The sequence below is a fragment of the Dendrobates tinctorius genome, unplaced genomic scaffold (genome assembly GCF_039654945.1).
Source record: "Dendrobates tinctorius isolate UK_male_01 unplaced genomic scaffold, ASM3965494v1 ptg000054l, whole genome shotgun sequence".
Taxonomy (NCBI): Eukaryota; Metazoa; Chordata; class Amphibia; order Anura; family Dendrobatidae; genus Dendrobates; species Dendrobates tinctorius.
In genome coordinates, this window is record NW_027361722.1 from 1,223,318 (window position 1) to 1,367,496 (window position 144,179).

Sequence of the window (144,179 nt, forward strand, 5' to 3'; positions counted from 1 at the left end):
TCTATATATAATATATAATATCTGCACCGCTTATCTCCTCTATATATATATAATATCCGCACCGCTTATCTCCTCTCTATATAATATATAATATCCGCACCGCTTATCTCCTCTATATATAATATATATATAATATCCACACCGCTTATCTCCTCTATATATAATATCCGCACCGCTTATCTCTTCTATATATATATATAATATCCGCACCGCTTATCTCCTCTATATATATACAATATCCGCACCGCTTATCTCCTCTCTATATGATATATATAATATCCGCACCGCTTATCTCCTCTCTATATAATATATATAATATCCACACTGCTTATCTGCTATGTATATAATATATATAATATCCACACCGCTTATCTCCTATGTATATACTATATATAATATCCGCACCGCTTATCTCCTATGTATATAATATATATAATATCAGCACCGCTTATCTCCTCTATATATAATATATATATAATATCCACACCGCTTATCTCCTCTATATATAATATCCGCACCGCTTATCTCTTCTATATATATATATATATAACATCCGCACCGCTTATCTCCTCTATATATATATAATATCCGCACCGCTTATCTCCTCTCTATATAATATATATAATATCCGCACCGCTTATCTCCTCTCTATATAATATATATAATATCCACACCGCTTATCTCCTCTATATATAATATATATAATATCCGCACCGCTTATCTCTTCTATATATATATAATATCCGCACCGCTTATCTCCTCTATATATATATAATATCCGCACCGCTTATCTCCTCTCCATATAATATATATAATATCCGCACCGCTTATCTCCTCTCTATATAATATATATAATATCCGCACCGCTTATCTCCTCTCTATATATAATATATAATATCCGCACCGCTTATCTCCTCTATATATAATATATATAATATCCGCACCGCTTATCTCCTCTCTATATATAATATATAATATCCGCACCGCTTATCTCCTCTCTATATATAATATATATAATATCCGCACCGCTTATCTCCTCTATATATAATATATATAATATCCGCACCGCTTATCTCCTCTCTATATATAATATATAATATCCGCACCGCTTATCTCCTCTATATATAATATATATAATATCCGAACCGCTTATCTCCTCTCTATATATAATATATATAATATCGGCGCCGTTTATCTCCTCTCTATATATAATATATATAATATCCGCACCACTTATCTCCTCTCTATATATAATATATATAATATCCGCACCGCTTATCTCCTCTCTATATATAATATATATAATATCCGCACCGCTTATCTCCTCTATATATAATATATATAATATCCGCACCGCTTATCTCCTCTCTATATATAATATATAATATCCGCACCGCTTATCTCCTCTATATATAATATATATAATATCCGCACCGCTTATCTCCTCTCTATATATAATATATATAATATCCGCACCGCTTATCTCCTCTCTATATATAATATATATAATATCCGCACCGCTTATCTCCTCTCTATATATAATATATATAATATCCGCACCGCTTATCTCCTCTCTATATATAATATATATAATATCCGCACCGCTTATCTCCTCTCTATATATAATATATATAATATCCGCACCGCTTATCTCCTCTCTATATATAATATGTATATAATATCCGCACCGCTTATCTCCTCTCTATATATAATATATATAATATCGGCGCCGCTTATCTCCTCTCTATATATAATATATATAATATCCGCACCGCTTATCGCCTCTCTATATATAATATATATAATATCCGCACCGCTTATCTCCTCTCTATATATAATATATATAATATCCGCACCGCTTATCTCCTCTCTATATATAATATATAATATCCGCACCGCTTATCTCCTCTATATATAATATATATAATATCCGCACCGCTTATCTCCTCTCTATATATAATATATAATATCCGCACCGCTTATCTCCTCTATATATAATATATATAATATCCGCACCGCTTATCTCCTCTCTATATATAATATATATAATATCGGCGCCGCTTATCTCCTCTCTATATATAATATATATAATATCCGCACCGCTTATCTCCTCTCTATATATAATATATATAATATCCGCACCGCTTATCTCCTCTCTATATATAATATATATATAATATCCGCACCGCTTATCTCCTCTATATATAATATATAATATCCGCACCGCTTATCTCCTCTCTATATATAATATATAATATCCGCACCGCTTATCTCCTCTATATATAATATATATAATATCCGCACCGCTTATCTCCTCTCTATATATAATATATATAATATCCGCACCGCTTATCTCCTCTATATATAATATATATAATATCCGCACCGCTTATCTCCTCTATATATAATATATATAATATCCGCACCGCTTATCTCCTCTCTATATATAATATATAATATCCGCACCGCTTATCTCCTCTATATATAATATATGTAATATCCGCACCGCTTATCTCCTCTCTATATATAATATATATATAATATCGGCGCCGCTTATCTCCTCTCTATATATAATATATATAATATCCGCACCGCTTATCTCCTCTCTATATATAATATATATAATATCCGCACCGCTTATCTCCTCTCTATATATAATATATATAATATCCGCACCGCTTATCTCCTCTATATATAATATATATAATATCCGCACCGCTTATCTCCTCTCTATATATAATATATAATATCCGCACCGCTTATCTCCTCTATATATAATATATATAATATCCGCACCGCTTATCTCCTCTCTATATATAATATATATAATATCCGCACCGCTTATCTCCTCTCTATATATAATATATATAATATCCGCACCGCTTATCTCCTCTCTACATATAATATATATAATATCCGCACCGCTTATCTCCTCTCTATATATAATATATATATAATATCCGCACCGCTTATCTCCTCTATATATAATATATATATAATATCCGCACCGCTTATCTCCTCTATATATAATATCCGCACCGCTTATCTCCTCTCTATATATTATATCCGCACCGCTTATCTCCTCTCTATATATAATATATATAATATCCGCACCGCTTATCTCCTCTCTATATATAATATATATAATATCCGCACCGCTTATCTCCTCTCTATATATAATATATATAATATCCGCACCGCTTATCTCCTCTCTATATATAATATATATAATATCCGCACCGCTTATCTCCTCTCTATATATAATATATATATATAATATCCGCACCGCTTATCTCCTCTATATATAATATATATATAATATCCGCACCGCTTATGTCCTCTATATATAATATCCGCACCGCTTATCTCCTCTCTATATATTATATCCGCACCGCTTATCTCCTCTCTATATATAATATGTATATAATATCCGCACCGCTTATCTCCTCTCTATATATAATATATATAATATCCGCACCGCTTATCTCCTCTCTATATATAATATATATAATATCCGCACCGCTTATCTCCTCTCTATATATAATATATATAATATCCGCACCGCTTATCTCCTCTATATATAATATATATAATATCCGCACCGCTTATCTCCTCTATATATATATATATAATATCTGCACCGCTTATCTCCTCTATATATATATATATAATATCCGCACCGCTTATCTACTCTATATATAATATATATAATATCCGCACCGCTTATCTCCTCTCTATATATAATATATATAATATCCGCACCGCTTATCTCCTCTATATATAATATATATAATATCCGCACCGCTTATCTCCTCTCTATATATAATATCCGCACCGCTTATCTCCTCTCTATATATAATATATATAATATCCGCACCGCTTATCTCCTCTATATATAATATATATAATATCCGCACCACTTACCTCCTCTATATATAATATATATAATATCTGCACCGCTTATCTCCTCTATATATAATATAATATCCGCACCGCTTATCTCCTCTATATATAATATATAATATCCGCACCACTTATCTCCTCTATATATAATATATATAATATCCGCACCGCTTATCTCCTCTATATATAATATATATAATATCTGCACCGCTTATCTCCTCTATATATAATATAATATCCGCACCGCTTATGTCCTCTATATATAATATATATAATATCCGCACCGCTTATCTCCTCTATATATAATATAATATCCGCACCGCTTATCTCCTCTCTATATATAATATATATAATATCCGCACCGCTTATCTCCTCTCCATATATAATATCTGCACCGCTTATCTCCTCTATATATAATATATATAATATCCGCACCGCTTATCTCCTCTATATATAATATAATATCCGCACCGCTTATCTCCTCTATATATAATATATAATATCCGCACCACTTATCTCCTCTATATATAATATATATAATATCCACACCGCTTATCTCCTCTCTATATATAATATCTATAATATCCGCACCGCTTATCTCCTCTCTATATATAATATATATAATATCCGCACCGCTTATCTCCTCTCTATATATAATATCCGCACCGCTTATCTCCTTTCTATATATAATATCTATAATATCCGCACCGCTTATCTCCTCTCTATATATAATATATATAATATCCGCACCGCTTATCTCCTCTCTATATATAATATCCGCACCGCTTATCTCCTCTCTATATAATATATATATAATATCCGTACCGCTTATCTCCTCTATATATAATATAATATCCGCACCGCTTATCTCCTCTATATATAATATATAATATCCGCACCACTTATCTCCTCTATATATAATATCTGCACCGCTTATCTCCTCTCTATATATAATATATATAATATCCGCACCGCTTATCTCCTCTCTATATATAATATCCGCACCGCTTATCTCCTCTCTATATATAATATATATAATATTCGCACCGCTTATCTCCTCTCTATATATAATATATATAATATCCGCACCGCTTATCTCCTCTCTATATATAATATCCGCACCGCTTATCTCCTCTCTATATAATATATATATAATATCCGTACCGCTTATCTCCTCTATATATAATATAATATCCGCACCGCTTATCTCCTCTATATATAATATATAATATCCGCACCACTTATCTCCTCTATATATAATATCTGCACCGCTTATCTCCTCTCTATATATAATATATATAATATCCGCACCGCTTATCTCCTCTCTATATATAATATCCGCACCGCTTATCTCCTTTCTATATATAATATATATAATATCCGCACCGCTTATCTCCTCTCTATATATAATATCCGCACCGCTTATCTCCTCTATATATAATATATATAATATCCGCATCGCTTATCTCCTCTCTATATATAATATATAATATCTGCACCGCTTATCTCCTCTCTACATATAATATATAATATCCGCACCGCTTATCTCCTCTATATATAATATATAATATCCGCACCACTTATCTCCTCTATATATAATATATATATAATATCCGCACCGCTTATCTCCTCTATATATAATATATAATATCCGCACCGCTTATCTCCTCTATATATAATATATATAATATCCGCACCGCTTATCTACTCTATATATAATATATAATATCCGCACCGCTTATCTCCTCTATATATAATATATATAATATCCGCACCGCTTATCTCCTATGTATATAATATATATAATATCCGCACCGCTTATCTCCTCTCTATATATAACATATAATATCCGCACCGCTTATCTCCTCTCTATATATAATATATAATATCCGCACCGCTTATCTCCTGTCTATATATAATATATAATATTCGCACCGCTTATCTCCTCAATATATAATATCCGCACCACTTATCTCCTCTATATATAATATATATAATATCCGCACCGCTTATCTCCTCTATATATAATATATAATATCCGCACCGCTTATCTCCTCTATATATAATATATATAATATCCGCACCGCTTATCTCCTCTATATATAATATATAATATCCGCACCGCTTATCTCCTATGTATATAATATATATATAATATCCGCACCGCTTATCTCCTCTCTATATATAATATATAATATCCGCACCGCTTATCTCCTCTATATATAATATATATAATATCCGCACCGCTTATCTCCTCTATATATAATATATATAATATCCGCACAGCTTATCTCCTCTCTATATAATATATAATATCCGCACCGCTTATCTCCTCTATATATAATATAATATCCGCACCGCTTATCTCCTCTCTATATATAATATATAATATCCGCACCGCTTATCTCCTCTATATATAATATATATAATATCCGCACCTCTTATCTCCTCTATATATATAATATCTGCACCGCTTATCTCCTCTATATATAATATATATAATAATCGCACCGCTTATCTCCTCTATATATAATATATATAATATCCGCACCGCTTATCTCCTCTATATATAATATATATAATATCCGCACCGCTTATCTCCTATGTATATAATATATATATAATATCCGTACCGCTTATCTCCTATGTATATAATATATATAATATCCGCACCGCTTATCTCCTCTCTATATATATAATATCCGCACCGCTTATCTCTTCTATATATATATATATATATATAATATCCGCACCGCTTATCTCCTCTATATATAATATATAATATCCGCACCGCTTATCTCCTCTATATATAATATAATATCCGCACCGCTTATCTCCTCTATATATAATATATAATATCTGCACTGCTTATCTCCTCTATATATATATAATATCCGCACCGCTTATCTCCTCTCTATAATATATAATATCCGCACCGCTTATCTCCTCTATATATAATATATAATATCCACACCGCTTATCTCCTATGTATATAATACATATAATATCCGCACCGCTTATCTCCTATGTATATAATATATATAATATCCACACCGCTTATCTCTTCTATATATATATAATATCCGCACCGCTTATCTCCTCTATATATAATAAATACATAATATCCGCACCGCTTATCTCCTCTCTATATATAATATATAATATCCACACCGCTTATCTCCTCTATATATAATACATAATATCTGCACCGCTTATCTCCTCCATATATATATAATATCCGCACCGCTTATCTCCTCTCTATAATATATAATATCCGCACCGCTTATCTCCTCTATATATAATATATATATAATATCCACACCGCTTATCTCCTCTATACATAATATCCGCACCGCTTATCTCCTCTATATATAATATGTATAATATCCGCACCGCTTATCTTCTATGTATATAATATATATGTAATATCCACACCGCTTATCTCCTATGTATATAATATATATAATATCTGCACCGCTTATCTCCTATGTATATAATATATATAATATCCGCACCGCTTATCTCCGCTATATATATATAATATCCGCACCGCTTATCTCTTCTATATATCTATATAAATATATAATATCCGCACCGCTTATCTCCTCTATATATAATATATAATATCCGCACCGCTTATCTCCTCTATATATAATATAATATCCGCACAGCTTATCTCCTCTATATATAATATATAATATCCTCACCGCTTATCTCCTCTATATATAATATAATATCCACACCGCTTATCTCCTCTATATATAATATAATATCTGCACCGCTTATCTTCTCTATATATAATATATATAATATCCGCACCGCTTATCTCCTATGTATATAATATATGTAATATCTGCACCGCTTATCTCTTCTATATATATATATAATATCCGCATCGCTTATCTCCTCTATATATAATAAATACATAATATCCGCACCGCTTATCTCTTCTATATATATATATAACATCCGCACCGCTTATCTCTTCTATATATATATATATAATATCCGCACCGCTTATCTCCTCTATATATAATAAATACATAATATCCGCACCGCTTATCTCTTCTATATATATATATAATATCCTCACCGCTTATCTCCTCTATATATATATAATATCTGCACCGCTTATCTCCTCTATATATAATAAATACATAATATCCGCACCGCTTATCTCCTCTCTATATATAATATCCACACCGCTTATCTCCTCTATATATAATATATAATATCTGCACCGCTTATCTCCTCTATATATATATAATATCCGCACCGCTTATCTCCTCTCTATATAATATATAATATCCGCACCGCTTATCTCCTCTATATATAATATATATATAATATCCACACCGCTTATCTCCTCTATATATAATATCCGCACCGCTTATCTCTTCTATATATATATATAATATCCGCACCGCTTATCTCCTCTATATATATACAATATCCGCACCGCTTATCTCCTCTCTATATGATATATATAATATCCGCACCGCTTATCTCCTCTCTATATAATATATATAATATCCACACTGCTTATCTCCTATGTATATAATATATATAATATCCACACCGCTTATCTCCTATGTATATAATATATATAATATCCGCACCGCTTATCTCCTATGTATATAATATATATAATATCAGCACCGCTTTTCTCCTCTATATATAATATATATATAATATCCACACCGCTTATCTCCTCTATATATAATATCCGCACCGCTTATCTCTTCTATATATATATATATAACATCCGCACCGCTTATCTCCTCTATATATATATAATATCCGCACCGCTTATCTCCTCTCTATATAATATATATAATATCCGCACCGCTTATCTCCTCTCTATATAATATATATAATATCCACACCGCTTATCTCCTCTATATATAATATATATAATATCCGCACCGCTTATCTCTTCTATATATATATAATATCCGCACCGCTTATCTCCTCTATATATATATAATATCCACACCGCTTATCTCCTCTCTATATAATATATATAATATCCGCACCGCTTATCTCCTCTCTATATAATATATATAATATCCACACCGCTTATCTCCTATGTATATAATATATATAATATCCGCACCGCTTATCTCCTCTATATATAATATATATATAATATCCGCACCGCTTATCTCCTCTATATATAATATCCGCACCGCTTATCTCTTCTATATATATATATATAATATCCGCACCGCTTTTCTCCTCTATATATATATAATATCCGCACCGCTTATCTCCTCTCTATATAATATATATAATATCCGCACCGCTTATCTCCTCTATATATAATATATATATAATATCCGCACCGCTTATCTCCTCTACATATAATATATATATATAATATCCGCACCGCTTATCTCCTCTATATATAATATAATATCTGCACCGCTTATCTCCTATGTATATAATATATATAATATCCGCACCGCTTATCTGCTATGTATATAATATATATATTATCCGCACCTCTTATCTCTTCTATATATATATATATAATATCCGCACCGCTTATCTCCTCTATATATAATAAATACATAATATCCGCACCGCTTATCTCTTATATATATATATTATCTGCACCGCTTATCTCCTCTATATATATATATAATATCCGCACCGCTTATCTCCTCTATATATATATAATATCCGCACCGCTTATCTCCTCTCTATATAATATATATATAATATCCGCACCGCTTATCTCCTCTCTATATGATATATATAATATCCACACCGCTTATCTCCTATGTATATAATATATATAATATCCGCACCGCTTATCTCCTATGTATATAATATATATAACAGCCGCACCGCTTATCTCCTCTATATATAATATATATATAATATCCGCACCGCTTATCTCCTCTATATATAATATCCGCACCGCTTATGTCTTCTATATATATATATAATATCCGCACCGCTTTTCTCCTCTATATATATATAATATCCGCACCGCTTATCTCCTCTCTATATAATATATATAATATCCGCACCGCTCATCTCCTCTATATATAATATATATATAATATCCGCACCGCTTATCTCCTCTACATATAATATATATATATATAATATCCGCACCGCTTATCTCCTTTATATATAATATAATATCTGCACCGCTTATCTCCTCTATATATAATATATATAATATCCACACCGCTTATCTCCTATGTATATAATATATATAATATCCGCACCGCTTATCTGCTATGTATATAATATATATATTATCCGCACCGCTTATCTCTTCTATATATATATATAATATCCGCACCGCTTATCTCCTCTATATATAATAAATACATAATATCCGCACCGCTTATCTCTTATATATATATATATTATCTGCACCGCTTATCTCCTCTCTATATATATAATATCAGCACCGCTTATCTCCTCTATATATATATAATATCCGCACCGCTTATCTCCTCTATATATAATATATAATATCTGCACCGCTTATCTCCTCTATATATATATAATATCGGCACCGCTTATCTCCTCTCTATATAATATATATAATATCCGCACCGCTTATCTCCTCTATATATAATATATATATAATATCCGCACCGCTTATCTCCTCTACATATAATATATATATATAATATCCGCACAGCTTATCTCCTCTATATATAATATATATATATAATATCCGCACCGCTTATCTCCTCTATATATATATATATAATATCCGCACCGCTTATCTCCTCTATATATAATATATATATAATATCCGCACCGCTTATCTCCTCTACATATAATATATATATAATATCCGCACCGCTTATTTCCTATATATAATATATATAATATCCGCACCGCTTATCTCCTCTACATATAATATATATATAATATCCGCACCGCTTATCTCCTCTATATATAATATATATATATAATATCCGCACCGCTTATTTCCTATATATAATATATATAATATCCGCACCGCTTATCTCCTCTATATATAATATATATAATATCCGCACCGCTTATCTCCTCTATATATAATATATATATATATATATATAATATCCGCACCGCTTATCTCCTCTATATATAATATATATAATATCCGCACCGCTTATCTCCTCTATATATAATATATATATATAATATCCGCACCGTTTATCTCCTCTCTCTCTCTATATAATATCCACACAGCTTATCTCCTATATATATCTATATATATGTTGCCTGGGCCTAGTAACCAACTGTGGTTAGTTATAACAAATTATAATGATTATATTACACATAAAAACCGTGTATCTAATCCTATCCTGTGGGATACTGTCTGCTGAGCCGTGTATCTAATCCTCTCCTGTGTGATTCTGACTGCGGAGCCGTGTATCTAATCCTCTCCTGTGTGATACTGACTGCTGAGCCGTGTATCTAATCCTCTCCTGTGTGATACTGACTGCTGAGCCGTGTACCTAATCCTATCCTGTGTGATACTGTCTGCTGAGCTGTGTATCTAATCCTCTACTGTGTGATACTGACTGCTGAGCCGTGTATCTAATCCTCTCCTGTGTGATACTGACTGCTGAGCCGTGTATCTAATCCTCTCCTGTGTGATACTGACTGCTGAGCCGTGTATCTAATCCTCTCCTGTGTGATACTGACTGCTGAGCCGTGTATCTAATCCTCTCCTGTGTGATACTGACTGCTGAGCCGTGTATCTAATCCTCTCCTGTGTGATACTGACTGCTGAGCCGTGTATCTAATCCTATCCTGTGTGATACTGACTGCTGAGCCATGTATCTAATCCTCTCCTGTGTGATACTGTCTGCTGAGCCGTGTATCTAATCCTCTCCTGTGTGATACTGACTGCTGAGCCATGTATCTAATCCTCTCCTGTGTGATACTGACTGCTGAGCCGTGTATCTAATCCTCTCCTGTGTGATACTGACTGCTGAGCCATGTATCTAATCCTCTCCTGTGTGATACTGACTGCTGAGCCGTGTATCTAATCCTCTCCTGTGTGATACTGGCTGCTGAGCCGTGTATCTAATCCTCTCCGGTGTGATACTGGGCTCCCCCTGCAGTCTGTGTCAGAGGGTGGTCTGTGTTGGGACGGTAATAAATTGTGTTATTTCCAGCTTTACAGAAGGACGATAACACCACAGAAATGATAAGAATAATCGGTCTCAGTTACCACAACTGTCTGCAAAGAAAACTGTTGCTGATAGCGACCAATCACAGCTCAGCTTTCATCTTGTAAACAGCTCTGGGACAGTGTGGCGAGTTTTGAGCGGCAACTTTTGTGTTGTGACTTTTATGTGGCGAGGTTGGTGTATGTGGTGAAGCACGTGGTAGTGTGTGGCACATTTTGTGTGTGTGTTCATATCCCCGTGTGTGGTGAGTCTCCCATGTCAGGGCCCCACCTTAGCCACTGTACGGTATATACTCTTTGGCGCCATCGCTCTCATTCTTTCAGTCCCCTTTGTTCACATCGGGCAGCTGTCAATTTGCCTCCAACACTTTTTCTTTCACTTTTTCCCCAGTATGTAGATAGGGGCAAAATTGTTTGGTGAATTGGAACGCGCGGGGTTAAAATTTCACCTCACAACATAGCGACGTGTGACTGTGCCAAATTTTGTGGCTGTAGCTGTGACGGTGCGGATGCCTATCTCGGACACACACGCACACATACACACACACACACACACATACACACTTGAGCTTTATATATTAGATATATGTCTATAATATCCGCACCGCTTATCTCCTATATATATATATGTTGTGGTGTAGTGACCATTGTGTCCGCTAGGGGGCGCTGTGTGGATGTCCTAGGAGAGAGGATGAATGGCCGAATCCTGAATGACTGTTATGTGCCACAAGGTGGGTGGCCTTGAGATGGAGACTTATGTGTGTGTTGATCAGCAGTGATACTGCTGAGGTGCTGTTTCAATGTGTCAGGGAGAAGTCTCCAAGTAGCTGGGGAGATGGGTGGGACTAGTTACCTACAAACCCACCCAGGGGGTGTGTTTAAGAACTCTATTGTAAAGTGTGTATGAGTGGTTAAAGGACCTGTGATGAGGTCATAGCCATGTGACCTGGTGGGCGTGGCTACGGACCATATAAGGTGGCCAGGGTAGGTCACATGGAGTAAATGCCTGGACCTGGTTGGTCCATTTTGGAAGGTCCCTTCTGAGAGAGATGGGGCTGCCTTATGACAGCAAGTGAACGCTGTGTTGAATGGCTGCACGTGCCTAGTAATTCCCTGGAGGGAATGGACGTCTGCAGTGTGGTGAAGGAATCCTGAGTGAACCCTGACGGGTGAGATCACTGAGGCTTAAGAGCCTGTGTATGCATAACCTGTGTGACCACAGGGATTACAGAGCTGAACTCTGTCATGGACGCTATGCTGAATCTAGGAAGTTCATGTTACTGCTGTGGGTTTATGATGCCTAATAAACCGCATGGACTATGATTGGTTTATGGAAAACCTGTGCCGGATCTGGTTTTGTGGCTGCTAAGCGAGTGTCCCCTACCCGAATGACAGCGCTACCTTACAATTGGTTGAGAATGCTATGGGCAATGTTGTAGCCTTGTTGCTAGGAGCAACGGAAGAGGACTGCAAAATTCGGTTGCTAACGGTTTCCAAAAACGCATGTTGCAGTGCTGGCAACACTGAGCCAGGAGGGCTGATGGTCTGGAAAGCCGTGTGCTACGCTGACTGGAGTCAGTGGAAAAGACTTATAGGTTACCTCTGCGGTAGAGGGGTACGAGAACTTGCGCGGCCAGCAGGTGACGGTCGTGAAAGCCTTGTTGTACTGACTGGGGTCAGTGAGAAAGAGACTGGTGAATGCTATAGGGTGCCTCTGTGTGGCCGACACAGGTAACGGACAGGTGTTCGTGGTGTACTCACCTGGGTCAGTGGGAAAGACTGTGTACCTGGAGGGTTCAGTGAGCAAGGTCCTGGAGGGTCAGTGTTGGGAGATTCTAGGAGAAGAATCGGATCCCTGGAGCACGTGGTATGACCTTGGACCTGGTGAGTGTTGGGCAGTCTCAGGCGGAGACAGATGTCCTGAAGAGCACCTGCCGAGCCCTTGGACCTGGTAAGGCCGGTGTGTGGGGAGACCCTGGGAGGAGGGTCGCTCCCTGAATCGCACCCGGTGATGTTGGACGGTCTCAGGCGGAGAAGGAACGTCTTGAATAGCACACAGAGAGGACACGTGAGTTTTGTGTGGTGTGTTTTTTTATTTTCTCAACTCAGCCTGCGGTGGCTCAGTGGGCGTCAAGAAGGTGACAAGCGGCTCGCTGTAACTCGGCGGGGTTATGAAGGTGACAAGCGGCTCGCTGTAACTCGGCGGGGTTATGAAGGTGACAAGCGGCTCGCTGTAACTCGGCGGGGTTATGAAGGTGACAAGCAGCTTGCTGTAACTCGGCGGGGTTATGAAGGTGACAAGTGGCTCGCTGTAACTCGGCGGGGTTATGAAGGTGACAAGTGGCTCGCTGTAACTCGGCGGGGTTATGAAGGTGACAAGCGGCTCGCTGTAACTCGGCGGGGTTATGAAGGTGACAAGCGGCTCGCTGTAACTCGGCGGGGTTATGAAGGTGACAAGCGGCTCGCTGTAACTCGGCGGGGTTATGAAGGTGACAAGTGGCTCGCTGTATCTCGGCGGGGTTATGAAGGTGACAAGCGGCTCGCTGTAACTCGGCGGGGTTATGAAGGTGACAAGCGGCTTGCTGTAACTCGGCGGGGTTATGAAGGTGACAAGCGGCTCGCTGTAACTCGGCGGGGTTATGAAGGTGACAAGTGGCTCGCTGTATCTCGGCAGGGTTATGAAGGTGACAAGTGGCTCGCTGTAACTCGGCGGGGTTATGAAGGTGACAAGCAGCTCGCTGTAACTCGGCGGGGTTATGAAGGTGACAAGCGGCTTGCTGTAACTCGGCGGGGTTATGAAGGTGACAAGTGGCTCGCTGTATCTCGGCGGGGTTATGAAGGTGACAAGCGGCTCACTGTAACTCGGCGGGGTTATGAAGGTGACAAGCGGCTCGCTGTAACTCGGCGGGGTTATGAAGGTGACAAGCGGCTCGCTGTAACTCGGCGGGGTTACGAAGGGGATAAGCGGCTCGCTGTAACTCGGCGGGGTTACGAAGGGGATAAGCGGCTCGCTGTAACTCGGCGGGGTTATGAAGGTGACAAGCGGCTCGCTGTAACTCGGCGGGGTTATGAAGGTGACAAGCGGCTCGCTGTAACTCGGCGGGGTTATGAAGGTGACAAGCGGCTCGCTGTAACTCGGCGGGGTTATGAAGGTGACAAGCGGCTCGCTGTAACTCGGCGGGGTTATGAAGGTGACAAGCGGCTCGCTGTAAGTCAGCGGGGTTACGAAGGTGACAAGCGGCTCGCTGTAACTCGGCGGGGTTATGAAGGTGACAAGCGGCTCGCTGTAACTCGGCGGGGTTATGAAGGTGACAAGCGGCTCGCTGTAACTCGGCAGGGTTATGAAGGTGACAAGCGGCTCGCTGTAACTCGGCGGGGTTATGAAGGTGACAAGCGGCTCGCTGTAACTCGGCGGGGTTATGAAGGTGACAAGCGGCTCGCTGTAACTCGGCGGGGTTATGAAGGTGACAAGCGGCTCGCTGTAACTCGGCGGGGTTATGAAGGTGACAAGCGGCTCGCTGTAACTCGGCGGGGTTATGAAGGTGACAAGCGGCTCGCTGTAACTCGGCGGGGTTATGAAGGTGACAAGCGGCTCGCTGTAACTCGGCGGGGTTATGAAGGTGACAAAAGCGGCTCGCTGTAACTCGGCAGGGTTATGAAGGTGACAAGCGGCTCGCTGTAACTCGGCAGGGTTATGAAGGTGACAAGCGGCTCGCTGTAACTCGGCAGGGTTATGAAGGTGACAAGCGGCTCGCTGTAACTCGGCGGGGTTATGAAGGTGACAAGCGGCTCGCTGTAACTCGGCGGGGTTATGAAGGTGACAAGCGGCTCGCTGTAACTCGGCGGGGTTATGAAGGTGACAAGCGGCTCGCTGTAACTCGGCGGGGTTATGAAGGTGACAAGCGGCTCGCTGTAAGTCAGCGGGGTTACGAAGGTGACAAGCGGCTCGCTGTAACTCGGCGGGGTTATGAAGGTGACAAGCGGCTTGCTGTAACTCGGCGGGGTTATGAAGGTGACAAGCGGCTCGCTGTAACTCGGCGGGGTTATGAAGGTGACAAGCGGCTTGCTGTAACTCGGCGGGGTTATGAAGGTGACAAGCGGCTCGCTGTAACTCGGCGGGGTTATGAAGGTGACAAGCGGCTTGCTGTAACTCGGCGGGGTTATGAAGGTGACAAGCGGCTCGCTGTGACTCGGCGGGGTTATGAAGGTGACAAGCGGCTCGCTGTAACTCGGCGGGGTTATGAAGGTGACAAGCGGCTCGCTGTAACTCGGCGGGGTTATGAAGGTGACACCAGCAGCTGTGTGTGAACGGCAGCCGGTGGTGTCGGTGATCGGTGACAGCAGGAGCTTTCGTGGTGCCAGGAAGGACTTGTGTGGTATCGTAAGAGACATAAACTGTGTTGTGTGAACTGTGATCTGAGAAGACCTGTAGAACGGACATGGGGAGATCCCGAAAGGGGGCCGTGGCCCAAATCGGGGTGGTAGCCCAAAAACGGGTGGAGTCCCAAAGGAGGGCGGTGTGTCAAAAGAGGAACAGCAATGTTCGTGTATGACTTTTTCAGAATGTGGGATCTTTCCAGATAACTGTGATGTACAATGTCTGCAAGATATGTTTTCTGTTGCAATGTGCTAACAAACCCTCCATTTTCTTTGAGAAGCTGCCTGCCAGTGTCTCAGTTACATTGCACACTACAGCAGCTTCCCTTCCCCCGAGTGCCATAAACCAATTTCCTGTCACCCCATTTGGCTTCTCATGTGCCTCGGCTGAAAGAGGAGAAAAAAAGTGCGGGAAAAACTTTTGTTTGAAACGAATAAAACTATGAGAGACTATACCATAAGAACCAAATACCCTAGAGATATGAAAATCATATTTTTGTAACCTGAGCGGTCCCAGCTTCGAGACCGCGTATGTTTCGAAGTTCTACCCTGTCCAGAACATGAGATAGGATTTGCGCCCAAATGGACGGTCATATCGCATAGATGTTTGATGTTTTCTTGATGGGCTCATTACGCTGGGAAACATGATACCACTGATGAGTCCATACCAGCTTCTCCCATAAAGTTATAGCTAATCTAAGTTTTGTAGCCAAAACATAACTTGGATAAGAGAGGTGGGATCAACCCAGAATGCACCTCTCTGTGATGTCACATAGGAAAGTCTATAAGGCATTTCCTGGGCAAACCAGCGCAGAACAGCTGCAGAGTCCGTGCTGACAAGAACTCAGATGAGCGGAGAAGTGCAGCTCCGCCTCCACCCACCTTAAAGCCACATGGTCTGCCTAAGGAACAATATGGAACTGTGAGTGTAATCTCTTTGTTTTCTCCACTTTTATTTTATACCTGTACTGTACATATTTTATGTCTCAATTTTATAGCAACTTTTATCTGTAATCACTGTCCTCTTTCGGAAAATAAATGAAATTATTTAGATCTGTCTCCATGCTCTAAGAATCGAACTATACGCCTTTGTTAGATAATCGCTACTAATTCAAGGGGTTTGCCACGAACCCTCTTAATTTAACACTGTGAATTAAGTAACCGTGACTGGTGGCAGCGCGTTGTGCACGGCTATTGCGGCTTGCTGGCAGTCTAGAAGGGTCTTATATTGCTGAGTAAGGGGGCTTCAGCCACAGCATTGATAATTCCCTTACTGCAGAAGCCTAATTGCCGGTTCACAACAGGCAGCCCGTCCGGCGACTAATTATCCTAGGTGCAGTTCCCTGACTGAGCTGAGGGTAAGGGGGGCGCCGGAGAGCTGCGAGTTCCAAAGTGGAACTGAGAAAGTGGGATATACATAAATCCCCGCAGTACTTGGAAGATTGATAGCAGTGGTGGGGCATCCAAATTAAACTCCCCCTGCGGCAAATTGTAGAGCGAGATTAGCTTGCTGGATATTTTTGTCACATGGTGCCGGTGGTGGGATAACTAAGATAAGCCCCAACGGTGCCTGTGATAGCCGTGTGCCGGCATTGTGTCACGTCCCTCCGTCCGCTGATACACCGGTGTCAGTGGTGGGATTGTGACATAGTGGTGACACAGGGTCCGCTGTCGGTCACGTATTGGTGGCAGCGGGACCCCCGTTAGTGTCGCCCGTAAGTAGACGAACGGCGGTGGGCTGTTCGTCACATATTGGTGGCAGAGCGGTGGGATAATCCTAGAGCATTAGTGATTTGGTTTGAGCAATCATTCCTCTCACTAAAAACCTGCACGGTTCCTGCGGGAATCCTGCATCATAGGTTTTGGAGAACAGACTCAGTGGTTACTAGTCCTGAGACATTAGTGTGTACTTGCAAGTATCCCCCTCCCGTTTCTTCGTTTTTCTTTTTCTATCTTTTATTTGGCAACCATGGCGGCAAAAGGAGAACCTTGGTACAACCGGCAGACAAAGGAAGTTCTTGCTGCGTTATGCACGTACCAAGGCCTTGACGCCACGAACAAAAACAGAGCTCAAATGATCGCGGCTCTAGTGCAGCTGGACAACGACCAGAATCCAGCGAGCGCAGAAGTTGGCCCAAGTTGCAATGGGGCTGCATCAGAGGCTCCACTCCTGAGCGCTGGCCCCACATCCAACCAGAATGGGGTGGACCCCTATCTGCCAATGGCCTTGGACGAACTCCCCGCCGAAGACAGGGATGGGCGGGTGAGGCTGATCCAGCAATATCGGCAGGAGGCCCAAGCCGAACGTGAGCGCCAAGCTGAGGCTGAGAGGGTCGAGCGTCAAGCCCAGGCTGAGAGAGCTGAGCGCCATGCGGAAGCTCAGAGGGCCCATGAGCTGGAGATGCTCCAGTGGGGGTGGAATGCCCCCACAGCCCGAAGCCGTGAGCCCAGCAGCGTCCAGACTCCTAAACCCCGGCCAGAGCATTTTCCCGTGATGGAAAAGGATGGGGACTTGGACACGTTTCTGCGAGCCTTTGAGAAAGCCTGCAGACAGTACCGACTGCCCGAAGACCAATGGGCCAGGTACTTGACCCCAGGGCTAAAGGGCAAAGCTCTGGAGGCGTTTGCTTCTCTTCCGCAAGCGCATGATGATGACTATGACGCCATAAAGCAGGCGCTGATCGCCAAATACCGTCTGACACCTGAGGTATACCGAAAGAAGTTCCGGCACCTCCAACGTGGCCCACATGATAGCTACAGTGATGTGGTGCAAGGACTCAGGACCCACTTTGACCAGTGGATCCATGGACTGTCCGTTGAAACCTTTGAGCAGCTACGGGACCTGATGATCAAAGACCAGTTCCTGCATCTCTGCCCAGCTGAGGTCCGACAGTTCATCCTGGACGGCGAACCAACGAACGCGGACAAAGCGGCGCAGATCGCCGACAACCACGAGGCCAACCGGAAGCCCGAGACGCGGAGGCCAATCGCCACCAGCTGGAAAGGGGGTAAGCCAGCAACCAACCCCAATGCCCCAGCTAGCCGTCCCTCCGGAGGCCCTGTCCCTGTTGCCAACAACAGGCCGGCTACTGACAGTCGCCTGTGTCACCACTGCCAGCGGCCTGGTCACTTCTTTTACGCCTGTCCGAACAGGCCGAAGAACCCCCCAGCCAAGGCCCCCGGGCCCAACGCCTCTGTTCTTTTGGTGGGAGGTGTGGTTGGGAGGGCTGACGACAACGTTCAACCTGTTCAGGTGGGGGCCCGTCTTGCTACAGGCCTCAAGGACACCGGGGCTGAACGAACCCTCATCCGTCCTGGACTGGCGGCCCCTGAAGAGTTTGTTGAGGGGAAAACCCTGACTGTCACCGGGATTGGAGGTACCCGTTGTCCCTTGCCAGTGGCATGAGTTTTTCTTGACTGGGGTGCTGGGAGCGGGTTGAGGGAGGTGGGAGTGTCTGAAAACCTGCCCACTGATGTTTTATTGGGGACTGACTTGGGGAGGATGGTTGCATACTATGTCCCTGACACCCTTCCCCAAACTGATAATAAGGGTAACGTTAACCCTGATGATGGTGATGATGACGGGAAACTGAATGTGTTACCTGCTAATGCCTTGATGAGTAATGATGCAACTAACAACCATTCTTTCCCCAGGTATGATGCTGATGCTGATGTGAATGTACCAAAGCAAACTGATAACCATTCTTCTCCTAGGAAGGATGATGATGATGTTGATGTATCTGTGCCGACTGAACCCGTTAACCCTTTCTTTGAAGCGGTAGATGTGTCCACAGGTACCGAAGTGCTCAGCCCCGTCACTCTGCGGAGTGAGACGGCTGTGGAACCCCTGGCAGGAGTAAGCAACGGTGCTCAAGAGGATGGGGAGGTGCATGGGGACCATGAGGAAGGTAATGCCATGCAGCTGACCAGTGCCACCGAGGAAGGTAACTGGCCCATAAGTAGCCCTGCTCCTGAAGTGTTGGGGGTGGATGGGGAGGTAGAGCCCAAGCCAGCACCGGCTGGTGGGTCTGTAGAAATCCCCAGGGAGACAGCATACATAGCAGCTGTCACACGCAGTCAGAGTGCCCAGATCGCAGGTAACGCACTGTCTTCTGGACCCTCTGCTGCTACAGGAGAGACTGAACCAGAGGTGAACCCAGAGCCGGTTCCAGAGGGTCCCAGTAAAGAGGGGACCCTGACGTCACTTCTGGCAGCCTCCAGCATGGAGTTCCAGGCTGCTCTGCACTCAGATGCCAGCCTGGAGAAATTGAGAGGTCTCGCCGAGACGCCCACCTCCAAGTCTGATAAGGAGAGGGTGTTCTGGGAACGAGGAATGTTGTACCGGGAGACAGTATCCGGAGATCCTAAAAAGGAGTGGTTGAGGGAAAGACAGCTGGTCGTCCCCTATCAGTTCAGAACCGAGTTATTGCGGATTGCCCATGAGATTCCACTCGCTGGACACTTGGGGATCAGCAAAACAAAGGCACGGCTGTCTCAACACTTCTATTGGCCTAAGATGGGGACAGATGTAACACACTACTGCCGCTCCTGTGCCACCTGCCAAAAAGTGGGTAAGGCGGGGCCTGCTCTTAAGGCTCCCCTTATTCCTTTGCCGGTGATAGAGGAGCCTTTCCAGAGAATCGCGGTGGACATTGTAGGACCGCTGTCCGTCCCCAGCAGCTCCGGAAAGCGATACATTCTCACCGTGGTAGACTACGCTACCCGGTACCCAGAGGCAGTAGCTCTGTCTTCAACCAGGGCAGATAAGGGGCTGACGCACTGGTGACCATCTTTTCAAGGGTAGGATTTCCCAGGGAGATGCTTACCGATCAAGGGCCCCAATTCATGTCTCGCCTAATGGAGGCTCTCTGTGAGAAAATGCAGGTGACGCACCTGGTATCGAGTCCGTATCACCCACAGACTAATGGTTTGTGTGAACGCTTCAACGGTACCCTCAAACAGATGCTCCGCATACTGGTTGAGACCCAAGGGCGCGACTGGGAGCGGTACCTCCCACACCTGCTGTTCGCTTACAGAGAAGTTCCGCAGGCCTCGACCGGGTTCTCCCCCTTCGAGCTCCTGTATGGCAGGCGAGTCCGGGGACCCCTTGGGTTGATAAGAGAATCCTGGGAAGATGAGCCAAACCCCACAGAAGTGTCCATCGTGGATTATGTCATGCGCTTCCGTGACAAGATGCAGACCTTGACGCAGTTGGTGCATGACAACATGACGCAGGCTCAGGCTGACCAGAAGCACTGGTACGACCAGAACGCCCGGGAGCGGACCTACCAGGTGGGCCAAAAGGTGTGGGCGCTGGTCCCTGTACCAACGGATAAGCTTCAGGCAGCCTGGGAAGGCCCGTACGTCGTCCACCAACAGCTCAACCCGGTCACCTACGTGGTCACGCTTGACCATGCTCGGGGTAGGCGCAAGGCCTTTCACGTCAACATGCTGAAGGCGCACTACGAACGTGAAGCTTGCCTCCTACCGGTCTGCAATCTGCCAGAGGATGGGGAGGAAGATTCCCTCCTGGACATGCTGGCCCAGGCCAAGGCCAATGGGTCCATTGAGGACATGGAGATAAGTGGTTCGCTCACCGTGTCCCAGCGGTTGCAGTTGATGGCCACCCTGGAACTCTTCCGGCCCGTGTTCACCAACCGTCCTGGGAGGACGGAGTTAGCGGTTCATGAGGTGGACACCGGGAATCACGCCCCATTACGGCGAACACCCTATCGGATCTCTGAGACGGTGCAACAAGTCATGCGCCAAGAGATCGATGAGATGTTAAGGCTGGGGGTGATTCGACGGTCACAAAGCGCGTGGGCTTCACCTGTAGTCCTCGTGCCTAAAAAGGATCGAACCACCCGGTTCTGCGTGGACTACAGGGGGCTCAACGCCATCACAACCTCTGATGCCCACCCAATGCCGCGCATCGAGGATCTGCTCGAGCGGTTGACAAACGCCAACTACATATCCATCATGGATTTGAGTCGGGGATACTGGCAGATTCCCCTGAGCCCTGAGGCGCAGGAGAAATCCGCCTTTATCACCCCCTTTGGACTGTACGAGTCCACGGTCATGCCCTTCGGCATGAAGAATGCCCCTGCCACTTTCCAGCGGATGGTCAACCACCTGCTTCGGGGACTGGAGGAGTACGCAGTGGCGTACTTAGACGATATTGCCGTCTTCAGTTCCACCTGGGAGGAACACCTTCAGCACCTCCAGGAGGTGCTCAAGCGTCTTCACCAGGCAGGCCTGACCATCAAGCCGGGGAAGTGCCAGATAGGCATGCGCAAGGTCCACTACCTGGGGCACCGGGTAGGCGGGGGTTCCATGAGCCCGGAGCCAGAAAAAGTGGACGCAATCGTGTCCTGGCCCACCCCCAGGACCAAGAAACAGGTGAAGTCCTTCTTGGGCACTGCAGAGTACTATAGGCGGTTCGTACAGGACTATAGCGCCCTTGCCAAACCCTTGACTGACCTCACCAAGCAGAGGCTACCCCAAACAGTCAACTGGACAGATGACTGTGAGGCGGCTTTCCAAGCTTTGAAAGCAGCCCTGTGCAACTCTCCAGTGTTGAGAGGAGTCGACAGCAGTCGCCCGTTTCTGGTACAGACCGACGCCAGCGAGTTTGGCCTCGGTGCTGTGCTTAGCCAGGTCGACTCGGGGGACCAAGAGCACCCCGTGTTGTACCTGAGCCGGAAACTTTTGCCGAGGTAAGTGGCATACTCGACCATCGAGAAGGAGTGTCTGGCCATGGTGTGGGCACTGCAGCGTTTGCAGCCCTACCTGTACGGGCGCGCCTTCACGGTGGTAACTGACCACAACCCTCTGAGCTGGTTGCACACAGTGTCCGGAACCAATGGAAGATTGCTCCGCTGGAGCCTTGCCCTTCAACAGTACGATTTTACTGTAAAACACAGGAAGGGCAGTGAAAACGGCAATGCCGATGGGTTGTCCCGCCGGGGCGAACCCGCTGAGGTGCGCATGGCCGATTACCGAGAGGTAATGCCTCCTTAGCGCCCTCTTAAGGGGGGAGGTGTGATGTACAATGTCTGCAAGATATGTTTTCTGTTGCAATGTGCTAACAAACCCTCCATTTTCTTTGAGAAGCTGCCTGCCAGTGTCTCAGTTACATTGCACACTACAGCAGCTTCCCTTCCCCCGAGTGCCATAAACCAATTTCCTGTCACCCCATTTGGCTTCTCATGTGCCTCGGCTGAAAGAGGAGAAAAAAAAGTGCGGGAAAAACTTCTTTGTTTGAAACGAGTAAAACTATGAGAGACTATACCATAAGAACCAAATACCCTAGAGATATGAAAATCATATTTTTGTAACCTGAGCGGTCCCAGCTTCGAGACCGCGTATGTTTCGAAGTTCTACCCTGTCCAGAACATGAGATAGGATTTGCGCCCAAATGGATGGTCATATCGCATAGATGTTTGATGTTTTCTTGATGGGCTCATTACGCTGGGAAACATGATACCACTGATGAGTCCATACCAGCTTCTCCCATAAAGTTATAGCTAATCTAAGTTTTGTAGCCAAAACATAACTTGGATAAGAGAGGTGGGATCAACCCAGAATGCACCTCTCTGTGATGTCACATAGGAAAGTCTATAAGGCATTTCCTGGGCAAACCAGCGCAGAACAGCTGCAGAGTCCGTGCTGACAAGAACTCAGATGAGCGGAGAAGTGCAGCTCCGCCTCCACCCACCTTAAAGCCACATGGTCTGCCTAAGGAACAATATGGAACTGTGAGTGTAATCTCTTTGTTTTCTCCACTTTTATTTTATACCTGTACTGTACATATTTTATGTCTCAATTTTATAGCAACTTTTATCTGTAATCACTGTCCTCTTTCGGAAAATAAATGAAATTATTTAGATCTGTCTCCATGCTCTAAGAATCGAACTATACGCCTTTGTTAGATAATCGCTACTAATTCAAGGGGTTTGCCACGGACCCTCTTAATTTAACACTGTGAATTAAGTAACCGTGACTGGTGGCAGCGCGTTGTGCACGGCTATTGCGGCTTGCTGGCAGTCTAGAAGGGTCTTATATTGCTGAGTAAGGGGGCTTCAGCCACAGCATTGATAATTCCCTTACTGCAGAAGCCTAATTGCCGGTTCACAACAGGCAGCCCGTCCGGCGACTAATTATCCTAGGTGCAGTTCCCTGACTGACCTGAGGGTAAGGGGGGCGCCGGAGAGCTGCGAGTTCCAAAGTGGAACTGAGAAAGTGGGATATACATAAATCCCCGCAGTACTTGGAAGATTGATAGCAGTGGTGGGGCATCCAAATTAAACTCCCCCTGCGGCAAATTGTAGAGCGAGATTAGCTTGCTGGATATTTTTGTCACATGGTGCCGGTGGTGGGATAACTAAGATAAGCCCCAACGGTGCCTGTGATAGCCGTGTGCCGGCATTGTGTCACGTCCCTCCGTCCGCTGATACACCGGTGTCAGTGGTGGGATTGTGACATAGTGGTGACACAGGGTCCGCTGTCGGTCACGTATTGGTGGCAGCGGGACCCCCGTTAGTGTCGCCCGTAAGTAGACGAACGGCGGTGGGCTGTTCGTCACAATAACGACGGGCCAAAGGTGTGTACCGTAATGCTGCACTGAGAAGGAGTCTCGGGTCGGCTGGACTCAAAGTAAACTTGGGGTCACTGTAATGTAAAATGTCTGTAAGGTATGACTTCTAGAATCTTCCTGTAAGGTAAAATGTACTGTAAGGCATGATTCTGTTGGAACCTTCCAAAGTCCTCCATTCTAGGAGAAAATCTTGTCACATAGCTTGCAGCATCCCCCCTCCTTAACAGCTCTGTGTCCACATTGGTAATAGGACACTTCCTGCTACAAGCATTTGGCCCCTCTCCACAGAAAAGAATGCTAATTAGTTAAGGGAAAGGATTCCTTTGTTCTGGCCACGAGGCTGGATGCAAGTATATGGGAAGTATTAAAACGAGTCATCTTGCAAAAACCATACATCACAGAGATATAATAATTACAATTCTGCGACGGGCTCGAAACCAGCTTGTCTAACCTCTAATTTTCACGGCTCTGATCCCTCCAGAAACTGAGATATGGATTACTCCCAAATGGAGTGTCTTAATTATGGCATGTGTGATGTTGTTTTATTGTATTCGATAAACTACAACCAATGAGGCCCTCAGTGTGCTGATATGAGCTTCCCTCGTTAAGATATGGGTATCATAAGTTTTTTTAGTTAATTGGCAACTTGGAGAAAGGGGGGCTGAACTTCTGCAGACTGCCCCTTTCGTGATGTAACCGACCCTGGGCTATAAGGTACCCCTCCCTTATAGTGCTTCAGTTGGAGCTGCAGATTCCATGCTAGAAAGATCACCAAATGTCCGGAGATGTCTGGCTAAGCGGCCCATCCCCCCAGCCACATGGTCTGCCTAATACCAACTAAGCACATGTAAGTGTTAATCTCTGTTTTCTTAATCCTTGTTGTTTTATACTGCATTGTACATATTTAATGTCTCAACTTTATAACAACCTTTATCTGTGTAGTCACTGCCCACATTTTGGGAATAAATGATAAAAATCTATTAGTTTGTCTCCATGCTCTAAGAACCGAACTATGCGCCTTTTTTAGATAATTACGCTACTGTTTGGGTTGGCTTTGAACCCCTCCATTAAGTCTATAACTTAAGTGGGGAAACCCGGAGCTGGTAGCAGCGTGGTGTGTGCGGTTGGTTAGGCTGGTTGGCAGTACGGAAGGGTCTTATATTGCTGAATAAGGGGGGCTGCGGCCACAGCATTGATAATTCCCTCACTGCAGTAGTCTAATTGCCCGTGCACAACAAGCAGCCCATCTAGCAACTAATTATCCTAGGTGCAGTTCCCTGACTGACCTGAGGGTAAGGGGGGCGCCGGAGAGCTGCAAGTTCCAAAGTGGAAATGAGAAAGTAAGTGGGATATACATAAATCCCCGCAGTTCTTAGAAGGTTGTTAGCAGTGGTGGGGCATCCAAAATACCCCCTGCGGTAAATTGATAGGGCAAGATTAGCTTGCTGTATATTTTTGTCACATGGTGCCGGCCGTGGGATAACTAAGATAAGCCCCCACTGTGCCTGTGATAGCCGTGTGCCGGCAGTGCGTCGCATCCCTCCGTGGTGGGATAGTGACAATTTGGTGGCAGCGGCGGCGTGCTGTCGTTCGTCATCACATATTGGTGGCAGTGGTGGGATGATCATAGAGCATTAGTGATTTGGTTTGAGCAATCATTCCTCTCACTAAAGACCTGCACGGTTCCTGCGGGAATCCTGCATCATAGGTTTTGGAGAACAGACTCAGTGGTTACTAGTCCTGAGACATTTGTGTGTACTTGCAAGTTTCCCCTCCCTTTTCTTCGTTTTTCTTTTCTATCTTTTATTTGGCAACCATGGCGGCAAAAGGAGAACCCTGGTACAAACAGCAGACAAAGGAAGTTCTTGCTGGGTTATGCACGTACCAAGGCTTTGACGCCGCGAACAAAAACAGAGCCCAACTGATCGCGGCTCTGGTGCAGCTGGACAGCGACCAGAGCCCAGCGGACGCAGACGCTGGCCCACGTGACAATGGGGCTGCAGCAGAGGCTCCACTCATGAGTGCTGGCCCCACATTCAACCAGAGCGGGGTGGACCCCTATCTGCAAATGGCCCTGCAGCAGATCTCCGATGACGATACGGACAGGCGCCTACAGCTGATCCAGGAAGCTCGGGAGAGAGCGGAGCAGCGAGCCGAGCAGGAGGCCCAAGCCGAGCGGGAGGCCCAGCGAGCCGAAAGAGAGGCTGAGAGAGCCGAGCGCCAGGCGCAGAGGGCCCATGAACTGGAGGTGCTCCAGCGGGGTGGGAATGCCCCCACAGCCCGAAGCAGTGAGCCCAGCAGCGTCCAGACTCCTAAACCCCGGCCAGAGCATTTTCCCGTGATGGAAAAGGACGGGAACTTGGACACGTTTCTGCGAGCCTTTCAGAAAGCCTGCAGACAGTACCAGCTGGATAAGGTCCAATAGGCCAGGTACTTGACCCCAGGACTAAAAGGCAAAGCCCTGGAGGCGTTTGCTTCTCTGCCATCAGAAGGCGACGACGACTATAATGCCATAAAGCAGGCTCTGATCGCCAAATACCGGCTGACACCTGAGGTATACCGAAAGAAGTTCCGGCACCTCCAACGTGGCCCACACGATAGCTATAGCGATGTGGTGCAAGGACTCAGGACCCACTTTGATCAGTGGATCCATGGACTGTCCGTTGATTCCTTTGAGCTGCTACGGGACCTGATGATCAAAGACCAGTTCCTGCATCTCTGCCCAGCTGAGGTCCGACAGTTCATCCTGGACCGCGAACCAATGAATGCGGACAAAGCGGCGCGGATTGCCGACAACTATGAGGCCAACAGGAAGCCCGAGACTCAGAGGCCAGTCACCACCAGCTGGAGAGGGGGTAAGCCTGCACCCAACCCCAGTGCCCCAGCTAGCCGTCCCTCCGGAGGCCCTGTCCCTGTTGCCAACACCAGGCCTACTACTGACAGTCGCCAGTGTTACAACTGCAATTGGACTGGTCACCTCCGTTCCACCTGTCCGGAAAAGCCTAAGAACCCCCCAGGCAAGGCCTCTGGGCCCAACGCCTCTGTTCTTTTGGTGGGAGGTGTGGTTGGGAGGATTGACGACAACGTTCAACCTGTCCAGGTGGGGGCCCGTCTTGCTACAGGCCTCAAGGACACCGGGGCTGAACGAACCCTCATCCGTCCTGGACTGGCAGCCCCTGAAGAGTTTGTTGAGGGGAAAACCCTGACTGTCACCGGGATCGGGGGTACCCGCTGTCCCTTGCCAGTGGCCCGGGTATTCCTTGATTGGGGTGCTGGGAGCGGGGTGAGGGAGGTGGGAGTGTCTGAAAACCTGCCCACTGATGTTTTATTGGGGACTGACTTGGGGTGGATGGTTGCATACTACGTCCCTGACACCCTTCCCCAAACTGATAATAAGGGTAACGTTAACCCTGATAATGATGATGATGATGATGATGGGAAACTGAATGTGTTACCTGCTAATGCCTTGATGAGTAATGATGCGACTAACAACCATTCTTTCCCCAGGAATGATGCTGATGGTGATGTGAATGTACCAAAGAAATCTGATAACCATTCTTCTCCTAGGAATGATGATGATGATGATGTATCTGTGCCGACTGAACCTGTTAACCCTTTCTTTGAAACGGTAGATGTGTCCACAGGTACCGAAGTGCTCAGCCCCGTCACTCTGCTGAGTGAGACGGCTGAGGAACCCCTGACAGGAGTAAGCAACGGTGCTCAGGGAGATGGGGAGGTGCATGGGGACCATGAGGAAGGTAACTGGCCCATAAGTAGCACTGCTCCTGGAGTGTTGGGGGTGGATGGGGAGGTAGAGCCCATAGCAGCACCGATTGGTGGGTCTGTAGAAATCCCCAGGGAGGCAGCATACGTAGCAGCTGTCACACGCAGTCAGAGTGCCCAGATCGCAGGTAGCGCACTCTCTTCTGGACCCTCTTCTGCCACAGGAGAGACTGAACCAGAGGTGAACCCAGAGCCGGTTCCAGAGGGTCCCAGTAAGGAAGGAACCCTGACGTCACTTCTGGCAGCCTCCAGCAAGGAGTTCCAGGCTGCTCTGCACTCAGATGCCAGCCTGGAGAAATTGAGAGGTCTCGCCAAGACGCCCACCTCCGAGTCTGATAAGGAGAGGGTGTTCTGGGAACGAGGAAGGGTAACATAGTAACATAGTTATTAAGGTTGAAGGGAGACTTTAAGTCCATCTAGTTCAACCCATATCCTATCCTAACCTGCCCTAACATGTTGATCCAGAGGAAGGCAAAAAAAACCCATGTGGCAAACAGTAAGCTTCACATTGGGGAAAAAAATTCCTTCCCGACTCCACATACGGCAATCAGACTAGCTCCCTGGATCAACGCAATATTAAGGAGACTAGTGTATATACCCTGTAATATTATACTTTTCAAGAAAGGCATCCAGTCCCTTCTTACATGTTAGTAGGGAATCACTCATTACAACATCATATGGCAGAGAGTTCCATAGTCTCACTGCTCTTACAGTAAAGAATCCGCATCTGTGAGTATGCTTAAACCTTCTTTCCTCCAGACGTAGAGGATGCCCCCTTGTCCCCGTCACAGGTCTAAGAGTAAAAAGATCATTAGAAAGGTCTTTGTACTGTCCCCGCATGTATTTATAGATTGTGATAAGGTCACCCCTAAGCCTTCGATTTTCCAAACTAAATAACCTCAAGTGTAATAACCTGTCTTGGTATTGCAGACCCCCCAGTTCCCTAATAACCTTGGTCGCTCTTCTCTGCACCCGCTCCAGTTCAGCTATGTCTTATACACCGGACACCAGAACTGTACACAGTATTCTAAGTGTGGTCGCACTAGTGACTTATATAGAGGTAACTTTATGTTCTCCTCAGGAGCATCTATGCCTCTTTTAATGTCTCCCATTATTTTATTTGCCTTTGCAGCAGCTGCCTGACACTGTGAGTTTGTCGTCCACCCATACACCCAGGTCTCTTTCAGTGCCTGTTTTGCCCAGTGTTTTACAATTAAGCACATAATTATACATCTTGTTCGTTCTACCCAAGTGCATGACCTTACATTTATCCCCATTAAAGCTCATTTGCCATTTATCAGCCCAAGCTTCTAGTTTACATAAATCCTCCTGTAATATAAAATTGTCCTCCTCTGTATTGATTACCCTGCAGAGTTTAGTGTCATCTGCAAATATTGAAATTCTACTCTCTATGCCCCCTACAAGGTCATTAATAAATATGTTAAAAAGAAGCGGGCCCAAAACTGACCCCTGTGGTACCCCACTGCTAACCGTGACCCAGTCCGAGTGTGCTCCATTAATAACCACCCTTTGCTTCCTATCCCTGAGCCAGCTCTTAACCCACCTACACATATTTTCCCCTATCCCCATTGTTCTCATTTTATGTATCAACCTTTTGTGTGGCACCATATCAAAAGCTTTTGAAAAGTCCATGTACACCACGTCCACTGCATTCCCTTGGTCCAGTCCGGAACTTACCTCTTCATAAAAGCTTATCAGATTAGTCTGACAGGAACGGTCTCTTGTAAACCCATGTTGATATTGGGTCATGAGGTTATTCTTCTCCAGATACTCCAGTATAGTATCTCTTAGAAAACCCTCCAGGATTTTACCCACAGTTGAAGTTAAACTCACTGGCCTATAATTTCCGAGTTCAGTTTTTGTCCCCTTTTTGAATATTGGCACCACATTTGCTATACGCCAGTGGTGTTATTATGGAATCCTTAAAGATTAAAAATAATGGTCTATCTATGACTGTGCTTAATTCCTGCAGTCCTCGGGGGTGTATCCCATCCGGGCCCGGGGATTTGTCAATTTTAGTGATTTTTAGACGCCGCCGTACTTCCTGCTGGGTTAAGCAGGTGACATTTAATGGCGAATTTTTATCCCTGATCATGTTATCCATCATGGGATTTTCTTGTGTAAATACTGTTGAAAAAAAGTCATTTAGCATATTGGCTTTTTCCTCCTCCACCATTTCACCCAGACTATTTTTAAGGGGACCAACACTATCAGTTTTTAGCTTCTTACTATTTATGTAGTTAAAGATTATTTTGGGATTATTTTTACTTTCTCTGGCAATGAGTCTCTCTGTCTCAATCTTTGCTGTCTTGATTTGCTTTTTACAGAATTTATTTAATCTTCTGTATTTATTTAATGCCTCATCACTACCTACTTGCTTTAATTCTCTAAATGCTTTATTTTTATCTCTTATTGCGCCCCTTACAGCTCTATTTAGCCATAGTGGTCTCTTCCTATTTCTCGCAGGTTTATTCCCATACGGTATATATTGTGCACAGCTCCTATTCAGGAGGATAATAAACGTCTCCCATTTTCTTTGTGTATTTTTATGTCTCAGGATATCGTCCCAGTTAATTGCACCAAGATCATCTCTCATCCGTTGGAAATTTGCCTTCCTGAAGTTTAGTGTCCTTGTAACCCCTCTACTACACATCTTATTAAAGGATACATGAAAACTTATTAATTTATGATCACTATTCCCCCAGTGACCCCCAACCCTTATATCTGATCTGCGGTCTGGCCTGTTGGGTAATATTAGGTCTCGCAGTGACCCCCTCTTGTTGGGTCCTGAACCAGTGGTGAAAGGTGATTGTCTCTCATAGCGGTCAGACACCTATCACCTTTGCTGGAACTGCAGGTTTCTGTTCCCCAATGTATTTCAGGGTAGTTGAAGTCCCCCATAATAATGACTTCTCCTTGAGTCGCAGCTTCATCTATTTGCTTTATGAGGATATTCTCTGTTGCTTCCATTATTTTTGGAGATTTATAACAAACCCCTATCAGTAATTTATTATTTTTCCCCCCTCCCCTTATCTCTACCCACAGGGACTCTACATTCTCATTAGGTTCATATATATTATCACGCAGGATGGGTTGTAAGGATGATTTTACATATAAACACCCCCCTCCCCCTCGTTTATTTGTTCGGTCATTTCTGAACAGACTATAGCCCTGTAAATTATCCGCCGGTCACGGGTCTCGTCCGGCCATGTCTCAGATATCCCCACCATGTCATAATTATGCTCCAACAACATTAACTCCAATTCCTCCATCTTGTTGGCGAGACTTCTGGCATTAGCATACATGCACTTTATGTATCTCTCTGTACCTCTATTCTTTCTTAAATTATTAACTGTTCTAACCCCACCCCCCATGCCACCCCCACCCCCAATGTCATTATTTGTGCCCAGGTCTCTATCTGCACTGTCTTCCCCTCCTATAAAAGGAATACCCTCCCCCCGTCCCTAGATTAAACACTCATCCAACCTTCTAGCCATTTTCTCCCCCAGCACAGCTGCACCCTCCCCATTGAGGTGCAGCCCGTTCCTAGTGTGGAACCTGTAGCCAACTGAGAAGTCGGCCCAGTTCTGCAGGAACCCAAACCCCTCATTCCTACACCAATTCCTGAGCCACTTATTAACCTCCCTAATCTCCCGTTGCCTCTCTGGCTTGTACTGGGAGACAGTACCCGGAGATTCCCAAAAGGAGTGGTTGAGGGAAAGACAGCTAGTCGTCCCCCTACAGTTCAGAACTGAGTTGTTGCGGATTGCCCATGAGATTCCACTCGCTGGACACTTGGGGATCAGCAAAACAAAGGCACGACTGTCTCAACACTTCTATTGGCCCAAGATGGAGACAGATGTCATGCCCTACTGCCACTCCTGTGGCACCTGTCAAAAAGTGGGTAAGGCGGGGCCTGCTCTTAAGGCTCCCCTTATTCCTTTGCCGGTGATAGAGGAGTCTTTCCAGAGAATCACGGTGGACATTGTAGGCCCACTGGCCGTCCCCAGCAGCTCTGGAAAGCGATACATTCTCACCGTGGTAGACTACGCTACCCGGTACCCAGAGGCAGTAGCTCTGTCTTCAACCAGGGCAGATAAGGTGGCTGACGCACTGGTGACCATCTTTTCAAAGGTAGGATTTCCCAGGGAGATGCTTACCGATCAAGGGACCCAATTCATGTCTCGCCTAATGGAGGCTCTCTGTGAAAAAATTCAGGTGAAGCACCTGGTATCGAGTCCGTATCACCCACAGACTAATGGTTTGTGTGAATGCTTCAACAGTACTCTCAAACAGATGCTCCGCATGCTGGTTGAGACCCAAGGGCGCGACTGGAAGCGGTACCTCCCACACCTGCTGTTTGCTTACAGAGAAGTTCCGCAGGCCTCGACCGGGTTCTCCCCCTTTGAGCTCCTGTATGGCAGGCGAGTCTGGGGACCCCTTGGGTTGATAAGAGAATCCTGGAAAGCTGAGCCAAACCCCACAGAAGTGTCCATCGTGAATTATGTCATGCGCTTCCGTGACAAGATGCAGACCTTGATGCAGTTGCTGCATGACAACATGACACAGGCTCATACTGACCAGAAGTACTGGTACGACCAGAACGCCTGGGAGCGGACCTACCAGGTGGGTCAAAAGGTGTGGGTGCTCGTCCCCGTACCAACGGATAAGCTTCAGGCAGCCTGGGAAGGCCCATACGTCGTCCACCAACAGCTCAACCTGGTCACCTACGTGGTCACGCTTGACCATGCCCAGGGTAGGCGCAAGGCCTTTCACGTCAACATGCTGAAGGTGCACCACGAACGTGATGCTTGCGTCCTACCGGTCTGCAACCTGCCCGAGGATGGGGAGGAAGATCCCCTCCTGGACATGCTGGCCCAAGCCAAGGCCAATGGGTCCATTGAAGACATGGAGATAAGTGGCTTGCTAACCGTATCCCAGAGGTCGCAGTTGGTGGCCACCCTGGAACCCTTCCGGGACGTGTTCACCAACCGACCTGGGAGGACGGAGTTAGCGGTTCATGAGGTGGACACCGGGAATAATGCCCCACTACGGCGAACACCTTATCGGATCTCTGAGGCGGTGCAAAAAGTCATGCGCCAAGAGATCGATGAGATGTTAAGGCTGGGGGTGATTCGACGGTCAAAAAGCGCATGGGCCTCACCTGTAGTCCTCGTGCCTAAAAAGAATCGAACCACCCAGTTCTGCGTGGACTACAGGGGACTCAGCGCCATCACAACCTCTGATGCCCACCCGATGCCGCGCATCGAGGATCTGCTTGAGCGGTTGGCGAAAGCAAGGTACATATCCATCATGGATTTGAGTCGGGGATACTGGCAGATCCCCGAGCCCTGAGGCGCAGGAGAAATCCGCCTTTATCACCCCCTTTGGGCTGTACGAGTCCACAGTCATGCCCTTCGGCATGAAAAATTCGCTCTGCCACTTTCCAGCGGATGGTCAACCACCTGCTCCGGGGACTGGAGGAGTACATGGTGGCGTACTTGGATGACATCACCATCTTCAGTTCCACCTGGGAGGAACACCTTCAGCATCTCCAGGAGGTGCTCAAGCGTCTTCACCAGGCAGGCCTGACTATCAAGTCGGGAAAGTGCAAGATGGGCATGAGCGAGGTCCACTCCCTGGGGCACCGGGTAGGCGGTGGTTCCATGAGTCCGGAGACAGAAAAGGACGCAATCGTGTCCTGGCCCTCCCCCAGGACCAAGAAACAGGTGAAGTCCTTCTTGGGCACTGCAGGGTACTATAAGCAGTTCGTGCAGGACTATAGCGCCCTTGCAAAACCCTTGACCAACCTCACCAAGCAGAGGCTACCCCAAACAGTCAACTGGACAGATGACTGGGAGGCGGCCTTCCAAGCTTTGAAAACAGCCCTGTGCAACTCTCCAGTGTTGAGAGCAGTCGACAGCAGTCGCCCATTTCTGGTACAGACCAATGCCAGCGAGTTTGGCCTCGGTTCTGTGCTCAGCCAGGTCGACTCGGGGAACCAGGAGCACCCCGTGTTGTACCTGAGCCGGAAACTTTTGCCGAGGCAAGTGGCATACTCCACCATCGAGAAGGAGTGTCTGGCCATGGTGTGGGCACTGCAACGTTTGCAGCCCTACCTGTACGGGCGCACCATCATGGTGGTAACCGACCACAACCCTCTGAGCTGGTTGCACACAGTGTCCGGAACCAATGGAAGGTTGCTCCACTGGAGCCTTGCCCTTCAACAGTACGACTTTACCGTACAACACAAAAAGGGCAGCGAACATGGTAATGCCGATGGGTTGTCCCACCGGGGTGAACCAGCTGAGGTGCGCATGGCCGATTACCGACAGGTAATGCCTCCGTAGCGCCCTCTAAAAGGGGGAGGTGTAATGTAAAATGTCTGTAAGGTATGACTTCTAGAATCTTCCTGTAATGTAAAATGTACTGTAAGGCATGATTCTGTTGGAACCTTCCAGAGTCCTACATTCTAGGAGAAAATCTTGTCACATAGCTTGCAGCATCCCACCTTCTTAACAGCTGTGTCCACATTGGTAATAGGACACTTCCTGCTACAAGTATTTGGCCCCTCTCCACAGAAAAGAATGTTAATTAGTTAAGGGAAAGGATTCCTTTGTTCTGGCCACGAGGCTGGATGCAAGTATATGGGAAGTATTAAAACGAGTCATCTTGCAAAAACCATACATCACAGAGATATAATAATTACATTTCTGCAACGGGCACGAAACCAGCTTGTCTAACCTCTAATTTTCACGGCTCTGATCCCTCCAGAAACTGAGATATGGATTGCTCCCAAATGGAGTGTCTTAATTATGGCATATGTGATGTTGTTTTATTGTATTCGATAAACTACAACCAATGAGGCCCTCAGTGTGTTGAGAAAGGGGGGCTGAACTTCTGCAGACTGCCCCTTTCGTGATGTAACCAACTCTGGGCTATAAGGTACCCCTCCCTTACAGTGCTTCAGTTGGAGCTGCAGATTCCATGCTAGAAAGATCACCAAATGTCCGGAGATGTCTGGCTAAGTGGCCCATCCCCCCAGCCACATGGTCTGCCTAATACCAACTAAGCACATGTAAGTGTTAATCTCTGTTTTCTTAATCCTTATTGTTTTATACTGCATTGTACATATTTAATGTCTCAACTTTATAACAACCTTTATCTGTGTAGTCACTGCCCACATTTTGGGAATAAATGATAAAAATCTATTAGTTTGTCTCCATGCTCTAAGAACCGAACTATGCGCCTTTTTTAGATAATTACGCTACTGTTTGGGTTGGCTTCGAACCCCTCCATTAAGTCTATAACTTAAGTGGGGAAACCCGGAGCTGGTAGCAGCGTGGTGTGTGCGGATGGGTAGGGTGGTTGGCAGGACGGAAGGGTCTTATATTGCTGAATAAGGGGGGCTGCGGCCACAGCATTGATAATTCCCTTACTGCAGTAGTCTAATTGCCCATGCACAACAAGCAGCCCATCTGGCGACTAATTATCCTAGGTGCAGTTCCCTGACTGACCTGAGAGAAAGGGGGCGCCAGAGAGCTGCAAGTTCCAAAGTGGAACTGAGAAAGTAAGTGGGATATCCATAAATTCCCTTAGTTCTTAGAAGGTTGTTAGCAGTGGTGGGGCATCCAAAATACCCCCTGCAGTAAATTGTTAGGGCAAGATTAGCTTGCTGTATATTTTTGCCACATGGTGCCGGTGGTGGGATAACTAAGATAAGCCCCCACTGTGCCTGTGATAGCAGTGTGCCGGCAGTGCGTCGCATCCCTCCGTCCGCTGACATACCCGTACCAGTGGTGGGATCGTGACAATTTGGTGGCAGCGGCGGCGTGCTGTCGTTCGTCATCACAGTCACGGTGAACTATGTGGTAGACAGAGTAATGTTTGAGGGGTCCATAGGTGGTGAGTGCCAAGGGGGCGGGATACCACGGAATTTAGTCTATGCCTTGGAGTTGGGCTGGGACTGTGTCATGTTTGATGACATATGGCAGGAGGTTGGAGACGTTTCTACTGCTGGGCTAACAGATATTGAGACGGTGACTGCTCCTGATGTGGACAGGTCAGAGGTAGATGTGACCGGCCAAAGGGGTACATCTGCCCAACGAACGGATCTGACGTTTCGTGACAGGACTGATGGTGACCTGATTGATAAGACGGCTGAAGTATTCACACGGTTAGTGGGTAACTGGAAGGATTACTCGACAGGCCGGGGTGACTCAGACTCTGGGGGTGACTGTGGCTCTGGAAGAGAAAGAGAGCACAGAATAGAAGGGCTAGAGAAGGAAGTCTCTGAGCTCAGAGGTCACCTGAGTGTCAACGTGGCAAAACGTGAGGGAAGAGATGGAAGAACATGTCAAAAGAGTCTTGAGACAACTGGCTGAGAACAGGGTTGAGGAGCTCGAGAAAGAAGTCTTGGAGCTCAAAGAAACTGTAAGAGGTTTTCTGCGGGAGCAAAGAGCTGAAGAAGACAGTCACCCGTTCGGGTCAACTGTAGTGAGGGAAGTGTCTGTGGTAAAGCCAGAGCCTCCTGGCCAGGAAGAGAACAAGACCACGACCTTCAAATCTGTGATCAAGGTACCCGAAGGCATGCAAGAAGCCTGTGCTGAGGAAGGTGTGCATGAGGCTTTCAAAGAGGCGGTCAAATCGTGTAAGGTGCACTGGGCGCCTGAGACTCGGCAGTTGGTGATAATATCAGCCAGAGAAGATACATCAAACCGAGTAGCTGTCCTGAAAAAGATGCATCTGCAAGGTCTTCATGCCAAACAGCTGGTCAGGCGGAGTAATATGAAAGCTGCTCGACGCCTAGAGTTAGCAAGGGAGGCTATGGATCGGCTGGGTTTGCAGAAAGATGTAATTCCGGTACCCAAAGATCTGATTGGGAGAATGATTGGAAGACTCGGGAAAGTAATGCAAGACCTTGTGAATCATAGAATCATAGAATCGTAGAGTTGGAAGGGACCTCCTGGGCCATCTGGTCCAACCCCCTGCTCAAAGCAGGATTCGCTAAATCATCCCAGTCAGATGTCTGTCCAGCCTCTGTTTGAAGACTTCCATTGAAGGAGAACTCACCACTTCTCGTGGCAGCCTGTTCCACTCATTGATCACTCTAACTGTCAAAAAGTTTTTTCTAATATCTAATCTGTGTCTCCTCCCATTCAGTTTCATCCCATTGCTTCTAGTCTTTCCTTGTGCAAATGAGAATAAAGTTGATCCTTCTACAATGTGACAGCCCTTTAGATATTTGTAGACAGCTATTAAGTCTCCTCTCAGTCTTCTCTTTTGCAAACTAAACATTCCCAAATCCTGCAACCTTTCCTCATAAGACAGGGTTTGCAGACCGGTCACCATTCTGGTCGCTCTCTTCTGAACTTGCTCCAGTTTGTTGATGTCTTTTTTAAAATGTGGTGCCCAAAACTGGACACAATATTCCAGATGAGGTCTGACCAAAGAGGAGTAGAGGGAAATAATGACTTCACGTGATCTAGACTGTATGCTTCTGTTAATACATCCTAGAATTGCCTTTGCCTTTTTTGCTGCTGCATCACACTGTTGACTCATATTCAGTCTGTGATCTATTAGTATACCCAAGTCTTTTTCACATGTGCTGTCACTCCGGTGTGGTGAGGGTGAGGATCCCTCCTGATGATGAAGACCAGGTATCCAGTGGAGAGGGTAGGATTCCCATCATGGTGGATGGCTCTATGGAGAGCCTGAGAGACTTTCGGATGCTCGTGGAGAATCGAGTGGGGTACCTGCAAGAGATTGAGCAGTTGAGGCTGGACCGTCGGCGAATCAATAAAGAGGTACGGAACACCAGGTGGCGGCCGCCTTCAACCCAAGATGTAAGGACCCGAAGGGTTCCTCCAAGAAGTGACATGGCAAATGGCTGAAGAATGTCAGCAAGTGGTAGTTCGACTGGCAGGACGAAGCTGAGAGATCGTAGTTCCTGTGAGACGCTGCATGAGTCAGACTCAGGCCAGAAAGTAGGTTTAACTAAGACTTATGACCGTACCAACCGGGGGAGCTGGTCGGGGAACGGAACAGACAGGGAAAGGAGTGTGGTGACTAAACAGTGTCTGATGATGCAGACAGACCGTGACTGGAGGGTCAAAGACAACGACTGATATTCTGACCGCTGGGGGCGTGTCATGATCCAGGTTGGATCTGACAGAGTAAATGCACAAAGTAACCTTTTTTTTCCCTTGGCTGTGTGCCAAAGGTGGTTTTGCCCCTGTTGGCCATTAGGGTCATTGCACTGTGGTGATTTCAGTTGTAGTTTTCCCCCCGGTGGCCATTAGGGTCATTGCATTTTGGTTACCTTAGTTTGTGCACGTAATTATGTTACAGGTGTGATAGCTCTATAATAGAGTATCAGGTGTGTTAATCACTGTTGGTGATAAGGTCCTCATTTGCAAGCAAGCCTGGGTGAAGGATGGAGCTAAATGAGAGTCACGGGCAGCTCAGTGAGAGTCCTGGAGTGTCAGCTATGGTGTCTGCAAGGAGTGCTGGCATAGCGTGGTGGAGTCGCAGCTATGGTGTCAGCAAGGAGTTCGTGCATGGATTGGTGGAGTGGCAGCTATGGTGTAGAGCTGCACTCAAAATGCTGGACATTGTTGCTGACAGCTGGACTCAAGCATACTGGACTTTTTGGCAGAAAAGCTGGACTCATTGGCGGGACTCTGTTTCTGGACAGCTGCACGCAGTTGTGGACTCTGTTTGCTCCAAGGCTGCACTATGGTGCGGAGAAGATCCGTTTCTGGACAGTGCACTATGATGATGGACACGGTGGAGGAAAAGATGCACGCAGGTGGTGGGCTCTGTTGCTGGGAACGTAAGCAACAGAGCAAAGCTAAGTGGTGTTCCCCTGTTTTGTCACTTTTCCTTGTGTTTAGTGCAGTGGTGGGATTAGTTTCCGCACCGACCAATTCCCTAGCGAGGGTTTAGGTGCAGGGCGAGTCAGGGTTTTGAGGTTCCTGATCGGTGCCCGGTGCGGAGCCGGCCTAGGGAACGCTAGGAGTGTAGAGACACTGACTCAGGGGAGTGCAGAAGGTCTCCACGTCCCCACTCCCTATCGCAGGGCCACCATTGTTATTGCTACCCAGGTTTTCCCTATTCCCTTTGTCTTATTGTATTAGTTACCGGCCTGCGGGCCACGTCACATAGGACAATTACACGTGCCGCGTCCAGTTGTATCAGTTACCGGCCTGCTGGCCGTGTCACTCAGGATGGGGCACGTGACATGGCGGGGAAGGCCTAACGTAGAGATGAGGCCATATGACAGATGGAGATGGTTCTCTCGACTTGTGGGGCAAGGTGCAATGAGTGCCCGATCTCGAGATCCTGGTGTAATGTTGTGTGTTCAACCCCACAAGTTTGAACAGAGGGGGGAGGTATGTGGTGTAGTGACCACTGTGTCCGCTAGGGGGCGCTGTGTGGATGTCCTAGGAGAGAGGATGAATGGCAGAATCCTGAATGACCATTATGTATCTCAAGGTGGGTGGCCTTGAGATGGAGACTTATGTGGTTGTGTTGATCAGCAGTGATACTGCTGAGGTGCTGTTTCAATGTGTCAGGGAGAATTCTCCAGGTAGCTGGGGAGATGGGTGAGACTAATTACCTACAAACCCACCCAGGGGGTGTGTTTAAGAACGCTATTGTAAAGTGTGTATGAGTGGTTAAAGGACCTGTGATGAGGTCATAGCCATGTGACCCGGTGGGCGTGGCTAAGGACCATATAAAGGTGGCCAGGGTAGGTCACATGGACTAAATGCCTGGACCTGGTTGGTCCGTTTTGGAAGGTCCCGTCAGAGAGATGGGGCTGCCTTCTGACAAGTGAACGCTGTGTGTAATGGCTGCACGTGCCTGGTAATTCCCTGGAGGGAATGGACATCTGCAGCGTGGTGAAGGAACCATGAGTGAACCCTGATGGGTGAGATCACTGAGGCTGAAGAGCCTGTGTATGCATAACCTGTGTGACCACAGGGATTACAGAGCTGAACTCTGTCATGGACGCTATGCTGAATCTAGGAAGTTTATGTTACTGCTGTGGGTTTATGATGCCTAATAAACCGCATGGACTATGATTGGTTTATGGAAAACCCATGCCGGATCTGGTTTTGTGGCTGCTAAGCGAGTGTCCCCAAACTTGAATGACAGCGCTACCTTACAATGTCTATAATATCTGCACTGCTTATCTCCTATATGTCTATAATATCTGCACCACTTATCTCCTCTATATATATATGTCTATAATATCTGCACCGCTTATCATATACATATATGTCTATAATATCCACACCGCTTATCATATACATATATGTCTATAATATCCACACCGCTTATCCCCTCTATATATATATATATATATATATATATGTCTATAATATCTGCACCGCTTATCTCCTCTATATATATATGTCTATAATATCTGCACCGCTTATCATATACATATATGTCTATAATATCCACACCGCTTATCCCCTCTATATATATATATATATATATATATGTCTATAATATCTGCACAGCTTATCTTATATATATATATATATATATGTCTATAATATCCACACCGCTTATCTCCTCTATATATGTCTACATCTGCACCGCTTATCTCATATATGTGTCTATAATATCTGCACCGCTTATCTCCTATATATGCAGGGGTTGGACAAAATAATGGAAACACCTAACGTGTTGTCATCATAATCTTCGAACATGTTATAAACATGCAAACCGTGACATATGGTAATGTTTTGTAGTTGATTATTTGTGTTATGTGATCTGTGTCTGTAAATTAACTGTTTGTTTTGCAGAATTCTAAGAACATTGATGAGAACCTGATACCAATGGCAGACCTCTCGGATTTTCAAAGAGGCCAAATTGTTGGTGCTCGTATGGCGCTAGTGTAACAGAAAGTGCCCGAATGCTTGGCGTGTCAAGAGGTACTGTCTCCAAAGTAATGACTGCGTTAGAAAGAGAAGGAAAAACGTCCGCAGCAAAGCACAGGTCCGGCCGAAAGTCGAAGTTGACTGAGAGAGACCGTCGGACTCTAAAGCGAATTGTGAGAGAGGATCGAAAGACCACGGCTCCGAAAATCACTGCTGAACTCAATGATCACCTACAGAACCCAGTGTCCACGAAAAATGTTCGTCGGGAGCTGCACAAATCTGGATTCCACGGAAGAGCTGCAATTAGAAAACCTCTGCTCTCAATGACAAATGTTTCCAAGCGTTTAGAGGGGTGTAGAAACCTCCAGAGTTGGTCCCTCGAGCAGTGGAAACATGTGATATTCTCAGACGAATCATCGTTTACAATATTTCCGACCTCACAGACTGAATATGAGTCAACAGTGTGATGCAGCAGCAAAAAAGGCAAATGCAATTCTAGGATGTATTAACAGAAGCATACAGTCTAGATCACGTGAAGTCATTATTTCCCTCTACTCCTCTTTGGTCAGACCTCATCTGGAATATTGTGTCCAGTTTTGGGCACCACATTTTAAAAAAGACATCAACAAACTGGAGCAAGTTCAGAAAAGAGCGACCAGAATGGTGACCGGTCTGCAAACCCTGTGTTATGAGGAAAGGTTGCAGGATTTGGGAATGTTTAGCTTACAAAAGAGAAGACTGAGAGGAGACTTAATAGCTGTCTACAAATATCTCAAGGGCTGTCACATTGTAGAAGGATCATCTTTATTCTCATTTGCACAAGGAAAGACTAGAAGCAATGGGATGAAACTGAATGGGAGGAGACACAGACTAGATATTAAAAAAACTTTTTGACAGAGTGATCAATGAGTGGAACAGGCTGCCACGATAAGTGGTGAGTTCTCCTTCAATGGAAGTCTTCAAACAGAGGCTGGACAGACATTTGTCTTGGCTGCTATGGGCATAATAGGAGATAAACTCATGGTGTGGCCACCATCCTCCCCTGACCTCAACCCTATAGAGAACCTTTGGAGTCTCATCAAGCCAAAGATCTGTGAGGGTGGGAGGCCGGTCACATCAGAACAGCAGCTCTGGGAGCTAGTCTGACTTCATGCAAAGAAATCCAAGCAGAAACTCTCCAAAAACTCACAAAGTCAATGGAGGCCAGAATTGTGAAGGTGACATCACAGAAGGGTTCCTCTGTTACCATGTCACCTGGCCTGTTAGGAGGTTTTGGAGTTAAATAGCTTTTTTGCTCAGTGAGTGTGACCTCCTAATGCTGCACATTCCACCAAGGAGCATTTCCAGTTCTTTACAACAGAACAAATGTTTAGAAATTCTCCTGGGCCCAATAATTTGGAGCCTTGTGAGGTTTCATTCATTGTGGAGATTATACTGTTATCATCGGGAGGTGTCTTCAATAAAATTCCATCTACGCTCTACCGGGAGACGACTTCTATTAGACTGACTGTCATTGGCACCGACCACTTAGGAAAATCAGAGAACAGTATCATTAGCATAAAAATTTGGAACCTGGTGGAATGCTGAGAGGGAGGAGGAGCTGCAGCGTCTCTTCTGGCATGTAATGAATGGGGGGCATTTGGGGAGAAGTGTGATTGGCTGGGAGCGCACAGCTCTGACATCACACCTGACAGGTTTGCAGGGCTCCAGATGTGGGGGCGCCCCGTCGGCTGGAGGTCTCACCGTGCATCTGTGGCTGCAGGCGCAGGGTTGTGGGGTGCACGCACCTTATGAGCCGATCTTCGGGGGGAGCGGCTTTTCTCATTCCTGTTGACCAATCATCCCAGGGTAAAACCCGCCAACTCCGCTTCATTTTACACTCCGCGATAAGTGACATTTCTGCAGTAATAATCACAGAACGTCCCTGATCCAGCAGTGTGCAATGCACCAGAGACCCCGCCGCCATTCATCCTGACAACTCCCATCATTGTCCCATCACCAGCTGTGAATCCTCCTCCTAGAACGTCACCATAGCCGGGCCTGCTCCTTCTGCTATATATCTATGCCCCCAAGATAAGTGCACCCCTCTCCTGAAACACTCTGTGCTGCTGGGGGCCCACCCCCTCTACAAGACCAGTATATGACGCTCCTGATGGGCCGCAGCCCTTCTGCATCGGCAGACTTGTCATCTGAAATCCTCTGTGCTGCTGGGCACAGTGCTCCCTCCGACAATCATGAAAGTCACAACACATGCAGATATTTTAATAGTTTTTTATTTGGTTGTTACAGAATAAAAAAATCCCATTATAAAAAACAAATATGGGGTGAAGTATATGCAGAAAAGGCAGCGGCCGGCCCCCGGAGCGGATCCTGGGCAGCGGAATGCGAGGACGGCACGGGGAGCGGCATCTGGGGGGCTGAATGATGGGGGCCGAGGAATGACATCAGACTGAAGCATCTCCCTGGCTGTACAGTAACACGGACCAGCACGGCGCCCCCCAGATCAGAGCTGCCCTCCCCCCGGCCGGGGCCCTGCCAGACGCAGGTATATGATTGTACAATGCAGGAAGCGGAGCAAAGCGTGCCGACCAAAGTGCGGAGCGCGCCGACCAAAGCGCGGAGCGGAGCCGGCAGAGGTCGCGTCTACAATAACACACTACATATCAATAACACACGACGTAAAATGCAGCGAGGACGCAGGTCCCGCAAATCATAGCACCTTAAAGGGGCGGTCCAACGGCGGGGGCCAGACCTTAGGAGGAAGCGGTGAGCCGGGCACGGGAAGGGTCATTCTAAAACATCAAGGTCTTTGGCAAAATGTTTGCAATTAGAATGGTCAGAAAATATCTGAAACGCAATGTATCCAGAATCCACAGCCCCAAAGGGGGCGCTGCGCTGCGTCCTGGGTAAGAACGCCAACCAGTCCATGACCACGTACCACCCGGACCCCCTGGGCCATGCCGCCCCTCACGCCTTCCCATACACCCCACTCCTATGTTCTCGAGGATACAGTATTACTATAGGAAGAGGCAATAGAGCACTCAGCAGCCGCCATACTGCCGGAGGCACGATGGGCCGCGGGAGCTGAGCGCCTTATTGATCGCTATCGGGGAATGTCGTATGGAAGCTGCTAGGTATCTGGAGAGTTCTGCAGTGAGGGGTCCGACCACAAGCCCCCCCCACGCTTTTGTTTGCGCCCTACATAAGGTTGATTTATTTATTTCTCATTGATAAATGCTAAAGTGATTCTCCTGCCCGTCCCTACAGATTAGGAATGGAAGCGGCGCGGCCGAGGGCGGAGGGAGTCTGGGCACCACCTCAGATGTCCTTACTGCTCACTTTACTGGACTTCTCAGCCGTCTCCTGTGCGAGAAAAAAGACCAGTCAGTAAATGGTATATAATGGGAGGAAAGGTCAGAACATTATGTACTAAGACTGCGAGGGACAGAGACTGGACAGGGACCGAGTACAAGGACTGCGAGGGTCAAAGACTGGGCAGGGACCGGAGTACAAGGACTGCGAGGGACAGAGACTGAGTACAAGGACTGCGAGGGTCAGAGACAGGGCAGGGACCGAGTACAAGGACAGCGAGGGACAGAGACAGGGCAGGGACCGAGTACAAGGACTGCGAGGGACAGAGACTGGACAGGGACCGAGTACAAGGACTGCGAGGGACAGAGACTGAGTACAAGGACTGCGAGGGTCAGAGACAGGGCAGGGACCGAGTACAAGGACTGCGAGGGACAGAGACTGGACAGGGACCGAGTACAAGGACTGCGAGGGTCAGAGACTGGACAGGGACCGAGTACAAGGACTGCGAGGGACAGAGACTGGACAGGGACCGAATACAAGGACTGCGAGGTTCAGAGACTGGACAGGGACCGAGTACAAGGACTGCGAGGGACAGAGACTGAGTGCAAGGACTGCGAGGGTCAGAGACAGGGCAGGGACCGAGTACAAGGACTGCGAGGGACAGAGACAGGGCAGGGACCGAGTACAAGGACTGCGAGGGTCAGAGACTGGACAGGGTCTGAGTACAAGGACTGAGAGGGTCAGAGACTGGACAGGGACCGAGTACAAGGACTGCGAGGGTCAGAGACTGGACAGGGACCGAGTACAAGGACTGCTAGGGACAAAGACTGGACAGGGACCGAGTACAAGGACTGCGAGGGACAAAGACTGGACAGGGACAGAGTACAAGGACTGCGAGGGTCAGAGACTGGGCAGGGACAGAGTACAAGGACTGCGAGGGTCAAAGACTGGACAGGGACTGAGTACAATGACTCGGAGGGTCAGAGTCTGGGCAGGGTCTGAGTACAAGGACTGCGAGGGTCAGAGACTGGACAGGGACCGAGTACAAGGACTGCGAGGGTCAGAGACTGGGCAGGGACTGAGTACAAGGACTGCGAGGGTCAGAGACTGAGCAGGGTCTGAGTACAAGGACTGCGAGGGTCAGAGACTGGACAGGAACTGAGTACAATGACTCGGAGGGTCAGAGACTGGGCAGGGTCTGAGTACAAGGACTGCGAGGGTCAGAGACTGGGCAGGGACCGAGTACAAGGACTGCTAGGGACAAAGACTGGACAGGGACCGAGTACAAGGACTGCGAGGGACAAAGACTGGACAGGGACAGAGTACAAGGACTGCGAGGGTCAGAGACTGGGCAGGGACAGAGTACAAGGACTGCGAGGGTCAGAGACTGGGCAGGGACCGAGTACAAGGACTGCGAGGGTCAAAGACTGGACAGGGACTGAGTACAATGACTCGGAGGGTCAGAGTCTGGGCAGGGTCTGAGTACAAGGACTGCGAGGGTCAGAGACTGGACAGGGACCGAGTACAAGGACTGCGACGGACAAAGACTGAGTACAATGACTCGGAGGGTCAGAGACTGGGCAGGGTCTGAGTACAAGGACTGCGAGGGTCAGAGACTGGACAGGGACCGAGTACAAGGACTGCGACGGACAAAGACTGAGTACAATGACTCGGAGGGTCAGAGACTGGGCAGGGTCTGAGTACAAGGACTGCGAGGGTCAGAGACTGGGCAGGGACCGAGTACAAGGACTGCGAGGGTCAGAGACTGGGCAGAGACCGAGTACAAGGACTGCGAGGGTCAGAGACTGGACAGGGACCGAGTACAAGGACTGCGAGGGTCAGAGACTGGGCAGGGACCGAGTACAAGGACTGCGAGGGTCAGAGACAGGGCAGGGACCGAGTACAAGGACTGCGAGGGACAGAGACTGGACAGGGACCGAGTACAAGGACTGCGAGGGTCAGAGACTGGACAGGGACCGAGTACAAGTACTGCGAGGGACAGAGACTGAGTACAAGGACTGCGAGGGTCAGAGACAGGGCAGGGACCGAGTACAAGGACTGCGAGGGACAGAGACTGGACAGGGACCGAGTACAAGGACTGCGAGGGTCAGAGACTGGACAGGGACCGAGTACAAGGACTGCGAGGGACAGAGACTGGACAGGGACCGAATACAAGGACTGCGAGGGTCAGAGACTGGACAGGGACCGAGTACAAGGACTGCGAGGGACAGAGACTGAGTGCAAGGACTGCGAGGGTCAGAGACAGGGCAGGGACCGAGTACAAGGACTGCGAGGGACAGAGACAGGGCAGGGACCGAGTACAAGGACTGCGAGGGTCAGAGACTGGACAGGGTCTGAGTACAAGGACTGAGAGGGTCAGAGACTGGACAGGGACCGAGTACAAGGACTGCGAGGGTCAGAGACTGGACAGGGACCGAGTACAAGGACTGCGAGGGACAAAGACTGGACAGGGACCGAGTACAAGGACTGTGAGGGACAAAGACTGGACAGGGACCGAGTACAAGGACTGCGAGGGTCAGAGACTGGGCAGGGACAGAGTACAAGGACTGCGAGGGTCAAAGACTGGACAGGGACTGAGTACAATGACTCGGAGGGTCAGAGTCTGGGCAGGGTCTGAGTACAAGGACTGCGAGGGTCAGAGACTGGACAGGGACCGAGTACAAGGACTGCGAGGGTCAGAGACTGGGCAGGGACCGAGTACAAGGACTGCGAGGGTCAGAGACTGGGCAGGGTCTGAGTACAAGGACTGCGAGGGTCAGAGACTGGACAGGGACTGAGTACAATGACTCGGAGGGTCAGAGACTGGGCAGGGTCTGAGTACAAGGACTGCGAGGGTCAGAGACTGGGCAGGGACCGAGTACAAGGACTGCGAGGGTCAGAGACTGGGCAGGGACAGAGTACAAGGACTGCGAGGGTCAGAGACTGGGCAGGGACAGAGTACAAGGACTGCGAGGGACAGAGACTGGACAGGGTCTGAGTACAAGGACTGCGAAGGTCAGAGACTGGGCAGGGACCGAGTACAAGGACTGCGAGGGTCAGAGACTGGGCAGGGACCGAGTACAAGGACTGCGAGGGTCAAAGACTGGACAGGGACTGAGTACAATGACTCGGAGGGTCAGAGTCTGGGCAGGGTCTGAGTACAAGGACTGCGAGGGTCAGAGACTGGACAGGGACCGAGTACAAGGACTGCGACGGACAAAGACTGAGTACAATGACTCGGAGGGTCAGAGACTGGGCAGGGTCTGAGTACAAGGACTGCGAGGGTCAGAGACTGGACAGGGACCGAGTACAAGGACTGCGACGGACAAAGACTGAGTACAATGACTCGGAGGGTCAGAGACTGGGCAGGGTCTGAGTACAAGGACTGCGAGGGTCAGAGACTGGGCAGGGACCGAGTACAAGGACTGCGAGGGTCAGAGACTGGGCAGGGACCGAGTACAAGGACTGCGAGGGTCAAAGACTGGACAGGGACTGAGTACAATGACTCGGAGGGTCAGAGTCTGGGCAGGGTCTGAGTACAAGGACTGCGAGGGTCAGAGACTGGACAGGGACCGAGTACAAGGACTGCGACGGACAAAGACTGAGTACAATGACTCGGAGGGTCAGAGACTGGGCAGGGTCTGAGTACAAGGACTGCGAGGGTCAGAGACTGGACAGGGACCGAGTACAAGGACTGCGACGGACAAAGACTGAGTACAATGACTCGGAGGGTCAGAGACTGGGCAGGGTCTGAGTACAAGGACTGCGAGGGTCAGAGACTGGGCAGGGACCGAGTACAAGGACTGCGAGGGTCAGAGACTGGGCAGGGACCGAGTACAAGGACTGCGAGGGTCAGAGACTGGGCAGGGACCGAGTACAAGGACTGCGAGGGTCAGAGACTGGACAGGGACCGAGTACAAGGACTGCGAGGGTCAGAGACTGGGCAGGGACCGAGTACAAGGACTGCGAGGGTCAGAGACTGGGCAGGGACAGAGTACAAGGACTGCGAGGGTCAGAGACTGGGCAGGGACAGAGTACAAGGACTGCGAGGGTCAGAGACTGGGCAGGGACCGAGTACAAGGACTGCGAGGGTCAGAGACTGGGCAGGGACAGAGTACAAGGACTGCGAGGGTCAGAGACTGGGCAGGGACCGAGTACAAGGACTGCGAGGGTCAGAGACTGGGCAGGGACAGAGTACAAGGACTGCGAGGGTCAGAGACTGGACAGGGACCGAGTACAAGGACTGCGAGGGTCAGAGACTGGGCAAGGACAGAGTACAAGGACTGCGAGGGTCAGAGACTGGACAGGGACCGAGTACAAGGACTGCAAGGGTCAGAGACTGGGCAGGGACAGAGTACAAGGACTGCGAGGGTCAGAGACTGGACAGGGACCGAGTACAAGGACTGCGAGGGTCAGAGACTGGGCAAGGACAGAGTACAAGGACTGCGAGGGTCAGAGACTGGACAGGGACCGAGTACAAGGACTGCGACGGACAAAGACTGGACAGGGACTGAGTACAAGGACTGCGAGGGTCAGAGACTGGACAGGGACCGAGTACAAGGACTGCGAGGGTCAGAGACTGGACAGGGACCGAGTACAAGGACTGCGAGGGTCAGAGACTGGGCAAGGACAGAGTACAAGGACTGCGAGGGTCAGAGACTGGACAGGGACCGAGTACAAGGACTGTGACGGACAAAGACTGGACAGGGACTGAGTACAATGACTCGGAGGGTCAGAGACCGAGTACAAGGATTCGGTGATCAGAGGTTCCCATCACCTTCGTGTGTTTTGGTCTTTTGACACTTTTCACTTATAATTCTACACATCCGTCTCACTCCATGACACAGCGCTGAGTCGGGAACGTTCATCATCTTCTTATTGTTACACTAATCATGGCCTAATGGCCGACCTTCGAGATGAGCGAATATGAGACACTGGGCCTCATCCCCAGAAAACTCCATAGCAACCAATCACAGCGCAGCTTTCATTTCTCCTGAGCAGATTAAAACATAATTGCCAAGCTCTGATTGGTTGTTATTGGATATCAAGCACAGTCCTAGGGGTTAACCAATCAGAGCTCAGCTTTCACTTCTCCAGAGCCGCCTGTGGGGCCTTTGTGATGAACGAGGCGCCTGGAAAAAGGGTCCAATAAACACGACACTGATGGAGAGAGGGGCGGTATAGGGGGCCGGTGTGTGCATGAGCTGCAGGGCAGGGAGGATGTGTGTCTCGGTCACTCGCAGATCAGTGAGGCATTACTGTGCAGCCGCCTGCGTACCTGGTGCTTCCTCAGCTCATCCACGTATCGGCTCATGTCTCCCTCGATTTGTCCATCTTTACCTGGATAAAGACAGTAATTGTGAGCAGAGCCGAGGATCAGACCTGCAGAGCGCAGCCGCGCGGAGCCACGACACAAACAGCAGCACCTCAACCGCCACATAGTGCACAGCACCGCGCTCATCACCCACGTCCACCACAACGGAGGAGATTTAGGGAGATGTACTGTGACGTCACTGCGCCCCACGCCGCTTACCTTCACATGACATGGCGGTGCACACCCAGTTCCCACAGGCACAGACGCAGCGGTTGCACTGGACTTGTGTCTCTGCTCCGTCCTCGTAAGTCTCATCCTCCAGGGCACACTCTGCGGAGCAGATATAGTGTGAATGTGCCGCGGTCATAGGGAGAATATACCGCAATCACGGCGTGAATATACCGCAATCATAGTGAGAATACACCCCAGTGATAGGGAGGCTGTACTGCAATAAAGGTTTGAAGATACCGCAGTCGCAGGGAGGATACACCGCTGTAGCAGCAGGGAGGATACACCGCTGTAGCAGCAGGGAGGATACACCGCTGTAGCAGCAGGGAGGATACACCGCTGTAGCAGCAGGGAGGATACACCGCTGTAGCAGCAGGGAGGATACACCGCTGTAGTAGCAGGGAGGATACACCGCTGTAGTAGCAGGGAGGATACACCGCAGTAGTAGCAGGGAGGATACACCGCAGTAGGAGCAGGGAGGATACACCGCAGTAGGAGCAGGGAGGATACACCGCTGTAGTAGCAGGGAGGATACACCGCTGTAGTAGCAGGGAGGATACACCGCTGTAGTAGCAGGGAGGATACACCGCAGTAGGAGCAGGGAGGATACACCGCAGTAGGAGCAGGGAGGATACACCGCAGTAGGAGCAGGGAGGATACACCGCTGTAGTAGCAGGGAGGATACACCGCAGTAGGAGCAGGGAGGATACACCGCTGTAGTAGCAGGGAGGATACACCACTGTAGTAGCAGGGAGGATACACCGCTGTAGTAGCAGGGAGGATACACCGCTGTAGCAGCAGGGAGGATACACCGCTGTAGCAGCAGGGAGGATACACCGCAGTAGTAGCAGGGAGGATACACCGCTGTAGCAGCAGGGAGGATACACCGCAGTAGCAGCAGGGAGGGTACACCGCAGTAGGAGCAGGGAGGATACACCGCAGTAGGAGCAGGGAGGATACACCGCTGTAGTAGCAGGGAGGATACAGCGCAGTAGGAGCAGGGAGGATACACCGCTGTAGCAGCAGGGAGGATACACCGCTGTAGCAGCAGGGAGGATACACCGCTGTAGTAGCAGGGAGGATACACCGCTGTAGCAGCAGGGAGGATACACCGCTGTAGCAGCAGGGAGGATACACCGCAGTAGCAGCAGGGAGGATACACCGCAGTAGGAGCAGGGAGGATACACCGCTGTAGCAGCAGGGAGGAGACACCGCAGTAGCAGCAGGGAGGATACACCGCAGTAGGAGCAGGGAGGATACACCGCTGTAGCAGCAGGGAGGATACACCGCAGTAGGAGCAGGGAGGATACACCGCAGTAGCAGCAGGGAGGATACACCGCTGTAGCAGCAGGGAGGATACACCGCTGTAGCAGCAGGGAGGATACACCGCAGTAGCAGCAGGGAGGATACACCGCTGTAGCAGCAGGGAGGATACACCGCTGTAGCAGCAGGGAGGATACACCGCTGTAGCAGCAGGGAGGATACACCGCTGTAGTAGCAGGGAGGATACACCGCAGTAGGAGCAGGGAGGATACACCGCTGTAGCAGCAGGGAGGATACACCGCAGTAGCAGCAGGGAGGATACACCGCAGTAGGAGCAGGGAGGATACACCGCTGTAGCAGCAGGGAGGATACATCGCAGTAGGAGCAGGGAGGATACACCGCTGTAGTAGCAGGGAGGATACACCGCTGTAGCAGCAGGGAGGATACACCGCTGTAGCAGCAGGGAGGATACACCGCAGTAGCAGCAGGGAGGATACACCGCTGTAGTAGCAGGGAGGATACACCGCTGTAGCAGCAGGGAGGATACACCGCAGTAGTAGCAGGGAGGATACACCGCTGTAGCAGCAGGGAGGATACACCGCTGTAGCAGCAGGGAGGATACACCGCTGTAGCAGCAGGGAGGATACACCGCAGTAGCAGCAGGGAGGATACACCGCAGTAGTAGCAGGGAGGATACACCGCTGTAGCAGCAGGGAGGATACACCGCTGTAGCAGCAGGGAGGATACACCGCTGTAGCAGCAGGGAGGATACACCGCTGTAGCAGCAGGGAGGATACACCGCTGTAGCAGCAGGGAGGATACACCGCTGTAGCAGCAGGGAGGATACACCGCTGTAGCAGCAGGGAGGATACACCGCTGTAGCAGCAGGGAGGATACACCGCTGTAGCAGCAGGGAGGATACACCGCTGTAGCAGCAGGGAGGATACACCGCTGTAGCAGCAGGGAGGATACACCGCAGTAGCAGCAGGGAGGATACACCGCTGTAGTAGCAGGGAGGATACACCGCTGTAGCAGCAGGGAGGATACACCGCAGTAGTAGCAGGGAGGATACACCGCTGTAGCAGCAGGGAGGATACACCGCAGTAGCAGCAGGGAGGATACACCGCAGTAGTAGCAGGGAGGATACACCGCTGTAGCAGCAGGGAGGATACACCGCTGTAGCAGCAGGGAGGATACACCGCTGTAGCAGCAGGGAGGATACACCGCTGTAGCAGCAGGGAGGATACACCGCTGTAGCAGCAGGGAGGATACACCGCAGTAGCAGCAGGGAGGATACACCGCTGTAGCAGCAGGGAGGATACACCGCTGTAGCAGCAGGGAGGATACACCGCAGTAGTAGCAGGAAGGATACACCGCTGTAGCAGCAGGGAGGATACACCGCTGTAGCAGCAGGGAGGATACACCGCAGTAGTAGCAGGGAGGATACACCGCAGTAGTAGCAGGGAGGATACACCGCTGTAGCAGCAGGGAGGATACACCGCTGTAGCAGCAGGGAGGATACACCGCAGTAGCAGCAGGGAGGATACACCGCTGTAGCAGCAGGGAGGATACACCGCTGTAGCAGCAGGGAGGATACACCGCAGTAGTAGCAGGGAGGATACACCGCTGTAGTAGCAGGGAGGATACACCGCAGTAGCAGCAGGGAGGATACACCGCTGTAGTAGCAGGGAGGATACACCGCTGTAGTAGCAGGGAGGATACACCGCTGTAGCAGCAGGGAGGATACACCGCTGTAGTAGCAGGGAGGATACACCGCTGTAGCAGCAGGGAGGATACACCGCTGTAGTAGCAGGGAGGATACACCGCTGTAGTAGCAGGGAGGATACACCGCTGTAGCAGCAGGGAGGATACACCGCAGTAGCAGCAGGGAGGATACACCGCTGTAGCAGCAGGGAGGATACACCGCTGTAGTAGCAGGGAGGATACACCGCTGTAGTAGCAGGGAGGATACACCGCTGTAGCAGCAGGGAGGATACACCGCTGTAGTAGCAGGGAGGATACACCGCTGTAGCAGCAGGGAGGATACACCGCTGTAGTAGCAGGGAGGATACACCGCTGTAGTAGCAGGGAGGATACACCGCAGTAGCAGCAGGGAGGATACACCTCTGTAGTAGCAGGGAGGATACACCGCTGTAGCAGCAGGGAGGATACACCGCTGTAGTAGCAGGGAGGATACACCGCTGTAGTAGCAGGGAGGATACACCGCTGTAGCAGCAGGGAGGATACACCGCTGTAGTAGCAGGGAGGATACACCGCTGTAGCAGCAGGGAGGATACACCGCTGTAGTAGCAGGGAGGATACACCGCTGTAGTAGCAGGGAGGATACACCGCTGTAGTAGCAGGGAGGATACACCGCTGTAGTAGCAGGGAGGATACACCGCAGTAGTAGCAGGGAGGATACACCGCAGTAGTAGCAGGGAGGACATTTGGTGTTCCACTTACTTTTGTCTGGAGGGTTGAATGTGGGGTTCAGACACTTCAGGAACTCGTTAAAGCTTAGTTTCCAGTCGGCGTTCTCGTCAGACAGCTCGATCAGCGCCTCCACACACAGACCCCTGAGCACAGAAGACCCCAGAGGCCATTACATACTGGATGACATTACAGTGACATGTTGCAGCGGCGCGGAGGGGGGTCCTACGGCACAGCGGTGACATAAAACACATGGAGCTCTTACTTGAGGATCTTGTTGGTCTCCTGGTCCACGTAGGTGGTGATGTTAATGGCTGTCTGGTTCTGCTCCAGGAAGTTCAGGAACTCGGAGGCGTCCAGGCGGGAGTCGCCATCATCGTAGCTCTGACAGCAGAAAACATTCAGGATAGAAATGTACCAGACAGACGTCACATTTACAAATGGAGAATTCCTGTAATCCGTAAATTCCAGGAATAATAGGATGCCAGACACTGAGATCCTAGATATACAAGTCGCCCAACCTCCCCAGGAGGATGGATCCGCCAGGATTTATAAGAACTGAGGAGGGCGAGTTCTCAGGACGATTACTAAGTTTTCACGAGATTTTGGTTGTCATGGTGATGGAATTTTTTCTGTCTCAAAATGGTTACAAAAAAAAAACTTTCCTGATCAGTATTTAACCCATTCACTGCAAAAAATAATTTACCAGTCCTTATTCAGTGTCATGGCGACCTTGTGTGAGGCGATGGGATCTACAGAGATGGTCAATAGGTCCAACTGTGCCTCGCGCCTCCTGCCCGACACGGATTCATCTCAATGGACGACTGGAAGATTAAACTAGATGTAGCCGTGCTGAAGGACAGGTGTTGTACTGCTGGAGACTAGATAGGCAGGATTACACCACTGACAACAGCAGAGTGAGGAGTCACATACACAGGCATTATAATGACTCAATGACAGGTCTAGGGTACTACTGAAGACTAGATAAGCAGGATTACATCACAACCATAGAAAAGAGTTCAAGAAAGTGGAACCAATATATAAATGATCCTATTATCCCTTGGTAAAGACAATGACAGGGAAATCTATTGTTCTGCTGGAGACTACATGGTTGACACACTGCTATATTGTTACCAAAAGAAGGATAGGTCTATTGTACCGCTAGAGTCAAGATAGGCAGGAATATAACCTTTGTAGGGAAAATGGTCTATACAATGTTAGAATCCTACCATAAATGTGAGACCGAGAGATCTATTTATTACACAGTGACATGTAAAGTTTAGGCACCCCTGGTCAAAATTACTGTTATTGTGAACAGCAAGTTGCAGATAAATTGATCTCTAAGAGGCCCAAAGCGACAGATGACAGACTTCCTTTGTATTTTAGGCAAAAAAAAAAAAATTGTCATCTTTTACATTATAAAAAAATGACAAAAAGGAAAATGGGCCGAATCTAAAGTTTGGGCACCCCTGGAGATTTGTGTACTCTGATAACTTTCAGACCTTAATCAGCCTGGTAGGGTTATGGATTGGTCACCATCATCGTTAGGAAAGGCCATGTGATGCAAATTTGCCTCCTCTAATTTTGTGGCAAAAATCAGCAGCCATGGGTTCTTCTAACCAGTTACCTAGCACTCTGAAAATAATAGAGGCTCACAAAGCATGAAAAGGCTATAAGAAGATGGCAAAGTGTTTTCATGTTGCACTTTCCTCAGTTGAAAACCCTTACCAGGAACAGTGGAGGCTAACATAAGAACTGGAAGACCATGCAAAATTTCAGTGAGAGCTGCTTGTAGGATTGCAAGAGAGGCAAATCTGAACCCCTGCTTGACTGCAAAAGACGTTCAGAAATATTTAGAAGACTCTGGAGCTGTGGTACATTGTTCTACTGTTCACAGACGCCTGCGCAAATGTGGCCTTCAATGAAGAGTCATCAGAAGAAAACCTCTCCTACATACTCACCATAAAATGCAGAGTCCGAAGTATGCAAAAGAACATCTATACAAGCCTGAGGCATTTTGGAAACAAGTCCTGTGGACTGATGAGGTTAAAATAGAAGTCTTTGGCCACAATGATCAGAGGTATATAGAGAAAAAAGGGCACAGAAATTGAGTAGAACAAGTCGCCAACCATTAAGCATGGGGGGAGATCAATCATGCTTTGGGGTTGTGTTGCAGCCAATGGCACGGGGAACAATTCACAGATAGAGGGAAGAATGGATTCAATGAAATTTCAACAAATTCTTCATACAAACATAACACCATCTGTAAAAAAAGCTGACGGTGAGAAGAGGAGGAGGATGGCTGCTACACATGGAGAATGATCCTAAACATCCGTCACAATCCACAATAGACGACCACAGAAGGCGCAAGATGAAGGTTTTACAATGACCCTCACTGTCCCCTGATCTGAACATCATTGACAAGCTGTGACGAGACCTCAAAATAGCAGAGGAGGGAAGACGCCCCAGGAATCTCGCAGAACTGGAGGAATTCTCCAAGGAAGAATGGAGGAAAATCACGCAAGCAAGAACTGAAAAACTCATGTCTGGCTACAAAATGTGTTTACATGTTGTGATGCTTGCAAAAGGGGGCGCTACTAGGTACTAACCATGCAGGGTGCACAAACTTTTATATGTCACAGCATCACTTGAAAGTGGTAAGAATGATTAAAAGCTATGACACTAACAATATCTGAACATACTTAACATCTTCACTGTAAAGAAAAAAATGTTCCGGCACTCGTCAAAACATCCGTCAGTAAAAGAAAATAAAAAGTTAAAATCCATCAGTCAATGATCAGAAGAACATGTTCTCGAGCAGTGTTACACTTCTGGGTTAAATTCATTGATATTATTATAAGGATCATTCTATTATTATTATTAACAACTAACTGAGAAATCTTTTGTAGTGCCAGAAACTAGATAGGCAGCACTAGATCCCTGACAACAGCATAGGAAATGAGGATAAATGGCTGACTGTAAGATCTATAGTGGTGCTGGAGACTAGATAGGCAGCACCAGATGAATGACAACAGTATAGGAAATAATGAGGGAAAAATGGCTGACTGTAAGATCTATAGTAGTGCTGGATACTAGATAGGCAGCACCAGATGAATGACAACAGTATAGGAAATGATGAGGAAAAATGGCTGACTGTAAGATCTAGAGTAGTGCTGGAGACTAGATAGGCAGCACCAGATGAATGACAACAGTATAGGAAATGAGGATAAATGGCTGACTGTAAGATCTATAGTAGTGCTGGAGACTAGATAGGCAGCACCAGATGAGTGACAATAGCATAGGAAATAATGAAGATAAATGGCTGACTGTAAGATCTATAGTAGTGCTGGAGACTAGATAGGCAGCACCAGATGAGTGACAATAGCATAGGAAATAATGAAGATAAATGGCTGACTGTAAGATCTATAGTAATGCTGGAGACTAGATAGGCAGCACCAGATGAGTGACAATAGCATAGGAAATAATGAAGATAAATGGCTGACTGTAAGATCTATAGTAGTGTTGGAGACTAGATAGGGAGCACCAGATGAGTGACAATAGCATAGGAAATAATGAGGATAAATGGCTGACTAAGATCTATAGTAATGCTGGAGACTAAATAGGCAGCACCAGATGAATGACAATAGCATAGGAAAGAATGAAGATAAATGGCTGACTGTAAGATCTATAGTAGTGCTGGAGACTAGATAGGCAGCACCAGATGAGTGACAATAGCATAGGAAATAATTAGGATAAATGGCTGACTGTAAGATCTATAGTAGTGCTGGAGACTAGATAGGCAGCACCAGATGAGTGACAATAGCATAGGAAATAATGAAGATAAATGGCTGACTGTAAGATCTATAGTAGTGCTGGAGACTAGATAGGCAGCACCAGATGAGTGACAATAGCATAGGAAATAATGAAGATATATGGCTGACTGTAAGATCTATAGTAGTGCTGGAGACTAGATAGGCAGCACTAGATGAATGACAATAGCATAGGAAATAATGAGGAAAAATGGCTGACTGTAAGATCTAGAGTAGTGCTGGAGACTAGATAGGCAGCACCAGATGAATGACAACAGTATAGGAAATGAGGATAAATGGCTGACTGTAAGATCTATAGTAGTGCTGGAGACTAGATAGGCAGCACCAGATGAGTGACAATAGCATAGGAAATAATGAGGAAAAATGGCTGACTGTAATCTATATCGTAGTACTGGAGACGATTTAGCCAACACTAAATTACTGAATAAAGGATAGGAAAATGGAGCCTACAAGCTGAATATAAGATCTTTTCTAGCGCTAGAGATTAGATAGGAAGAAATGGAGACTTGACCACAGCATAGGAAATGGGAAGTATACATGGCAGAATGTAAGATCTATAGTAGTGCCGAAGCCTAGCTAGGCGGCACTGGAATACTTCATACTTTTAGGGTTGGAAGGATAGTGAAGCTGATTGAGATGACTGACAATAGCATAGGGCAAAAGTATTGATAATGATCAGAGTGGCCATCCTGTCTTTCAGTAGTGTAACTACCAGGGTCACATTGTGCGGTAGAGACGCAATCTCCCTCCACAGCCGCCTGGCTACTCCCAGCAGCGGCCCCCCACCGCATGCCATTATCAGCTGGATGCTGATACAGTTCACCGCATTGATGAGCGAGGGGGCGTTAAGCTCTCGCCCATCATCGCCCTCTCAGCATCTGATGTCCCTGACTCACACTGACAGGAGGTCATGATGATCTCACTACTCGGCGCCCGCTGTCTGGACATGTGCAGCTCTTGGAGAAGCGGAGGAACGAGGAGGAGAGACGAGTATTGGATATACTTATTTTTTTAAGGGGACTGTGCTTTATATTATATAGTCTGCCTATGGGGGGTGCATTATACTATATAGAGTCTGCCTATGGGGGGGTGCATTATACTATATAGAGTCTGCCTATGGGGGGGTGCATTATACTATATAGAGTCTGCCTATGGGGGGGTGCAGTATACTATATAGAGTCTATGCAGAGTACAAGTCTGCATAGACTTCAGTCTGCATTGTGATTGCTATAAGTGTGTGCTAGAAGTGTGAAGATTAATTTAAGAATTAAAACCAGAAGGATGAATACAGACTGTGCCCTGCTACCTGCCACCATCGCACTCTAACAAGCATCTCTATTCTTCCGACAGGTATGTCCATCCACCCAGCTCTCCTGCTCTCCTGCTGTCTGTCTATGAAGGACACACAGTGCGTCACCCAGCTTTGCACATAGACTTGCCTCTGCACCTAGCATTCACATGGTATGTCCATCCACCCAGCTCTCCTGCTCTCCTGCTGTCTGTCTATGAAGGACACACAGTGCGTCACCCAGCTTTGCACATAGACTTGCCTCTGCACCTAGCATTCACATGGTATGTCCATCCACCCAGCTCTCCTGCTCTCCTGCTGTCTGTCTATGAAGGACACACAGTGCGTCACCCAGCTTTACACATAGACTTGCCTCTGCACCTAGCATTCACATGGTATGCCTTTCAGCTAACCCCAGCTTACCCCAGTGTTATTTATGACCTTGTTTACTCTGGCTTGATCATATACATCTGGTCCACTCTTAATTGTCTGGCCAAGATGAGCAGAGACCACTCCTCTCTGCTTCACACCTGACTGCACTTAGTTGTACATATATTGCAGAGTACAAGTCTGCATAGACTTCAGTCTGCATTGTGATTGCTATAAGTGTGTGCTAGAAGTGTGAAGATTAATTTAAGAATTAAAACCAGAATTGAACCAGAAGGGAACTGAAGGTAACTGGACACAGTCACTGTAAACAATGTTTCTGTTTGTTTTCACTTTCACCCCAATAATCCTTCACTTTCTGCTAATTCCCCTAATCCCTACTCCTAGTAAGGAACTCTTCATCTCTTCTTCAATCCTCCCCATCCACCTCACCTCCGCCTCAAAACTGTTCCTTAACATACAATCCTCTGTCTCCAAACACAGACAGCCCCCTCATGCCCTCTCCTGCTCCCACCTGCTAACACTTTCTCTGCTCCTCACTGCTGGTGATATCTCTCCAAATCCTGGTCCTCCTCACCACATTCCCACAGTCATTTCTACCTCCCATCCACGCTCTATCACAACCTTCCGTAACCTCTCCAACCTTATACCCATTCACCCAGCCCCCGCTTCCCCAGTCCCACTAACAGGAGCTCTGTGGAACGCTCGCTCTGTCTGCAACAAGCTTTCCTACATCCATGATCTTTTTGTTACTACCAAACTCTCCTTTCTCGCCATCACCGAAACCTGGCTCACCCCTTCTGACACAGCCTCTCCTGCTGCACTTTCGTATGGCGGCTTCCACCTTTCTCACACCCCCCGCCCCAGCAGCAAACATGGTGGAGGAGTTGGTTTTCTCCTGTCAGATACCTGCTCCTTCACCCCAATCCCACTGCCACCCTCTGTTACCCTCCCTTCCTTTGAGGTGCACTCTGTGCGCATCTACTCCCCCTCCAACCTCCAACTGGCTGTCATCTACCGCCCCCCAGGGCCAGACACCACCTTCTTTGACCACTTCACCACCTGGTTACTTCATTTCCTTTCCGCGGACATCCCTACTATCATCATGGGCGACTTCAACATCCCCATTGACACTTCCCTCTCAGCTGCCACTAAACTTCTATCTCTCACTTCCTCCTTCGGCCTCACTCAATGGTCTTCTACAGCCACCCACAAAGATGGCCACACACTGGACCTCATCTTCACCCGCCTCTGCTCCCTATCTAACCTCTCTAACTCACCTCTTTCTCTCTCTGACCACAACCTGCTCACATTCTCTTCCCTCTTCACTCCATGTCTACAATCCCCACCCCACAAACTTTCACACCCTCGCAGGAATCTTAAACACCTTGACCTACACTCATTCTCCGAATCCCTCCTCCCTCTTACAGATATAAGTTCCTTACACAATGCGGATGACGCTGCCGCTCTATATAACACCACAATAGCTGTAGCTTTGGAATCCGCTGCCCCACTTACACATACCAAAACTCGCAAAATCAACAGACAGCCCTGGCACACCAGCCTGACCAAAGAGCTGAGGCGAGCTTCCAGGGCTGCTGAGCGCAGATGGAAAAGATCCCACTCCAACGAGCACTTCATCGCATTCAAACAGTCCCTCACTACTTTCAAGACCACACTCGCCACAGCTAAACAAACCTACTTCTCATCTCTCATATCCTCCCTGTCTCACAACCCTAAACAGTTATTCAACACCTTCAATTCTCTCCTCCGCCCCCCAGCACCTCCTCCCTCCCCACTCATCTCAGCTGAAGACTTTGCCTCATTTTTCAAGCAGAAAATTGATAACATCAGGGACAGTTTTGGTCAACAACCCCCAGAGCCCTTCCTCCCGACTTCCCAGCCCTCCACCTTCAAAACCAACTTCTCCACCATTACAGAAGATCGACTCTCCACTCTACTCTCAAGATCACATCTCACCACCTGTGCACTCGACCCGATCCCATCCCACTTCATCCCAAACCTCACCACAGTCTTCATCCCAACCCTAACCCATCTCTTCAACCTATCACTAACAACTGGTGTTTTCCCCTCAAGCTTTAAACATGCCTCCATCACACCTATCCTCAAAAAGCCCTCTCTTGACCCATCCTCTGTATCTAGCTATCGCCCTATATCACTTCTCCCATACGCCTCCAAGCTACTGGAACAACACGTCTACCTTGAACTGTCCTCCCATCTCTCTTCTTGCTCCCTCTTCGACCGCTTACAATCTGGCTTCCGGTCACACCACTCCACTGAAACTGCCCTTACTAAGGTCACCAATGACCTCTTAACTGCCAAGAGCAAGCGACACTACTCTGTCCTCCTCCTCCTGGACCTGTCGGCTGCCTTTGACACAGTGGACCATTCCCTATTATTACAGACCCTCTCATCCCTCGGCATCACAGACTTGGCCCTCTCCTGGATCTCATCATACCTAACAGACCGGACATTCAGCGTCTCCCACTCACACACCACCTCCTCACCTCGCCCCCTATCTGTCGGAGTCCCACAAGGTTCAGTCCTAGGGCCCCTGCTGTTCTTTATTTACACCTTTGGCCTGGGACAGCTCATAGAATCTCATGGCTTTCAGTATCATCTTTATGCTGATGACACACAGATCTACATCTCTGGACCAGATATCACCTCCCTACTAACCAGAATCCCTCAATGTCTGTCCACTATTTCATCCTTCTTCTCCACTAGATATCTGAAACTCAACATGGACAAAACAGAATTCATCATCTTTCCCCCATCTCACGTGACCCCCCCTACGAACCTATCAATTACAGTAAATGACTGCCCACTCTCCCCAGTCCCACAAGCCCGCTGCCTCGGAGTAATCCTTGATGCTGATCTCTCCTTCAAACCACATATCCAAGCCCTTTCCACTTCCTGCCGACTTCAACTCAAAAATATTTCACGCATCCGTTCATTCCTCACCCAAGAATCTGCAAAAACCCTAGTCCATGCCCTCATCATCTCTCGCCTTGACTACTGCAACCTCATGCTCTGCGGCCTCCCCTCAAACACTCTCGCACCCCTCCAATCTATTCTAAACTCTGCTGCCCGACTAATCCACCTGTCCCCCCGCTATTCCCCAGCTTCTCCCCTCTGTCAATCCCTTCACTGGCTCCCAATTGCCCAGAGACTCCATTACAAAACCCTAACCATGACATACAAAGCCATCCACAACTTGTCTCCTCCATACATCTGTGACCTCGTCTCCCGGTACTTTCCTGCACGCAACCTCCGATCCTCACAAGATCTCCTTCTCTACTCCCCTCTTATCTCCTCTTCCCACAATCGCATACAAGATTTCTCTCGCGCATCACCCCTACTCTGGAACTCTCTACCACAACATATCAGACTCTCACCTACCATCGAAACCTTCAAAAAGAGCCTGAAGACCTACCTCTTCCGACAAGCCTATAACCTGCAGTAACCACCGATCGACCAAACCGCTGCACGACCAGCTCTACCCTCGCCTACTGTATTATCACCCATCCCTTGAAGATTGTGAGCCCTCGCGGGCAGGGTCCTCTCTCCTCCTGTACCAGTTATGACTTGTATTGTTTAAGATTATTGTACTTGTTTTTATGTATACCCCTCCTCACATGTAAAGCGCCATGGAATAAATGGCGCTATAACAATAAATAATAATAAATAATAATAATAATAGAGTCTGCCTATGGGGGCTGCATTATACTATATTATTATAGCGTAATTTATTCCATGGTGCTTTGTGTGTGAAAAAGGGGAAATATAGACAGGTACAATAAACATGTGTAACACAAGGGACACACAAGTACAGAAGGAGAGAGGACCCTGCAAGTGAGGGCTCACAGTCTACAGGATACTATAGAGTCTTCCTATGAGGGCTGCACTATACTATGTAGAGTCTGCCCATGAGGGTGCATTATACTATAGAGTCTACCTATGGGTAATGCATTATACTATATAGAGTCTGCCTATGGGGGTGCATTATACTATATAGAGTCTGCCTATGGGTAATGCATTATACTATACAAAGGCCTATGGGGAGTGCTTTATGCTATATTGAGGACTATCTGATGCATTATACTATATGGAGGCTATACTGTGTTCTAGGGCACTTGCACCCAGATTACTATATTCTAGAGGTTTGTTTTACCATCTAGAGGCCACACAGAACCACACAGCAGGGGCAGTAATAGAGGGACATACAGCAGAGGCTCAGCATTGGGGTATCAGCAGGATGAGGGGCTTGTGCAGGTTGGGGATAAATTGTGACAGTGCTGAAAATGAGCTGTGAAATGTGTCTGTGCTGTATTCTCTGCAGCAGAGTCCTGGCTGGAGGAGTCGTCATGTCGGTCTGGGCCAGATGGAGAAGACGGGAAAAGTGATGATTCCATCAGAAAGAACGTCAGCGGTAAGTCACCAACTATACCTGTGCTGTAATCTCTTATATGTTCTGTAGGACTGGTATTATCTACCACTGACTATATGGCGGTGATATCAATATTGGTCTTTATATAGAGTCTAACACATCGGGTATTCTAGTATAAATCGCGTGCGGAATTCAAGCGCATTCCAAGTGATTTGAAGCATCTCTTGGAATGGGATTGACAGGTTGATCACACACAAGCACAGTGTTAGACAACTGTGAGCATCTTTTTACTATTGTTGCGGCGGCCTATGCACATCAACAGTAAAAGATAGAATGTAAAAAAAAATTAAAAAAAATTAAAAAGAAAGTTTTTTTTTTTCCACCTTCTGACGGCCTCCGATCTCCTCTCCACGCTCCCGGCATCTTCCTTTCCCAGTAATGCTTAGCGAGAAGGACCGGAGATGACGTCACTCTCGCGAGAGCGCAACATCATCAACGGTATTTCGCGCAAAGCATTACTGGGACCGGAAGATGCCGGGAGCGTGGAGAGAGGCGGGAAAGAGTCCGGGGGCCGCGTCGGAAGGTGAGTATATCACTATTTTATATTTTAATTCTATTTCTTACAGGTTGATGGTACCCAGGGCCTGGAGGACAGTCTCCTCTCCTCCGGACCCTGGTTACCATCCGCACATTGAGCGCTGCGCCGGTCATCTCCCGGCTGCGTCACCACTGACCTCCGTGCGGCAGGAGATGACCCGCGGCAACCGTCGGGAGATCAGCGGCTAGCACCGCAGTGGCGTGCGTCCTTCGAATTCCGCGCCAATTCGCGGCCGGACTGCGCCTTTCGCTGATTGGTCACAGCCGGCCAGGCGCGACCAATCAGCGACGCGGGATTTCCATTACAGACGATTATATAGTAGATTATTTTCAGTGACAGCGCGGTCCTCTGCTGAGGTTCTCCTCCACTATTAGGGTGCGTCACCGAGTTATAATGAAGGTTACCTGGTCAGGAGTCCACTCAGGAGTGTCGCCCCCCGAACCAAACCCCTAGCTACGCCTCTGGTGCCGTTAATAGAAGTATTGGTGGCCGGATGTGTGATCTATTATTTTGCTGGGGACTAGATAGGCAGGGCGGCCCAGCAGCTGAGGCAACAGAGCCCAATGTTATAATAGGGGGGATTTCTAAATGACAGATTTACTGTACTGCTGGGCACTAGATAGGCAGGAGCACCACACAGCACACCGACACTGTAGAAAGTCTTTCCTGTGGTTTCTGGTGGAGCAGACTATCATGTCCGCAGCTCCCTGCTCCTCATCTCCCGGCGGTCCTCACCTTGAAGTATTTTCCCAGGATCTCACTGTAGTTGTTGCCCTTGGAGAACCATCCGTCGGGGATGATCTCGGCCTGCAGCCACTGGATGACGCGTCTCCGCAGCTCATCGCGGTCAGACTGGTAACACACAACTGAGAAGAGCAGGGTACACATGGTAAAAGAGCAGGAAAGCAGCAGGTTGTAACACACTGGAGGAGAACTAGAGAGGAAGCTGGGATACCTGGGCTGGCGGCCGGAGCGTCCGACGTCTTCTCTGCTCCAGGGAATAAAGACAGAACCATTACAACAGGTGTCACCAGCAGCAGACTGATATCACATTACAGTGAGCGCGAACTATGCATGTGGTGCGTAATAACATCGATCATCATCTGACTAGATATAGCATTATCCCATTATAACAGCTGCCAGAGTCACACGATTGTACCTTTGCAGTGTCCATCATAGTCCACCTGTATCTTGGAGCCGGTCAGACAGGCGTCACGATGCAGCTCGCAGTGGTTCAGATACGTCTTCCCATTGCTGCCGCAAACTGGTCTCTTGTGGGACTTACATTTCTAGAGATGAACCAGAAACATCCATGTACCGTACACCCAACTCTGGAGATCATCCATGTACCGTACACCCAACTCTGGAGATCATCCATGTACCGCACACCCAACTCTGGAGATCATCCATGTACCGCACACCCAACTCTGGAGATCATCCATGTACCGTACACCCAACTCTGGAGATCATCCATGTACCGTACACCCAACTCAGGAGATCATCCATGTACCGTACACCCAACTCTGGAGATCATCCATGTACCGTACACCCAACTCTGGAGATCATCCATGTACCGTACACCCAACTCTGGAGATCATCCATGTACCGTACACCCAACTCTGGAGATCATCCATGTACCGTACACCCAACTCTGGAGATCATCCATGTACCGTACACCCAACTCTGGAGATCATCCATGTACCGCACACCCAACTCTGGAGATCATCCATGTACCGTACACCCAACTCTGGAGATCATCCATGTACCGCACACCCAACTCTGGAGATCATCCATGTACCGCACACCCAACTCTGGAGATCATCCATGTACCGTACACCCAACTCTGGAGATCATCCATGTACCGTACACCCAACTCTGGAGATCATCCATGTACCGCACACCCAACTCAGGAGATCATCCATGTACCGCACACCCAACTCTGGAGATCATCCATGTACCGTATACCAAACTCAGGAGACCATCCATGTACCGTACACCCAACTCAGGAGATCATCCATGTACCGTACACCCAACTCAGGAGATCATCAATGTACCGTACACCCAACTCAGGAGATCATCCATGTACCGTACACCCAACTCAGGAGATCATCAATGTACCGTACACGCAACGCTGGAGATCATCCATGTGTTCTATACCCCTCTCCCGTCTGCGGCTGACATCTTACCTCTATACACAGACAGGTGGGCTCCCCCTTCTCGGTCACAGCACACTCTCTCCCCGCTCCGCAGAACACGTTGGCGCACACCTTGGATTTACTTTTTGCTTCTTCCTGTTTCATGAGAGAAATATGAATGAAGATGAGATAATCTCCGAGAGGCCGAGATCTTATTCCAGGAGTCACTGATCCTATCTTCCAGGCTGGGAGAGGCTGCAGTACCAGCAGCAGCCAGTGTGTGGCAGTACTGATCAACAGTGTGCACAACCAATGAAAATAATGTGGGATATAAAGAGGAGCGGAGGAGCGACTGCTCCTACAACCAGGAGAATTTACGCCATTTTCACAGTCACATTATTGTGGTGAGATCTGGTGTAAATCATGGCGGAGAGGCCGATAATCAGCGGAGTCTCCGGCTGTGATCGCAGATCTCCAGGTCCTGATACTTATCAGAGATACAATGTATCCAATGTAAGAAAATCACTGGGAGACGATCCCGATCACCGGACAAACCATCACTGTTCTCGGCAGCACATCGTCTGGTGTGAACACGAGCTGCCGAGAACAATGGCCGCCAATGTGCGGGAGCCATTCCAGATCACTGATCACCGCGGCAGCCCATGTATACAACCGACGATCACTGATCGGCAGCGCTGAGCGACAGCCAGACAGCGTAGAAACAGAGCAACTAGATCAGCTCTGGGGTCGGGGATGATGGGAGTAGTGATACACTGTGTGATAGGAGATTAGATTGTGAGCTCTGGGGTCAGGGATGATGGGAGTAGTGATACACTGTGTGATAGGAGATTAGATTGTGAGCTCCGGGGTCGGGGATGATGGGAGTAGTGATACACTGTGTGATAGGAGATTAGATTGTGAGCTCCGGGGTCGGGGATGATGGGAGTAGTGATACACTGTGTGATAGGAGATTAGATTGTGAGCTCCTGGGGTCAGGGATGATGGGAGTAGTGATACACTGTGTGATAGGAGATTAGATTGTGAGCTCCGGGGTCAGGGATGATGGGAGTAGTGATACACTGTGTGATAGGAGATTAGATTGTGAGCTCCGGGGTCGGGGATGATGGGAGTAGTGATACACTGTGTGATAGGAGATTAGATTGTGAGCTCCGGGGTCGGGGATGATGGGAGTAGTGATACACTGTGTGATAGGAGATTAGATTGTGAGCTCCTGGGGTCAGGGATGATGGGAGTAGTGATACACTGTGTGATAGGAGATTAGATTGTGAGCTCCTGGGGTCAGGGATGATGGGAGTAGTGATACACTGTGTGATAGGAGATTAGATTGTGAGCTCCGGGGTCAGGGATGATGGGAGTAGTGATACACTGTGTGATAGGAGATTAGATTGTGAGCTCCGGGGTCAGGGATGATGGGAGTAGTGATACACTGTGTGATAGGAGATTAGATTGTGAGCTCCGGGGTCAGGGATGATGGGAGTAGTGATACACTGTGTGATAGGAGATTAGATTGTGAGCTCTGGGGTCGGGGATGATGGGAGTAGTGATACACTGTGTGATAGGAGATTAGATTGTGAGCTCCTGGGGTCAGGGATGATGGGAGTAGTGATACACTGTGTGATAGGAGATTAGATTGTGAGCTCCTGGGGTCAGGGATGATGGGAGTAGTGATACACTGTGTGATAGGAGATTAGATTGTGAGCTCTGGGGTCGGGGATGATGGGAGTAGTGATACACTGTGTGATAGGAGATTAGATTGTGAGCTCTGGGGTCGGGGATGATGGGAGTAGTGATACACTGTGTGATAGGAGATTAGATTGTGAGCTCCGGGGTCAGGGATGATGGGAGTAGTGATACACTGTGTGATAGGAGATTAGATTGTGAGCTCTGGGGTCGGGGATGATAGGAGTAGTGATACACTGTGTGATAGGAGATTAGATTGTGAGCTCCTGGGGTCAGGGATGATGGGAGTAGTGATACACTGTGTGATAGGAGATTAGATTGTGAGCTCCGGGGTCAGGGATGATGGGAGTAGTGATACACTGTGTGATAGGAGATTAGATTGTGAGCTCTGGGGTCGGGGATGATGGGAGTAGTGATACACTGTGTGATAGGAGATTAGATTGTGAGCTCCGGGGTCAGGGATGATGGGAGTAGTGATACACTGTGTGATAGGAGATTAGATTGTGAGCTCTGGGGTCAGGGATGATGGGAGTAGTGATACACTGTGTGATAGGAGATTAGATTGTGAGCTCTGGGGTCGGGGATGATGGGAGTAGTGATACACTGTGTGATAGGAGATTAGATTGTGAGCTCTGGGGTCAGGGATGATGGGAGTAGTGATACACTGTGTGATAGGAGATTAGATTGTGAGCTCTGGGGTCAGGGATGATGGGAGTAGTGATACACTGTGTGATAGGAGATTAGATTGTGAGCTCCGGGGTCGGGGATGATGGGAGTAGTGATACACTGTGTGATAGATTAGATTGTGAGCTCTGGGGTCAGGGATGATGGGAGTAGTGATACACTGTGTGATAGGAGATTAGATTGTGAGCTCTGGGGTCGGGGATGATGGGAGTAGTGATACACTGTGTGATAGGAGATTAGATTGTGAGCTCTGGGGTCAGGGATGATGGGAGTAGTGATACACTGTGTGATAGGAGATTAGATTGTGAGCTCTGGGGTCAGGGATGATGGGAGTAGTGATACACTGTGTGATAGATTAGATTGTGAGCTCCGGGGTCAGGGATGATGGGAGTAGTGATACACTGTGTGATAGGAGATTAGATTGTGAGCTCTGGGGTCAGGGATAATGGGAGTAGTGATACACTGTGTGATAGGAGATTAGATTGTGAGCTCCGGGGTCGGGGATGATGGGAGTAGTGATACACTGTGTGATAGGAGATTAGATTGTGAGCTCTGGGGTCAGGGATGATGGGAGTAGTGATACACTGTGTGATAGGAGATTAGATTGTGAGCTCTGGGGTCAGGGATGATGGGAGTAGTGATACTCTGTGTGATAGGAGATTAGATTGTGAGCTCCGGGGTCAGGGATGATGGGAGTAGTGATACATTGTGTGATAGGAGATTAGATTGTGAGCTCTGGGGTCAGGGATGATGGGAGTAGTGATACACTGTGTGATAGGAGATTAGATTGTGAGCTCCGGGGTCAGGGATGATGGGAGTAGTGATACACTGTGTGATAGGAGATTAGATTGTGAGCTCTGGGGTCAGGGATGATGGGAGTAGTGATACACTCTGTGATAGGAGATTAGATTGTGAGCTCTGGGGTCAGGGATGATGGGAGTAGTGATACTCTGTGTGATAGGAGATTAGATTGTGAGCTCCGGGGTCAGGGATGATGGGAGTAGTGATACATTGTGTGATAGGAGATTAGATTGTGAGCTCCGGGGTCAGGGATGATGGGAGTAGTGATACACTGTGTGATAGGAGATTAGATTGTGAGCTCCGGGGTCGGGGATGATGGGAGTAGTGATACACTGTGTGATAGGAGATTAGATTGTGAGCTCTGGGGTCAGGGATGATGGGAGTAGTGATACACTGTGTGATAGATTAGATTGTGAGCTCTGGGGTCAGGGATGATGGGAGTAGTGATACACTGTGTGATAGATTAGATTGTGAGCTCTGGGGTCAGGGATGATGGGAGTAGTGATACACTGTGTGATAGATTAGATTGTGAGCTCTGGGGTCAGGGATGATGGGAGTAGTGATACACTGTGTGATAGGAGATTAGATTGTGAGCTCTGGGGTCGGGGATGATGGGAGTAGTGATACACTGTGTGATAGATTAGATTGTGAGCTCTGGGGTCGGGGATGATGGGAGTAGTGATACACTGTGTGATAGGAGATTACATTGTGAGCTCCGGGGTCGGGGATGATGGGAGTAGTGATACACTGTGTGATAGATTAGATTGTGAGCTCTGGGGTCGGGGATGATGGGAGTAGTGATACACTGTGTGATAGATTAGATTGTGAGCTCTGGGGTCAGGGATGATGGGAGTAGTGATACACTGTGTGATAGGAGATTAGATTGTGAGCTCTGGGGTCAGGGATGATGGGAGTAGTGATACTCTGTGTGATAGGAGATTAGATTGTGAGCTCCGGGGTCAGGGATGATGGGAGTAGTGATACATTGTGTGATAGATTAGATTGTGAGCTCTGGGGTCAGGGATGATGGGAGTAGTGATACTCTGTGTGATAGGAGATTAGATTGTGAGCTCCGGGGTCAGGGATGATGGGAGTAGTGATACATTGTGTGATAGGAGATTAGATTGTGAGCTCCGGGGTCGGGGATGATGGGAGTAGTGATACACTGTGTGATAGGAGATTAGATTGTGAGCTCTGGGGTCAGGGATGATGGGAGTAGTGATACACTGTGTGATAGATTAGATTGTGAGCTCTGGGGTCAGGGATGATGGGAGTAGTGATACACTGTGTGATAGATTAGATTGTGAGCTCTGGGGTCAGGGATGATGGGAGTAGTGATACACTGTGTGATAGATTAGATTGTGAGCTCTGGGGTCGGGGATGATGGGAGTAGTGATACACTGTGTGATAGGAGATTAGATTGTGAGCTCTGGGGTCGGGGATGATGGGAGTAGTGATACACTGTGTGATAGGAGATTAGATTGTGAGCTCTGGGGTCAGGGATGATGGGAGTAGTGATACACTGTGTGATAGATTAGATTGTGAGCTCTGGGGTCAGGGATGATGGGAGTAGTGATACACTGTGTGATAGGAGATTAGATTGTGAGCTCCGGGGTCGGGGATGATGGGAGTAGTGATACACTGTGTGATAGGAGATTAGATTGTGAGCTCCGGGGTCAGGGATGATGGGAGTAGTGATACACTGTGTGATAGGAGATTAGATTGTGAGCTCCGGGGTCGGGGATGATGGGAGTAGTGATACACTGTGTGATAGGAGATTAGATTGTGAGCTCTGGGGTCGGGGATGATGGGAGTAGTGATACACTGTGTGATAGGAGATTAGATTGTGAGCTCTGGGGTCAGGGATGATGGGAGTAGTGATACACTGTGTGATAGGAGATTAGATTGTGAGCTCCGGGGTCAGGGATGATGGGAGTAGTGATACACTGTGTGATAGGAGATTAGATTGTGAGCTCTGGGGTCAGGGATGATGGGAGTAGTGATACACTGTGTGATAGATTAGATTGTGAGCTCTGGGGTCAGGGATGATGGGAGTAGTGATACACTGTGTGATAGATTAGATTGTGAGCTCTGGGGTCAGGGATGATGGGAGTAGTGATACACTGTGTGATAGGAGATTAGATTGTGAGCTCTGGGGTCGGGGATGATGGGAGTAGTGATACACTGTGTGATAGATTAGATTGTGAGCTCTGGGGTCGGGGATGATGGGAGTAGTGATACACTGTGTGATAGGAGATTAGATTGTGAGCTCCGGGGTCGGGGATGATGGGAGTAGTGATACACTGTGTGATAGATTAGATTGTGAGCTCTGGGGTCGGGGATGATGGGAGTAGTGATACACTGTGTGATAGATTAGATTGTGAGCTCTGGGGTCAGGGATGATGGGAGTAGTGATACACTGTGTGATAGGAGATTAGATTGTGAGCTCTGGGGTCAGGGATGATGGGAGTAGTGATACTCTGTGTGATAGGAGATTAGATTGTGAGCTCCGGGGTCAGGGATGATGGGAGTAGTGATACACTGTGTGATGGGAGATTAGATTGTGAGCTCCTGGGGTCAGGGATGATGGGAGTAGTGATACATTGTGTGATAGATTAGATTGTGAGCTCTGGGGTCAGGGATGATGGGAGTAGTGATACTCTGTGTGATAGGAGATTAGATTGTGAGCTCCGGGGTCAGGGATGATGGGAGTAGTGATACATTGTGTGATAGGAGATTAGATTGTGAGCTCCGGGGTCGGGGATGATGGGAGTAGTGATACACTGTGTGATAGGAGATTAGATTGTGAGCTCTGGGGTCAGGGATGATGGGAGTAGTGATACACTGTGTGATAGATTAGATTGTGAGCTCTGGGGTCAGGGATGATGGGAGTAGTGATACACTGTGTGATAGATTAGATTGTGAGCTCTGGGGTCAGGGATGATGGGAGTAGTGATACACTGTGTGATAGATTAGATTGTGAGCTCTGGGGTCGGGGATGATGGGAGTAGTGATACACTGTGTGATAGGAGATTAGATTGTGAGCTCTGGGGTCGGGGATGATGGGAGTAGTGATACACTGTGTGATAGGAGATTAGATTGTGAGCTCTGGGGTCAGGGATGATGGGAGTAGTGATACACTGTGTGATAGATTAGATTGTGAGCTCTGGGGTCAGGGATGATGGGAGTAGTGATACACTGTGTGATAGGAGATTAGATTGTGAGCTCCGGGGTCGGGGATGATGGGAGTAGTGATACACTGTGTGATAGGAGATTAGATTGTGAGCTCCGGGGTCAGGGATGATGGGAGTAGTGATACACTGTGTGATAGGAGATTAGATTGTGAGCTCCGGGGTCGGGGATGATGGGAGTAGTGATACACTGTGTGATAGGAGATTAGATTGTGAGCTCTGGGGTCGGGGATGATGGGAGTAGTGATACACTGTGTGATAGGAGATTAGATTGTGAGCTCTGGGGTCAGGGATGATGGGAGTAGTGATACACTGTGTGATAGGAGATTAGATTGTGAGCTCCGGGGTCAGGGATGATGGGAGTAGTGATACACTGTGTGATAGGAGATTAGATTGTGAGCTCTGGGGTCAGGGATGATGGGAGTAGTGATACACTGTGTGATAGGAGATTAGATTGTGAGCTCTGGGGTCGGGGATGATGGGAGTAGTGATACACTGTGTGATAGGAGATTAGATTGTGAGCTCTGGGGTCGGGGATGATGGGAGTAGTGATACACTGTGTGATAGGAGATTAGATTGTGAGCTCCGGGGATGATGGGAGTAGTGATACACTGTGTGATAGGAGATTAGATTGTGAGCTCTGGGGTCAGGGATGATGGGAGTAGTGATACACTGTGTGATAGGAGATTAGATTGTGAGCTCCGGGGTCAGGGATGATGGGAGTAGTGATACACTGTGTGATAGGAGATTAGATTGTGAGCTCCGGGGTCGGGGATGATGGGAGTAGTGATACACTGTGTGATAGGAGATTAGATTGTGAGCTCCGGGGATGATGGGAGTAGTGATACACTGTGTGATAGGAAATTAGATTGTGAGCTCCGGGGATGATGGGAGTAGTGATACACTGTGTGATAGGAGATGTTGGGAGTCCTCTCCCCCCTTACAGGACCCCTGGCCCCCAGTGATGCCCCCTCCGGCCCGGGCACCACATTGCAGACTGTTCCTGTCTCCAGACAGAATTCCCAGGAATCTAATGTGTTCCAGCTGCAAACACAATCCTGGGAAGTCAGGGGGGATGTGGACCAATCAGAGCGCCCCATTCAGCCAGGATCTGACCAATCACAAGCTGCCAGCTGCAGACCAGCAGAGGAAGCAGACAATAACCCCTTCACTGCCAGCACTGTGGAGAGGGAGCAAGGCTGGAATGCAGCAGACACAGAAGTGCTGAGAGAAGAGCCCCCCATGTACGAGGGAAGGGTCTGCAGGAAATCTCAGCTCTTAAAGGGACGGTGCTCTGCCAGGCCGGAGATCCCAACTGCTGGGTTCTATCAGTCCCATGTGGAGGGTCTCGGCTAATGGCTCATATGGGCCCCGCCAGGTCTCAGGGCCTGAGTGTGACGGCAATCCGCCACCATGACAGCGGGTGACACATTGAGGAACACTGAGCCCGAAAAGCTGATAACAGAGAGCAACAGATTCCACTCCTAGAAGAAAGAGAAGCCCCATACAATAAATACCGCCATATTGTGCCCTGCGGAGTGTGTGATAGTACAGCAATACCAGGGCTGCAGACCCCGATAGGAGGGGAGACTGCGGCCCCCCCAGAGAGACTGCGGCCCCCCAGGAGAGACTGCGGCCCCCCCCCCCCAAGGAGAGACTGGGGCCTCCCCCCCAGGAGAGACTGCTACAGACCCCCATAGGGGTTGAGACTGCGGCCCCCCCGGAGAGACTGCGGCACGGGACCACTGCTACAGACCCCCCCCAGGAGAGACTGCGCCCCCCCCCCAAGAGAGACTGCGGCCCCCCCCCCCGGAGAGACTGCGGCCCCCCAGGAGAGACTGCGGCCCCCCAGGAGAGACTGCGGCCCCCCAGGAGAGACTGCTACAGACCCCCATAGGGGTTGAGACTGTGGCCCCCAGAGAGACTGCGGCCCCCCAGGAGAGACTGCTACAGACCCCCATAGGGGTTGAGACTGTGGCCCCCAGAGAGACTGCGGCCCCCCAGGAGAGACTGGGCCCCCCCAGGAGAGACTGCGGCCCCCCAGGAGAGACTGCTACAGACCCCCATAGGGGTTGAGACTGCGGCCCCCCAGGAGAGACTGCGGCCCCCCAGGAGAGACTGGGCCCCCCCCAGGAGAGACTGCGGCCCCCCAGGAGAGACTGCTACAGACCCCCATAGGGGTTGAGACTGCGGCCCCCCAGGAGAGACTGCGGCCCCCCAGGAGAGACTGGGCCCCCCCCCAGGAGAGACTGCGGCCCCACATACATCTGTAGCCTCCTTAGGTCACAGTGCGATATATCGTAGACGAGTCCAGGGGTTACACAGCGGACCCCTCTAAAGAGCGGATTGGGGGAGGTGGAGGACACAGTGCAGACCCCGGTGACACGAGCCACAAAACACCAGACATGAGATCATGGAAAATGAGGAGCCGCCATGGAAGAAGCGAGCGGTAACCATTACTGCCCAAAGGAACCGCCATATGTGACAGCGCCCTCCAGCGGGAACATGAATAGGTCACTGTACCCTGATCACAGCAAGAGCCCCCCCAACCCCCAATCAAATCCCCCCCACCCGCTATCAGATCAGGGCGGGAAAAAGAATAGAACAAGAATCCCTCACCTCAGAGCCGACTCCACCCGGACAGCCCCCTGGGGTGTAGATGTTGGGGGGGAGCCAAGATACAACAGAATGTTACAGAGTATCAGGCCAAACATTAACAAACGTGAAAAGAAGCTGCAGCCACCGCTCAGCCCCCCCAGAAAGCGGCCACCGCTCAACACCCCCAGAAAGCGGCCACCGCTCAGCGCCCGTAGAACACTTTACCTCTACAGATACCGACAGGTGAATGCAAGTGAAGAGGTCACTGCAGGTGAATTACAGGGAGCTCCCCCTAGTGGTGACTGCAGACAGGATCTTATCATGTATCTCTGTATACAGGGAGCTCCCCCTAGTGGTGACTGCAGACAGGATCTTATCATGTATCTCTGTATACAGGGTGCTCCCCCTAGTGGTGACTGCAGACAGGATCTTATCATGTATCTCTGTATACAGGGTGCTCCCTCTAGTGGTGGCTGCAGACAGGATCTTATCATGTATCTCTGTATACAGGGAGCTCCCCCTAGTGGTGACTGCAGACAGGATCTTATCATGTATCTCTGTATACAGGGTGCTCCCTCTAGTGGTGGCTGCAGACAGGATCTTATCATGTATCTCTGTATACAGGGAGCTCCCCCTAGTGGTGGCTGCAGACAGGATCTTATCATGTATCTCTGTATACAGGGAGCTCCCCCTAGTGGTGGCTGCAGCAGGATCTTATCATGTATCTCTGTATACAGGGAGCTCCCCCTAGTGGTGACTGCAGACTATTGTAGAGTAATACAAACCAGACAGGCCTAAATGCATCTGCACTAATACAGGGTGCAGCGAACCCAAGTAAAATGGCAGCTGCACAGGTTGGCACTGGGCAGCCCCCCTATATGGTGTTACTAAGAGGTTGAGAACCAGAAGCCCTGCATTCCCTGTGTGAACACTGCCACATGCGGATTATTTCTTCTGCACTGGTGGACACACGGCCAATCCCTGACTGTAGGCTGGCCGTTTCATTTGGTATTTCTGCACCTGTGCAGCTGCCATCTTACTTGGGTCCGCTGCCCCCTGTATTGGTGCAGATGCATTTGGGCCTGTCTGGTTTGTATCTGAATTTTTTGGAGGATTTTTTCCTCTTTTTGAGGTGTTTATTGTAGAGTAATAGTCTCAACCTGGAGACGATGATCATGGACTCGCTTCTCTGAGAGCGGAGATCTTACTCTGAGCGGTCGCCATCAGTTTTCTTTAGTTTCTCCTCACACAAGCTACAACATATACAGGAAGTGACACAGACTGTTCTCAGGAGTCACCATCAGTCTGAGCCGCATTCCTCCCACCAATTTGCTTGTATTTAAGATGCCTTGAAATTCCAATTAACCCCTTCACTCCCAGACGATCCAATACAACAGGCGATTTCTATGATAGTGAAAATAGTGACTGCTGCTCTGGAGGTGACTGGAGGATAAGACACAATGCAACAGCAGAATAGTGACTGCTGCTCTGGAGGTGACTGGAGGAGAACACAATGTAACAGCAGAATAGTGACTGCTGCTCTGGAGGTGACTGGAGGAGAACACAATGTAACAGCAGAATAGTGACTGCTGCTCTGGAGGTGACTGGAGGAGAACACATAATGTAACAGCAGAATAGTGACTGCTGCTCTGGAGGTGACTGGAGGAGAACACAATGTAACAGCAGAATAGTGACTGCTGCTTTGGAGGTGACTGGAGGAGAACACAATGTAACAGCAGAATAGTGACTGCTGCTCTGGAGGTGACTGGAGGAGAACACATGATGTAACAGCAGAATAGTGAGTGCAGCTCTGGCGGCGACTGGAGAACATATAGGAGATGGTATGCTCGGGGCTTCGGTGGTGACGTTATTCCTTTGTGACGGAGGTCGGATTATGGCAGGAATGGCGGGCTCTGTCCGTACACGTCTCCTCCTGTCCCTCTTCTCCCGCATGGCAGAAACTCTGTGATCACAGCATGAAGGACTACAAGTCTCAGCAAGCCTAGCTATATACTGGGCACATGCAGTGAGTACAGAGACGACATCAGAGCTGGAGAATGTGAACCCAGGAAGGGACTCCATCACTGGAGCCAAAACAGCCGTCACCCCCAGTCATGGGCCGGAGCCTCTCAGGGAGAGAACGTGTCCTCAAGTGTCAGCCAGTGATCACCTAGCTCAGATTATACAAGTATTGCAGCTATGTGTCCTCCATCATGTAATGTCTGATCTGGGCCCGGAGATTATACAAGTATTGCAGCAGGCCAGTCATCTATAACCTTAAGACATAAAACTAATCTACTTTATTTCAAAAATTAAAAAAGGACCACAGTCCGTATTAAAGGTGCACAAGAACAACAAGACAAACCACAACAGAAAGGCACGTGGACCGCTCGTGAAGATGCTCTAGGAAGAAACCCGAACTCCAGATGGGTTTCAGTCTCAATACCGTAATATAAGTCTCCTATCCAGAGACCGCGTTGCGCTGAGCGCGAAGATTCCATGACAGACCGAGAGCAAAACATCTGTAATCAATCTGGATTATACCACTCTGAATAAAATCACCGATATAATGCTCCAGTACTGATATAACCTCCAGACATTACACCATATGTGACTGATATCAGCCCCTCTTATAACGCTCCAGTACTGATATAACCTCCAGACATTACACCATATGTGACTGATATCAGCCCCTCTTATAACCCTCCAGTACTGATATAACCTCCAGACATTACACCATATGTGACTGATATCAGCCCCTCTTATAACGCTCCAGTACTGATATAACCTCCAGACATTACACCATATGTGACTGATATCAGCCCCTCTTATAACCCTCCAGTACTGATATAACCTCCAGACATTACACCATATGTGACTGATATCAGCCCCTCTTATAACGCTCCAGTACTGATATAACCTCCAGACATTACACCATATGTGACTGATATCAGCCCCTCTTATAACCCTCCAGTACTGATATAACCTCCAGACATTACACCATATGTGACTGATATCAGCCCCTCTTATAACGCTCCAGTACTGATATAACCTCCAGACATTACACCATATGTGACTGATATCAGCCCCTCTTATAACGCTCCAGTACTGATATAACCTCCAGACATTACACCATATGTGACTGATATCATCCCCTCTTATAATGCTCCAGTACTGATATAACCTCCAGACATTACACCATATGTGACTGATATCAGCCCCTCTTATAACGCTCCAGTACTGATATAACCTCCAGACATTACACCATATGTGACTGATATCAGCCCCTCTTATAACGCTCCAGTGCTGATATAACCTCCAGACATTACACCATATGTGACTGATATCAGCCCCTCTTATAACGCTCCAGTACTGATATAATCCCCAGACAGTACACCATATGTGACTGATATCAGCCCCTCTTATAACGCTCCAGTACTGATATAACCTCCAGACATTACATCATATGTGACTGATATCAGCCCCTCTTATAGCGCTCCAGTGCTGATATAACCTCCAGACATTACACCATATGTGACTGATATCATCCCCTCTTATAATGCTCCAGTACTGATATAACCTCCAGACATTACACCATATGTGACTGATATCAGCCCCTCTTATAACGCTCCAGTACTGATATAACCTCCAGACATTACACCATATGTGACTGATATCATCCCCTCTTATAATGCTCCAGTACTGATATAACCTCCAGACATTACACCATATGTGACTGATATCAGCCCCTCTTATAACGCTCCAGTACTGATATAATCCCCAGACATTACACCATATGTGACTGATATCAGCCCCTCTTATAACGCTCCAGTACTGATATAACCTCCAGACATTACATCATATGTGACTGATATCAGCCCCTCTTATAACGCTCCAGTGCTGATATAACCTCCAGACATTACATCATATGTGACTGATATCAGCCCCTCTTATAACGCTCCAGTACTGATATAATCCCCAGACAGTACACCATATGTGACTGATATCAGCCCCTCTTATAACGCTCCAGTACTGATATAACCTCCAGACATTACACCATATGTGACTGATATCAGCCCCTCTTATAACGCTCCAGTACTGATATAACCTCCAGACATTACACCATATGTGACTGATATCAGCCCCTCTTATAACGCTCCAGTACTGATATAACCTCCAGACATTACACCATATGTGACTGATATCATCCCCTCTTATAATGCTCCAGTACTGATATAACCTCCAGACATTACACCATATGTGACTGATATCAGCCCCTCTTATAACGCTCCAGTACTGATATAACCTCCAGACATTACACCATATGTGACTGATATCAGCCCCTCTTATAACGCTCCAGTGCTGATATAACCTCCAGACATTACACCATATGTGACTGATATCAGCCCCTCTTATAACGCTCCAGTACTGATATAATCCCCAGACATTACACCATATGTGACTGATATCAGCCCCTCTTATAACGCTCCAGTACTGATATAACCTCCAGACATTACATCATATGTGACTGATATCAGCCCCTCTTATAACGCTCCAGTACTGATATAATCCCCAGACAGTACACCATATGTGACTGATATCAGCCCCTCTTATAACGCTCCAGTACTGATATAACCTCCAGACATTACACCATATGTGACTGATATCAGCCCCTCTTATAACGCTCCAGTACTGATATAACCTCCAGACATTACACCATATGTGACTGATATCAGCCCCTCTTATAACGCTCCAGTACTGATATAATCCCCAGACATTACACCATATGTGACTGATATCAGCCCCTTATAACGCTCCAGTACTGATATAACCTCCAGACATTACACCATATGTGACTGATATCAGCCCCTCTTATAACGCTCCAGTACTGATATAACCTCCAGGCATTACATCATATGTGACTGATATCAGCCCCTCTTATAACGCTCCAGTACTCATATAACCCCCAGACATTACACCATATGTGACTGATATCAGCCCCTCTTATAACGCTCCAGTACTGATATAACCTCCAGACATTACATCATATGTGACTGACATCAGCCCCTCTTATAACGCTCCAGTACTGATATAACCCCCAGACATTACACCATATGTGACTATTATCAGCCCCTCTTATAACGCTCCAGTGCTGATATAACCTCCAGACATTACATCATATGTGACTGATATCAGCCCCTCTTATAACGCTCCAGTGCTGATATAACCTCCAGACATTACATCATATGTGACTGATATCAGCCCCTCTTATAACACTCCAGTACTGATATAACCCACAGACATTACATCATATGTGACTGACATCAGCCCCTCTTATAACGCTCCAGTGCTGATATAACCTCCAGACATTACATCATATGTGACTGATATCAGCCCCTCTTATAACGCTCCAGTGCTGATATAACCCCCAGACATTACACCATATGTGACTATTATCAGCCCCTCTTATAACGCTCCAGTACTCATATAACCCCCAGACATTACACCATATGTGACTATTATCAGCCCCTCTTATAACGCTCCAGTGCTGATATAACCTCCAGACATTACATCATATGTGACTGATATCAGCCCCTCTTATAACGCTCCAGTACTGATATAACCTCCAGACATTACATCATATGTGACTGATATCAGCCCCTCTTATAACGCTCCAGTGCTGATATAACCTCCAGACATTACATCATATGTGACTGATATCAGCCCCTCTTATAGCGCTCCAGTACTGATATAACCTCCTGACATTACACCATATGTGACTGATATCAGCCCCTCTTATAACGCTCCAGTGCTGATATAACCTCCAGACATTACACCATATGTGACTGATATCAGCCCCTCTTATAACCCTCCAGTACTGATATAACCTCCAGACATTACATCATATGTGACTGATATCAGCCCCTCTTATAACGCTCCTGTACTGATATAACCCCCAGACATTACATCATATGTGACTGATATCAGCCCCTCTTATAACTCTCCAGTACTGATATAACCCCCAGACATTACACCATATGTGACTGATATCAGCCCCTCTTATAACGCTCCTGTACTGATATAACCCCCAGACATTACATCATATGTGACTGATATCAGCCCCTCTTATAACGCTCCAGTGCTGATATAACCCCCAGACATTACACCATATGTGACTGATATCAGCCCCTCTTATAACCCTCCAGTACTGATATAACCTCCAGACATTACATCATATGTGACTGATATCAGCCCCTCTTATAACGCTCCTGTACTGATATAACCCCCAGACATTACATCATATGTGACTGATATCAGCCCCTCTTATAACGCTCCAGTGCTGATATAACCTCCTGACATTACACCATATGTGACTGATATCAGCCCCTCTTATAACTCTCCAGTACTGATATAACCCACAGACATTACACCATATGTGACTGATATCAGCCTCTTATAACACTCAAGTGCTGATACAAGCTCTATAATATTGGGGGCTCGGTGACGCCATGACAGCTGTGTTTGCAGGAATTCCTCACAATTACAGGCTGTGTGCGGACCACCCCGGGGGGGGGGGGGATTTACTTTGTAAACAGGTGTACAACTGTGTGAAGCCCTTTACATCCAGACCCTGCATTAACCAAAGCCACCTGGCACCTCGTGGGTTAACAGGGCAGTGTGCACATTCCAGACATGACCATGTCCAGTGTATGTAATACCCAGGTGGGCAAACATGAGTCCACAGCTGGGGTGGGCCCCATAAACCGCACCCTCCCAATATCCCCCATCTGTGCAGACTGCTGGCCAAGGCTGAGTCATTGCAGACCCTCCCAGCACCGCACCCTCTACTGGTCCAGAGCGCAGATGTAGCAGAGCTGAGCGTACAGGGAGTAGTAATGACTGCAAGAGCTGACAATCTAGTGGAGGAGGCTGTGTGATCACAGGGGGAGACTGCACCGCACATAACACATCACTGGGCCGCAGAGCTGACAATCTAGAGGAGGAGGCTATGTGATCACAGGGGGTGACTGCGCCGCACATAACACATCACTGGGCCGCAGAGCTGACAATCTAGTGGAGGAGGCTATGTGATCACAGGGGGAGACTGCACCGCACATAACACATCACTGGGCCGCAGAGCTGACAATCTAGAGGAGGAGGCTATGTGATCACAGGGGGAGACTGCACCGCACATAACACATCACTGGGCCGCAGAGCTGACAATCTAGAGGAGGAGGCTATGTGATCACAGCGGGTGACTGCACCGCACATAACACATCACTGGGCCGCAGAGCCGACAATCTAGTGGAGGAGGCTATGTGATCACAGGGGGAGACTGCCCGCACATAACAGATCACTGGGCCGCAGAGCTGACAATCTAGAGGAGGAGGCTATGTGATCACAGGGGGTGACTGCACCCGCACATAACACATCACTGGGCCGCAGAGCCGACAATCTAGTGGAGGAGGCTATGTGATCACAGGGGGAGACTGCACCGCACATAACACATCACTGGGCCGCAGAGCCGACAATCTAGAGGAGGAGGCTATGTCATCACAGGGGGAGACTGCACCGCACATAACACATCACTGGGCCGCAGAGCCGACAATCTAGTGGAGGAGGCTATGTGATCACAGGGGGAGACTGCACCGCACATAACACATCACTGGGCCGCAGAGCTGACAATCTAGAGGAGGAGGCTATGTGATCACAGGGGGAGACTGCACCGCACATAACACATCACTGGGCCGCAGAGCCGACAATCTAGTGGAGGAGGCTATGTGATCACAGGGGGAGACTGCACCGCACATAACACATCACTGGGCCGCAGAGCTGACAATCTAGAGGAGGAGGCTATGTGATCACAGGGGGAGACTGCACCGCACATAACACATCACTGGGCCGCAGAGCTGACAATCTAGAGGAGGAGGCTATGTGATCACAGGGGGAGACTGCACCGCACATAACACATCACTGGGCCGCAGAGCCGACAATCTAGTGGAGTAGGCTATGTGATCACAGGGGGAGACTGCACCGCACATAACACATCACTGGGCCGCAGAGCTGACAATCTAGAGGAGGAGGCTATGTGATCACAGGGGGAGACTGCACCGCACATAACACATCACTGGGCCGCAGAGCTGACAATCTAGAGGAGGAGGCTATGTGATCACAGGGGGAGACTGCACCGCACATAACACATCACTGGGCCGCAGAGCCGACAATCTAGAGGAGGAGGCTATGTGATCACAGGGGGAGACTGCACCGCACATAACACATCACTGGGCCGCAGAGCTGACAATCTAGTGGAGGAGGCTATGTGATCACAGGGGGTGACTGCACCCGCACATAACACATCACTGGGCCGCAGAGCTGACAATCTAGAGGAGGAGGCTATGTGATCACAGGAGGAGACTGCACCGCACATAACACATCACTGGGCCGCAGAGCTGACAATCTAGAGGAGGAGGCTATGTGATCACAGGAGGAGACTGCACCGCACATAACACATCACTGGGCCGCAGAGCTGACAATCTAGTGGAGGAGGCTATGTGATCACAGGGGGTGACTGCACCGCACATAACACATCACTGGGCCGCAGAGCCGACAATCTAGAGGAGGCTATGTGATCACAGGGGGAGACTGCACCGCACATAAAACATCACTGGGCCGCAGAGCTGACAATCTAGTGGAGGAGGCTATGTGATCACAGGGGGTGACTGCACCGCACATAACACATCACTGGGCCGCAGAGCTGACAATCTAGAGGAGGAGGCTATGTGATCACAGGGGGTGACTGCACCCGCACATAACACATCACTGGGCTGCAGAGCTGACAATCTAGTGGAGGAGGCTATGTGATCACAGGGGGTGACTGCACCCGCACATAACACATCACTGGGCCGCAGAGCAGACAATCTAGTGGAGGAGGCTATGTGATCACAGGGGGTGACTGCACCGCACATAACACATCACTGGGCCGCAGAGCCGACAATCTAGAGGAGGAGGCTATGTGATCACAGGGGGAGACTGCACCGCACATAACACATCACTGGGCCGCAGAGCTGACAATCTCGTTACGTTCTCTTTGCTGTACACTTGTATGAATGTGACATGGAGAGTGAGGAGATGTAGACGTCATTGCTGGACTTTGGAGCTGATACCACGGTGGTCCTGGGGGAGGAGGGGTGGAGGTCTCATTATATCTACAGCAGATGTTATGGGCAGATACCGCAGCACGAGTCCCTGGGGAGCAGGAGGAGAAGACTGTAGTGATACACATGTTTATGGGGAACAGAGGTGGCATCCGGGGGTCATACCGGGACATGGAGGGGGCACCACTTGCTGGGGCCCTGGTAAAGCCGGTCAGGGCCCAAGAGATTATGGCCACGTTCACACGGTCAGGATCTGTCAGTAATTTACATCGAGATTTGTAAGAGGAAAAGTAGAAAGATCTTTGAACAAATTATTAAACAACATGTATGTCAGTACCTGGATAAGAATGAAGTGATTAAACAGTCAGCATGGGTTTGTAACTAATAAGTCATGTCAGACTAACTTAATTTCCTTCTATGATGGAATCACTGATTGGGTGGATCAAGGAAATGCTGTAGATATAGTAAATCTTGACTTCAGCAAAGCATTTGACAAAGTCTCTCATACAATCCTTATTGAAAAAATGACTAAGTATGGAATGGACAAGGCAACTGTTAGGTGGATTCATAACTGGCTTAGTGATCGGACCCAGAGTGGTCGTCAATGGCTGCACATCCAGTTGGAAGAATGTCTCAAGTGGGGTACCACAGGGCTCTGTCCTGGGCCCTGTATTGTTCAACATCTTTATCAACGATTTAGATGAAGGAATTGAGGGTAAACTGATTAAATTTGCTGATGACACAAAGCTAGGAGGGATAGCTAATACTAGAGAAGAGAGAGAGAGGATTCAAAAAGATATAAATAAACTGGAGAAGTGGGCAGCAACTAACAGAACGGTTTTTAACAGGGAAAAATGCAAAGTACTACATCTGGGCAATAAAAATGTAAAAAGCATATACAGAATGGGAGGAATAGGGCTAAGCAACAGCACATGTGAAAAAGACTTGGGTATACTAATAGATCACAGACTGAATATGAGTCAACAGTGTGATGCAGCAGCAAAAAAGGCAAATGCAATTCTAGGATGTATTAACAGAAGCATACAGTCTAGATCACGTGAAGTCATTATTTCCCTCTACTCCTCTTGGTCAGACCTCATCTGGAATATTGTGTCCAGTTTTGGGTGCCGCATTTTAAAAAAGACATCAACAAACTGGAGCAAGTTCAGAAAAGAGCGACCAGAATGGTGACCGGCCTGCAAACCCTGTCTTATGAGGAAAGGTTGCAGGATTTGGGAATGTTTAGTTTGCAAAAGAGAAGACTGAGAGGAGACTTAATAGCTGTCTACAAATATCTAAAGGGCTGTCACATTGTAGAAGGATCAACTTTATTCTCATTTGCACAAGGAAGGACTAGAAGCAATGGGATGAAACTGAATGGGAGGAGACACAGATTAGATATTAGAAAAAACTTTTTGACAGTTAGAGTGATCAATGAGTGGAACAGGCTGCCACGAGAAGTGGTGAGTTCTCCTTCAATGGAAGTCTTCAAACAGAGGCTGGACAGACATCTGACTGGGATGATTCAGCGAATCCTGCTTTGAGCAGGGGGTTGGACCAGATGGCCCAGGAGGTCCCTTCCAACACTACGATTCTATGATTCTATGAATAGAAACTCGTCAGCTCTCCTGTATCATCACACTCCGGGCTCTGGCTACAAACACTGACCGGGCCGTACATATACTGATCCTGGGCCTCCACAGACCAAAAATGGGAGCGCTCATTCCTGCACTTACATTACAGTGCTCGAGACAAGTATTATATGGCGCTATTATATATTACACTATATGACAGTATTATATGGCGCCATTATATACTACACTATATGACAGTATTATATGGCGCCATTATATATTACACTATATGACAGTATTATATGGCGCCATTATATATTACACTATATGACAGTATTATATGGCGCCATTATATATTACACTATATGACAGTAATATATGGCGCCATTATATATTACACTATATGACAGTAATATATGGCGCCATTATATATTACACTACATTACTATATTATAGGGTTCCAGTCGATTACTGCACAATGTATCATTCCATTATTCCTCCTGTATGCAGCCTGTGGACCAGCTGGCGGTATACAGCGTACAGAGATCCCCACCACTCATTACAATGTCCAGACGTCTGTGTACAATCGGCCCCCTTGTCACACTGTGGCCCCCGTGATTACAGTATGAGATCACTTCCTCCAGGTGTGAGAGTTTCTGTTTCCAATTATTCACATTGTATTCAAAGCTCCAGCATGTAAACAGTTAAGTCTCCTATTAACCCTGCAACACCTGAAAGAGTACATAAAGCACTGAGCCCAAATCCAGAGCTCTCCTGCAATGGCAGAAAATGACCCTCTGGCTGCCGCAAGTCCCTGTTCACTCTATTACTGAGCATGTCCAGTATAAACTCATCTCTCTCACCCACAAAGCTCTCCACTGTTCTGCACCGCCTTATATCTCCTCTCTCATCTCTGTCTATCGCCCTACACGTGCCCTCCGTTCTATAAATGACCTAAGACTAACATACCCCGTAATCCGAACCTCGCACCTCCGTCTCCAAGACTTCTCTCGTGCTGCTCCAGCTCTCTGGAATGCACTTCCCCAGACGATCAGACTGATACCTAGCCCTGACCTATTCAAGCGCGCTTTGAAAACCCATCTCTTCAAACAAGCCTACCACATCAACTACCCAGCAAGCTAACTTTGCCCTGTTCCCTCCTTCCAAATATTATTCTGAATCTGCACCCTACTATTCATCTGTCTCCACACCCTTCATGCACATGATAACTGCACTTGATACTTGTCTATTGCACTTAAACACACGGGCTGATGACCGGATCATGCAGCTTTATATGAAAATCCCTATTATAATTGCCAGACCTGAATTAACAAGCATTTCTCACCTACTGTGTCCCCCCATTTCCTTGTAGATTGTAAGTTGCGAGCAGGGACCTCACTCCTAATGTCACTGTTTGAATTGTCTTAACTTGTATTGAATTTATTGTCTGTACATGTCCCCGCTTAATTGTAAAGTGCTGCGGAATATGTTGGCGCTATATAAATAAAAATTATTATTATTATTATGTCTGTCTAAGGAAGAGACATAAGCCGAATCCAACCTGAGCCCCAAAATACAGGAGGAGAACAGCCCCGAAATGTCCAGCACCTCCAACCTCCACAGCTACAGTCGCGGCTTAGAGTTCTGAGACTGACACAGATTTTGATTTTCACATTTTCAGTGTTTTTGCGGTTTATTCGCTGTTTCTATGGTTACTGACAATTATAAACATTCCGCACATTGTTACATTTTCTGACAAATCAATGAAGTTCGTGTGACGCCTCAATATTCACAGAAGCGCTGCCCCCTTATCCCCCACGCTCCCGCCCCCTCTATCCCCCACGCTCCCGCCCCCTCATCCCCCACACTCCCGCCCCCTCTATCCCCCCACACTCACGCCCCTTATCCCCCACGCTCCCGCCCCCTCTATCCCCCACGCTCCCGCCCCCTCATCCCCCACACTCCCGCCCCCTCTATCCCCCCACACTCCCGCCCCTTATCCCCCACGCTCCCGCCCCCTCTATCCCCCACACTCCCGCCCCCTCTATCCCCCCACGCTCCCACCCCCTATCCCCCACGCTCCCACCCTTCCTCCTACTGGATATTGGCTTCTGGGTAGATCCTAACTGATGGCCGCCCATTCTTGTCTTATTAGAACTCAGAGTTATCAGAAGTTCTGTGTTTTTGTGAGTTTTTGAGGATTGACCGTGGATGAGAAGCCCCCGCACATTGTGAGTGACCCCCTCCATGGATGAGAAGCCCCCACACATTGTGAGTGACCCCCTCCATGGATGAGAAGCCCCCGCACATTGTGAGTGACCCCCTCCATGGATGAGAAGCCCCTGCACATTGTGAGTGACCTCCTCCATGGATGAGAAGCCCCCGCACATTGTGAGTGATCCCCTCCATGGATGAGAAGCCTCCACACATTGTGAGTGACCCCCTCCATGGATGAGAAGCCTCCACACATTGTGAGTGATCCCCTCCATGGATGAGAAGCCCCCACACATTGTGAGTGATCCCCTCCATGGATGAGAAGCCTCCACACATTGGGAGTGATCCCCTCCATGGATGAGAAGCCTCTGCACATTGGGAGTGACCCCCTCCATGGATGAGAAGCCCCCACACATTGGGAGTGATCCCCTCCATGGATGAGAAGCCCCCACACATTGGGAGTGATTCCCTCCATGGATGAGAAGCCCCCGCACATTGTGAGTGACCCCCTCCATGGATGAGAAGCCCCCACACATTGTGAGTGACCCCCTGCATGGATGAGAAGCCTCTGCACATTGTGAGTGATCCCCTCCATGGATGAGAAGCCTCTGCACATTGTGAGTGATCCCCTCCATGGATGAGAAGCCTCCACACATTGGGAGTGACCCCCTCCATGGATGAGAAGCCCCCGCACATTGTGAGTGACCCCCTCCATGGATGAGAAGCCCCCACACATTGTGAGTGACCCCCTGCATGGATGAGAAGCCTCTGCACATTGTGAGTGATCCCCTCCATGGATGAGAAGCCTCCACACATTGGGAGTGATCCCCTGCATGGATGAGAAGCCTCCACACATTGTGAGTGATCCCCTCCATGGATGAGAAGCCTCCACACATTGGGAGTGATCCCCTCCATGGATGAGAAGCCTCTGCACATTGGGAGTGACCCCCTCCATGGATGAGAAGCCCCCACACATTGGGAGTGATCCCCTCCATGGATGAGAAGCCCCCACACATTGGGAGTGATTCCCTCCATGGATGAGAAGCCCCCGCACATTGTGAGTGACCCCCTCCATGGATGAGAAGCCTCTGCACATTGTGAGTGATCCCCTCCATGGATGAGAAGCCCCCACACATTGTGAGTGACCCCCTGCATGGATGAGAAGCCTCTGCACATTGTGAGTGACCCCCTCCATGGATGAGAAGCCCCCACACATTGTGAGTGACCCCCTGCATGGATGAGAAGCCTCCACACATTGTGAGTGATCCCCTCCATGGATGAGAAGCCTCCACACATTGGGAGTGATCCCCTCCATGGATGAGAAGCCTCTGCACATTGGGAGTGACCCCCTCCATGGATGAGAAGCCCCCACACATTGGGAGTGATCCCCTCCATGGATGAGAAGCCCCCACACATTGGGAGTGATTCCCTCCATGGATGAGAAGCCCCCGCACATTGTGAGTGACCCCCTCCATGGATGAGAAGCCTCTGCACATTGTGAGTGATCCCCTCCATGGATGAGAAGCCTCCACACATTGGGAGTGATCCCCTCCATGGATGAGAAGCCTCTGCACATTGGGAGTGACCCCCTCCATGGATGAGAAGCCCCCACACATTGGGAGTGATCCCCTCCATGGATGAGAAGCCCCCACACATTGGGAGTGATTCCCTCCATGGATGAGAAGCCCCCACACATTGTGAGTGACCCCCTCCATGGATGAGAAGCCCCCACACATTGTGAGTGACCCCCTGCATGGATGAGAAGCCTCTGCACATTGTGAGTGACCTCCTCCATGGATGAGAAGCCTCTGCACATTGTGAGTGATCCCCTCCATGGATGAGAAGCCTCTGCACATTGTGAGTGATCCCCTCCATGGATGAGAAGCCTCCACACATTGGGAGTGATCCCCTCCATGGATGAGAAGCCTCTGCACATTGGGAGTGACCCCCTCCATGGATGAGAAGCCCCCACACATTGGGAGTGATCCCCTCCATGGATGAGAAGCCTCCACACATTGTGAGTGATCCCCTCCATGGATGAGAAGCCTCTGCACATTGTGAGTGATCCCCTCCATGGATGAGAAGCCTCCACACATTGGGAGTGATCCCCTCCATGGATGAGAAGCCTCTGCACATTGGGAGTGACCCCCTCCATGGATGAGAAGCCCCCACACATTGGGAGTGATCCCCTCCATGGATGAGAAGCCCCCACACATTGGGAGTGATTCCCTCCATGGATGAGAAGCCCCCGCACATTGTGAGTGACCCCCTCCATGGATGAGAAGCCCCCACACATTGTGAGTGACCCCCTGCATGGATGAGAAGCCTCCGCACATTGGGAGTGATCCCCTCCATGGATGAGAAGCCTCTGCACATTGTGAGTGACCTCCTCCATGGATGAGAAGCCTCTGCACATTGTGAGTGACCTCCTCCATGGATGAGAAGCCCCCACACATTGTGAGTGATCCCCTCCATGGATGAGACGCCCCCACACATTGTGAGTGATCCCCTCCATGGATGAGAAGCCCCCACACACTGTGAGTGACCCCCTCCATGGATGAGAAGCCTCCGCACATTGCGAGTGACCCCCTCCATGGATGAGACGCCCCCACACATTGTGAGTGACCCCCTCCATGGATGAGACTCCCCCACACATTGTGAGTGACCCCCTCCATGGATGAGATGCCCCCACACATTGTGAGTGACCCCCTCCATGGATGAGACGCCCCCACACATTGTGAGTGACCCCCTCCATGGATGAGACGCCCCCACACATTGTGAGTGACCCCCTCCATGGATGAGAAGCCCTCGCACATTGTGAGTGACCCCCTCCATGGATGAGAAGCCTCCGCACATTGTGAGTGACCCCCTCCATGGATGAGAAGCCCCCACACATTGGGAGTGATCCCCTCCATGGATGAGAAGCCCCCACACATTGGGAGTGACCCCCTCCATGGATGAGAAGCCCCCACACATTTGGAGTGATCCCCTCCATGGATGAGAAGCCCCCACACATTGGGAGTGATCCCCTCCATGGATGAGAAGCCCCCACACATTGGGAGTGACCCCCTCCATGGATGAGAAGCCCCCACACATTTGGAGTGATCCCCTCCATGGATGAGAAGCCCCCACACATTGTGAGTGACCCCCTCCATGGATGAGAAGCCCCCACACATTGTGAGTGACCCCCTCCATGGATGAGAAGCCCTCGCACATTGTGAGTTACCCCCTCCATGGATGAGACGCCCCCACACATTGTGAGTGATCCCCTCCATGGATGAGAAGCACCCGCACATTGTGAGTGATCCCCTCCATGGATGAGAAGCCTCCACACATTGTGAGTGACCCCCTCCATGGATGAGACGCCCCCACACATTGTGAGTGATCCCCTCCATGGATGAGAAGCACCCGCACATTGTGAGTGACCCCCTCCATGGATGAGACGCCCCCACACATTGTGAGTGATCCCCTCCATGGATGAGAAGCCACCACACATTGTGAGTGACCCCCTCCATGGATGAGAAGCCCCCGCACATTGTGAGTGATCCCCTCCATGGATGAGAAGCCTCCACACATTGTGAGTGACTCCCCCTCCATGGATGAAAGACCCCACAGTTGAATGTCTCAGGAGGCTTTACTGCCGGCAGACACAGGACTAAGGGCAGACTCACCTTTTCTTTTCGCTTCCAGTCTTTCCTACAGTTTGAAGGGGCTTCATCAGATAAATCTCCCCCATCTTCAATCCTTTAGAATCCAATCACTATACCTCCTGCAGAATCTCCATCTGTTCTTGATGTTTTTCTTGAAAAGAAAAGTGGCTTCTTTGCTGCCTTTATTGACACCCGATTACCTTCACAAGCCTTCGCCTCACTGTGTACAGATGCACTGACACCTGCCTGCTGCCATTCCTGGGAAGCGCTGCACTGGTGCTGAACTAATCCCTTAGCTGAATCCTCTTTAGGAGACTTTCTACAGCACCCCGACATCTTCTTCACAGCAACTAAACATCATTTTTTGAAGTTCATGATGATCTGACATATGGTTGATTTAAGGGCAATCTTACAAGTGGCAATGTCCTTGCCTGTAAAGCCCTTTTTAATGAAAATTAATGATGACTGCACTATTTATGGAGAGAATTATGGTCAACAGAAGAAGACAATGAATTAAAGTGAACCTGTCAGCTAACACATGCCCACTGCTCTGGATTGACAGGCCTCTTCCAATAAGCGCATGTAGGCAAAGACCTGTCAGTCACTGGTAGTGGGCGGGGAAAAGCTATCAAAGTATGATCATCTCTGAAACGCTGCAGCATTTTACAGTTAAACATACCTGGCTGAGATCAAACAGCTAACGCCTTCTACATGCTGCCGGGATTGGGATCAGGTTCCCTTTAAGTACCAGATCCCTTTTAAAGCTACCAGCCTGCTCTTGTAATTCATTTCAAGAAGATTCCAGGAATGATGGAGCAAATCTCCTTGGCGCAGAGCAGAAATTCATGAGGATTTTGTGATTCAGTTAATTTTCCGGCCAATAAATTATTTTGCAACTTTTAACAATTCATCTGATCGTTCATCACAATCTACAGATAATGAAAACCCCACAATATAAACTGAAGACAAAAGTGAAAACTAAAAACTTGTGTCAGTCGCAAAACTTTTGGCCAACACTGTACAGAGGGTAAAATACAAGACACGTATCCTTCTTACATACAGGGGTGATATACAAGACACGTATCCTTCTTATATACAGGGGTGATATACAAGACACGTATCCTTCTTACATACAGGGGTGATATACAAGACATGTATCCTTCTTATATACAGGGGTGATATACAAGACACGTATCCTTCTTATATACAGGGGTGATATACAAGACACGTATCCTTCTTACATACAGGGGTGATATACAAGACACGTATCCTTCTTATATACAGGGGTGATATACAAGGCACGTATCCTTCTTATATACAGGGGTGATATACAAGACACGTATCCTTCTTACATACAGGGGTGATATACAAGACATGTATCCTTCTTATATACAGGGGTGATATACAAGACACGTATCCTTCTTATATACAGGGGTGATATACAAGACACGTATCCTTCTTATATACAGGGGGTGATATACAAGACACGTATCCTTCTTACATACAGGGGTGATATACAAGGCACGTATCCTTCTTATATACAGGGGTGATATACAAGACACGTATCCTTCTTATATACAGGGGTGATATACAAGACACGTATCCTTCTTACATACAGGGGTGATATACAAGACACGTATCCTTCTTATATACAGGGGTGATATACAAGACACGTATCCTTCTTATATACAGGGGTGATATACAAGACACGTATCCTTCTTACATACAGGGGTGATATACAAGACACGTATCCTTCTTATATACAGGGGGTGATATACAAGACATGTATCCTTCTTACATACAGGGGTGATATACAAGACATGTATCCTTCTTACATACAGGGGTGATATACAAGACACGTATCCTTCTTACATACAGGGGTGATATACAAGACATGTATCCTTCTTATATACAGGGGTGATATACAAGACACGTATCCTTCTTATATACAGGGGTGATATACAAGACACGTATCCTTCTTACATACAGGGGTGATATACAAGACACGTATCCTTCTTATATACAGGGGTGATATACAAGGCACGTATCCTTCTTATATACAGGGGTGATATACAAGACACGTATCCTTCTTACATACAGGGGTGATATACAAGACATGTATCCTTCTTATATACAGGGGTGATATACAAGACACGTATCCTTCTTATATACAGGGGTGATATACAAGACACGTATCCTTCTTACATACAGGGGTGATATACAAGACACGTATCCTTCTTATATACAGGGGTGATATACAAGACACGTATCCTTCTTATATACAGGGGGTGATATACAAGACACGTATCCTTCTTACATACAGGGGTGATATACAAGACACGTATCCTTCTTATATACAGGGGGTGATATACAAGACACGTATCCTTCTTACATACAGGGGTGATATACAAGGCACGTATCCTTCTTACATACAGGGGGTGATATACAAGACACGTATCCTTCTTACATACAGGGGTGATATACAAGGCACGTATCCTTCTTATATACAGGGGGTGATATACAAGACACGTATCCTTCTTACATACAGGGGTGATATACAAGACATGTATCCTTCTTACATACAGGGGTGATATACAAGACATGTATCCTTCTTATATACAGGGGTGATATACAAGACACGTATCCTTCTTATATACAGGGGGTGATATACAAGACACGTATCCTTCTTACATACAGGGGTGATATACAAGACACGTATCCTTCTTATATACAGGGGGTGATATACAAGACACGTATCCTTCTTACATACAGGGGTGATATACAAGACACGTATCCTTCTTACATACAGGGGTGATATACAAGGCACGTATCCTTCTTATATACAGGGGGTGATATACAAGACACGTATCCTTCTTACATACAGGGGTGATATACAAGACATGTATCCTTCTTACATACAGGGGTGATATACAAGACATGTATCCTTCTTACATACAGGGGTGATATACAAGACATGTATCCTTCTTATATACAGGGGTGATATACAAGACACGTATCCTTCTTACATACAGGGGTGATATACAAGACACGTATCCTTCTTATATACAGGGGTGATATACAAGACACGTATCCTTCTTATATACAGGGGTGATATACAAGACACGTATCCTTCTTACATACAGGGGTGATATACAAGACACGTAGCCTTCTTATATACAGGGGGTGATATACAAGACACGTATCCTTCTTACATACAGGGGTGATATACAAGACACGTATCCTTCTTACATACAGGGGTGATATACAAGACACGTATCCTTCTTATATACAGGGGTGATATACAAGACTCGTATCCTTCATACATACAGGGGTGATATACAAGACACGTATCCTTCTTACATCCTGGATACAGTCACAGTAAACAATGTTTCTGTTTGTTTTCACTCTGACCCCTAGAATCCTTCACTTTCTGCTAAGTCCCCTAATCCCTACACCTAGTAAGGTACTGTTCCTCTCCCTCCATCCTCCGCATCCATCTCACCTCTTCCTCAGATCTGTTTCTCAACATACAATCCTCTGTCTCCAAACACAGACAGCCCCCTCATGCCCTCTCCTGCTCCCACCTGCTAACACTTTCTCTGCTCCTCACTGCCGGTGATATCTCTCCAAATCATGGTCCTCCTCACCACATTCCCACAGTCATTTCTACCTCCCATACATGCTCTATCACAACTTTCCGTAACCTCTCTTAGGGTGGTTTCACATTAGCGTTTCAGGGCGCAGCGACGGCCTGCGCACGTCCGCCGCTAAGCCCCGCCCCGTCACGCCTCCTCTAGTAGCTCCGCCTACCGGCGCATGACGCTGCATGCGTCCCCTATCTTTATCACTTGGGACACAGGCCGTGCGCAGTATGCGTTTGGCGGCGCATGCGTCCTTTTGACAGTGCGCCGACCAGCGCCAAACGCAACCTGTTGCAATTTGGCTGCACTCGGCGCACCGTCAAAAGGACGCATGCGCCACCAAACGCATACTGCGCACGGCCTGCGTCCCCAGTGATAAAGATAGGGGACGCAGGAGCTACCGGAGGAGGCGCGGCAGGGGCGGGCCATAGCGGCGGCCGTGCGCAGGCCGTCGCTGCGGCCTGAAACGCTAATGTGAAACCACCCTAACCTCTCGCCCAGCCTCAGTTTCCCCAGTCCCACTAACAGGAGCTCTGTGGAACGCTCGCTCTGTCTGCAACAAGCTTTCCTACATCCATGATCTTTTTATTACTAACAAACTTTCCTTCCTCGCCATCACCGAAACCTGGCTCACCCCCTCTGACACAGCTTCTCCTGCTGCACTCTCTTATGGTGGATTCCACCTTTCTCACACCCCCCCGCCCCAGCAGCAAACATGGAGGAGTTGGTTTTCTCCTGTCAGATACCTGCTCCTTCACCCCAATCCCACTGCCACCCTCTGTTACCCTCCCTTCCTTTGAGGTGCCCTCTGTGCGCATCTACTCCTCCTCCAACCCACAACTAGCTGTCATTTACCACCCCCAGGGTCAACCACCACCTTCTTTGACCACTTCACCACCTGCCTACTTCATTTCCTTTCCACTGATATCCCCACTATCATCTTGGGTGACTTCAACATCCCCATTGACACTTCCCTCTCAGCTGCCACTAAGCTTCTATCTCTCACTTCCTCCTTCAGCCTCACTCAATAGTCTTCTGCAGCCACTCACAAAGATGGCCACACACTGGACCTCATCTTCACCCGCCTCTGCTCCCTATCTAGCCTCTCTAACTCACCTCTTCCTCTCTCTGACCACAACCTACTCACATTCTCTTCCCTCTCCTCCTCAGGTCCACAATCCCCACCTCAAAAACTCGCACACCCTCGCAGAAATCTTCAACACCTCGATCTACACTCACTGTCTGAATCCCTCCTCCCTCTTACAGACATAAGTTCCCTACACAATGCGGAGGCCGCTGCCGCTCTAAATAACACCACAATAGCTGTAGCTTTGGAATCAGTTGCCCCTCTCACACATACCAAAGGTCGCAAAATCAACAGACAGCCCTAGCACACCAGCCTGACCAAAGAACTGAGGCGGGCTTCCAGGGCTGCTGAGCGGAGATGGAAAAAAATCCCACTCCAATGAGGACTTCATCACATTCAAACAATCCCTCACTACTTTCAAGGCCACACTCGCTGCAGCAAAACAAACCTACTTCTCATCTCTCATATCCTCCCTGTCTCACAACCCTAAACAGTTATTCAACAAGTTCAATTATCTCCTCTGTCCCCCCAGCACCTCCTCCCTCCCCACTCATCTCAGCTGAAGACTTTGACTCATTTTTCAAGGAGAAGATTGATAACATCAGACACAGTTTTGGTCGACAACCCCAGAGTCCTTCCTCCTAACTGCCCTGCCCTCCTCCCCCAAAACCAACTTATCCACCATTACAGAAGATGAACTCTCCACTCTACTCTCAAAATCACATCTCACCACCTGTGCACTTGACCTGATCCCATCCAACTTCATCCCAAACCTCACCACAGTCTTCAACCCAACCCTAACCCATCTCTTCAACCTATCACTAACAACTGGTGTTTTCCCCTCAAGCTTTAAACATTCTTCCATCACACCTATCCTCAAAAAGCCCTCTCTTGACCGATCCTTTGTATCTAGCTATCGCCCTATATCACTTCTCCCCTATGCCTAAAAACTACTGGAACACCGCGTCCATCTTGAACAGTCCAACCACCTCTCTTCTTGCTCCCTCTTTGACCGCTTACAATCTGGCTTCTGGCCACACCACTCCACTGAAACTGCCCTAACTAAGGTCACCAATGACCTCTTAACCGCCAAGGCCAAGCGACACTACTCTGTCCTCCTCCTCCTGGACCTGTCCTCTGCCTTTGACACAGTGGACCATTCCCTCTTACTATAGACCCTCTCATCTCTTGGTATCACAGACTTGGCCCTATCTTGGATCTCGTCATACCTAGCAGACCGGACATTCAGTGTCTCCCACGCGCACATCACCTCCTCACCATGTCCCCTATCTGTCGGAGACCCGCAATTTTTAGTCCTAGGGCCCCTGCTCTTCTCCATTTACACCTTTGGCCTGGGACAGCTCATAGAATCTCACGTCTTTCAGTATCACCTCTTTGCTGATGACACACAGATCTACATCTCCGGACCTGATATCACCTCCCTACTAACCAGAATCCCACAATGTCTGTCCACTATTTCATCCTTCTCCGCTAGATTTCTAAAACTTAATATGGACAAAACAGAATTCATCATCTTTCCCCCCATCTCACGGGATCCGCCCAATGGACCTATTCATTAAAGTAAATGGCTGCCCACTCTCTCCAGTCCCACAAGCTCGCTGCCTCGGGGTTATCCTTGACACTGATCTCTCTTTCAAACCACATATCCAAGCCCTTTCCACTTCCTGCCGACTTCAACTCAAAAATATTTCACGGATCCGTACATTCCTCAACCAAGAATCTGCAAAAACCCTAGTCCATGCCCCCATCATCCCCCGCCTTGACTACTGCAACCTCCTGCTCTGTGGTCTCCCCGCTAACACTCTCACAACACTCTAATCTAACCTAAACTCTGCTGCCCACTAATCCACCTGTCCCCCCCGCTGTTCTCCGGCCTCTCCCCTCTGTCAATCCCTGCATTGTCTCCCAATTACCCAAAGACTCCAGTTCAAAACCCTAACCATGACATACAAAGCCATCCACAACCTGAGTCCTCCATACATCTGTGACCTCGTCTCCCGGTACTTACCTGCACGAAACCTCCGATCCTCACAAGATCTCCTTCTCTACTCCCCTCTTATCTCCTCTTCCCACAATCACATACAAGACTTCTCCCATGCTTCCCCTCTACTCTGGAACTCTCTACCCCAACATATCAGACTCTCGCCTACCATGGAAACCTTCAAAAAGAACCTGAAGACCGACCTCTTCCGACAAGCCTACAACCTGCAGTAACCACCGATCCACCAAACCGCTGCATGACCAGCTCTGCCCTCACCTACTGTATCCTCACCCATCCCTTGTAGATTGTGAGCCCTCGCGGGAAGAGTCCTCTCTCCTCCTGGACCAGTCGTGACTTGGATTGTTTAAGATTACTGCACTTGTATGTATTATGTACACCCCTCCTCACATGTAAAGCGCCATGGAATAAATGGCGCTATAATAATAAATATTAATAATATACAGGGGTGATATACAAGACACGTATCCTTCTTATATACAGTGGTGATATACAAGACACGTATCCTTCTTATATACAGGGGTGATATACAAGACACGTATCCTTCTTATATACAGGGGTGATATACAAGACACGTATCCTTCTTATATACAGGGGGTGATATACAAGACACGTATCCTTCTTATATACAGGGGTGATCTACAAGATACGTATCCTTCTTATATACAGGGGTGATATACAAGACACGTATCCTTCTTATATACAGGGGGTGATATACAAGACACGTATCCTTCTTATATACAGGGGTGATATACAAGACACGTATCCTTCTTATATACAGGGGTGATATACAAGACACGTATCCTTCTTATATACAGGGGGTGATATACAAGACCCGTATCCTTCTTACATACAGGGGGTGATATACAAGACACGTATCCTTCTTATATACAGGGGTGATATACAAGACACGTATCCTTCTTACATACAGGGGTGATATACAAGACACGTATCCTTCTTATATACAGGGGTGATATACAAGACATGTATCCTTCTTATATACAGGGGGTGATATACAAGACCCGTATCCTTCTTACATACAGGGGGTGATATACAAGACACGTATCCTTCTTATATACAGGGGTGATATACAAGACACGTGTCCTTCTTACATACAGGGGTGATATACAAGACACGTATCCTTCTTATATACAGGGGTGATATACAAGACACGTATCCTTCTTATATACAGGGGTGATATACAAGACACGTATCCTTCTTATATACAGGGGGTGATATACAAGACCCGTATCCTTCTTACATACAGGGGGTGATATACAAGACACGTATCCTTCTTACATACAGGGGTGATATACAAGACACGTATCCTTCTTACATACAGGGGTGATATACAAGACACGTATCCTTCTTATATACAGGGGGTGATATACAAGACCCGTATCCTTCTTACATACAGGGGGTGATATACAAGACACGTATCCTTCTTATATACAGGGGTGATATACAAGACATGTATCCTTCTTATATACAGGGGTGATATACAAGACACGTATCCTTCTTATATACAGGGGTGATATACAAGACACGTATCCTTCTTATATACAGGGGGTGATATACAAGACACGTATCCTTCTTATATCCAGGGAATGATATACAAGACACGTATCCTTCTTATATACAGGGGTGATATACAAGACCCGTATCCTTCTTACATACAGGGGGTGATATACAAGACACGTATCCTTCTTATATACAGGGGTGATATACAAGACACGTATCCTTCTTATATACAGGGGTGATATACAAGACACGTATCCTTCTTACATACAGGGGGTGATATACAAGACACGTATCCTTCTTATATACAGGGGTGATATACAAGACACGTATCCTTCTTATATACAGGGGTGATATACAAGACACGTATCCTTCTTATATACAGGGGTGATATACAAGACCCGTATCCTTCTTACATACAGGGGGTGATATACAAGACACGTATCCTTCTTATATACAGGGGTGATATACAAGACACGTATCCTTCTTATATACAGGGGTGATATACAAGACACGTATCCTTCTTATATACAGGGGTGATATACAAGACACGTATCCTTCTTATATCCAGGGAATGATATACAAGACACGTATCCTTCTTATATACAGGGGTGATATACAAGACACGTATCCTTCTTATATACAGGGGGTGATATACAAGACACGTATCCTTCTTATATACAGGGGGTGATATACAAGACACGTATCCTTCTTATATACAGGGGTGATATACAAGACACGTATCCTTCTTATATACAGGGGGTGATATACAAGACACGTATCCTTCTTATATACAGGGGTGATATACAAGACACGTATCCTTCTTATATACAGGGGTGATATACAAGATACGTATCCTTCTTATATACAGGGGTGATATACAAGACACGTATCCTTCTTATATACAGGGGTGATATACAAGATACGTATCCTTCTTATATACAGGGGGTGATATACAAGACACGTATCCTTCTTATATACAGGGGTGATATACAAGACACGTATCCTTCTTATATACAGGGGTGATATACAAGACACGTATCCTTCTTATATACAGGGGTGATATACAAGATACGTATCCTTCTTATATACAGGGGTGATATACAAGACACGTATCCTTCTTACATACAGGGGGTGATATACAAGACACGTATCCTTCTTACATACAGGGGTGATATACAAGACACGTATCCTTCTTACATACAGGGGTGATATACAAGACACGTATCCTTCTTACATACAGGGGTGATATACAAGACACGTATCCTTCTTATATACAGGGGGTTATATACAAGACACGTATCCTTCTTATATACAGGGGTGATATACAAGACACGTATCCTTCTTATATACAGGGGATGATATACAAGACACGTATCCTTCTTATATACAGGGGTGATATACAAGACACGTATCCTTCTTACATACAGGGGTGATATACAAGGCACGTATCCTTCTTATATACAGGGGTGATATACAAGACACGTATCCTTCTTATATACAGGGGGTGATATACAAGACACGTATCCTTCTTATATACAGGGGTGATATACAAGACACGTATCCTTCTTATATACAGGGGTGATATACAAGACACGTATCCTTCTTATATACAGGGGATGATATACAAGACACGTATCCTTCTTATATACAGGGGGTGATATACAAGACACGTATCCTTCTTATATACAGGGGTGATATACAAGACACGTATCCTTCTTATATACAGTGGTGATATACAAGACACGTATCCTTCTTATATACAGGGGTGATATACAAGACACGTATCCTTCTTATATACAGGGGGTGATATACAAGACACGTATCCTTCTTATATACAGGGGTGATATACAAGACATGTATCCTTCTTACATACAGGGGGTGATATACAAGACATGTATCCTTCTTATATACAGGGGATGATATACAAGACACGTATCCTTCTTATATACAGGGGGTGATATACAAGACACGTATCCTTCTTATATCCAGGGAATGATATACAAGACACGTATCCTTCTTATATACAGGGGTGATATACAAGACCCGTATCCTTCTTATATACAGGGGTGATATACAAGACACGTATCCTTCTTATATACAGGGGTGATATACAAGACCCGTATCCTTCTTATATACAGGGGTGATATACAAGACACGTATCCTTCTTATATACAGGGGTGATATACAAGACACGTATCCTTCTTACATACAGGGGTGATATATAACACTTTATAGGAGGGGAGATTTCCTGACACTTTACATCAGATTCTTCTACAATGTTTCCTGTTGGATTTTACAGTCATTACACAATAGAATCTTTGCTACAATGTAACAAGTCTGAGCCCTGGGGGAGCGGAGTAACTGTTTCTGCACTGGATGGGATTGATCTTTTAAAGCTCAGAACTAGGGGTTCAGTGTTGGGGGCACAGGACTGGGGGTGCAGAGTGGGGGGCACAGGGCTGGGGGTGCAGTGTGGGGGGCACAGGGCTGGGGGTGCAGTGTGGGGGGCACAGGGCTGGGGGTGCAGTGTGGGGGGCACAGGGCTGGGGGTGCAGTGTGGGGGGCACAGGGCTGGGGGTGCAGTGTGGGGGGCACAGGGCTGGGGGTGCAGTGTGGGGGGCACAGGGCTGGGGGTGCAGTGTGGGGGGCACAGGGCTGGGGGTGCAGTGTGGGGGGCACAGGGCTGGGGGTGCAGTGTGGGGGGCACAGGGCTGGGGGTGCAGTGTGGGGGGCACAGGGCTGGGGGTGCAGTGTGGGGGGCACAGGGCTGGGGGTCTGTACATACCTGAGCCTGGGAGCAGGACAGGGCCAGCAGCAGCAGCAGGGGGGCAGTCCTCAGGAGCTGGGGACACAGACAGCAGATTAGTGGGGGCAGCAGGGGGACCTGAGGCCAGTGATGGGGGATCAGCTCTCACCATGGCGGCGGCACCGGGGTCTGTGCTGTGTCCTGCGGAGATGATTGTGAAGAGAAATCTGCGGAGCCGAAAATGTATCCAAATGTCTCCCCTCCCCCATCCCCTCCTCTCTGCCGCCCCCTATATCTGCACAGGGTCCTCCCCCTGCTGGAGCCCCCCACATACACCCCATCCCCCACTGCCGACCCCTAATACAGCGTCCACCCTCATCATCCCCCCAAATCCTGTCCTCCAATCACCCCAAACCTATACAGCAGCCCCTACTAAATGTATATGTATCTAATCCTCTCCTGTGTGATACTGACTGCTGAGCCGTGTATCTAATCCTATCCTGTGTGATACTGACTGCTGAGCCGTGTATCTAATCCTATCCTGTGTGATACTGACTGCTGAGCCGTGTATCTAATCCTATCCTGTGTGATACTGACTGCTGAGCCGTGTATCTAATCCTATCCTGTGTGATACTGACTGCTGAGCCGTGTATCTAATCCTATCCTGTGTGATACTGACTGCTGAGCCGTGTATCTAATCCTCTCCTGTGTGATACTGACTGCTGAGCCGTGTATCTAATCCTATCCTGTGTGATACTGACTGCTGAGCCGTGTATCTAATCCTATCCTGTGTGATACTGACTGCTGAGCCGTGTATCTAATCCTATCCTGTGTGATACTGACTGCTGAGCCGTGTATCTAATCCTATCCTGTGTGATACTGACTGCTGAGCCGTGTATCTAATCCTATCCTGTGTGATACTGACTGCTGAGCCGTGTATCTAATCCTATCCTGTGTGATACTGACTGCTGAGCCGTGCATCTAATCCTATCCTGTGTGATACTGACCACTGAGCCGTGTATCTAATCCTCTCCTGTGTGATACTGACCGCTGAGCCGTGTATCTAATCCTATCCTGTGCGATACTGTCTGCTGAGCCACGTATCTAATCCTCTCCTGTGTGATACTGACTGCTGAGCCGTGTATCTAATCCTATCCTGTGTGATACTGACTGCTGAGCCGTGTATCTAATCCTCACCTGTGTGATACTGACTGCTGAGCCGTGTATCTAATCCTCTCCTGTGTGATACTGACTGCTGAGCCGTGTATCTAATCCTATCCTATGTGATGCTGACTGCTGAGCCATGTATCTAATCCTATCCTGTGTGATGCTGACTGCTGAGCCGTGTATCTATTCCTCTCCTGTGTGATACTGACTGCTGAGCCATGTATCTAATCCTCTCCTGTGTGATACTGTCTGCTGAGCCGTGTATCTAATCCTATCCTGTGTGATACTGACTGCTGAGCCGTGTATCTAATCCTCTCCTGTGTGATACTGACTGCTGAGCCGTGTATCTAATCCTCTCCTGTGTGATACTGACTGCTGAGCCGTGTATCTTATCCTCTCCTGTGTGATACTGTCTGCTGAGCCGTGTATCTAATCCTATCCTGTGTGATGCTGACTGCTGAGCCGTGTATCTATTCCTCTCCTGTGTGATACTGACTGCTGAGCCGTGTATCTAATCCTCTCCTGTGTGATACTGTCTGCTGAGCCGTGTATCTAATCCTATCCTGTGTGATACTGACTGCTGAGCCGTGTATCTAATCCTATCCTGTGTGATACTGACTGTTGAGCCGTGTATCTAATCCTCTCCTGTGTGATACTGACTGCTGAGCCGTGTATCTAATCCTCTCCTGTGTGATACTGACTGCTGAGCCGTGTATCTAATCCTATCCTATGTGATGCTGACTGCTGAGCCGTGTATCTAATCCTGTCCTGTGTGATGCTGACTGCTGAGCCGTGTATCTATTCCTCTCCTGTGTGATACTGTCTGCTGAGCCGTGTATCTATTCCTCTCCTGTGTGATACTGACTGCTGAGCCGTGTATCTAATCCTCTCCTGTGTGATACTGTCTGCTGAGCCGTGTATCTAATCCTATCCTGTGTGATACTGACTGCTGAGCCGTGTATCTAATCCTATCCTGTGTGATACTGACTGTTGAGCCGTGTATCTAATCCTCTCCTGTGTGATACTGACTGCTGAGCCGTGTATCTAATCCTCTCCTGTGTGATACTGACTGCTGAGCCGTGTATCTAATCCTATCCTATGTGATGCTGACTGCTGAGCCGTATATCTAATCCTATCCTGTGTGATGCTGACTGCTGAGCCGTGTATCTAATCCTCTCCTGTGTGATACTGTCTGCTGAGCCGTGTATCTAATCCTATCCTGTGTGATACTGACTGCTGAGCTGTGTATGTAATCCTATCCTGTGTGATACTGACTGCTGAGCCGTGTATCTAATCCTCTCCTGTGTGATACTGACTGCTGAGCCGTGTATCTAATCCTCTCCTGTGTGATACTGACTCCTGAGCTGTGTATCTAATCCTATCCTGTGTGATACTGACTGCTGAGCCGTGTATCTAATCCTATCCTGTGTGATACTGACTGCTGAGCCGTGTATCTAATCCTATCCTGTGTGATACTGACTGCTGAGCCGTGTATCTAATCCTATCCTGTGTGATCCTGACTGCTGAGCCGTGTATCTAATCCTATCCTGTGTGATACTGACTGCTGAGCCGTGTATCTAATCCTCTCCTGTGTGATACTGACTGCTGAGCCGTGTGTCTAATCCTCTCCTGTGTGATACTGACCGCTGAGCCGTGTATCTAATCCTATCCTGTGTGATACTGACCGCTGAGCCGTGTATCTAATCCTATCCTGTGCGATACTGTCTGCTGAGCCACGTATCTAATCCTCTCCTGTGTGATACTGACTGCTGAGCCGTGTATCTAATCCTATCCTGTGTGATACTGACTGCTGAGCCGTGTATCTAATCCTCTCCTGTGTGATACTGACTGCTGAGCCGTGTATCTAATCCTCTCCTGTGTGATACTGACTGCTGAGCCGTGTATCTAATCCTATCCTATGTGATGCTGACTGCTGAGCCATGTATCTAATCCTATCCTGTGTGATGCTGACTGCTGAGCCGTGTATCTATTCCTCTCCTGTGTGATACTGACTGCTGAGCCATGTATCTAATCCTCTCCTGTGTGATACTGTCTGCTGAGCCGTGTATCTAATCCTATCCTGTGTGATACTGACTGCTGAGCCGTGTATCTAATCCTCTCCTGTGTGATACTGACTGCTGAGCCGTGTATCTAATCCTCTCCTGTGTGATACTGACTGCTGAGCCGTGTATCTTATCCTCTCCTGTGTGATACTGTCTGCTGAGCCGTGTATCTAATCCTATCCTGTGTGATGCTGACTGCTGAGCCGTGTATCTATTCCTCTCCTGTGTGATACTGACTGCTGAGCCGTGTATCTAATCCTCTCCTGTGTGATACTGTCTGCTGAGCCGTGTATCTAATCCTATCCTGTGTGATACTGACTGCTGAGCCGTGTATCTAATCCTATCCTGTGTGATACTGACTGTTGAGCCGTGTATCTAATCCTCTCCTGTGTGATACTGACTGCTGAGCCGTGTATCTAATCCTCTCCTGTGTGATACTGACTGCTGAGCCGTGTATCTAATCCTATCCTATGTGATGCTGACTGCTGAGCCGTGTATCTAATCCTATCCTGTGTGATGCTGACTGCTGAGCCGTGTATCTATTCCTCTCCTGTGTGATACTGACTGCTGAGCCGTGTATCTAATCCTCTCCTGTGTGATACTGTCTGCTGAGCCGTGTATCTAATCCTATCCTGTGTGATACTGACTGCTGAGCCGTGTATCTAATCCTCTCCTGTGTGATACTGACTGCGGAGCCGTGTATCTAATCCTCTCCTGTGTGATACTGACTGCTGAGCCGTGTATCTTATCCTATCCTATGTGATGCTGACTGCTGAGCCGTGTATCTAATCCTATCCTGTGTGATGCTGACTGCTGAGCCGTGTATCTATTCCTCTCCTGTGTGATACTGACTGCTGAGCCGTGTATCTAATCCTCTCCTGTGTGATACTGACTGCTGAGCCGTGTATCTAATCCTCTCCTGTGTGATACTGACTGCTGAGCCGTGTATCTTATCCTATCCTATGTGATGCTGACTGCTGAGCCGTGTATCTAATCCTATCCTGTGTGATGCTGACTGCTGAGCCGTGTATCTATTCCTCTCCTGTGTGATACTGACTGCTGAGCCGTGTATCTAATCCTCTCCTGTGTGATACTGTCTGCTGAGCCGTGTATCTAATCCTATCCTGTGTGATACTGACTGCTGAGCCGTGTATCTAATCCTATCCTGTGTGATACTGACTGCTGAGCCGTGTATCTAATCCTCTCCTGTGTGATACTGACTGCTGAGCCGTGTATCTAATCCTATCCTATGTGATGCTGACTGCTGAGCCGTGTATCTAATCCTATCCTGTGTGATGCTGACCGCTGAGCCGTGTATCTAATCCTATCGTGTGATACTGACCGCTGAGCCGTGTATCTAATCCTCTCCTGTGTGATACTGACTGCTGACCCGTGTATCTAATAATCTCCTGTGTGATACTGACTGCTGAGCCGTGTATCTAATCCTCTCCTGTGTGATACTGACTGCTGAGCCGTGTATCTAATCCTATCCTGTGTGATACTGACTGCTGAGCCGTGTATCTAATCCTCTCCTGTGTGATACTGTCTGCTGAGCCGTGTATCTAATCCTATCCTGTGTGATACTGACTGCTGAGCCGTGTATCTAATCCTATCCTGTGTGATACTGACTGCTGAGCTGTGTATCTAATCCTCTCCTGTGTGATACTGACTGCTGAGCCGTGTATCTAATCCTCTCCTGTGTGATACTGACTGCTGAGCCGTGTATCTAATCCTCTCCTGTGTGATACTGACTGCGGAGCCGTGTATCTAATCCTCTCCTGTGTGATACTGACTGCTGAGCCGTGTATCTAATCCTATCCTGTGTGATACTGACTGCTGAGCCGTGTATCTAATCCTATCCTGTGTGATACTGACTGCTGAGCCGTGTATCTAATCCTCTCCTGTGTGATACTGACTGCGGAGCCGTGTATCTAATCCTCTCCTGTGTGATACTGACTGCGGAGCCGTGTATCTAATCCTCTCCTGTGTGATACTGACTGCTGAGCCGTGTATCTAATCCTCTCCTGTGTGATGCTGACTGCTGAGCCGTGTATCTAATGCTCTCCTGTGTGATACTGACTGCTGAGCCGTGTATCTAATCCTCTCCTGTGTGATACTGCTGAGCCGTGTATCTAATCCTCTCCTGTGTGATGCTGACTGCTGAGCCGTGTATCTAATCCTCTCCTGTGTGATGCTGACTGCTGAGCCGTGTATCTAATCCTCTCCTGTGTGATACTGACTGCTGAGCCGTGTATCTAATCCTCTCCTGTGTGATACTGTCTGCTGAGCTGTGTATCTAATCCTATCCTGTGTGATACTGTCTGCTGAGCTGTGTATCTAATCCTCTCCTGTGTGATACCGACTAGTGAGCCGTGTATCTAATCCTCTCCTGTGTGATACTGACTGCTGAGCGGTGTATCTAATCCTCTCCTGTGTGATACTGACTGCTGAGCCGTGTATCTAATCCTCTCCTGTGTGATACTGACTGCTGAGCCGTGTATCTAATCCTCTCCTGTGTGATACTGACTGCTGAGCCGTGTATCTAATCCTCTCCTGAGTGATACTGACTGCTGAGCCGTGTATCTAATCCTCTCCTGTGTGACACTGACTGCTGAGCCGTGTATCTAATCCTATCCTGTGTGATACTGACTGCTGAGACGTGTATCTAATCCTCTCCTGAGTGATACTGACTGCTGAGCCGTGTATCTAATCCTCTCCTGTGTGATACTGACTGCTGAGACGTGTATCTAATCCTCTCCTGAGTGATACTGACTGCTGAGCTGTGTATTTAATCCTCTCCTGTGTGATACTGACTGCTGAGCCGTGTATCTAATCCTCTCCTGAGTGATACTGACTGCTGAGCCGTGTATCTAATCCTCTCCGGTGTGATACTGACTGCTGAGTCGTGTATCTAATCCTCTCCTGTGTGATACTGACTGCTGAGCTGTGTATCTAATCCTCTCCTGTGTGATATGACTGCTGAGCCGTGTATCTAATCCTCTCCTGTGTTATACTGACTGCTGAGCTGTGTATCTAATCCTCTCCTGTGTGATAGTGACTGCTCAGCTGTGTATCTAATCCTCTCCTGTGTGATACCGACTAGTGAGCCGTGTATCTAATCCTCTCCTGTGTGATACTGTCTGCTGAGCTGTGTATCTAATCCTCTCCTGTGTGATACTGACTGCTGAGCGGTGTATCTAATCCTCTCCTGTGTGATACTGACTGCTGAGCCGTGTATCTAATCCTCTCCTGTGTGATACTGACTGCTGAGCCGTGTATCTAATCCTCTCCTGTGTGATACTGACTGCTGAGCCGTGTATCTAATCCTCTCCTGAGTGATACTGACTGCTGAGCCGTGTATCTAATCCTCTCCTGTGTGATACTGACTGCTGAGCCGTGTATCTAATCCTATCCTGTGTGATACTGACTGCTGAGACGTGTATCTAATCCTCTCCTGAGTGATACTGACTGCTGAGCCGTGTATCTAATCCTCTCCTGTGTGATACTGACTGCTGAGACGTGTATCTAATCCTCTCCTGAGTGATACTGACTGCTGAGCTGTGTATCTAATCCTCTCCTGTGTGATACTGACTGCTGAGCCGTGTATCTAATCCTCTCCTGTGTGATACTGACTGCTGAGCCGTGTATCTAATCCTCTCCTGTGTGATACTGACTACTGAGCCGTGTATCTAATCCTCTCCTGAGTGATACTGACTGCTGAGCCGTGTATCTAATCCTCTCCTGTGTGATACTGACTGCTGAGCTGTGTATCTAATCCTATCCTGTGTGATACTGACTGCTGTGACGTGTATCTAATCCTCTCCTGAGTGATACTGACTGCTGAGCCGTGTATCTAATCCTCTCCTGTGTGATACTGACTGCTGAGCCGTGTATCTAATCCTCTCCTGTGTGATGCTGACTGCTGAGCCGTGTATCTAATGCTCTCCTGTGTGATACTGACTGCTGAGCCGTGTATCTAATCCTCTCCTGTGTGATACTGCTGAGCCGTGTATCTAATCCTCTCCTGTGTGATGCTGACTGCTGAGCCGTGTATCTAATCCTCTCCTGTGTGATGCTGACTGCTGAGCCGTGTATCTAATCCTCTCCTGTGTGATACTGACTGCTGAGCCGTGTATCTAATCCTCTCCTGTGTGATACTGTCTGCTGAGCTGTGTATCTAATCCTATCCTGTGTGATACTGTCTGCTGAGCTGTGTATCTAATCCTCTCCTGTGTGATACCGACTGCTGAGCCGTGTATCTAATCCTCTCCTGTGTGATACTGACTGCTGAGCCGTGTATCTAATCCTATCCTGTGTGATACTGACTGCTGAGTCGTGTATCTAATCCTCTCCTGTGTGATACTGACTGCTGAGCCGTGTATCTAATCCTCTCCTGTGTGATACTGCTGAGCCGTGTATCTAATCCTCTCCTGTGTGATGCTGACTGCTGAGCCGTGTATCTAATCCTCTCCTGTGTGATGCTGACTGCTGAGCCGTGTATCTAATCCTCTCCTGTGTGATACTGACTGCTGAGCCGTGTATCTAATCCTCTCCTGTGTGATACTGTCTGCTGAGCTGTGTATCTAATCCTATCCTGTGTGATACTGTCTGCTGAGCTGTGTATCTAATCCTCTCCTGTGTGATACCGACTGCTGAGCCGTGTATCTAATCCTCTCCTGTGTGATACTGACTGCTGAGCCGTGTATCTAATCCTATCCTGTGTGATACTGACTGCTGAGTCGTGTATCTAATCCTCTCCTGTGTGATACTGACTGCTGAGCCGTGTATCTAATCCTCTCCGGTGTGATACTGACTGCTGAATCGTGTATCTAATCCTCTCCTGTGTGATACTGACTGCTGAGCTGTGTATCTAATCCTCTCCTGTGTGATACTGACTGCTGAGCCGTGTATCTAATCCTCTCCTGTGTGATACTGACTGCTGAGCTGTGTATCTAATCCTCTCCTGTGTGATAGTGACTGCTGAGCTGTGTATCTAATCCTCTCCTGTGTGATACCGACTAGTGAGCCGTGTATCTAATCCTCTCCTGTGTGATACTGTCTGCTGAGCTGTGTATCTAATCCTCTCCTGTGTGATACTGACTGCTGAGCGGTGTATCTAATCCTCTCCTGTTTGATACTGACTGCTGAGCCGTGTATCTAATCCTCTCCTGTGTGATACTGACTGCTGAGCTGTGTATCTAATCCTCTCCTGTGTGATACTGACTGCTGAGCCGTGTATCTAATCCTCTCCTGTGTGATACTGACTGCTGAGCTGTGTATCTAATCCTCTCCTGTGTGATAGTGACTGCTGAGTTGTGTATCTAATCCTCTCCTGTGTGATACCGACTAGTGAGCTGTGTATCTAATCCTCTCCTGTGTGATACTGACTGCTGAGCCGTGTATCTAATCCTCTCCTGAGTGATACTGACTGCTGAGCCGTGTATCTAATCCTCTCCTGTGTGATACTGACTGCTGAGCCGTGTATCTAATCCTATCCTGTGTGATACTGACTGCTGAGACGTGTATCTAATCCTCTCCTGAGTGATACTGACTGCTGAGCCGTGTATCTAATCCTCTCCTGTGTGATACTGACTGCTGAGACGTGTATCTAATCCTCTCCTGAGTGATACTGACTGCTGAGCTGTGTATCTAATCCTCTCCTGTGTGATACTGACTGCTGAGCCGTGTATCTAATCCTCTCCTGAGTGATACTGACTGCTGAGCCGTGTATCTAATCCTCTCCGGTGTGATACTGACTGCTGAGTCGTGTATCTAATCCTCTCCTGTGTGATACTGACTGCTGAGCTGTGTATCTAATCCTCTCCTGTGTGATACTGACTGCTGAGCCGTGTATCTAATCCTCTCCTGTGTGATACTGACTGCTGAGCTGTGTATCTAATCCTCTCCTGTGTGATAGTGACTGCTGAGCTGTGTATCTAATCCTCCCCTGTGTGATACCGACTAGTGAGCCGTGTATCTAATCCTCTCCTGTGTGATACTGTCTGCTGAGCTGTGTATCTAATCATCTCCTGTGTGATACTGACTGCTGAGCGGTGTATCTAATCCTCTCCTGTGTGATACTGACTGCTGAGCCGTGTATCTAATCCTCTCCTGTGTGATACTGACTGCTGAGCTGTGTATCTAATCCTCTCCTGTGTGATAGTGACTACTGAGCTATCTAATCCTCTCCTGTGTGATACCGACTAGTGAGCCGTGTATCTAATCCTCTCCTGTGTGATACTGTCTGCTGAGCGGTGTATCTAATCCTCTCCTGTGTGATACTGACTGCTGAGCCGTGTATCTAATCCTCTCCTGTGTGATACCGACTAGTGAGCCGTGTATCTAATCCTCTCCTGTGTGATACTAACTGCTGAGCGGTGTATCTAATCCTCTCCTGTGTGATACTGACTGCTGAGCCGTGTATCTAATCCTCTCCTGTGTGATACTGACTGCTGAGCTGTGTATCTAATCCTCTCCTGTGTGATACTGACTGCTGAGCCGTGTATCTAATCCTCTCCTGAGTGATACTGACTGCTGAGCCATGTATCTAATCCTCTCCTGTGTGATACTGACTGCTGAGCCGTGTATCTAATCCTCTCCTGTGTGATACTGACTGCTGAGCTGTGTATCTAATCCTCTCCTGTGTGATACTGACTGCTGAGACGTGTATCTAATCCTCTCCTGAGTGATACTGACTGCTGAGCTGTGTATCTAATCCTCTCCTGTGTGATACTGACTGCTGAGCCGTGTATCTATTCCTCTCCTGTGTGATACTGACTGCTGAGCCGTGTATCTAATCCTCTCCTGAGTGATACTGACTGCTGAGACGTGTATATAATCCTCTCCTGAGTGATACTGACTGCTGAGCAGTGTATCTAATCCTCTCCTGTGTGATACTGACTGCTGAGCCGTGTATCTATTCCTCTCCTGTGTGATACTGACTGCTGAGCCGTGTATCTAATCCTCTCCTGTCTGATACTGACTGCTGAGACGTGTATCTAATCCTCTCCTGAGTGATACTGACTGCTGAGCAGTGTATCTAATCCTCTCCTGTGTAATACTGACTGCTGAGCCATGTATCTAATCCTCTCCTGTGTGATACTGACTGCTGAGCCGTGTATCTAATCCCATCCTGTGTGATACTGACTGCTGAGCTGTGTATCTAATCCTCTCCTGTGTGATACTGACTGCTGAGCCGTGTATCTAATCCTCTCCTGTGTGATACTGACTGCTGAGCCGTGTATCTAATCCTCTCCTGTGTGATACTGACTGCTGAGCCGTGTATCTAATCCCATCCTGTGTGATACTGACTGCTGAGCTGTGTATCTAATCCTATCCTGTGTGATACTGACTGCTGAGCCGTGTATCTAATCCCATCCTGTGTGATACTGACTGCTGAGCCGTGTATCTAATCCTCTCCTGTGTGATACTGACTGCTGAGCCGTGTATCTAATCCTCTCCTGTGTGATACTGACTGCTGAGCTGTGTATCTAATCCTCTCCTGTGTGATACTGACTGCTGAGCCGTGTATCTAATCCTCTCCTGTGTGATACTGACTGCTGAGCCGTGTATCTAATCCTCTCCTGTGTGATACTGACTGCTGAGCCGTGTATCTAATCCTCTCCTGTGTGATACTGACTGCTGAGCTGTGTATCTAATCCTCTCCTGTGTGATACTGACTGCTGAGCCGTGTATCTAATCCTCTCCTGTGTGATACTGACTGTTGAGCCGTGTATCTAATCCTCTCCTGTGTGATGCTGACTGCTGAGCCGTGTATCTAATCCTCTCCTGTGTGATACTGACTGCTGAGCTGTGTATCTAATCCTCTCCTGTGTGATACTGACTGCTGAGCCGTGTATCTAATCCTCTCCTGTGTGATACTGACTGCTGAGCTGTGTATCTAATCCTCTCCTGTGTGATACTGACTGCTGAGCTGTGTATCTAATCCTCTCCTGTGTGATACTGACTGCTGAGCTGTGTATCTAATCCTCTCCTGTGTGATACTGACTGCTGAGCCGTGTATCTAATCCTCTCCTGTGTGATACTGACTGCTGAGCCGTGTATCTAATCCTCTCCTGTGTGATGCTGACTGCTGAGCCGTGTATCTAATCCTCTCCTGTGTGATACTGACTGCTGAGCCGTGTATCTAATCCTCTCCTGTGTGATACTGTCTGCTGAGCTGTGTATCTAATCCTATCCTGTGTGATACCGTCTGCTGAGCTGTGTATCTAATCCTCTCCTGTGTGATACCGACTGCTGAGCCGTGTATCTAATCCTCTCCTGTGTGATACTGACTGCTGAGCCGTGTATCTAATCCTATCCTGTGTGATACTGACTGCTGAGTCGTGTATCTAATCCTCTCCTGTGTGATACTGACTGCTGAGCCGTGTATCTAATCCTCTCCGGTGTGATACTGACTGCTGAGTCGTGTATCTAATCCTCTCCTGTGTGATACTGACTGCTGAGCTGTGTATCTAATCCTCTCCTGTGTGATACTGACTGCTGAGCCGTGTATCTAATCCTCTCCTGTGTGATACTGACTGCTGAGCCTTGTATCTAATCCTCTCCTGTGTGATACTGACTGCTGAGCTGTGTATCTAATCCTCTCCTGTGTGATACTGACTGCTGAGCTGTGTATCTAATCCTCTCCTGTGTGATACTGACTGCTGAGCTGTGTATCTAATCCTCTCCTGTGTGATACTGACTGCTGAGCCGTGTATCTAATCCTCTCCTGTGTGATACTGACTGCTGAGCTGTGTATCTAATCCTCTCCTGTGTGATACTGACTGCTGAGCCGTGTATCTAATCCTCTCCTGTGTGATACTGACTGTTGAGCCGTGTATCTAATCCTCTCCTGTGTGATGCTGACTGCTGAGCCGTGTATCTAATCCTCTCCTGTGTGATACTGACTGCTGAGCTGTGTATCTAATCCTCTCCTGTGTGATACTGACTGCTGAGCCGTGTATCTAATCCTCTCCTGTGTGATACTGACTGCTGAGCTGTGTATCTAATCCTCTCCTGTGTGATACTGACTGCTGAGCTGTGTATCTAATCCTCTCCTGTGTGATACTGACTGCTGAGCTGTGTATCTAATCCTCTCCTGTGTGATACTGACTGCTGAGCCGTGTATCTAATCCTCTCCTGTGTGATACTGACTGCTGAGCCGTGTATCTAATCCTCTCCTGTGTGATGCTGACTGCTGAGCCGTGTATCTAATCCTCTCCTGTGTGATACTGACTGCTGAGCCGTGTATCTAATCCTCTCCTGTGTGATACTGTCTGCTGAGCTGTGTATCTAATCCTATCCTGTGTGATACCGTCTGCTGAGCTGTGTATCTAATCCTCTCCTGTGTGATACCGACTGCTGAGCCGTGTATCTAATCCTCTCCTGTGTGATACTGACTGCTGAGCCGTGTATCTAATCCTATCCTGTGTGATACTGACTGCTGAGTCGTGTATCTAATCCTCTCCTGTGTGATACTGACTGCTGAGCCGTGTATCTAATCCTCTCCGGTGTGATACTGACTGCTGAGTCGTGTATCTAATCCTCTCCTGTGTGATACTGACTGCTGAGCTGTGTATCTAATCCTCTCCTGTGTGATACTGACTGCTGAGCCGTGTATCTAATCCTCTCCTGTGTGATACTGACTGCTGAGCTGTGTATCTAATCCTCTCCTGTGTGATAGTGACTGCTGAGCTGTGTATCTAATCCTCTCCTGTGTGATACCGACTAGTGAGCCGTGTATCTAATCCTCTCCTGTGTGATACTGTCTGCTGAGCTGTGTATCTAATCCTCTCCTGTGTGATACTGACTGCTGAGCGGTGTATCTAATCCTCTCCTGTGTGATACTGACTGCTGAGCCGTGTATCTAATCCTCTCCTGTGTGATACTGACTGCTGAGCCGTGTATCTAATCCTCTCCTGAGTGATACTGACTGCTGAGACGTGTATATAATTCTCTCCTGAGTGATACTGACTGCTGAGCAGTGTATCTAATCCTCTCCTGTGTGATACTGACTGCTGAGCCGTGTATCTATTCCTCTCCTGTGTGATACTGACTGCTGAGCCGTGTATCTAATCCTCTCCTGTGTGATACTGACTGCTGAGACGTGTATCTAATCCTCTCCTGAGTGATACTGACTGCTGAGCAGTGTATCTAATCCTCTCCTGTGTAATACTGACTGCTGAGCCATGTATCTACTCCTCTCCTGTGTGATACTGACTGCTGAGCCGTGTATCTAATCCCATCCTGTGTGATACTGACTGCTGAGCTGTGTATCTAATCCTATCCTGTGTGATACTGACTGCTGAGCCGTGTATCTAATCCCATCCTGTGTGATACTGACTGCTGAGCTGTGTATCTAATCCTCTCCTGTGTGATACTGACTGCTGAGCCGTGTATCTAATCCTCTCCTGTGTGATACTGACTGCTGAGCTGTGTATCTAATCCTCTCCTGTGTGATACTGACTGCTGAGCCGTGTATCTAATCCTCTCCTGTGTGATACTGACTGCTGAGCCGTGTATCTAATCCTCTCCTGTGTGATACTGACTGCTGAGCCGTGTATCTAATCCTCTCCTGTGTGATACTGACTGCTGAGCTGTGTATCTAATCCTCTCCTGTGTGATACTGACTGCTGAGCCGTGTATCTAATCCTCTCCTGTGTGATACTGACTGTTGAGCTGTGTATCTAATCCTCTCCTGTGTGATACTGACTGCTGAGCCGTGTATCTAATCCTCTCCTGTGTGATACTGACTGCTGAGCCGTGTATCTAATCCTCTCCTGTGTGATACTGACTGCTGAGCTGTGTATCTAATCCTCTCCTGTGTGATACTGACTGCTGAGCCGTGTATCTAATCCTCTCCTGTGTGATACTGACTGCTGAGCTGTGTATCTAATCCTCTCCTGTGTGATACTGACTGCTGAGCCGTGTATCTAATCCTCTCCTGTGTGATACTGACTGCTGAGCTGTGTATCTAATCCTCTCCTGTGTGATACTGACTGCTGAGCTGTGTATCTAATCCTCTCCTGTGTGATACTGACTGCTGAGCCGTGTATCTAATCCTCTCCTGTGTGATACTGACTGCTGAGCTGTGTATCTAATCCTCTCCTGTGTGATACTGACTGCTGAGCCGTGTATCTAATCCTCTCCTGTGTGATACTGACTGCTGAGCTGTGTATCTAATCCTCTCCTGTGTGATACTGACTGCTGAGCCGTGTATCTAATCCTCTCCTGTGTGATACTGACTGCTGAGCCGTGTATCTAATCCTCTCCTGTGTGATACTGACTGCTGAGCCGTGTATCTAATCCTCTCCTGTGTGATACTGACTGCTGAGCCGTGTATCTAATCCTCTCCTGAGTGATACTGACTGCTGAGCCGTGTATCTAATCCTCTCCTGTGTGATACTGACTGCTGAGCCGTGTATCTAATCCTCTCCTGTGTAATACTGACTGCTGAGCCGTGTATCTAATCCTCTCCTGTGTGATACTGACTGCTGAGCCGTGTATCTAATCCTCTCCTGAGTGATACTGACTGCTGAGCCGTGTATCTAATCCTCTCCTGTGTGATACTGACTGCTGAGCCGTGTATCTAATCCTCTCCTGAGTGATACTGACTGCTGAGCCGTGTATCTAATCCTCTCCTGTGATTCTGAGCCGTGTATCTAATCCTCTCCTGTGTGATACTGACTGCTGAGCCGTGTATCTAATCCTCTCCTGAGTGATACTGACTGCTGAGCCGTGTATCTAATCCTATCCTGTGTGATACTGACTGCTGAGCCGTGTATCTAATCCTCTCCTGTGTGATACTGTCTGCTGAGCCGTGTATCTAATCCTATCCTGTGTGATACTGACTGCTGAGCCGTGTATCTAATCCTCTCCTGTGTGATACTGACTGCTGAGCCGTGTATCTAATCCTCTCCTGAGTGATACTGACTGCTGAGCCGTGTATCTAATCCTCTCCTGTGTGATACTGACTGCTGAGCCGTGTATCTAATCCTCTCCTGAGTGATACTGACTGCTGAGCCGTGTATCTAATCCTCTCCTGTGATTCTGAGCCGTGTATCTAATCCTCTCCTGTGTGATACTGACTGCTGAGCCGTGTATCTAATCCTCTCCTGAGTGATACTGACTGCTGAGCCGTGTATCTAATCCTATCCTGTGTGATACTGACTGCTGAGCCGTGTATCTAATCCTCTCCTGTGTGATACTGTCTGCTGAGCCGTGTATCTAATCCTATCCTGTGTGATACTGACTGCTGAGCCGTGTATCTAATCCTCTCCTGTGTGATACTGACTGCTGAGCCGTGTATCTAATCCTCTCCTGAGTGATACTGACTGCTGAGCCGTGTATCTAATCCTCTCCTGTGTGATACTGACTGCTGAGCCGTGTATCTAATCCTCTCCTGAGTGATACTGACTGCTGAGCCGTGTATCTAATCCTCTCCTGTGATTCTGAGCCGTGTATCTAATCCTCTCCTGTGTGATACTGACTGCTGAGCCGTGTATCTAATCCTCTCCTGAGTGATACTGACTGCTGAGCCGTGTATCTAATCCTATCCTGTGTGATACTGACTGCTGAGCCGTGTATCTAATCCTCTCCTGTGTGATACTGTCTGCTGAGCCGTGTATCTAATCCTATCCTGTGTGATACTGACTGCTGAGCCGTGTATCTAATCCTCTCCTGTGTGATACTGACTGCTGAGCCGTGTATCTAATCCTCTCCCGAGTGATACTGACTGCTGAGCCGTGTATCTAATCCTCTCCTGTGTGATACTGACTGCTGAGCCGTGTATCTAATCCTCTCCTGAGTGATACTGACTGCTGAGCCGTGTATCTAATCCTCTCCTGTGATTCTGAGCCGTGTATCTAATCCTCTCCTGTGTGATACTGACTGCTGAGCCGTGTATCTAATCCTCTCCTGAGTGATACTGACTGCTGAGCCGTGTATCTAATCCTATCCTGTGTGATACTGACTGCTGAGCCGTGTATCTAATCCTCTCCTGTGTGATACTGTCTGCTGAGCCGTGTATCTAATCCTATCCTGTGTGATACTGACTGCTGAGCCGTGTATCTAATCCTCTCCTGTGTGATACTGACTGATGAGCCGTGTATCTAATCCTCTCCTGAGTGATACTGACTGCTGAGCCGTGTATCTAATCCTCTCCTGTGTGATACTGACTGCTGAGCCGTGTATCTAATCCTATCCTGTGTGATACTGACTGCTGAGCCATGTATCTAATCCTCTCCTGAGTGATACTGACTGCTGAGCCGTGTATCTAATCCTATCCTGTGTGATACTGACTGCTGAGCCGTGTATCTAATCCTCTCCTGTGTGATACTGTCTGCTGAGCCGTGTATCTAATCCTATCCTGTGTGATACTGACTGCTGAGCCGTGTATCTAATCCTCTCCTGAGTGATACTGACTGCTGAGCCGTGTATCTAATCCTCTCCTGTGTGATACTGACTGCTGAGCCGTGTATCTAATCCTCTCCTGAGTGATACTGACTGCTGAGCCGTGTATCTAATCCTATCCTGTGTGATACTGACTGCTGAGCCGTGTATCTAATCCTCTCCTGTGTGATACTGTCTGCTGAGCCGTGTATCTAATCCTATCCTGTGTGATACTGACTGCTGAGCCGTGTATCTAATCCTCTCCTGTGTGATACTGACTGCTGAGCCGTGTATCTAATCCTCTCCTGAGTGATACTGACTGCTGAGCCGTGTGTCTAATCCTCTCCTGTGTGATACTGACTGCTGAGCCGTGTATCTAATCCTCTCCTGTGTGATACTGACTGCTGAGCCGTGTATCTAATCCTCTCCTGTGTGATACTGACTGCTGAGCCGTGTATCTAATCCTATCCTGTGTGATACTGACTGCTGAGCCGTGTATCTAATCCTCTCCTGTGTGATACTGACTGCTGAGCTGTGTGTCTAATCCTCTCCTGTGTGATACTGACTGCTGAGCCGTGTATCTAATCCTCTCCTGTGTGATACTGACTGCTGAGCCGTGTATCTAATCCTATCCTGTGTGATACTGACTGCTGAGCCGTGTATCTAATCCTCTCCTGTGTGATACTGACTGCTGAGCCGTGTATCTAATCCTCTCCTGTGTGATACTGACTGCTGAGCCGTGTATCTAATCCTCTCCTGTGTGATACTGACTGCTGAGTTCTGTATCTAATCCTCTCCTGAGTGATACTGACTGCTGAGCCGTGTATCTAATCCTCTCCTGTGTGATACTGACTGCTGAGCCGTGTATCTAATCCTCTCCTGAGTGATACTGACTGCTGAGCCGTGTATCTAATCCTCTCCTGTGATTCTGAGCCGTGTATCTCAGCTGGCCGCGGCTCTCGGCCTCCGGCTGGTTTTACGTGGCGGGGGCGCTTGGTCCAGCAGTTTCCTTTGCGGTTTCGCTCCGTCCTCTGCCAGATTGACGCATTACTGTCTATGGGAACGCATTCGTGTAGATGGACCTGCAAACACCTGCGTTTAAAACGCTTGCATTTTAAGAGTTAACAAGGCTAGAAACGCATGATGTGGTTTTTTTGCATGCGTTTCTATTGCCCACGATGCGCAGCGCTAAAAAACGCAAGTGTGAATGTAGCCTGATAAGGACTTTTTCGCCCTGTGACGTCACCTCCTCGGGGCGCATGCGCGGTGGAGTCCGTCCTCCCTGTGGCTTCCTTGTATTGGGGCCGCGTTTATTGTTTCCATTGTAAAATCCCCTCAGAAAATGGAAGTGGTGTAAAATTGTTGCCCTCTTGCGGCCATTCAAGTCATTACACTTCTAGAATTGTGATACTGCGCCTTCTAGTGGATGCTGGAACTGTTCCACCGGGGTTCAGCCTCCTCCCAATGTCTGTATCTGGTAGTGCTCCCTCTAGTGGTATTGCCGCTGATGCTTTCCGTACATCTCCCTCTGGTGGTGACTGCTGGTACTGATTGCCTCCCTCTGGTGGTCAGCGCTGGTTCTGCACGCCGTGTCTCTCAGGAGCGGTCATGTCAATAAAGTTGGGCGGGACGCGGTGTCCTTGTGTCATGGCGGAGTACAAGGAGAGTCCCCTCGCCAGCCGGCCGGAGGGGCTGGACCCGGCCCGGTATTATGATCTGACCCCGGAGCAGCGGAGGCTGCAGGAGAAGCGCCAGGCCCTGAGGGCGCAGGTGAAGAGGGAATATCTGCTGAAGCTCAATGATCCGCACAGGACCGGCATGGTGGTGAGCAGGGGCCCCATAAGGGACGGGGCGGGGAGCAGGGGCCCCATAAGGGACGGGGCGGGGAGCAGGGGCCACACAAGGGACGGGGCGGGGAGCAGGGGCCCCATAAGGGACGGGGCGGGGAGCAGGGGCCACACAAGGGACGGGGCGGGGAGCAGGGGCCACACAAGGGACGGGGCGGGGAGCAGGGGCCCCATAAGGGACGGGGCGGGGAGCAGGGGCCACACAAGGGACGGGGCGGGGAGCAGGGGCCACACAAGGGACGGGGCGGGGAGCAGGGGCCACACAAGGGACGGGGCGGGGAGCAGGGGCCACATAAGGGACGGGGCGGGGAGCAGGGGCTCCCGGGGGCCACAGAACGGATGGGGCGGGGAGCGGGGGCTCCCGGGGGCCACACAAGGGACGGGGCGGGGAGCAGGGGCTCCCGGGGGCCACACAAAGGGCGGGGAGCAGGGGCCACATAAGGGACGGGGAGGGGAGCAGGGGCTCCCGGGGGCCACACAAGGGGCGGGGAGCAGGGGGCTCCCGGGGGCCACACAAGGGACAGGGAGCGGGGGCTCCCGGGGGCCACACAAGGGACAGGGAGCGGGGGCTCCCGGGGGCCACATAAGGGATGGGGTGGGGAGCAGGGGCTCCCGGGGGCCACATAAGGGATGGGGAGGGGAGCGGGGGCTCCCGGGGGCCACATAAGGGATGGGGAGGGGAGCGGGGGCTCCCGGGGGCCACATAAGGGATGGGGCGGGGAGCAGGGGCTCCCGGGGGGCCACATAAGGGACGGGGCGGGGAGCAGGGGCTCCCGGGGGCCACATAAGGGACGGGGCGGGGAGCAGGGGCTCCCGGGGGCCACAAAGCGGACGGGGCGGGGAGCAGGGGCTCCAGAGGGCCACATAAGGGACGGGGCGGGGAGCAGGGGCCACATAAGGGACGGGGCGGGGAGCAGGGGCCACACAAGGGACGGGGCGGGGAGCAGGGGCCCCATAAGGGGCGGGGAGCAGGGGCCACATAAGGGGCGGGGAGCAGGGGCTCCCGGGGGCCACATAAGGGACGGGGCGGGGAGCAGGGGCCACATAAGGGACAGGGCGGGGAGCAGGGGCTCCTGGGGGCCACAGAACGGATGGAGCGGGGGCTCCCGGGGGCCACATAAGGGACGGGGTGGGGAGCAGGGGCTCCCGGGAGCCACATAAGGGACGGGGCGGGGAGCAGGGGCTCCCGGGGGCCACACAAGGGGCGGGGAGCGGGGGCTCCCGGGGGCCACACAAGGGGCGGGGAGCGGGGGCTCCCGGGGGCCACACAAGGGGCGGGGAGCGGGGGCTCCCGGGGGCCACACAAGGGGCGGGGAGCGGGGGCTCCCGGGGGGCCACACAACTGCCTGGAGGGGGGGTGGGGGCTCCTGGGCCCCAGCTATAGAGGTGGTGCTGGATAGATAAAGCATTGGGGGCCACTACACTCACCGTCTCTCCTCCCTACAGGAAGACCCCGCCATCACCCGCTGGATGTTCGCCCGGAATCAGAACATTTACCCCAACTTCCGGCCGACGCCCAAGAACTCGCTGCTCGGCCTCTTCTGGACCGCCGGCCCCTTCCTCCTCTTATATACAATAATCAAGAACGATCGGGTGAGACGCTGCCGCCATCTTCTGTGGTGACTCCGCCCTGTCCTCCGCGGTGGGCGAGGCCTTGTGGGCGGAGTTATCAGGTCCGCCCCTGCTGATGCATGTGATGGGTGGGCCGCCTTCATTCACTGCGCCCATTCGTGGCGCTAGATCTGCTGCTGTGCGGAATAGTCGGGGGAAGATCGCTGATTGCTGTCAGTGAATCCCGAGCCTGGGATCACGGAGGCCTGGAGACCCTCGTAGCTTCTGTCCGCGGCCGGCGATCACTGCTGGGGTCCGCTCAGCTCTAGTGCGCACAGCTGAGGGTTTGTTACAGCGGCGGGGGAGGCGCTGGGCGGCCGCGCACCTGTCCGCTGACGCTCTGCAGTGATGGCTCCGGATGATCTGCAGCAAGTTACACCAGCAGTTGTTTACTGCTTTTGAGACCCCCGGTATATCGGGTGCAGCCACGTATCCCCCCCAGACCCTGGATGCTGCTCCGACACGTAGGAGGCAGGTCCCAGAAGTGGCGAGGGTGGGCCGCCGCCGCCGTCCTGCAGGAGCTGATTGCAGGGGGCGACGCTGCTGAGGGGGGATTTGTATCTGGGTTGGTCTAGACTGGATGCAGCTGTAACAAACCTTCAGCTCTGAGAAGTGTTGGGTCTGGAGGGTTCTCGGCCTCTGTTCTCAGTTGTGATAATGGTTTGGAATTGAACCATGGAGGCGGCTGCAGACGATCCGGGACTGGCCGCGCAGGGTTGTCTGCTGCGGTCTGTACCACACAGGTGGCTCCCCTGTGATCAGTGATCGTCACCGCGTCCTGCACATTGTATGGGGGACAATTCTCTTGCGGAGAGGCGCACCGGTCTGGAGAGACACTCCGCATGTCGGTCTCCACAGGCGTCTCTGGAAATCCCCCCCCCCCCCCACTGTTCTGTGACATCCGGACGCTGCACAAGTGTGGAGTGTCCGACCCACAGCCATCACTGACCGCCTGCACACACCCTAAGGATAAGTCTTCGCCGCAGTGTGGGAGCCGGACGCCTCCTGAATTCTGGCTGTGAGCGGAGTATGAGGCTGAGTGTCTCCAGCTCTCCCCGCATTCAGTGCAGTCTCAGAGTTATTGGATCGTCAGCTCTTCTCATTCTTAGGGCTCAGACCCATAAGTGAGGGGAAAAAAAGGTCAGGACCGAAAAAACGGCCGAGTGTCGTGTGAGTTTAATACGATTTCTGTGCGATTTTTAACACAAGCTTTTACGTACAGCAGATCTGTCATTGATACATTATTTTAAAATGAAATATTCTTTAAAACGCAGATATATATATATATATATATATATATATATATATATATATATATATATATATATATATATATATATATATATATATATATATGTGTGTGACAAAAACAATATATGGATATGTATCTAATGAATAAATGATTTTCAGGGAAAAAATGGCATGGGGTCCCCCTATAATTAACAGCCAGCAATATGCAGACAGCCGAGAGCTGATATTAATAGCCTAGGAAGGGGTGATGGGTACTGCCCCCCCCAGGCTAACAACATTAGCTCTCAGCCGCCCCAGAAAGGCGCATCTCTAAGGTGCGCCAGTTCTGGCACATAGCCTTGCTCTTCCCACTGCCCTGTAGCGGTGGCATATGGGGTAATAGTTGGGGGGTTGGTAATAAACATAAAATAATAAACCAACAGTATCCCTCACCTGTCCGTCGTTGTGTCCTACGCCGTAATCAACATCTGGGGGATAAACCGTTTACAACCAGTCCGGTGCCAAGATGCGACCGTGCCGGCTGACAATCACGGGGGAATGAGATGCTGCCGGCGCAGACTCAGTGACTAGCGGTGGGAAGAGAGGGGCTATGTGCTGGGATTGGGGCATCTTAGAGATGCGCCTTTTCTGGGGCGGCTGAGCGCTGGTGTTTGTAGCTGGGGGGGCAGTATCCATGGCCCCTTCCTAGGCTATTAATATCAACCTGCAGCTGTCTGCATCTTGCTGGTTATTATAGGGGGCCCCACATCATTATTTCCAAGAAATAATCATTTATTAATTACATACATGTCCCATAATTTTGCACTAATTGTATCTGTCACTGACGTGTGTGTATATAGTGTGTGTATATCGTAGTGTTTTGTGAGCTGTCAGTGTGATTTTACTGAATAGCCACCTATGAACTGCCGGCTTTTCTAAGGACACCGGTGTGTAACAATCGGACGGCAGTCGTAGGATTCCTCGGCCTGCACTCGCCGTGGTTCTCGCAGATGCGTCTGAGCCCTCACTGTTATTTATGTTTTCTACAGGACCGAAAGGAAAAACTCATCAAAGAGGGAAAATACGAGCGCCCGTTCCACCTCTCGAACTGACGGCGGGTCCGAACCTGTGTCCTGTAATAAAGTCCCTGCACTGTCGCCTTGTGGTCCTGATGCTTCACCGTCTGTGCTGTGGGGGAGGGGGACATGCACCGAGCAGCCGCGGCCCCGTAGTGTGTGTCACCCCGCGAGCCTGGACCCCACACTCTGCGGGATCGGCAGCTGGTACTGATTGCGGCGTCCATGGATCCCACTGATGATCGGATGGAGATAATTCATCACCTCGATCCCGACCTGATCCTGCCCGGCCGTAATCTGCTGACCGATGGCAGCCACAACCGGGGGACGGGACTGTACAATGTGAGAGAGGCGGTACAGCACCCCCACATGATGCCAGCGGAGCGCCAGCCCCATCGCTGCCCATGGGTAGGGGCACTCGGAGGTTAACTGCTGACCATGTGCACTCTGTACTCTACAGCCATATACACAGCAAGCTGCGATGCTCTGCGGGCCCTGACCCCTCTGTATAGTAGCTGTGATGCTCTGTGGACCCCTCTGTATAGTAGCTGCGATGCTCTGCGGGCCCATCTGTATAGTAGCTGCGATGCTCTGCGGGCCCTGACCCCTCTGTATAGTAGCTGCGATGCTCTACGGACCCCTCTGTATAGTAGCTGTGATGCTCTGCAGGCCCCTCTATAGTGGCGGCGATGCTCTGCGGACCCCTCTGTATAGTATCGGCGATGCTCTGCGGGACCCTCTGTATAGTGGCGTCGATGCTCTGCGGGCCCCTCTGTATAGTGGCTGCTATGCTCTGCGGACCCCTCTGTATAGTAGCGGCGATGCTCTGCGGACCCCTCTATAGTGGCGGCGATGCTCTGCGGACCCTTCTGTATAGTGGCAGCGATGCTCTGCGGGCCCCTCTGTATAGTGGCTGCTATGCTCTGCGGACCCCTCTGTATAGTGGCGGCGATGCTCTGCGGACCCCTCTGTATAGTGGCGGCGATGCTCTGCGGACCCCTCTGTATAGTGGCGGCGATGCTCTGCGGACCCCTCTGTATAGTGGCGGCGATGCTCTGCGGACCCCTCTGTATAGTATCGGCGATGCTCTGCGGGCCCCTCTGTATAGTGGCGTCGATGCTCTGCGGGCCCCTCTGTATAGTAGCTGCGATGCTCTGCGGGCCCCTCTGTATAGTGGCGTCGATGCTGTGCGGGCCCCTCTGTATAGTAGCTGTGATGCTCTGTGGACCCCTCTGTATAGTAGCTGCGATGCTCTGCGGACTCCTCTGTATAGTAGCTGCGATGCTCTGCGGACTCCTCTGTATAGTAGCTGCGATGCTCTGCGGACTCCTCTGTATAGTAGCTGCGATGCTCTGCGGACTCCTCTGTATAGTAGCTGCGATGCTCTGCGGGCCCCACCTCTGTATAGTAGCTGTGATGCTCTGCGGACCCCTCTGTATAGTGGCTGCTATGCTCTGCGGGCCCCTCTGTATAGTGGCTGCTATGCTCTGCGGGCCCCTCTGTATAGTGGCGGCGATGCTCTGCGGACCCCTCTGTATAGTATCGGCGATGCTCTGCGGGCCCCTCTGTATAGTGGCTGCTATGCTCTGCGGACCCCTCTGTATAGTAGCGGTGATGCTCTGCGGACCCCTCTGTATAGTGGCGGCGATGCTCTGCGGACCCCTCTGTATAGTGGCTGCGATGCTCTGCGGACCCCTCTGTATAGTGGCTGCGATGCTCTGCGGACCCCTCTGTATAGTGGCGGCGATGCTCTGCGGGCCCCTCTGTATCGTGGCTGCTATGCTCTGCGGACCCCTCTGTATAGTGGCTGCTATGCTCTGCGGGCCCCTCTGTATAGTGGCGGTGATGCTCTGCGGACCCCTCTGTATAGTGGCGGTGATGCTCTGCTGACCCCTCTGTATAGTATCGGCGATGCTCTGCGGACCCCTCTGTATAGTGGCGGCGATGCTCTGCGGACCCCTCTGTATAGTGGCGGCGATGCTCTGCGGACCCCTCTGTATAGTAGCGGCGATGCTCTGCGGACCCCTCTGTATAGTGGCGGCGATGCTCTGCGGACCCCTCTGTATAGTGGCGGCGATGCTCTTCGGGCCCCTCTGTATAGTGGCGGCGATGCTCTGCGGACCCCTCTGTATAGTAGCGGCGATGCTCTTCGGGCCTCTCTGTATAGTGGCTGCTATGCTCTGCGGACCCCTCTGTATAGTAGCGGCGATGCTCTGCGGACCCCTCTGTATAGTGGCGGCGATGCTCTGCGGACCCCTCTGTATAGTAGCGGCGATGCTCTTCGGGCCCCACCTCTGTATAGTAGCTGTGATGCTCTGTGGACCCCTCTGTATAGTAGCTGCGATGCTCTGCAAGCCCCTCTGTATAGTGGCTGCGATGCTCTGCGGACCCCTCTGTATAGTGGCGGCGATGCTCTGCGGGCCCCTCTGTATAGTGGCGGCGATGCTCTGCGGGCCCCTCTGTATAGTGGCGGCGATGCTCTGCGGGCCCCTCTGTATAGTGGCGGCGATGCTCTGCGGGCCCCTCTGTATAGTGGCGGCGATGCTCTGCAGGCCCCTCTGTATAGTGGCGGCGATGCTCTGCGGACCCCTCTGTATAGTGGCGGCGATGCTCTGCGGACCCCTCTGTATAGTGGCTGCTTTGCTCTGCGGGCCCCTCTATAGTGGCTGCTATGCTCTGCGGACCCCTCTGTAGAGTGGCTGCTATGCTCTGCGGACCCCTCTGTATAGTGGCGGCGATGCTCTACGGACCCCTCTGTATAGTGGCTGCGATGCTCTGCGGACCCCGCTGTAGAGTAGCTGCGATACTCTGCGGACCCCTCTGTAGAGTGGTGGCGATGCTCTGCGGACCCCTCTGTAGAGTGGTGGCGATGCTCTGCGGACCCCTCTGTAGAGTGGTGGCGATGCTCTGCGGACCCCTCTGTAGAGTTGCGGCGATGCTCTGCGGACCCCTCTGTATAGTGGCTGCGATGCTCTGCGGACCCCGCTGTAGAGTGGCGGTGATGCTCTGCGGACCCCTCTGTAGAGTGGCGGTGATGCTCTGCGGACCCCTCTGTATAGTGGCTGCGATGCTCTGCGGACCCCTCTGTATAGTGGCTGCGATGCTCTGCGGACCCCTCTGTATAGTGGCTGCGATGCTCTGCGGACCCCTCTGTAGAGTGGCGGTGATGCTCTGCGGACCCCTCTGTAGAGTGGCTGCGATGCTCTGCGGACCCCTCTGTATAGTGGCTGCGATGCTCTACGGACCCCTCTGTATAGTGGCTGCGATGCTCTGCGGACCCCGCTGTAGAGTAGCTGCGATACTCTGCGGACCCCTCTGTAGAGTGGCGGCGATGCTCTGCGGACCCCTCTGTATAGTGGCGGCGATGCTCTGCGGACCCCTCTGTAGAGTGGTGGCGATGCTCTGCGGACCCCTCTGTAGAGTTGCGGCGATGCTCTGCGGACCCCTCTGTATAGTGGCGGCGATGCTCTGCGGACCCCGCTGTAGAGTGGCGGTGATGCTCTGCGGACCCCTCTGTAGAGTGGCGGTGATGCTCTGCGGACCCCTCTGTAGAGTGGCGGTGATGCTCTGCGGACCCCTCTGTATAGTGGCTGCGATGCTCTGCGGACCCCTCTGTAGAATCACCAGCTGTGGGTTTGGACCTGACGATGCCTTTGGCCCCCACCTGCATCTCTGGCCCCATCACACTGCACGAGGGGCCACGCGCGAGGTTTGGGGGGGGGGGCTGGCTCAGTCGTCTGCACAGGCTCAGTGGTCTCACGTGATGGCCGCTCTATACAGTCTGTGGGGTCAGCAGATAGATTCGGGTCTTTGCTTATTTTGGGGGGTCTTACACTGCAGCCCACCCGGATCCTTCTCCAAAATGAGGTATTTTCAGATTCAGCAACGTGTAGATTGGACCCAACAAGATGGCAGCTCAGGCTGCACCTCTGTCCCCCATGCTTTACACTCCAGATCTGCTCATAGAATACACCTGCCATTAGCGAGTCTGCCGGCTCAGCTGCCTGATCTGTCGGTGTGTGTTACTCTGAAATTCACAGCTTGCCTTATCGTAGAGTCGGGCTGCGGCTGACCACCTGTCCCCCATGCTTTCTACTGCAGCTCTGATCTATCTCAGGTTCTTGCTTTGCTGGTTGCCTCCAGTCTGGTGAGAAGTCTGGGGGTCCTGTGTTCGCACATTACAACTACTGGGAACCTGGATCTCAGGCCGTGGGGGGGTGGGGTACAGAACACAACTGATGGTAACCGTCTCCGCACAGACGCCTGTAGGAAATACAGAACAGGTAAAGAGCTGCTGGTACGGCAGAAAAGTGAGTGCAGCTCTGGCGGTGACTGGAGAATAACACATGATATAAAAGCAGAATGATGAGTGCAGCTCTGGAGGATAATACAGGATGTAACTCAGGATCAGTAATGTAATGTATGTACACAGTGACCGCACCAGCAGAATAGTGAGCGCAGCTCTGGGGTATAATACAGGATGTAACTCAGGATCAGTAATGTAATGTATGTACACAGTGACTGCACCAGCAGAATAGTGAGTACAGCTCTGGAGTATAATACAGGATGTAACTCAGGATCAGTAATGTAATGTATGTACACAGTGACTGCACCAGCAGAATAGTGAGTGCAGCTCTGGGGTATAATACAGGATGTAACTCAGGATCAGTAATGTAATCTATGTACACAGTGACTGCACCAGCAGAATAGTGAGTACAGCTCTGGAGTATAATACAGGATGTAACTCAGGATCAGTAATGTAATGTATGTACACAGTGACTGCACCAGCAGAATAGTGAGTACAGCTCTGGAGTATAATACAGGATGTAACTCAGGATCAGTAATGTAATGTATGTACACAGTGACTGCACCAGCAGAATAGTGAGTACAGCTCTGGAGTATAATACAGGATGTAACTCAGGATCAGTAATGTAATGTATGTACACAGTGACTGCACCAGCAGAATAGTGAGTGCAGCTCTGGGGTATAATACAGGATGTAACTCAGGATCAGTAATGTAATCTATGTACACAGTGACTGCACCAGCAGAATAGTGAGTACAGCTCTGGAGTATAATACAGGATGTAACTCAGGATCAGTAATGTAATGTATGTACACAGTGACTGCACCAGCAGAATAGTGAGTACAGCTCTGGAGTATAATACAGGATGTAACTCAGGATCAGTAATGTAATGTATGTACACAGTGACTGCACCAGCAGAATAGTGAGTACAGCTCTGGAGTATAATACAGGATGTAACTCAGGATCAGTAATGTAATGTATGTACACAGTGACTGCACCAGCAGAATAGTAAGTGCAGCTCTGGAGTATAATACAGGATGTAACTCAGGATCAGTAATGTATGTACACAATGACTGCACCAGCAGAATAGTGAGTGCAGCTCTGGACACACCCTGGAAGAGGAGGAGCGTCTGGGCTGAGCTCTGCAGGCTAGGCTTTTGCTAAGCTCCTGGGAAGGGAGGTTTTTTTTTCTGCAAGGACATTCCATCTGCCCCCTTCCCAGGAAAGAGGACTCTCCCTGGGACTGAGCGCCGGGGCTGTGCCCCTGGCTCCCACCCTCCGGCAAGCCAGCTGGGGGTGGGGGGCCTCATCCACCACCAGGAGGCCCAAGGCACAGTCAGCCAGTCCCAGGGATGGGGAAAAAGCGGACCCCAGGGGGCCGCAAGGCTCCAGGGTCCGGGACCCCCGAAGTGAAGGCTGTGGCGGGCCCTTCCCCTGGAGGTGCAGCAGCCGGCAGAGGTGAGGCAGGGCCCCCCTTAACTCCTGGGGCTCCAAGGTTGCGGGAGAGCCAGCTACCACCTACGCCTCCCGCATTCATGCCCACCTCTCCGAGTACGAGGAGGCCGGCAAGCAGCTCAGGAGACTCCGGGGGGAGTTGGAGGGAGCCCGGGTCATCAGTAAAAACAGGCTCCCTGCCTCAAAGAGAGCGGAGGTCACCGCCACGGTCAAGCGGCTGAAAGGGGAGATTCGGGCCCTGGAGGACCGGCGAAGTACCATCATGGCCGGCAGCGGCCCCTTCCAGGAAAAGCTTCAAAACGAGGACCGGTTCAGGGCCATGGCCGGTGGGTCTCCTGGGGGGTCAGGAGTCCCCATCCAGGTGGAGGAAAGAGAGGAGGAGGAAGAGCAAGATGGCGCCCACACCACACCCGGGCCACCTCCACCTGAAGACCTGGCGGACACCAGCGTGAGTCAGGTAACATGCAGCAGGATAGCCCCCGAGCAGGTGGCCCTCCCGCTGGACTCCAGTAATGCGGAGGAAAGCGGGAGCGAGGGGGAGGATGGAGGGAGCGGGAGTAGTTCTGAGGGGGGCTGCCTCAGGCTTAAACAAGTACGGCAGACTGAATCCCCAGCACGGTTTGGCACGCTGTTGTTTGGGTATGAGGTCTGCCCGGAGGATGAGGCAACCGGGAAGAGGAGAAACAGGAGGCGCAGGCGTAAGGCCTCTGAAGGCGTGGAGGAACAACTGGTTTTTGCTCCTCTTCCCGGGGCCCCTCTGTCCCGCTGTGTGGAACCCGCTACCCACCCCGGCTCGGGCCCTGTGGTGGGTCCGCAGCGAGGGAGCGGGGAGAGAGATGACTGTTGTGACCTGACTGTCGCATCTGGTGACAGTTCAGACCAGGGCAGCGACATGGAGGTCGGTGCTGGTTGTGGTGGTGGTGTCCAGGCTCAGCCCTCGGTGGCAGGGGGGGCTGGCCTGGCACCAGGTAAAGTTGGTACAGCCAGGGCCGCACCTCCGGCGGCGAGTGCTGGGGCTTCTGGACCCCCCACGTACGGATCCGCTAAGTCTGGATCGCTAGTGGGGGTCCAGAAGTCTAGGAAGGGCGAACAGAACATCAAGCAGCAGCTGAGGCGGTGCAAAGTGCTGGTCGCTCCCATGTCGGCGCCTGTGGTGAGAGCGGGGTCTCCGGCACGTCGACCCAAAAAGGGGTCCGTGCAGGGGGCTCCGCCGCCGCTGGGCGACGAGGGGGAGTGGCCGGCCTTGCCCGTCTCAAGTGGTGGGCATAGGGTGGCAGCGGTGGTCCGTGAGGGGGGCGTGGCCTCCCCGAGTGTTGCCCGGCCTGCAAAGGCTGTGGCGTGCGGGGGGGGCATGTCCTCCGGCCGTCGTCCCACCCGCTGCGTCTGCGTCGCCCGGGGGGGGCATGGCCTCGCAAGGGGTCGCTGCTCTGCCCGTGGTGGCTGTGACTGGCGGGGGGGCGTGGCCTCAGCGGTCGCGGCTCCGCCCGCTGTGCTCGCGTCACCCGGGGGGCCGTGGCTCTGCCTGGGGTGGCTGCGACCGGCGGGGGGGGCGTGGCCGCTGCGGGCCCGCTGCCCTCTGTCCCACCCACCCTTCCAAGTAATGCTGTGCTGCCCCCAAAAGCTGGCGGGGAGTTGTCGGGGTCCCCGGCCCACCTACCTTCATCTGAGGGTGCGGGGACTCTGGCGCTCCCTGGCAAGCCGGCGGCGGGGGTGAAGAAAAGTGCAGAGCAGGGAGCGGTGCCAGTGGCCGTCCCTGCCCAGAGTAAACAAAACTCAGCAAAAGAAAAAAAAATGGAGCTGAAACCAGGAGCTGCTGTTGCTCCTAGGCCCAGCCAGGGCAGAGTGCAGGATGTGACCAGCACTGAGGCATTTAAAGGGGCAGCGGCGCTCCTAGACAGGAGCTGGAGTAGCTCCCAGCAAGAGAGCTCAGGGCCCCCCAGCAGGCAAAGAGAGGAACTACACTGGTTTGGGAAATGTTAAAAATGTAAATAATGTTGCTATGTTCACCAATTGTGCGAGTGAGAGTGAGTACGAAAGCGGAGTGGACATATTTGAGATGTTTGCTGAAGTGAATGGTGATATGAGTGACATGGATGAAGGAGTGAGTGCTACTGTGAATGTGGGTGAGTGTGCTGGAGTGAATGCTGGGGTGAATGCAAATAATAAAAGAGTGAATGGGAGAGTGAGTGGGAGGACGAATGAGGGTGCTGGCACAAGTGGTGGTAGTGGTGGGAGGGCTGGCCCGTCTCCCCCCTGGCCGCAAGACCCCAACATAGTTAGGCGGGGGCCGCGGCTGGGGGTCGGGGTGGTCCTGGGGGGGTCTCCTCGCCTCCGGGCTCCAGGGACGGCGCTTTGCACCACCGTTTCCTGGAGGCCCTCAAAAAAGGAGAAAGGTCGATAGTGGTAGAGGGGAGGACAGTGGACTTGTCTTTCTGGATAGAGAGACACGGCCTTGCTGCCTTCCAAAACCAAAGGGAGGGAGGGACTGTTTGGTCTCTCCCCACAGCCGGGCAGGGGCCGCAAAGGAGGAATGTGGTCCGTCTTAGGTGGGGGGGCAGTGAAGCTTGTCCACCTAGGAGCAAGGTGGTGGAGCTCCTCCTTAAGATGGGCTTCGGGGCGAATGACATCTTTGCCCTGATACATCCTTCGGCGTCCCGCTTCTTCGACGTCAGCTTTGTGCGGCCAGAGGGGCTTGAGCTCTTCTGGTCTAACTATGAGCTGGTGCGGGAAGAGCCCGGATGGCGAGACTTCGTTGCGCAAGCGGTGTCTCGCCAAAATTCCGTCAAGCGAGTGACCGTGGTCACTTGTAACGAGTCACTTGCCGGCGTGGACATTATGACGTGACTTTCCCGTTACGGGGAAGTCACCGAGGTCCCCAAAAAGAACAGGGACGAATTCGGCATCTGGTCGGGGGGCTGGACCTTCATGGTTAAACTGAAGGTTTCCGGCGGCACGGTCACCCACATCCCTTCCTCGGCGTTCCTGGGAAGGGACAGGATCCTGGTCTTCTACCAGGGGCAACCGAAGGTCTGCCACAAGTGCGGCGACCCCACTCACTTCAGCGCTAGCTGCAAGGTACAGAAATGTGCCTTGTGTGGTGGGGTAGGTCATCTGGCCGCCTCGTGTAAAGACATTCGGTGTCACTTGTGTGGTGACCTAGGTCACCCTCAGCCGCTGCCCTCGCTCCTTTTCTAATGCCGCTGCAGGCCCGGCGGGAGGAGTCCGTGAGGGAGAAACCTCTGGCGGCGCTCCTGCAGCTGTGGCAGGTGGTGGCGGAGGGGAAGGGGCTGAGGGACCGGTGAGGAAGGGCAATGCCAAGGTGAGGGGCCCCGCGTATGTGCGGAGGCAAGAAAAACACCATGGGGGTGGGGGGCAGGTGAAGTCTCGGGCAACCGGGTCGATGCCTGCTCCTCCCTCCAGGCCCGTGGCAAAAGCCTCTGAGGTCCTGAGGGAGAGTGTGGTGAGAGAGGAGATCAGGAGGATGGAGAGGGAGGATAAAGCGGCTGACTCGGACGGGTCCTCACAGTATGAAAGTGTTGATGAGGAGGTCCAGGAGCAGCCTACAGCAGCGGGTGGCAAAAGTAAACGTGCCAATCGTAACAAATCAGGGGGGAAGAAGGCTGGCAAGCCTTCAAAATCTCCCCCGCCCCCGACCACCAGGGTGCGCACGGAAGGGCCCGCTGACCCCCCTCTGTTTGATCTCTCCAACCGGTTCAGCGTCCTCGGAGGCTCGGATGATGGGCCGCAAGACGAGGATGCTGGGCCGGGGGTACCACCGGAGGGTCCTTCGGGGGATGGTGGGGTCCGTCCCTCAGGGGGCAGTGTTCCTCCTGGGGGGGGGACAGACCTGGAACCCGGGGGCGAGGACACCGGGGGGGGTGGGATGGACACAACGGGAGCTTCCCTGAAAAGGAAGGTGTCCGACCCCTCCCCAGGTAGAGGTGATAGCAGTGGTAAGAAGTTGGCCATCCAACTTGATCACCCATGATGGCGGAACTCGCCCCGTTGACGCTGGCATCTATTAATGTTGCCAGTATAAAGTCAGATGCGGCTCGCTTCACGGCCTTTGATTTTTTTCTCCCGGATTGAGGCAGAAATTTTATTCTTGCAAGAGACCAGACTAACAGACATGGGGGCCATCTATAAAGCACGGAGGGAGTGGAGGTGTGGGCCCTCATACTGGTCTCTTGCGGCCGAGCCGTATAGCGGGGTGGCAGTCCTTTTTAAGACTGCAGCTGTTGAATGCCGACGGGTTACTGAGTTGGAAATGGGGAGGTGCCTGATCCTAGATGTCTTCATGAGGGGACAAGAGCTCCGGCTCATCAACATCTACGGCCCGCAGTCCAAGTGGGACCGCAAATGTCTCTTCCTGAGGATCAAGCCCTTTCTTTTTACGAGCCGGCAGGTGGTCTTCGGTGGGGACTTCAACACCATTACGAGGTCCCGTGACCGGGGGGGTCCCGGAGATCGCCTGGCTTATGATAGCGTCGCGTTGAATAGCATAGCCAGCGAAGCTCGCCTGGTGGATGTACACATCCGGCACACCCCAGGTCACGGAGGTTTCACCTACCATAGGGGTAGCTGTAGGTCTAGAATAGACAGGTTTTTTTTGAAGGAGGACGCCATCTTTTCTGCTGTGTCCGCCGTTGAGGTGGAGTTCTCCGATCACTGTCTAATTTTCTTTTCTCTGAATGTTGCAGAGACTCATCGGATGGGAAGAGGGCTGTGGAAGCTCAATTCGTCCCTGCTGGAAGAAGCGGAGGTGAGACAATCCTTCGAGGACTTTCTTCAGAGCCAGGTACCGCTGTTGGATCTCTGTAGTAGTAAGTCAGAGTGGTGGGAGATCTTCAAAAAGCGGGTGGCGGGGTTCTTCTGTCAGCTCTCGAGCCTCAGGAGTCTGAACAGGCACCGCTTGTACCAGGCCCTGGGGAGGAAACTCGAGCAGCTTGTCTCGACTGGAGGTGACCGTGAGGAAATCTCCAGAGTGAAATCTTTGCTCAAGAGGTGTCAGTATGATAGACACACATCTTTAGTTTTTGAGAGGGACTTCGGGAAGTACCGCTCACCCGACCCTTACAGAAACTGTAAGATGTCAGTGAATTGTAAGATGGTGACAGGACTGATCGACAGTACGGGGTCCCTGAACAGATCCAAATCAGGGATCCTGGAGGTGGTCAGATCCTTCTACTCACACCTCTTGGAAAAGAAGGATCTGGATCGGGACAGGATGTCGGCTTTCCTGGCTGAAACCGTCCCTGAGCCAGGGGGTGATCCCTCTCTTGGTGTTTTGGCAGAGGAAATCAGGGAAGAGGAAGTGAGACTGGCCATTGATGGGCTTCGGCCCAAGAAATCGCCAGGTCTGGATGGCTTAACATCTGAGTTCTATAAGACTTTTAGGGACTCCTTGGTCCCCCTCTTGACAGGGGTATTTAATGAGTGTCTCTCCTCGGGCACTCTTCCCGACTCAATGAGGAAGTCAGCCCTCATTATTCTGTCAAAGGGTAAGGATCCGTCCCGTATCGAGAATTGGCGTCCCAGAGCGCTTCTCGATACGGACCGGAAGGTTCTGGCCAAGGTGCTGTTTAATCGGTTGGTGAAGTTTGCACCCCGGCTCCTTTCAGGGGCCCAGCATTGCTCTGTTCCGGGCCGCAGTACTTTTAGTGCTGTGCTCGGTGTCCGAGAGGCAGTGGAGCAGGGTAGGGCAGGTCACTGGAGGGGGTACTTGCTGTCATTAGATCAAGCGAAAGCCTTTGACCGGGTCAACCACGAGTACCTCTGGTCCGTCCTTTTGAGGTATGGTCTGCCTGGGAGGTTTGTAAAATGGTTAGAGATCTTGTACCAAGGGGCTGAGACTTTTCCGCTGGTGAACGGTTGGTCAGGTCGCCCTTTTGAGGTGGGTTCTGGGGTCCGTCAGGGCTGTCCGCTGAGCCCGCTTTTATACGTGTTCGCGATCGATCCCTTCCTAAGGAGGGTAGATCGTGGACCGTTGGCGGGAGTCGGGATGGACCAGGCGGGCTCTGGGTCCTCTCTGAGGGTGGTGGCGTATGCCGATGATGTTTCCCTTTTCGTGTCCTCGAGAAGGGAGGCGGATTGGGTCATGTCGGAGGTAGTGCGCTACTCGGAGGCATCCGGGTCCATGATCAACCGGGATAAGTGTGAAAGTCTCTGGCTGGGAGGGGGAGATCCCAGGTTTGATCTCCCGGACACCCTTCCAGGGCCCCAGGCCACCGCCAAAATTCTAGGCATCGAATTTGGCCCCGGGGATTACCCCCAGCAAAATTGGGAGGGCAGACTTAAGATCGCCGCCCAAAAGGTGGACCAATGGAAGGGTTGGTCTTTAACCCTGAGGGAAAGGGTTGCCCTGGCTAAAGGCTTTCTGCTACCTTTATTAATATACCTGGGCAGTGTGTGCATCTTGCCGGAACCTCTCTGGACACGGGTCTATAGCCTGTTCTTCCAATTGTTATGGGGGAATAGGCTTAACCTAATCAAGAGGGAGGTTACATACCGTACGAGGAGACTAGGTGGGTTGGGTATGGTCAACCCAGTGGTGTTTCTAGTAAACACCTTTCTTAAGACTAACATCTCCAATCTCTGGCTAGAGAGGGCTCCTCCGTGGGTAGTCTCCTGCAAGGGTTGGCTTTGGCCTTTCTTCCAGGAATGGGAGACAGGAGGGCAGGTGAAGGACCTACGCACACCTCATGGGCATCTCCCGGCTTACGCTACCCCGGTTCTGAAGGTGATCCGCCGGTGGGGTCTGGGAATGTGGGAAATCAGGACCATGTCGAGGCAATGCCTTGACAGGAGGGTCCTGTTGACACATTTCCAGACGCCCCTGGCCCTTAAGGATTGCCCAGGCCGGGATCTGGAGGTCGGGCTGGGGCTTTTAAATTCTAAGCGGATCCCCATGAAGTTTTGGGACTTGACCTGGCGCTGCTTCCACGGGAGGCTGTATGTAAAGGATAACTTGAAGTGCAGGAAATCCGATGATCGGGGTTGTCCCCGTGAGGAGTGTGGCGACGTGCTGGAAAGCATGGAGCACTTCCTGCTTCATTGTCCCTTTAATGCAGAGGTTTACAACAGGGTGGGTGCTTCCATACGTTGGCCGCGGCTGGCGTCCCTCTCCTACGCTGAGTGGGCCTATGGAGCGTTCAGATCCCTGGGTGGCCGGGACCCGTGCACTTTATTCCTAGTCAGTGTAGTGGTTAGGTTCTACACTTGGAATGCACGGTGCCTAGTTTCGACGCGGAAAAAAACCCTTCCGAGGGATGAGGTGGTAGGAAACATCTTGGGTGACCTGGTGAAGGTCCGTTCTTTGGAGTTCGAAAGGTTGGGTGTGAGGAAGGCCTCTTGGCTTTGGAGGGGCCTCTCCTTTTAGAAACGCACTCAAGGGAGAGCTAGCTCCGTGTGAATGAGGGTAGGGATAGCATAAGTTTCACTGGGTGTTAGGGACAGAAGTAGGGGCAGATAGGGACAGGGAGGGACAGGCACTGAGGGACAGATAGAGAGTTAGTTATGATAAGTTAGGTAGAGTAGGGGCAGGTAGGGACAGATAGGGACAGTTTCTTTAGGGACAGAAGTAGGGACAGTCTTAGTTGTTGAGGGACAGGGTGAATGTGTTAGTGAGGGATGGGGCCTCCAGAACTCCTTTCCTGGTGTTGGGCTGGTGCATGTCACTTTAGCTTTTTGTTTTGGAAGCATGAAATTTAATGGATATTGGGCTTGCAGGCACCAAACTTGGGCCTGTGGCAAGGTTTTTGGAAATGTGGTTAATACTTATTGTTTGGGTAATATTATCACTGGTTATAGCAGGTCGTATCTTAGGTGTATAACAAGTGTAGTATGTGCTTTTTGTGTATCTGTACATGTATGCAGTATTGTATGTATGTCGCTAGGATGGTGCTTTTAAAAAAAATGTATATATTATAGTTAGGAAAGGAGGAAGGGGTACAGTCAGGTTGGGTGGGGGTTTCTTGCGGGAGGGAGGGGGGAAGTTTGGACCCTGGAATGGACCCTGAGAAATCAAGGGCCGAAGATCAGAAGGAGATGGCCTGGGAACTACACCAAGGACCATGGGAAATATATAAGGAAATGTAGATACGGGCCATAAACTTTCCTGGACCCTGAGGTGCTGTTTTTTTTCTGAGGCCATAAACTTTCATGGACCTAGGTGTGGAAAAGGCTACGAACTTGTGGACCTGTGGTGTGGGTGGTGGGAAAAAAAAAAAAAAAAAAAATATATATATATATATATATATATATATATATATATATATATATATATATATATATATATATATATATATAAAAAAAGGGAAAAAGGGGGGTGGTTTCTTGCTGTGTTGAGGGGAAGTAGTTGAGGGTCTGCCAAGATGGCTGTTTTTTCTGTTTAAGGCAGTGGGCCAGAAAAAGTGTTTACTTTCCTGTTTTAAATCCAGTATATAGGAATGAATGGGAGCATGAGTGAAGGTGTGAATGGGGTTGAATGTGAAGGAATGGATTTTTGTTTGTTTTCTTTGGTTTTTTTTTGGAGGTTCCTGCTGGGGGTCCCTCAGGCTGCAAAGCCTGGAGACACTGCACTATGTCCTTCAGAGATGGACTGTCGTAAGCTAGCATATTTGCACAAGTTTTTTTTGTATGTCGGTGTGGTTTATTTTAGTTCATGTATCGTGGTTTTTGATTTCTGGAATGTTGTTTTTGTCTGTCTTATGTATTGTGTTTTTGATATTTTTATAATAAAAGAGATACAGGATGTAACTCAGGATCAGTAATGTAATGTATGTACACAATGACTGCACCAGCAGAATAGTGAGTGCAGCTCTGGAGTATAAAACAAGATGTAACTCAGGATCAGTAATGTAATGTATGTACACAGTGACTGCACCAGCAAAATAGTGAGTGCAGCTCTGGGATATAATACAGGATGTAACTCAGGATCAGTAATGTAATGTATGTACACAGTGACTGCACCAGCAGAATAGTGAGTGCAGCTCTGCTCAGCTGCTGCTCCTTGTGGTGATTGTGGGTGTTTTCGCTGCTGATCCTACTGTGTGTTCCTGAGCTCCACAGAATCAACACCTCTCCACCCAGGGACCTGATCTCTCTCTTACCAAGGGAGGAGTGGGTTTCCTGGGATGAGGGAAGGAGCCAAGTCCCAGGCTTCTGTTTCCCAATCCAGGCCAGTGGGGAACAGAAGAAACCAGCAACCGGCCTGCACATCAGAGGACTCGGGGGTGAGACGCTCCACCAGGAGTCGCAGCAATGTGGCTCCTACTCCCCCCAGGTCTGCAGAGACCCAGAGAAGCCGTCAGGCTTCCAACATGGAGGAGAAGCCTGCGAGCAGCGATCAAGGTGGCGGTCCTTCCGGAGGAAAGCTGAGGGCTCACGGAGGTGAGGCAGACCTCTGGGGAAAGTTGGGGGCTGCAGAAACCAAAGGAGTCTGTGTCCGCCTATGCCTCCCGGGTTATGAGCCACCTCCGTGACTATGAAGAGGCGAGTAAGACCATCAGGAGGCTCCGGGAGGAGCTGTGCTGCACAAGTGCCAAAGCTGCAGGTTCCTCCAGACCCAGGAAGACCCAACTCCAAGCAGAGGTAAAGAGACTGAGACATGACATAAATGACCTGGAGGTGAGGAAAGCGTTCCTAAGAGAGAAGACTGGACCATTTAAAGAGAAACTAATAAATGAGGACAGATTTAGAGAAATGGCTGATAACAGAGAGCAAAGGCAGATGGGGCTGCAGCCTGAGAGCCAGGTGGATGATGATGATGACCAGCAGAAAGCCCCACCTGGCAGCCTGCAAAGTCACCCGCAGGCCACGTGCAGCGAGCTCCCTGCTGGACAGGCGACACTGGCATCTGGTCGCAGTTCTGCTGGCTCTGGGGAGGACAGTGACAGCAGCGGCCAGGGAGGGGCTCTAATGGCGGAGATAAAGCTCCTGGAGTCCCCAGTGTGCCTTCAGAACTTCCATCTTGGTGATGATTTACCACAGGAAGCACCTGGGGGCCAGAAGAAAAAGACCAAAGACCACCAAACCAAAGCTCCAGAAGTGGTGAGTTACGTATATGCCCCCCTCCCTGTACCCCCTGAGTCAGCTGCAGGGTCAGCTCGCTGTATAAGCCCGTAGCCTAGCCCGAGTTCTGCTGCGGATCCGGTGCAAAGACGCGGGGAGAGTACAGAGCACGGTAGTGAGGCGCAGAGCTCCGTCTCTGCTTGTAGTAGCGGGGACGTAGCAGCAGGTGCATCAGCCGAGAGGCTGGACAGTGAGGGCGGCCCGGCGGCGGGTATACGGTTAGGCCACGATGCTGTGGTGCGCTCCTCAGTGGGAGGGGGGGGAGCAGCCCATTGTCGGGGGTAGCTCCGGTAGCCTTGGTGCCCCTGAATGCTGTTGCCGCTGATCACTTAGTTGAGAAGTGGCTGCAGTGTGAGGGGGCTGTCGGGGCTGAGTGTTCCAATCCTCCCAAGATCCTGTTCTGCTTTGGCGCCGCTGGTCAGCAAGATATTGATATGAAGGATCAGCGACGCCTAGTGAAGCAACGGAAATTACCAACTGATGATGTGGAGGGCACCGGTAAGTCCAGGGGTGAGGTCGCCTCCAGTTCTGTGGAGGAGACTGAGCCCCTTGTGCCTGATGATGCGGAGGTCAAAATGTCACCCCCTGTTGTCACTGGTCCAGCAGGAGTGAATGTGGTGGGAGGCGTGGATGAGGAAATTTCTTTGTCTAGTGGTGTGGTTGCTGGTTTGTTGGAGAGTGAGGGTGTTATGGAGGTGGGTAATAGTGATACTGTTGGTGTTGATGTGGTCACTGGACCGGTTGCCCACCCGGTGGTGGCAGTACCCGTTAGTAGTTATGCCGCTGTCACCTCCGGGGGAAATAGGGCGTCCTCCTCGTCTCCGGCCTCTGGGGACGGCATGTTGCAGCGGCGTCTCCTATAGGCTCTAAAGAAGGGGGAGAGATCACTAATGGTAGAGGGTCGAGAGGTTGATCTATCCTTCTGGATAGAGAGGCATGGCCTCGGGGCCTTCCAAGAGCAAAATGGGGGGAAATACAGTGTGGTCCCTTCCGACAGCCGGGCCAGGTAGTGTGCGTAGGAATGTGGTCCGTCTTCGGTGGAGGGGCAGTGATGCGTGTCCTCCAAGGTCTAAGGTTGTGGAGCTCCTGCTGAAGATGGGCTTCAAGGCTATTGACATCTACGCCTTGACACATCCCTATTCCACGCCTGAGTTTGATGTCAGCTTTGTTCGGCCAGAGGGGCTTGAGCTCTTCTGGTGGAATTAGGAGTTGGCAAAAATTGAGCCCGGCTGGCGAGACTTTGCCATCCAGGCGGTGTCTCGCCAAAATCAAGTCAAGAAAGTGACCGTGATGACTTGTAACGAGTCGCTTTCTTGTTATGACATCATGACGTGGCTTGGCAGATATGGAGAGGTGGTGGAGATGCCAAAGAAAAACCGCGATGAGTATGGTATCTGGTCAGGGGCCTGGACGTTTATGGTAAAACTTAAGCGTTCAGGTGGTACAGTTGCCCACATTCCATCATCTGCCTTCCTGGGTAGGGATCGTATCCAGGTCTTCTACCAGCGCAACTAAAGATCTGTCACAGGTGCGGTGACCCCACGAACTTCAGTGCAAACTGCACTGTGCAGAAATGTGCATTGTGTGGGGATATCGGCCATCTAGCTGCATCTTGTTGTAACAACCCTGCTGGCATCACTGCATGGCCTCCCATCCCCCGCACACCAACTTTCTTTCTGCTTCAAGCCATGCTGTGATTTCTGTCTGTGGCCAGCTCTGTGCCTTTGCTCTCCATGTTTCCTGACTGTGTGTATAGGGGGGCGGCGCCTGAACTCTCTGGTTCTTATGCAGTCAGGGTGCACCTGTGTAATCTGTCCCTGACCAATCACCTGGAGCCCTTGACTATTTAGTTTCGCCACACCCACTGATCTTTGCCTGTGCAATGTCTAATCTCAGTTAGTATCTTGCTGCTGAGGAAGCCAGGCCCTGTTCTGTGTATTTCCTCCTTCTCTGGAGGTTCACTCCTAGTCTTGCTTTGTACTCTGTCTGCCTGCCAGGAGGCTGAATATCCTGGTCCTTGTGTCTCTGTCTGAACTCAGTCTTACCTCTGTCTGTCAGTCTCCTTGTTTGTGGTTCCTTCTCTGCCGTGGCTTTCCATGTGTCCTCCCTGTCTGTGCATCTGCACTCTCGCAGCTTTGTCTGTGCATCTGCACTCTCGCAGCTTTATCTGTGCATCTGCACTCTCGCAGCTTTATCTGTGCATCTGCACTCTCGCAGCTTTGTCTGTGCATCTGCACTCTCGCAGCTTTGTCTGTGCATCTGCACTCTCGCAGCTTTATCTGTGCATCTGCACTCTCGCAGCTTTGTGCATCTGCACTCTCGCAGCTTTGTCTGTGCATCTGCACTCTCGCAGCTTTGTCTGTGCATCTGCACCCTCGCAGCTTTATCTGTGCATCTGCCTGCTCCACACTCCTGCGGCTCTGCCTACCCGCACCTCCTGTGTGAACAGGTCCA

At 49.3% G+C, this 144,179-nt stretch overlaps 2 protein-coding genes across 2 annotated transcripts; one reads left to right on the plus strand and one right to left on the minus strand.

Moving 5' to 3' along the window:
• Positions 1-43,988: 43,988 nt before the first annotated feature.
• Positions 43,989-103,779, minus strand: FSTL1 (follistatin like 1). The gene is made up of 11 exons (XM_073576978.1): positions 103,680-103,779; positions 103,550-103,606; positions 66,979-67,083; positions 65,952-66,081; positions 65,748-65,780; positions 65,528-65,658; positions 54,544-54,662; positions 54,312-54,424; positions 50,577-50,687; positions 50,322-50,383; positions 43,989-45,094 (listed from the first exon to the last, which is right to left on the minus strand). The coding sequence occupies exons 1-11, from the start codon at positions 103,680-103,682 to the stop codon at positions 45,050-45,052; spliced, it is 909 nt and encodes a 302-aa protein (XP_073433079.1). The 5' UTR covers positions 103,683-103,779; the 3' UTR covers positions 43,989-45,049.
• A 17,935-nt stretch (positions 103,780-121,714) lies between these two features.
• Positions 121,715-125,977, plus strand: NDUFB4 (NADH:ubiquinone oxidoreductase subunit B4). The gene is made up of 3 exons (XM_073576979.1): positions 121,715-121,956; positions 123,426-123,572; positions 125,870-125,977. Exons 1-3 carry the CDS (start codon positions 121,741-121,743, stop codon positions 125,930-125,932), a joined length of 426 nt encoding a protein of 141 aa, XP_073433080.1. The 5' UTR covers positions 121,715-121,740; the 3' UTR covers positions 125,933-125,977.
• The last annotated feature ends 18,202 nt before the right edge of the window (positions 125,978-144,179 follow it).

Excerpts from the sequence above, each read along its gene's own strand:
- FSTL1 (XM_073576978.1), bottom strand. Across the intron at positions 66,082-66,978 it reads CCACCTGTCTGTGTATAGAG|AAATGTAAGTCCCACAAGAG; the intron begins GTAAGATGTCAG and ends GTTCATCTCTAG. Across the intron at positions 45,095-50,321 it reads ATGAGCTGAGGAAGCACCAG|GAGACGGCTGAGAAGTCCAG; the intron begins GTACGCAGGCGG and ends TTTCTCGCACAG.
- NDUFB4 (XM_073576979.1), top strand. The coding sequence starts at position 121,741 with ATGTCAATAAAGTTGGGCGGGACGCGGTGTCCTTGTGTCATGGCGGAG. Across the intron at positions 121,957-123,425 it reads CGCACAGGACCGGCATGGTG|GAAGACCCCGCCATCACCCG; the intron begins GTGAGCAGGGGC and ends TCCTCCCTACAG. Across the intron at positions 123,573-125,869 it reads CAATAATCAAGAACGATCGG|GACCGAAAGGAAAAACTCAT; the intron begins GTGAGACGCTGC and ends TGTTTTCTACAG.